Consider the following 113,156-nt stretch of genomic DNA (forward strand, 5'->3'; position numbering starts at 1 on the left):
CATCCCTCTTTGTTTATATGAGTGTGCATCATGGGGTCGGTAAGGCTTGGGTCGGCGATGATGCTCCTCCTCGTGGTGAGGGTGTCATTTGTGTGAGCTGCCTTGTCGATTTTTGTGCTGTTGATGCTATGTACATACGGGTGTTATCGAGTCGGTACGGCTAGAGCAGTGTGTTAATTGGTGGACAGAGGGCAGAGTGAGGTCAGATAGGCGGAGCGTAGTCATACTTTGCTGTGCAATGCCTATGGAGAATCGGAGTCGGACTGCAAGGTTAGATAGGGGTGGACACGGTGGTTAGATGGATGTTGGACTAGGGTGGTTGGATCAGATGCAAGACTGAACACGTAAACAAGGCGTCGAGCCTCAATCGGACTCCAAAAAGGCAAAAAAGACACATGCGGTGGATCGGAGTCGAATTGGCAGTGTGGTCCTCGTCAAAACCGTGGCGAAGTTCTCTGTTGGTTTTGTCAGACTTCGATCGAAAACACGTCGAAACATCATTGGAGCATAGCTTGTCGTGTCTTGATCTTGTGGCTGGATCTTCTCACCTCCAACATCACTTTTGTTTATTGTAGGGTAATTTGAGTATACCTGAATTGTATTCGAAGTACGGCCATATCTCTGTTGCATTGTTGGCGGTGGGTCAGACTGTACTCGTAGTTGCTTTTCATGTGATTGTTGGCTAGGATCGTTCTCAGAGTTGTCAAACAACTATTCTATATTTATCTTTGAAGGCTTCGTTGGAAAGCTACATGATACCCTATTAGTGAGCAGATAGGTTGAAACAAAGACCGAATAACCGTGTACCTCAAACGGGTTCTGTAGTGAGATTATGTTAATCTTCGCCTGTGTGGGATCAAGGCCAATGTAAGGCTTTAGTCGAAAACCATTGACTGTTTTTTCAAAGGAGTTGCCATGTAGGTCTACCAACAAAAATGTTCCTTGCTCATAGGTATCAATCACTCTGAATGGACCATCATATCGTAATTTGAATTTACCTAGCATTTTGCCCAGTTTAGTATTGAACATCAACACTAAGTCTCCTTTTCTTGAAAAACTTGAATTTAATATTCTATTGATCCATGCTGCTCTTCTTCTCTGGATAATGTCAGCTGTATGGGAGCTAGCCAATCTATCTTCATCCAATTGTAGAAGTTGCTCCTACATAGCATTGATGGAGTCTTCTGATGAGTTTGTTGTCAATTGCTACTCTGAGACTGCCTGCAACAAACTCCATGGGTACCAGTGCTTCACAACCATACACTAGCTTGAAAGGTGTTAACCCCGTGGCCACCTTGTGTGTTGTCCTGAGTGCCCAAAGCACTGAATCTAAATGTTGATCCCAATCTTGTGGGTGATCAACAATTGCTCTTTTGTAAACTTTTTTCATGAGCTTGTTGGAGCTTTCAGCCAATCCATCGGCTTGTGGGTAATATGCTGTGGATTTTTTGTGCAACATCATGTGCATCTTTGTCATTTTTCTGATGGTTTTGTTAATGAAATGGGCTCCTCTATTAGATACAATCTCAATGGGAACACCAAATCTGGTTACAATATTGTGATACAAAAAATGTGCAACTATTCTAGCTTTGCATGTCTTCAATGCTACAGCCTCAACCCATTTAATGCAATAATCAGTAGCACCAAGGATATATTGATTACCTGAGAATTTGGCTGGAGGTTTGATTGGTCCAATAAAGTCCAATCCCCACTTTTGAAAAGGTTCTAATGGAAGAATGGGCTGATGTGGCATTTTGTCACTATCCATTGGTCTGTCATCCCTTTGACATGACAAGCATGATTTGGCATAATTGTGTGCATCTTTTAATACTGTGGGCCACCATAATCCAGCCTGCAAGATTTTCTTGCCCGTGATATCACCTGAGAAGTGGCCTCCTGCTGGCCCTCCATGTGACTCTACTAGCAGAGCTTTTGCTCATGGTCTTGGACACACCTTCTGATGACCTAGTCAATAGCTCTTTTATACAATACTCCAGCAATGATAAGGAAAGGTCTGCTTTGCAATACTAACTTTTTTCTTTGATCCCTATTCAATGTTTGTGGAATCAATCCATCAGTAAGGAAAAATAACATCTTGTCATACCAGTTTGGTGGTTCTTCTATCCTTACCATAAATATACCTGCATCAAGGAGTTCATCTGGGATGCCAGTCGGAGCTTCTCCTGAGATTGGAGTCTGCTCAAATAATTAGCTATGGCATGCTATTTTCTTGGTCTATGCACCATAGTGTAATCAAACTCTTGTAACAAAAGCATCCATCTTGCAAGCCTTCCTATTAGTTGCTATTTATTTACCAAATAAATCAAAGCCTGGTGGTCAACATGAAAATTCACCTTTTTAGCTAGTAAATAATGTCTAAACTTATGCAATGCATAAATCATACCAAGTGCCTCTCTTTCTATAACTGCATAGTTTCTTTCATGTTTGCTTAAGATCCTGCTTGCATAGTACACCAGTCAAAACCATTTTGGTGTTTTTTGTTGCATTAGTATTGCACCAACTGCTGAATCTGAGGCATCCACAAATACTTCAAAAGGAAGAGACCAATTAGGGGGTTGTAGGATAGGTGCCACGATGAGCATCTTTTTCAAATTGTTGAATGCATCTTCTTGAGGGCCTCCCCAAATGAATGGTTCTGTATCTCTAGTTAGCTTTGTGAGAGGATAACAAATATCTACAAGGTATCTTAGAAATCTGCAATGCCATTTGATTTGGCCTAGAAATCTTTGAAGTTGCTTGATGTTTTTGGGGGCTTTAGCACTCTGAATTGCTAAAACCTTGTTAGGATTAATCTCCATTCCTTGTTATGAGATAACATGTCCTAGTAGAATTCCCCTACTAACAGCAAAAGCACATTTGCTGGATTTAAATTGAGACCAGCAAATCTGCAGAGTGCTTTAAGGTATATTTTCTTAACAATGTGGATATGTACATAGCCCAATCACCTTCTTGGGAGTGTCAAAGTTTTAACAAAGATAAGATGTTTTCTTACTTCCTTATGGTTTAATATCTTTGCCACAAACTCAATTTCTTCTTTGCAAACTGGATCTAGGATCATGTCATGTAGTTTCATTTTCTATCACCCAATTAGAATGCTTTAGTTTCACTATTGTGGTGCTGGCTGCCAAAACATGACTAGTTCAAGATCTATGGAGTGTTTAAAACTAGTCTATGGGGGATGAAAACTATGTGAGACTAAGTAAGCAAAGACTCAACTTTAATTAGGTTACAAGATTGAGACTAGTACTCAAAAAAAGACTTGAGAGCATCCATTGCATTATTGCATGAAAATGACCTCCCTTTTATAAGAGTAGTGTACATGCTTGCATCACTTGTTTACATGTGAGATAATGCCTCCTTGTCATGTGGACTTGCTTCATACTTTTACTCATATCTTACCCTTATCTTGTGCTCATGGTACCACAACTCTCAACATCTACCTTGGTGCCATGATGAATGGTCAAGATGGTAAGATGGGAGTTACAAAACAAAGTCTACCTCCCTGAGTGCTTGCATAGCTACTCTCAAGTGGTCAAGTTTGAGAACTAAAAACAAGGGACCTAGTCATATGGTGATCTTTTACAATTATGGGCTAAGGTGGCAAGGTTTGTTGATTGCTTCTTTGAACTAGAGAAGGGAGATATTGGAAATTTTCTCTTTGCTCTTTGGTGTTGATGTCATGCTTCTTCTTTTGTGATGTTAATGTGCTTACTTGTCCTAGCTGTTGGACTTTTTCAAATTGTTGTGACCTACTTCTTGCTCTTGGCCTTTGTTCTTTTGGCTTGACCCTTGGATCTTTGGTATCTCCTTTGATGTGGACTTCATATTCCTTAAATGAATGATGCTTTGTTTTTCATTTCTTGATGTGTCTTTGATACATTATGCATGGATGACATGTCATGTATGATATCATCTTAGTACGTGAATTTGTCATGGATCAAAGGCTATGGCTTTCTCAAAGTTTTGATCAAGAAGAGGTTAAAATGATGATTTGTCATGTGGGTGAAGTGGGAATTTCGTGTTCACATGCTACTTACATTGACATTGTGCTGTGGCACTAGTTATTACCATGTGGCATGCTGATGTATTGACTTGACTTGTCAATGATATGGCATTTGCCAAGGTGCTAATCAATTAAACTAGCCTAAATTTTGGGTTAGCTTGACCAACCATATTTTACCATGTGGCATTAAGCCACATAGCCATCTTCCTCCTTGAAGATATATGGAGCAAGTAGGTGCAAGCAGGGGATGGAAGCTCTATGGATTGCTATCACCACGGCTAGAGGTACGTACCTTTTGTGAGTCAAGCTTCATTGCCATGGCTGTGTGTTGTCTATTTCATCTACTTCAGCCCGTCACTTGAGCGTTGGTCTTCATTGCAGTTTCACTAGTACAGTTAGTACTCTTGATTCAGAGTCATTGTAGTCTTTATTGTTTGTAGTCTCACTATTGTGTGTGTCCATCCGGTCTAGCCCATTCATTGTTTGCATCCGCCATTCTACTTTGCTATCTGTGTGATGCTATTGTGCATGGCACTTCAATCGTCATAGATATCACTTAGGCGCTGTGGTACTGGTCATCATTATGTGTTTGCTTTGTGTTTTAGTTGCCTGTGCTTGCTTGGCCTTGTTTCAATGATATAGTTTGTTGGTCCGATCGAGTTTGTCATTGACGCTGTTTTTAGTTGCTAGGCTATTTCACTATCGCCTTGCTTGATTAAGAGAAAGCCTAATTGAGAGGATAAGAATAGGAAAAAGGAAAAGAGAATTGAGACCTTAAAGTATCCTAACAACCATGAAAATGGAAGTAAATGTACCTCAAAAAAACACACTAATCACTTGCTAATGAGTAGCAACTATGCTAAGATAGAAGAGCTAGATCTATCTCTCATACCATGTGAAAATACGATTACCTCAAGCTCTATGGAGTGCATAAACTAGTCTAATGGATGAAACCTATGTGCAAACATGGTGAGATCTAGACGAAGTACATATGAACTCAAGTTCAATTAGGTTATAAGATTGAGACTTATCAGCATAAAGAGAGGCTTGAGAGATTGCATTATATTATTGCATGAAAATGACCTCCCTTTTATAAGAGCAGGCTACATTCATTTCTTACTCACATATGGGATTGCCATGGGGCAACATGCTCTTACTTCATATGTTTACTCATACCTTGTCCTCATTAGGGGAGAAATGGGATCTCAAAATGGCCTTATAAAGAACGGATTAGGGGAGGGTTATCCAACTAATGCAAACTCCATTGTGGGATCCTAAGGAGGCCTAGCCCCTCTACCTAGGTGGGTTAAGCCTCGGGGGGTCCACTAGGGTTTATCATATGGTACCATGTGAGTGTAAGGGAGGGGGGTTATATAAGGGAAGGAAGGTACATTTTATAAGGTAAGGTCCCATAAATAAGGGGTAGATAAGGGGAATTTTCATATATTTATTGCACGCAGGTGACGTCTCCTTATTACTACGAGTGAATCCCTCGTGGGTTAAGCCCACAATTAAACCCACCGCCTATCATATAAAGAGCCTCCAACGACCCCATAGCCTCTAGCAGCTCCACAAAAGAAGAAGGAGAGAAATTGACACAAAAAATACCAATATATGGAAAAAGATTCAACAACAAGTGACAATCCATTGGCCTTGCAAGTAGTGTCTTAAGAGCCTCCAATAATGCCATGTTTGAAATATTTCATTACTATTGATCATGTGAATTCAGGGGAAGAGTAATTGATCGGGCGATGGCATCTGGCAAGCATGATCTGCCATATTTTGGGCACGTAGGCACAACTCCAATGATGTAGGGATGAATAAGGCTTATGCCTAATTTTTGATATTACAAAAGCTTATGTACATATTTGAATTTTGGAATATTAGTGGCTTGGCTAAGTGTATAAACTAAAGTTAGAAAAAAAAGGCTTTATTTTTAGAAAAAGCCAGCTATTCTAGAAGGTGAATGGAATTTTTATAAAAGGGTGCATGGAGGAAAGCACAAAGGCTTTTGTATGATTTTTGCTCGAAAGCCATTTGGGGGAATATACATAAATAGATAGGAGTTGGAAGGAGAGCACCACACCTATGGGGGGAGATTGTACCCAGCATGCTTGTTTTGTCTCTTTTGTTTGTGAGTTTTGAGAGTTTGTGCATATTTTCAAAGAGTGTTGCTGTGTTTTTTCAAGGATTTGCAGGTTTCGTGAGCGTTTCCCATAGTAGTGGTATTAGAGCTAGGTTTCGTCATCGTCCATAGCACGAGAAGCACACATACCCCGCATCCTCAAACAAGAAATCACCACACGCATCAGATTGTGGACACCGCATACAAGAGTGCATTGAATTTTGAAGCAACAGAATCGAACAGTGCATAACGGCTCACAGGCAAGAAAATGTGCGACGAAGGGAAAAAAATCACAGCAAAAGAAGTCGGTCACATGTAGACAAGTTGAAGCTTGTGAATGCACACCCATGCCTTAGCTCATCCAAGCATCGACCAAGGCATAGTCCTTGGCATACTTGGCACTTAAGGCACCATTGGCACCATTGGCTGGTGCGAGGAAGCCTTGGGAGATTGCTCTTAAAACTTCCTAGATGTCCCTGTTCTAGCTCAAGTCCCCTTAACAATTGGTAACTATCCACTAGGTCAAGTCACTTTGTTACTCTATTCTTTGAAGTTCCTAGTCATAAAGATATCCTTCAAGGCAAAAGTGCAAACAAGGGAGCAACCCAACGGATTTTGGAAGAGAAGAATCTCAAAAGCAAGTGTTCACAAGAGTAGGAGGTAGTTTACAAGTGCTATCATGCATGAGCTTTGCTTTGTACCTTGCAACGTGGATTCACTTATTGGAATCGCATGAGTTCGAGAGCTCACAGAGATACTATTCAACAAATAGCTACTTTTAGAGCTTAGAAACTGAATTGAGATAAGTCTTGTGTTTGTGTGTATTTCCTTTCATAATGATTTCTTCTTTGCAGCGTGCACATACTTAACTATGTCTGGAAGGCGTATTCCATCAAAGATAGGTTATCCTAAAGATCTACATCATGATGAGGATGTGGAAAATGATCACCATCGGTTAAGAAGAAGTTCAACACCGATGACACTTACTAAGGAAGAATGGCAAGAACGCTATTAGTATGAGAAGCAACAATGTCAAGAGATTGAAGATGTTCTATGCCAACTGACGACAACTTGGAAGCCACCTATATCGATTGAGGACGAGGAACCTATGCATGCATCAGATTCACTGAATGCATGGAAACATCATGCACGGGACCTTGAGCAGGAACTTGAGTACATGCGCAACATGTGCGACACTCATAAAGCCAACGAAGAATGCATAAATCGAGAGTTAAAAGAGACGAATGAAGTCATAAAAAAGCGTATGAAGGTCAGAGATGATGAAAAAAGTGAAAACAGCAAATCATCAGACACCAGTGATAGTGAGCATGGAAGAAGCAAGATGAGACATCAAAGGAAGAAGAAGCGACATATGAAGACTTCACTATGATGATATCATGACACTACTCCTTCACATGAGTCCAGCGATGAAGACAATGTGGGAAAGGCCATCTTGAAAGCACTCAAGCTTTGTGATAAGAAGAAATCTGGTAAGATTAATAGAAAAACTTTTGCTTTTCCAAAATATGATGGTAAAATAGATGGACAAGCTTTACTTGCATGGATTAGTTCTTTCAATGAATACTTTTTGGGAGAACGGTACGAAGAGATCAAGAAGGTAAAACTTGCTGCGAGTCACATGACAAGTAGTGCACAATTATGGTGGAGTGTGGTTGCGGAAAGCACTCATGTTCCAAAGACATGGGAAGCATTCAAAGATAAAATCAAAAAGCACTTCCTACCTACACAGTTTGAAGAGGATACTTGCAAGCAATGGCGAAGATTGAGGTAGTTGGATCATGAGAGTGTGGACGCATACACCGAGAAATATCTTTCCTCTCTGCTTCAATTGAAAACCATTGAGAAAGTGTCCCGAAAGGAGCAATGCTTTACCTTTGTTGAGGGTTTATGCCCTACTATTCGTGTTGATGTATGTATGCTTCGACCATCTAGAGCTTTTGATGCTATGGAATTGGCATTAGAGTCAGAAGGAAAGCAGGAAAGAAGCTTTGCTACTCACACCCCTCGAGCAAAGAAGCATCCTTCATACTTCAAGCAGGAGGCTGCAAGAGGTAAAGTTGGTAGATATGATGGTAAGTCTAATTCAAAACCTGCTAAGTCATGTATTAATGGAAGAACCAAGGAACTTGTCACATGTTACGAATGCAAAGAGAAGGGACACTACTCTTATGAATGTCCTAAGAATCCACTTGCTACACACAAGATAGGTACCCAAGCAAAGAATGCTACCAATAACAATGGAGGCAATGGAGGGAGAACCAATGGTAATAGTTAGTGCAACAACTCTGCATGGATTAACTACATTGATGATGGATTCCATGACAAATCTTTCAAGTAAGAGGGTGAGGATGAGGACAACGACACTGAAAATGCGACTACACCCATTCAAGTAAGTGTTATTCAAGTAAAAGTGCATCTTATTTTCGTACTTCTTTGTTACATATGACTGCACTATTGCACGAAAAAGAACATAGTGTCTTATTTGATGATGGAAGCACCCATGATTTCATTTCGCAACGTTTATTTGAAAAGTTAGGGCTTGCAACCATCAAAACAAAATATAAAGTCAAATTAGCTTTTCAAGGATCGAATTATAATTGTTTGCAAATGGTTAAGGATCTTGAGGTGACTTTAGGGCCATTAGTTGAGAGCCGTGATTTCTTAGTGGCTCTTTTGTGTGAGCAAGATCTCATTCTAGGGATGCCCTAGCACGTCGATCATAATGCCAAACTTGATTATCTTGAACGCACCATTATTATGACTCAAGGCACTGAGACTATGACTCTAGATTGCGACAAGAATCTTCCCTCTTGGCCTATATTGTCACATACCCAAGCTAAAAGAGCTTTGTGCAAACATGAGAAGACATATCTGGTTATGGTTTGTTGAGACTAAGAAAACTAAGCAAGAGCCTTTGGATCCTTTTCTAGCTACCTACGATGACTACTTTATGGAAGACTTACCCCTGGCCTACCTCAATCTAGACTTGAGGATCATAAGATTGACCTTATTCCAGGTAGCACACCACAGTATAAATCACCATATAGGCACAATCCTACTGAGTAGCAAGAGATTCAATCCCAAATAGAAGATCTTTTGGCTAGAGGTCTAATTCGACCTAGTAGCTCACCATTTGGGGCACCCGTTCTTCTTGTCAAGAAGAAAAATGGAACTTTCCGAATGTGCATTGATTATCTTGCCTTAAATAAAATCATAGTAAAAAATCGATACCCCATTTTGAGAGTGATGATCTACTCGATAGGTTGAAAGGATCCACAATCTTTAGCAAGATCAATCTTAAGTCAGGATATCATCAAGTGAGAGTGATCGAGCCCGATATTTTCAAGACTCCTTTTAGAACCCAAACTGGTCACTATGAATTTCTTGTTATGCCTTTTGGATTGACCAATACACTGCCACATTTAGTCGGATGATGAATCGTATCTTCCTACCCTATCAAGACTTTGTGGTAGTTTTCTTTGATGATATCATGATTTATACCAAGAGTCAAGAGGAACATGAGAAACACTTGGATCTTGTTTTCTCTCTCTTACGTGAAGACCAACTGTATGCCAACCCAGAGAAAAGTTCATTTTTCCAGCCTAAAATTGAATATCTTGGACACATTGTTTCAGCTGAAGGCATTAGAGTAGATCCCAAGAAGGTAGAAGTGATAGTAAACTCGCCACAGCCTAAAGTTATCCATGAGTTACGATCTTTTCTAGGCCTGTGTAGTTTCTATCATAGATTTGTTAGAAATTTTGCACACAAGGCACATCCATTGATCGAACTACTACGTAAGACTCGTGCTTTCCCTTGGGGTGAGCAGCACACTTTAGCTTTTCAATGACTGAAGGGTGCAATGATGCACACACCAGTTTTGACCATGCCGGACTTTACGAGACCCTTCTTTGTCATGGTTACTGATGCTAGTGGACAGAGTTTTGGGACTGTGCTCATGCAAGATAACCATCTGATTGCATTCAAGTCATGTAAATTAAAACCAGTAGAGCTAAACTATTCCATGTATGATAAAGAACTAGCTGCTATGGTGCATGCCCTTAAACTCTAGAAACACTATCTTATGGGTTTCGAGTTACTCATTAAGACTGATCACTAGAGTCTTAGACATCTCCTTACTCAGCCGGTGATCTCGGATCAGCACATTAAATGGGTTGCCTTTATTGATAGCTTTAAACTGATGATCCAATATCAACCAGGAAAAGACAATGTAGTTGCCGATGCATTGAGCTATCGACCTAGCATAAATAATATCTCAGTCATCAAGGGAGACCCTTTTGAGCCTATGAAGGTGGACTATCCTATTGATCGAGACTTTTCAAAAATTTGGCATAAGATTAAGCAAGCTAATAGCACCCCTATGGTCTCATTTTCCATTCATAATGACTATCTATTCTACGAAAAGCGCTTGTGTGTCACTGCACCATTTCGATGCTTGGTACTAGAAGAGGTACATTAGCCACCCTACATGGGACATAAAGGCGTCGCTGCTATGCATCAGACTGTAATTCAAGATTTTTTCTGACCTAAAGTTGATGTTGCAACTTTTGTTGCACAATGTCTTATTTGTCAAAAAGTCAAGAGCTACAAGGGCAAATATCAAGGTTTACTAATGCCTTTACCTATTCCTAATGGCCCATGGGAGCAGATTTCTATGGACTTTATTACTGGATTTCCTACAACTAGCTCAGGTTTTGATATGATTTGGACTATCATTGATAGATTTAGCAAGCAAGAAAACCTTGACTGTAGTTCACTCAATCTACTCATTTGTTCATCAAGCACATCTTTATACACCATGGTCTTCCAAAAGTAATCATGTCAAACTGGGATAGTAAATTTTGTAGTAACTTGTGGACCGCACTCTTTGACAATCTTGGTACGAAGTTAGATTTTTCCACAGCTTTTCATCCCGAGTCTAATGGCCAAACTGAGGTCACACAAAATACTATTTGTGACATCTTACGTGCTAACATGTCTGGTCAGCCAGGCAAATGGGACAAATTTATATACATATTACAATTTGCCTACAACACCACTAAGCACTCTGCTACAGGCAAATCTCCATTCCAAATTGTCTATGGAAAGACCATTCCTACTCCATTGACCCGCCTTAAGCACCAAGTAGAGGCTGTTGATCGATTTCATGAAGATTTCTCTAGAATTTTGACTGCTGTCAAAAAGAATATCGAGGATGCTCAAGCTGTGTATACTGCACAAGGTTAGAAAGAGAGTTGTATTTGCTGAAGGTGACCTAGTCATGTTATGTATTAAGAAGTGCAGACTTAAGAGTATTGAGACACACCCTGTGGTTAAGTTTGCCCCTAAATCCTATGGTCCCTTTAAAGTTTTGGAGCACATTAATGACAATGCCTATTGGCTCGAATTACCACCCATTTGGAAAATTCATAATTCTTACCTCCTGAAACCTTTCCATGGAGACCCACCAGTTCGACCTATTTTAGACGATGCACCGTTGCTTCAAGGAGAGACCCAGCTCTTAGAGCCAGACCAGATCATTGATCAACAAATCACTCAAACGCGATGTGGAAACTCGTATCCTACTTATCTTCTTACATTTAAGAACCACCCCATTGAGGATGCTAAATGGATGCCCGGTCGATATTTTTGCCAGTACCCTGATTTATTGACTACTTCTTTATTGCACAATTGAGGGCGATTGCGATTTCAAGCAAGAGGGACGTTATGAGAATTGGAATTATCCCATTAATTTAATCCTTCAATATTTATTTTAGTGAGATCTAGCATTTTTTATCACCATTCTTATGTGATTTATTGATTTCGCTTTGCTATAATACTGAAAGGTTGATTGATTGTGGTGATTAATTCCAAGGTTACCTTATGTTTGAAATATTTCATTACTATTGATTGTGTGAATTCAGGGGAAGAGTAATTGATCGGGCGATGGCATCTGGCAAACACAATCTGCCATACTTTGGATGCATAGACACAACTCCAGTGATGCGGGGATGAATAAGGCTTATGCCTAATTTTTTATATTACAAAAGCTTATGTACATATTTGAATTTTGGAATATTAGTGGCTTGGCTATGTGTATAAACTAAAGTTAGGAAAAAAAGGCTTTATTTTTAGAAAAAGCCAGCTATTCTAGAAGGTGGATGGGCTTTTTGTAAATGGGTGCATGGAGGAAAGAACAGAGGCTTTTGTATGATTTTTGCTCGGAAGCTTTTTGGGGGAATATACATAAATACATAGGAGGTGGAAGGAGAGCACCACACCTATGGGGGGAAATTGTACCTAGCACGCTTGTTCTATCTCTTTTGTTTGTGAGTTTGGAGAGTTTGTGCGTATTTTTGAAGAGTGTTGCTATGTTTTTTCAAGGATTTGCAGGTTCCATGAGCATTTCCCATCATAATCTTGCCCTTTTAAGTCACCTTGTAAATGACCTTTGAACCTTGTAAATATTTCATTTTTTGCATTGGAGGCACCTTCTTTAAATACCAAATATTTTTATCTTTTGCTACAACACCTTGTAAATATTTCTTTTTCTGTGTTTATCTATGTTAAAATTTGGTGCATTTCATGACTTTCCATGAAGAAACTATGCCATGGCAGGTTTTGGTGTTTTTGGAACAACAGTCTTGATGAACGTTGCCTTCTACACCACAATTAAACTCCTTCTAGATTTGTTAGAAATGACCGTTAGAGTTACCAAAGTCGATAGAGAGAATTTTCTTGACTTGGAAATTACACCAAAATTCGCAAAGTTGATTTTAAAATAGTAGATACAACATTGACAACAACAATAACTTATTGCATAAAATACAATGAGAACACTGAAACAATTACATTGTAACTTTGATTTTAGATAGAAAAGAAGATTTATGTGCAAAAGATTCACCACTAAGCCATAGATGAATGAGAGCTTTTTAGCCTTAGATGGATGAGAACATTATCAAAGATAGATGTTTGTATTACAAAGAGGCTTATAACTAGTCTCTCTCTTCTTTGCTAACTCTAATACATTGAGAATAGGGGGCTTTGAATCCTTGAGTAAGTTCCTAGATCTAAACCTAGTAGAAACATAACTAAGGCTATCCTCTCTTATAGCCAAGGACATAGCTATTGCCATCAATTCTATAGCATGAATATTCAAAGAAAATGCATTGATGTGGTGGATCATGCTTTTAAGGAGTCTTTGTGCAAGCTTGAGAGGTTACTATCTACAAAGTCAACAAGGAGATCAAGTGAGCCAATATGGATTCTATAAAGAAGGAGAAATCGGTGGAGCAATCTATTTTTGAAATACAGTAGGTAGAATTTCACCTTCTGGTAACTTTAGCTATGAGATTGTATCTCATGCAAAGAGAGCTTTGGAGTGTGATAATAGGGATAGAGAAGAAACCAAGAAGTGGTGGCAATGAAGCTGATAAGATACTAACTTGGGAAAGAAAGAACGAGATGACGCTCAACATCATAGAATGTGTACTCAGGTTTGATTTCTTTCATGCACTCTGGCTTGATTTCTTTCATCACAAAATGAAACATGAAAAAGCTGACCTAAAGTAGGAAACTTTTAGGCTTGAAATGAAGGAGGGCATTGAGAACTTGGAAACATTTCTAGATAGGATATAGGTCTTGCTCAAGCAGTTGAATGCCCCTCGTTCAAAGGTCAATGATGATTATTAGAAAGTCATTTAGTTGAGGAGTTTAGCCCCTCATTTCTCAAGAATCATAACCATTCTTAGGACGAATGATGACCTTGACTTTGTTGACATTGTTTCCTATAGATGAGTGAAGAAAAGAGGAATCCTCTACGATTGGCTAATGAGCATGCGTATGCCATGAAGGAGAAGAAAAAAGCAAAGGTTGAAGATAGATGCACATGTAGTTACTATGGTAAAGCCGATCACTTTAAGAGACAACATTTCAAGAAGGTGAAGGATGAGAATGGCAAGAAGGATGAGAGAGAACATTTGTATTGCTGATGAGACTCCATATTGACTGACAAAGTAGCAAGGCTAGTGACAAACAAAGTTGAACACAAAGATTGGGCCTTCTAAGATTATGGACACATTCTAAAATTGCTTAGTAGTGGTGATAATTTGAAATGGTTGGATTATGTTGTTGAGTTGACATGTTTTATGTGTTCAAGATAATTATGGTCAAGCCTCTTTTTTAAAAATTTGTAGACTCCCCATTTGGTTGTGGGGGGGTGTTTGGGATTATGAATCTATGTACTCCCTCATGGGGGGATTAATATTTTGCAAAGGTTCAAGGGTGTCTTTCATTCGTGGGCTAGTACATTTATAGATTCGATGGTGATTGGTCCATGCTTATCTCGAATGATTGTTTGGATGGCAAGGTGGCTGGTCAATGCATGGGAGAGTGATGTTGCAAAGTGTACTATAAAGATTGGGCACTTGAGCCTCCTCAACTAATACAAAGATGGTGGTTCCTACTTCTATGGAGTCAAGGTGGTTTTTGGACTTTTTTGTGGTTGACACATCGGCCTGAAGCTTGTAGAGCTTCCATGAGAGTCGCATAGAGTTGTCTTGAGCTATTACTCATTGTAAGTTTATAGGTCCTTTGTGGTGTCATTGAACCATATATGGCCAAAAAATGCAGTAGCAATAGTGAGGACCTTTGTCCTTGTATTAGTCCTTGTTGTGAGTTTTTGAGTCATGAATTATATAAAGCTATAAATGATGCATTCAAATTCCATTCATTATGCTGCAATTCCTTCATGAAGCTCGAATAATTGATAGAGTTGAGAAATATTGTTTGCTGTAGTTGAGATCACATGTTTTGTTTCTTAAATTTTTATTAGTCTCATACATTATCACGTGTGGTATTTTTGTGTTCTCTGAGCATCTGAACATAGAGTGCACTCGGAAGATAGGACTTGCATTCATCAAAATCCAACATGTAGCACTCCTTTCTCATGGTCTAATAGTGATAACTGGTACATAGTCATGCTCTTTCATAGTATAATAGTGATAGCTAATTTTATAGCAATTATAGCTTATAAAATAGCATTACTAATCGAGACGATAATATTGCCACTTGATACTATGACAACACTAACCCAAATGAAAGTAATGCCAGTTGGTAGCATTGGTATAGTAGCTTATATTAAGGTGCTAATTGAGAATATGAATGATATTTAATTGTATGTCATAGTATCACAATGATATTGATTGGTAACATACTTGCTTGAGATTTATCCAAAATGTTCCGTCTATGACTTCCTACCAATTTGCAACCTACATACATTCTTTTTGCTTGGTGAAATTAGTCCAAACTATAAGGGAATTGTACCAACCATGTCTTGCAACTCCTTGCTAATCACCTCAATTTGTTGTTGCCTTCTACATGAGTATAAAGGAAATTTGTTTTTCCCCCATTTTACAAAGTGACCTCTAGCTACAAATAAAATCCTCTTATGGACATCCAGTAACCTTGAGGCTATAGGAACATTGATTTCACCTTCATTTCCATCATTCACCAACATCATTACGCTAATCCTTTTAAAAAGCAAGTGCTCTAAAGATTTTGGACCTTTGACCATTTGCAGTGAATTATGGAGACTATAAATGAGTATCGATGATGACTGGGTTTTGATCCTTGTCTGGTTCATTATGAAGTTCCTTTACTTGTGGATGACTTATCCTTCTTGCACGTATGATCAAAACCCATGGCCAACCTATTAATATTTTTGACAAATTTGCAATCTTCCTTTTCTTCAAAAGGTTCCTCTCCTTTTTCTTTCTATTTTGCTATTTTACTCCTTAAAATTTCACAATGCCTTATGACAGTTTGTGGCATTGTGAGAACCAACTACACATGCTTTGGAATTTGAGACATAATGTAATGCATCACAAGACTTTAGTGGATTGTGATGGTGCATAGCTTCAACAGACACACAATATTGTGTACATGGCTCTGCCCTTTGAAACTCCTCAAAGTAGCCTCGAGTCTTGTTAATATCTTGCATTGTTTCTATACAAAAGGTTGAGACCATAGAAGGAATCTGAGAGAGAGAGACAGAGATAGAGAGAGAGAGAAACAAATTAACTAAAAATTGAGATGTAGCCCAGTTAACAACCAGCTACTATAATACCTAATAAGTACATATACTAAGTGCCTAGTACGCATGATTGCTACTAATTGCCAACTCCAACAAGGTAATATTAGATTGCTTTTTAGGACTACACCTCCTATATAAAGGGATCTGAAACACTACTATTTGGGCTCCTAACCATGCATCCACCCATATAGGGTTTTCAAGTAGTGACCTTCGTGAGCACGTGGCAATGCGACATGGTAGATTAGGTTTTAGATAGGATAGGGTTTGCTAACTAATTCAAATTTGGTGCATATGCCATACCAACGTATCCAATCTAAGTGCCACCATACCATAATGCCATGTCATCAACTACCACTTCATCTTCCATGTCATCAATGCTACATCAGTAACTACCATATCAGCACATGTCATGTCATTAATGATAAGTTGATGATATTATTAGTGATACATCATTAGTGGCATAGCATCATGCCATGTCAAATATGTCACATCATCATGTCCCATCTAAGTACATTGTGCCATATACACACACTTTTCTAATTAGCATGTGAACCTTAAGGTGGTCACTACTTCAAAACCTTATATATTACATGCAATCAAGGAGTATTATTAAAATCACTTATATCATAAGGCTTTACCTCTTTTTCTATACAAAATTATGATATTTTTCAATGCCTAATCAGAAACTCTATTAACGTTCTATAAAAACTTGTGAATTTTTGCTATTAAAAGCCCACATTCCATATTTGCATATGATGGGTGATCCCCTCAAGATGTGAACGCATAGTGCTACATCACCTACATGCCACATCATTCTTTTGACCACCTTCCTAAGTCCTTGGATATAATTAACAAAAAATTTTAATGGCCATGGCGTTTGATCGTTAATGGATTTTGCAAACCTATAAAATCAAAATGATTAGAAAATCATATACTTTGTACTATTCACCTTAGATTAATTTTTGACTTACATAGAAGAGGTGAAATCTAAGACCATGGCGAATATCCCATCTAAAAGGAAGCCAACAAGAAAAAGGAAAAATCCTCATCATCAGAACTACATCTTGATCTATTTCAACATCTTCAACCTAGCACATAAAATGAATAAAGATAAAATATTTTGTTGCATTTTATGCATCGACATATGATTGCCTCCTATCTTTTCAAACAATCACAACCTAAATTAAGAGGCAAGATCTTCTATAGTAAAACTATCATAGACGCTCAATAAGTTTTATTTCCCCACTGGATTTCCATAGTTGCGCTTGAAGAACATTAGCCATAGTGCAATTGTCCAAAATTAACTTTACTAGAAGGCTTTGAATAAATCAAAATCTACTCCCATCAAAAGATTGAAATGAAGAAGCCCCATAATTGACTCGTGACTTTGTCACGGGAGTAAAGACATAGTAGCTATATCAAAGTTATGCTGGATTGGAAGGAAAATAAAAGCTATTTAGTTCAATCAAAGCAAAGATGTTCCGTAAACTGCAAAGCTCCAACAACTTCCCATTGTACATACATAGCATTTGCAGTCGCGTATATCAATAGCGCTGCTAGCAAAATCTCTAATTTGATCGATGATGAAATTTTCGCAAGGTTTATGTATTGGAACCTGTTCCAGAATTGGGTTGTGAGGATGACTCAGACCATTCTTTTGAACATTCCCATCTCTCAATCCAAACCTGCTTGTAATCCTCATGGGTTTTTTTTTGTGAGAATGAGAGAACTCCGCAAGGTCTCTTGAGTTGCTCATGGGATGTAGAAGGAGGTCATGATGTGAGTGATTGCTAAGGATTGGAGAAGGGGAGTTTGGAAGGACGCGACGTCAAAGATCCCCAATCGCCTACATCTAATCCAACGAACAAGATTTCATCTCACCATTATTTAGGATCCAATGAATGATATTCCTCCAATCGTACTCCCCCAAACCTCTCCTTAAGAGAGGTCAAGATTCAAGGCGTATTTTATAAATCCTTTATCTATGAATATTGTGTGATAAAAAGACATCCTTTTCTAGACAAATCTATAACTATTTTCCAAACATGTTTATGATGATATGGGACCCCTCTATAAATATATTTCTATTAGAACATGATTTAAAAGTGTCATTTAGTTGAACACATGTGACAATTGCGTTTTTCCTACATGAGCCCCTTAAGGGCAATTACAGGTGGAGTAGTTGCAATTTCTAAAGACAAATCCTCCTTCAAGTCTCCAACCGGTCTTTTCTCAAAACCAAAGCATCCGCAAAAGAGTTCACTTGGATATTTGGCATAGGATTGACCAAGAAATGTACTGAGAGAAGGGGTTTTACAACTTATAGGGTATTGAAAAAGTTCATAGGTTTGTATAGAAAAAGGGTCAGTTTACAGCCTTAGAATTTGCAAATGAGGGGTTTTAATAATACCCCGTGATATATTGGGTTTCCAAGTAATGGCCCCCCAAAAGAAAAGAGTTCACTTGGATATTTTGCATAGGATTAATAGATGTACAATAGCTTCTGAATAGCTATAGGCATCTTCATATTTATTACAATGAAAGCAGCATGGCCTACCCTACGAATCTCTACTAGAGGCAATTTTGTTTTTTTACTAGGCTGTTGTCTTGGCCTATAGTAGTCCAATTGAAAGTATGGGCATTGTGTGCCAGATCTATTTCCATGGGAGTAAGGATCTATTTGTTGTGCAGCTTCATTCAAAGTCTTTGGACCTTGATCAATCCTACATCTATTATGAAATTCTTGTTGTAAGCAAGGCCACAAGAAAAGTAGCTTGAGATCGAAATCATATTTGGGCCTACTTATCGCAACTATGTTAACTTAAATGACACTAATTCAAAATGGAGCTACTTCAATTCTTATAGGTATATAAGAGCACTTTTAATTGTGTCAATATTACCAAGAGTAGTTGTCAACTTAGAATGCAAATGTGACCATCAACTCTATACCCCTTCCTCAAGTTCGGGATACCAAGTAGTTGTTAACCCATGAAAAGAGGACTTTATCGCGTCCACCTTCTATTAGACCCATCCAACTGTCTATGCAAATGCATTAATTCAAGAAATGGTCTAGCCAAAGCTATATATCATCATCTAGGGAATGTGTAAAAAGCTTTGGGCAAACACTAGAGTCATGAACTAGGCTAGGAAGATGGTGATAGGAAAGACCGACGATGATGTTAGTGGCATGCATGTTAGATTGAACCAATTTAGACAATAAAGCTGTAAGAACTGCAAGAGTTGCATGATGCAATGGTGGCTTAGCTTGATGTTGAGGTTCTACAAGGGAGAGGGAAATGCACAAATGTAAGAGAAACCAAATAGATGCATGGCAAAACTCTACCAAGTTGTCTTTACATTCATTGCTTAAATCCAGAATTACAAGATCATTGTTATTAGCTACTGAGGCCTAACTAACCCAGCCCACTTGGTAGCATGCCAAGATCCTTGTTCTACCTTAGACTAACCACATGACTTGGATGGGTCATTGTCATGCTATGCTCCCAGAGTGATTGTTTTGCTAGGGTCTTAGGATTGTTTTTGTCTGGGGTCTTAGAGTTTATTTCCCCTGTGAACCCCTTTTTTTTTTGCAATAATAAACAAGAATGGAAGATATGAGAGTGTTCGTTCTTATGACATTATGTTTGTACCGATTTGACATTGCCTTAATGTGAGGAAACATTCATTGAATTTCCCACAAATAAACTGCATTCTTGTAAATCTCATGCTATGCACAAAGAACAGCAACATGATACTAATATGGACCTTTGAAGTTGACGTAAATCAAAAGAGCAGAATGATGAGGTTGACCGAATCAAAAGACTGATAAAGGTTTGAAGTAAAAGGTTATGTAGCCAGTAAATGAGAAATCTTCGTCCAGAATTAACGTATCCATGGGCTCAATTGATAATGCACAAACGTCGAACCACATAGCAAATTGAATTAGTGCATGCGCGCAACAAGCTGATCTTTCCTCGTTGTCAATGCCTGCACTGGCGTGTTTGAACCATTCGTTCTGCACCGTCCATTGATACAAACGATGAAGATAAGACAGCAAGGCGGCAATCAAAAGATGTACGTAAAGCTGATAAAATGTTGTCCCAACTGCGAAGAAGATGAAACGTACCGGCCGTAAATGTCGCCTGCTGCCCTGCGCATATCATTTGAGTGTGTTGGCTTGGTTTTTTGGTGCTTATCTGGGTAGTTGTTCTCTTTGTCAAAAACGTCCGCAAGCTTTCGTAATTGGCCTGTACAAACCCCCAGGTTCAACAAAACTCCTTCACAGTTTTGAATTTTCTTTCGCTGTATATATGGCGTTTCATTTGAACATTGAGGGATACAAACCGGCTATTTGACGGCTGTGACGGCTCTCAAGTGGCAAAGACGTCTGATCCTGAATCCAACTTGCACATTCTCGCTGTTCGCAACCAGAAGTGGGCGTTAGAAAACAATGTGTCTCAGAAATCATTCAGACAAGCTGGACGCTTTAGCGTAGTCGCGATGTTTATAGTTGTTTCGTTCTTCCTTTACCATTTTGGAATCCCTCCACAGACCTTGTCATTGGCAGCTCGGAACTGAAATTCCTCCAGGTAATCTGCGAGTATGCGGATCAAGTGGGTACCATCCTCTCCTTCAGCTAGAGATTTCTCTCTGCAAAATCAACTAGAGCGTCAGAGAAAATAATCAAATTGTAACCAGACGTATCGCCTACCGACGCAAACTCACTACCGTCGGAATACAACGGACACCCCGCATTGCTAAGTGTCACCAAGGAAACGGCACCGCATCCAAACTCACATTGCATCCTTCACCGCGTAACGAGTTCGTTCCCCGTTTTTGCAAGAGCGTAGAACTGCTGACGAACTGTCGCCGCGGGGGTGGATTTTAAATCTGGGCGTAGGGGAGAGGCTGAAAGCATCGGCAGCATCGGAATAATCGATCTTTGGCCTGGAACTAGGAAACGGATTGCTTTCAATGCAAGATCTGGGGCTAAGCTCTGGCGAGATGGTGGTACTACGAGCCTGCTTCTTGTGAGGAGCAAGGCAAGCCCTCGCTCTGAGAGGGGATCGGCTGGTGTGTCTGCAAAGATGGGTAGCAGGATCTGGTTCCATCCCTGTGTTAGAGGCTTCGAAGGGAGAATCAGCAACAAGCTTTCATTCTCGTATGAAAGGTCGCAACGTATGCACTGTCAAACCACCTTCACCTTAATTAAACAAGTTTTTAAATGCGGAGGGCTAACTTTTTTAGCACTAATTCGTGGCCAAAATGGAATACGGAAGTCAACTTGAGGCCAACCACCTTCACCTTAATTAAACAAGTTTTTAGGGCTAACTTTCTTGAATTTTTTGAAAGTGCATTATTCTTATTGGCTCTTCTTCATTGGACTTCAATGAAGACTTTAAAGTGGTTTACTCTCTCTCTCTCTCTCTCTCTCTCTCTCTCTCTCTCTTCCCTCCTTTATCTCCTCAAGCCTTTTACATAAGATCTCCACCTTTTCTATCACACCCTACCAAATCCAAGAAAGGGCTGGAAACAAGTGAAAGGCAGATGGAAACAGGTCATAGGGGATATATCAGATGCAACCATGCTTAATTATGTTACCAAGTTGTACAATCATGCACTTGCTACTGAAATGGGGAAGGAGGATCTATCGGTCACATGCACTAGTCCTTTCACCTTTGAAGACAAGTCAAATCCATCCAGTGTCCCGGGCTCACACATGGCTTCCCCTCATATGGGGACCTTACAACTTGAGCACCTTGGACCACTGGTGGTTACCAGGAGGGTGGGGCATTGAGCATATCTAACAAAGTGTAGATGAGTGAGTCATCCGATGGACCAATAAATGTAATTTGTTCTTGTCTTCCTGTTTGACCCTTTATTTCTTGTCCAGATGTAGTATGGAAATTCATGTCTTCAATTACAAATGAGTTCACAACTCTTGAGGAAGCACCTGTCTCCACACTATGGCCACAACCCTAGAGGTGTGGCTTTAATTAAACAAGTGAGGATTCACTTGTCATGTGGGACATGGATCTGCAACTCAATGTCTGCCGAGTCTCCTAGCACGTGAAGCCCCACGTGCTCATCATGGACAAATGCTTCAGTGGCATGTGAGGTTGCCTCATCCTTCTCCTCATTAAACACATCAATAAGTGTCTCCTCCTCACCCTCTCATCAACAAAGACATGTGCCTCCTCATCATTGTCTTTTTCAAGAGCGTGTCCCCTCCTTGGTAGATGGAGGAGGCACCTGAGCTTGGGGCAGGACTAGAGGATGAGGGGCATCCTGCCCTAAAGAGAGGAGGATACACTGATGGAACATCTCTCTAATGCATGGGTCAGGGGTTACATGATCCGATCCTAAAATTTATTATACAACAACGAATGAGGAAAGCATACATGCCAACAAGAGTAGCGACATGTAATGCATTGGAATATAGAAACTCTTAAAACATACCAGGAGCCACACCTAGAGCCTCCTGCAACACCTGCTTCATAGTCTCAGCCAATCTCATAGCAGTCAACTTGAGGTCAACACACTAGCCATGGGACCTACAAATTAAGAAAGTGAGAGTTAGAATGGAGTGCAAGGAATCAGATGTGGTGAATTTGTATTGAAAGTCACGGACCTTTTTTTGATCATCAACTATAGGTCTCTTCGAAGCCCTTCATGTCACATGGAACTGAGGAAGTAAGGTCCACATGCAAGGATGTCTTGCCCTTGTAGTTTGGAGGTGTCTTCAGGTCAATGTGGATGGTAGGAACCCTAATGGAACATTGACACCCAAAAATAAGATTATCCAAGAACCCATGTGAATGAATCATTCACCAATGTAAGCAAGATTGCTAAATACATACCATGACCCAGAGCCATGTGTAAAGGCGAGGAGGGGGAGGTATGTCATGGCCATGAATTTTCCTCCACCCTATTTACAAAAGGTGGAGGAGGAGGTGGTGGAACAACGGGTGCAAGGACAAGAGGTGGTGGGACGTGACCAATTCTAACTTGAGTAACACGCAGAAAGGGTGTTGAGGGGAGACCATGATCGCGCATGTGATGGTTATCAATTCTTAAATTGCTAGGAAACATTTTTGGGAACTCATGGGATTTGCAACAATCTAGTTTGAGATAGCAGATCTAGATTGTGCCACCATATTGGAGCTTTCGCTCCTCAAACTAAATGATGACACAATGAAAATAAAGTAATGAATTACAAAAGCTTGATTAAATGTATAACCCATCCAAATTTATATATAAGGACATATAAGGAAAGAAACCAATATCACTTATGCAAGACAATTAAAAGGTCCAAATAATAAGAAGAGAATGAAATGCAAATCTCACATCCTCCCCATGACGACAAAGTGTATAACTTGGTTGATCTGCGATGTTGCAAGCGCCTCAAGTAAAAGGGACCTACAATAAATTGCCATACCCTTGCAATTCCTCCAAACACCACTTCAATAAATTCTTCCAAATACCACTTCAATTAATTTATGCTTTCATGTGTACCTATGGCCTTAAGAGGTCTGAGTGTGTGTTTCCAATAGGGAGAAAAGTATTCTACAAGGAACAAATAGCTTGAGAATTTTGGCTTGTATTAAGTTTACTTTTGTCTTGAGAGATTATAGTTAAATTGTTTGTTATATAAAAAATTATGGTTACATTTAACTAATAGCATGACAAAGTGGAGATGGCCAACCATTTAAATTACACCCTAAAACACATTTAAATATGGCATGTTTTTCAAGGTAGAACGAGAAGAGAGTTCATCTTAAATAGCAATGAAGTAAAATAGTTGTTGGGAATCATGGGCTACCAACAAAAAATTTATTCAAGTGACTTTGGATGAGCGGCATCGATTGGTAGTATGCTTGATGACTAGTGTGTGGAATAGAGAGAGTACTGGGATTGCCATTCGAATACTTTTTGCCTTAAGAAATGGCTGACACATGCTCGGAAAGACAAAGAAGATAAGTGGGTAGACGTGAAGAGTATCTGAGCCAAAGGCATTGGTTACATCTGATTATGAGAAGTGGAGTGGTGGTCTTAGAACCAGAGTTTAATGCCCAAAGGAGGCTAGCAAAAATAACTGTCTAATAGGGGCAGCAAGGAGAGAGACTCAGCTACGCTATCCCAGGGGTGGAAGTTGAATATTATGCAGAGCCAAAAGGTCGAAACAATGATGTTCGACCGAGGCAACCTAGAAGATTGGTGGATGAAGGTTCATCATGGCAAATGGAGTTTGAGCACTCATCTATAGAAAGTTTGGATCTTGAGTAAATGGCTGCTTTCTTAGTTGAGCATCAAAATACTACAAAAACCAACTCAACGAGCGATGAGAATGTCTTTGACAGTACTCATCTATCATTCTAAAAGGATTGCATCAAGAAATATATGAAGGCAGAAGATTGGCTATTGGCTACGATTGATTAATAAAGAACCCATTGTTGATAAGAAAGGCATCCTTCCTATGGAGAGAGATGCCACCAAAGACCCGAGGTGAATGAAGAGCAACTAAGGCAGTTTTCCCAAGTTCCTCTCACAACACACAAAGATACTACTCGATCGAGAAGTTGTACCTTGAAGATCTAAAGATAGTACCAACCGAGTCAAAAAGAGTCTATAGTGACCTCACAACCATGAAGGTGGTTATGATAGATGGAAATCTACTAACTCAGTCCTTTTGAGTGGAGGACCTACCTACTCGGGTTTTGGAGCAAAAAAAGTCTAAGTCTTAAGTAAAGTTTCAAAATTTCAAAGGCACAGATGATGAAGACCCTTATAGTCACTTGCAGAGTTTTCTGCGTGTCTGTCACATCAATGGCACAATAACAAATGAAGAGTATATGGATTATTTTCCATGTACCTTAATTAAAAAAGCACAAAGGTGGTTCAATCAGTTTTTGGTTGGATATTTCCCCGATTGGTATGCAATGTCTGAAGCATTCTTGCAAAGGTTCCAGCAAGAGATCAATGAGGAAGATGTATGGACAAACCTTAGTAAACTAAAGCAACATAAGGGAGAATCTATCCGAGACTTTGTGCATAGGATGCGAGCTCTCATCAATCAATTGAGTAGGGTTCCGGATGACAAGTCTATGAAGCTTGGTTAATTACAGGTTGCACCCGTGTAGATTTGTGCAAGCCAAGGATAGTTTTGACTAGAACCTATGAGAAACTATTAAACCGAGCTATTGCTTTGGAGAAAATCGAAGGCTGAAAAAATGAGGTAAAGAAGAAAGAGGCTAATAGTGACACTGAGGAGATGCTAGCAAAGAAAGATAAATTGAAAAGTGAGCTAAAGAAGGCCTTACAAGATCTGGGCATTCAAGGTAAGCAAGGTAACAATGAGAAATGGTGTAATAAATGTTTCAGAAGTGGACATGGAAGAGGAATTCAAGACTAAGTATTGTAATACTTGCACCAAATTTGGGCATGATGAGTTAGATTGTTGGTTTAATGGTAAAATTGCCAAGTGTTGGCAAACCAAGTGGCATCGACTAAAAGCCGAGCACCGAGTGGCAAACCACCACATCCCGATTAGAAGGAAAAAGGGAAGAATGATCCATCCAAAATCAAGTGCTTCTATTATGGAGAAAATCATATGCATTTTGATTGTCTGATTTGGGTGGAACACTTGAAGTTCCTTAAGAATAACATGGAGAGGAAAGAAGTTGATCCAAAATGCCAAGCAATTGTAGCCGAGTTGCTAGATAAAGTTGATGCTCAAGTGATCTCGTTGAAGAGGGTCAGTGAGACAGCCAGACATCAATTGGAATGCACAAAAGGAATTGGCAGCCAAAATTACAATGAAATTGAAGGGAAAAGATCCAGTAGTATAAATACCCTAGCAGACTCAATATTCTATTACTAAGAGGGGGAAATCCTTGTTGAGGATGGTGTTAATTGCACCATATCTCTAGGGCATTAGGGGCAAACCGTAACCCTAACCCTAAGGGGTTCACATGTATATCTTCATGTTCATGTTCAATACAACTTAGTGTACAAGTAGCTATATCGTGTGCACTCCTTTCTCTCTCTCCCTCTCTCTCTTCCGCTATCTATCACTGATGCTTTCACCTCTAACACAAAGCATATCTTGGACACAGTTTCCATCGATAGTACAGATCAGCACATCAGTCTACAAAACATTCCAACATTGGCTCAGTCATGCCGCATTGCACCACCCTTCAATCTAGTTATCACCAACACTTCTTTTGATCAGCAGATCATTCCTAAGCGTAAGGATACCTATGCATCAGTGCGGTCCTGCCCCAGTGTAGTGGACATCATCACGTTCAGCCTTAGTGCAACCTGGGGAACCTTAGTGTTTCAACATGCAATTATGGCTACAAAATATAGTCCTTGCCTGATTCAGATTAATGGTTGGATCCAAGACTTCAGATCGGTCCCTACATCAGCATTCGGCACCTCAGATGCCTCAGGGACATCTTATGTTTTTTCAATGATATTCCAAGCTTCTAGGTCTTTACATTGTCAGCTCCTTCTTGACGAGACTTTGATAGATGCTACATCCCATGCCAATGGATGTTTAGCTATGAACACATCAGATGACCTCCAACTCATGACAGTTGAGCATATAGGTTTGACAGGTTTCCATACCTTGTTAGTTGTATGGGCCTCTTCATCAGTAGAGTAGCATACCATACCTACATTTTTGGCCCCAATTTTCAGCCCCTGAATCACTCTGTCCACACCCACTATGCGGTATTTTTTTACCCCACATCACTCAATAAAGATTACGCTGCTACAGCATACATCCGACATTACTATCAGTTCTTTTGGGTTGGTGACACTCTTTTATGTCATAACCTACCGGATTCTTTCTTCATAGCTACATCGACTATCCTCACATCCAGATGCCTCTTCTACATAGAAGCTACATAGTCCATGGTGACTTATGACATGTTCAGCTTTGACATGTTTGGCATGCATCCATACACAGAGTTCTCCACACAGTCATCTTTCGATCGACCAGTCTTTGATCAAGGTGGACTTTACTTTCTACATAGTTCCTTCCTCTTCCCTTCAGCATATTTTTGGGGCTTTGTTCCCAAAGGCAAAGGATGATCCATAACTTAAGAGGGGGAAATCCATAATATGTATAAGATCTAGTAAGTTGTACTCATTGTGCATGCTTCCACTATGTAGTCACTGTGCTCACATACACACATACTACTTTAATTTCTTTTTAGTTTTCTTTTTAGTTTTGGATGCTATCATATGCACCAAATGAAACACAAAAAGATCTTGTACATGCACCCTCTACTTACTCTGTGCAATTTAAGAGGGGGTGTTGAGGATGGTGTAAATTGCACCCCATACCTCTAGGGCATTAGGGGCAAACCCTAACCCTAAGTGGTTCACATTTATATCTTCATGTTCATGTTCAATACAACTTAGTGTACAGGTAGCTATATCGTGTGCATTCCTCTCTCTCTCCCTCTCTCACTTCCACTATCAACCCTCAAAATCTTTGTCCAAAGAAGCAAAATCAAGCAATTCACAAAAAACTAGCACAGAGCTAGCCCGCCGAGCATGGGAAACATTTAAGAATATGCAAATCATGACATTTGTTGATGTACTGCAAGTAGCTCCATAGGATCATGATTTCTTTGCTCATAAGATTAAGGAGTCATAGGAGCAACCAAAGGAAGTGCAGTCCTTGCCACTTTACTTGTGATTACTACTTCAGTAGTTGATGAAGAATTTCCAGTAATCACTATGAAGGTTAACAGTGGACATGGGTTTAGGAGTGAATATTATCTCATAAGATATTGCACAAGGGCTAAAATTCAAATCATATAATCCATCACCTTTCCAAGTGCATATGGCAGATCAATTGACCCCAAAGGTACATTGCAAGATGTAGTCATTTCTATAGGTGGCATCAATTATGCAATGAGTTTCATGGTGATTGTTATGGAACAGCATGCCTACCCAATCCTATTGGGAAGACCTTAGATGAAGAGTGCAAAAGTACTCCATGGTTGGGTACAAAAGAGACGATTATTAAGATGGATGGCCAAGATGTTTGTATATTGAATAATGTTCTGAAGGTTCCATGTTTTTATTGACCCAAGAATCTTGAAGTCAAAGATCCATTTCCTCAAGATGTTGATTCATGGTTGATGGACTTGCATATTCTACCTATAGGTGAGATAGACATTTTTCAAGTGGCTATAACATAAGCAGAAAGATCTTTTTCCAAGCAATTTTACTAAAGACATTGAAGGAGAAAGGGAGATTGATAAGGTACCAATGACCATCACTTGACTCGATACTACACAACTGATTCCAGATCCTACACAAGAATTGGACCTTGGAACACAAGATCACCCTGCTATGGTAGTGGTGAGTGCTTATCTTTCTTCCAAACAACTCACAAGGATAAGAGATTTATTTGTCACATACAAGGATGATATAGTGGCTCCACAAGATAAGTCTAAGACTAACTTTATTATAGAATGGGGTGCCTATGCAAACAAAGTTATGCCTTTTGGATTGAGAAATGCCCCATCAACTTTTCAAAAGTTTATGGTTGAAACTTTTTGAGATCACCTCACTAGGTTCATTTCCATTTATCTAGATGATTTTTGTGTCTATTCTTCAAATATAGATCATCTTGGATACCTAGAGAAGGTCTTCCTGAGATGTAGACAAGCGGGTATCTCCTTAAATCCAGCTAAGAGTGTATTCTGTGTTCGAGTTGGCATACTACTCGGCCATGTTTTTTCCAAGGACGAGATCAAAACCAAACCAGGTAAAATTAAATCCATACAACAAATGCTTGAGTCTTAGAACTTGAGTCAATTGCATTCTTTTGTGGGGCTTATTAGTTTCTATTGAAGATTCATCAAAGGACTTGCCAGAATTGCAGCACTTATGGTATGAATTGACAAAGGATGATGCTAAGTTTGAATGGAATGCCGAGTTAACTGTAGTTTTTAATGATTTGAAGAATCAAGCGATGGCTACTCCAAGTCTCGGGCAACCAAAGTCGGATGTTATCTCCCATGTATATGTGGATTCTTTTGGCTATACTTTAGGCATTATTATGGCTGAACCAGATGGTTGACTGGACTATCCCCTATATTATGCTAGCCAAATACTAACACCTACCAAGTCAAATTATAGTACTACCGAGCGAGAAGCTTTGGGAATGGTGCTTAGTGTTTAAAAGTCAAGGCATTGTTTACTCAATAATCATTTTTTGTTCTATGTGGATCATCAAGCTTTGCTTTACCTTATCAATAAGACTTTCATTCAAGGATGGCTTGTTCATTGGATGCTTTAACGTCAAAATCATTCATAAGCTGGGCAAAAGCCATGTAGGAGCTATTGTTTGTCCAGGTTACTAACACCCAAGGATACACAAGGAGTTTATATGGGATTGTCAGATACTGAATTATTTGCAATAGATTATTGTGAGAGTGAATATGCCAAGTTTATGGATTATTTATCTAAGGGAACATTTCCTAAAACTATGCTCGAGATAAACACGGTCAATTAGCCTTAAAGGCTTGTAAATACACTTTAATCCATGGGCAACTATATCGTGAATGTGCAGATAGAATTGTTAGTTTTTGTTGGGTTTTGCCACACGAGTGAGCTTTTGTGTTGCAAGAAGATCACTTGGGTCCATTAGGAGGACATTTTTTAGGGGAATTAACTGCTCAAAAAGTTTTACAATCATGTTTATGGTGACACGTTATTTAAGGCTGCTGAGACTAAATGCATTGATGTTTGTTAATGCATTGGATGGCTATTGGCTAATGAAAAAATATGGAGAGAGGAGAGGAGAAGAGTGGAGATGAGGAGAGAGGGCACAACTATAGAGCACATAAAAAATGACTAAATGTACACTAGATTTAGTTGAAAATAATAAATATATACAAACCCCTTTAGGGTTAGGGTTTCCAACCCTTTCCTTTTTAGAACTCTTTTGGGTTAGTGCTATGCACATATCGAACATGATGTTGAGATGAACCCTCAACACATTCCCTCAAGATCAACATCATGAAGTAGGCCTTCCCTCAAGATGATGATTCTGGGGAATCAAAGAAGGACTAGTCATTACATTCCATCACACCCCTTTAATGGGAATGTCCTTCCTTTGTGTCAAACTAAGAGCTTGTCAATGCTTCTCAAAAGTCTCTTTCCCAAGTGGTTTGGTAAAGATATGTGCGATATTCTCTTTGTTGGATGTCACCAAGTAGCACTCTTTCTCTGATGAAGTGCTCTCTGACATCAATGTGCCTTGTCCTTGAGTGATATACTGGATTCTTGGCTAGTGCTTGAGCTGATTGATTATTACAGTATATTGTTGTTGGCTTTGATTCATCAAAACAATCTGTTTTTGGCAATAGTCTGCTAAGCCATATAGCCTCACATGCACCTATTGTGAGTGCCCTATATTTTTATTCTGTTGAAGATAAAAAAATAGTTATCTATTTGTTTGACAACCATGATATAGCACCTTTACCAATCAAAAATGTATATCCTTGTGTAGATCTCCTGGTCTCATGATCTCCTGCATAGTCACTATCATAGTATCCATGCAACCTGAGATGACTTTCTCTATATTCTATTCCAAATTATTTTGTATCTTAGATGTATCTCAAGACTCTTTTGGCTACATTCTAACTATGAGACTGTTTTGGATTTGCCATAAAGTGTGCAAGTGAACTTACTGTATAACAAATATTTGACCTTGTGATAGTCAAAGATATAAAAGATCTGATGAGCTATCAATAGTATCTGTCATTGACAATGGGCTTTTCTAGATCTTTTGTAAGTTTCCAAATTTGTTCCATGGGAGTGGCTACAATCTTGCAATCTGCCACATGAAACTTCTTCAGGAGACTATCCACATATTTTTGCTAGCTCATAAAGGTGTTTTTTTAGTCTCTCCAAAACTCAATTCCAAGACAATAGTGCATAACTCCAAGATATTTCATGTCAACCTCTGCAAATAAGTCTTATTTCAGCTTGCTGATGAAGATATCATTGCTTTCTATCACAATCAGATCATCTACATACAAAAGTGCAATAGTGATGTCTTCTCCTTAAACTTTGTAATAGAGAATATGATCTGCATTGGACTTCATGTATCCCATATTAGCAAAATACGTATTGATTCTGTTGTACCAACTTTTGGGTGCTTACTTTAAGCCATAGAGACTTTTCTTGAGATGTCAAACCTGGTTCTCTTTCCTTGGTTTAACTTAACGTGTTGGTTGTTGCATGTAGACTTTCTCATCTAGGTAACCATTGAGAAAAGGGTACACATTCCATCTATTGAGTGTCACTAGTGATATAAAGAACCATATGGAATCCATCTTTGCTATTGGAGCATGTCTCATCATAGTGTTGAACATATCGTTGTGCATATCCTTTTGCAACTAGTCTGGCTTTGTATCTTTCAATGCTTCCATCTAGATTGGACTTCACTTCGTAAAACCATTTATAGCTATGGCCTTCTTTCTTAGTGGAAGGTCACATAAATCCCAAGTGGTGTTTTTGTACAAAGCTTCCATTTCTTCATTCATAGCAGTTTGCCTTTTTGCCTTATCAACTACATGTTCAAAGTACACTGGCTCTTTTGTAGCCATGATGGTAGTCATAAGAGCATAATTAGTGGTTTCAATATGAATTGCTTTGCCTTCGTGAGCATATGTCAATCATGCTGGTGGTTTGCTTTCTTCGGTAGACTGTCTGACTTACTGTTGCTCTTCTCTGGGTGTTGTTGGCAATTCTTTCTCTTCTTCATCAACCTTTTCTATAGGTGACTAAGTAATAGGTGTGTCTATCTCCTATGTATTTGATGTCTCCCATTTTAATTCTTCATCAAAGATTACATCTTTGGAGATGATGACCTTTTGATTGATGGGATCATACAACTTGTATGCTTTGCTTTGTTCACTATAGCCAACCATGATGCATTTGCGTGACTTAACATCCAACTTTCTACAATGATCATCATGTATCTGGGCATATGCTATGAAATTAAATATGTGAAATTTCCCAATGCATGGATTATATCCATTGAATGCTTCATAAGGTGTTAGACCTTGAATCAGTTTGGTCGGAAGCTGATTAAGCAAGTAGTTTGTAGTGGCAATTGCTTCTACCCAATACTGATTCAAAAGATGCTTCTCATAGACCATTGCTCTAGCAATATCTACTAAAGTACTATTATTCCATTTAGCTCTTGCATTCTGCTGAGGAGTATCTACACTAGTGAATTGTCTTGGAATGCCATTACTTCTGCAAAAGTTCATGAATGATGCAGACATGTATTCACCTCCTCTATCTTATCTCATGACTTTGATCTTTTGGCTTGTCTAGTTCTCTACCATGGCTTTGAATTCTTGAAATCTAGAAAATAATTCAGATTTCTCCTTCAAAATGTAGACCCAACAATATCTATTGTAATTGTCAACAATGAAAATCAGGTAGTAAAGTGAATCATTGATGTTACGAGTCTATGCATAACCCCATACATCTATATGAATCAAATCAAGAATACCTCTTGCTCGAGAGGTGCTTCTGCTAAAATTGGTTCTCTTTTGTTTAGCGGAGCAACATGCTTCGCAAACTTTTCCAAGAAACAAAAGTTTTGGAATTCCAATTGCCATATTTTGATTTCTTAGCTGTATCAAACTTTTGAAGTTGACATGTCCATATCTCTTGTGCCATACTGTGGAAAGTGGTATTGGTTGCTTACTGATGAGCTGACATGGTATGCAAATATGGTACTAAAGCTAGCATTCTGAACTTGTAAGCATCCTTTTTTGACTACTTTTCCTACTAGATAGATGATATCCTCTGTATTGTCTCTGATCGTGCATTCATCTCCGTTGAAGATGACTCTGTAGTTGTGTTTTATCATTTTTCCAACTGACAAAAGGTCCTTGGCTGAGCTTTGGAGCATAGAGTACATCTTTCATAAATCCTTTTGTATGAGTGAAATTGTTTATAGGGACAATTCCTTTCCCTTGGATTGGATTCAATGTACTATTTGTCCCATCCAAATAACATTATTTTGTCCTTCTAATGGTTTCGTCTCTATGAACCATTCCTGATGCTTTGTCATATGAGATGAAGTGCCGCTGTCAATGTACAAAGAATCTTGATCTGCTTGATCAACTTGATAACTACATTCTCCTTTTGAATTGCAATCGATATCAAGATACATTGTATCAGTCTTTTGCATATCCTCACTTGCAAGAAACATATTCTGCGGTTCATTGGCATAATGAATGTGACTTAACTATCCATCGCGATGATTTTTTCTTCCATAAAAATTCCCTTGATTATTGCTAGATTGACTTCCTTGGTCGTACTGCTTCTTGCGGGTGGCAATCTCTTTCATAATGTCCAAACTTATGACAATAGTTGCACTAAATGTTTGACACGTTGGTGAATGCATTCCTTCTTCCTTGAATGATTTTCTCTTGGATGCTGATGTTGATGCTACTAAGGATGTTAATGTTGATGCTGATGCTGATGCTAATGATGATGACCACTTCTCTAAAATGCTCTACCTTTGCCTTTACCTTTGTCTAAAGCTGTGAATGATTGATCATTAGAATGACCTTTGTGTGGGTGAATGGCCTCCAATGTTGGAATTTGCCATTGAATGGCAATACTCTCAACTATATTCTCATAACCGTCTCTTAGTCTATTCAAGATGACTTGAACCATTTCTACAAGATTCATAGTCTCTCCTGCTACTGCTGCTGCGAGTTGATTGTTGTAATCCTCAATCCTAAGTACGTAAGCATGACTAGTTTCATTTCTGTTACAAAAATTATGGTTGTTTGGTTTCTAAGTGTGAGAATCTATCATAAAGAGTTGCAAAAATATCCTATGTTTCTTTCAATGTCTTCACTGTGTTGAACTGTCCTAGCATGACATCTTGCACATTTTGTTTCATCAAATGCTATGCATATTTATCTTTCTTGTCTTATTCTGCCTATGCTCAAGCAATGGCAAAATCTATTGCAGGTGCGGCCACTATTGGTGCAAGTGTAGATCCCTTTGTTTGTGCTGTGGCAATGTTGGGAGTTGATGTTGGACTGTCTAATCGTCTAGGTGTAGACCCATTGACATACTCCCTTTTGTCTAGAAGTACAAGAATGGTCTCCATTTGGTATTTCCATGTGTCGTAATTTGGATTTTCTAACTTAGCATATGCCTCCAAATTGAGGTTGCTAGTGCTAGACATGGTGCAAGATCATACTCAAAGTGCTGGGGTGAAAAACCCTGTCTGAATCAACTACAAAACACTATCTATATCAAGTGCAATCTAAACTGTCGGTGAAGATATGACTGTAATATATATCCAATCTATTAGAAGGCTTGTGGAAAACGATGCTGGGAATAGCCAAGAGGCTTTACAAGGCTCAACTAGGCAGTTTGCATGATAGCCTAAAATCCTTGGAGGATACTCCTACAATGAAAACATACATCAGGGACTTTCTCCATGCTTACCACGATGCATAGGTTGGCAACTACGGTACCATCAGTGTACATCAGAGCCCACCTAGCATTATCCTCAAGAGTATAGTCATTCAAAGGGCTTTCTCACTCCCAACACAAGGTGCCAAATACCCTACATGGCCTGCTAATGCAAAATTTCTCGAAGTACAGCCTCTCCTTGCTAAGGGCACACTACTCCATAGGGACGGCATATTACTTCACACCATCCTTAAACCTTGCCTCAAGGAAGCAGCACAATTCATATCCATAATCCTGGGGGTTAAGTACGGTAAGAGTCGATCCCTTCCACTCTGCACATTTGTTTTGCTGAGTAGGAAACTAAAGCACTTAGTTATCTTCTGTACAAAAAAACTAGATGGTTCATCAGGCCAAAAATGTAAAATTCCACACTTATTGGCTATAATCATTAAAAAAGAGCTACAAGAACGAGAAATGACTCTGCCCCAATCACCAAAACCAGTTGAGGAGTTGGATATTCCCTTCTCATCGGTATGGGAGCCGTCACCAATTTCTCCTACTATCACATTGGAAAATGTAGATTCCTTAGAAGAAATGCCTATTCAGGAGGTTGGAATTGAGGAATTACCCCATGAGATGCTACATCTCGGTGCACAACTACAACCAATATATCTCCAACAACAGTAGCAACCAGAGGCTGAGGCAAGATTGGCACCAAAGCCTGAGGCTACATTAGCACTAGCACATCCCATTGATGCCATGGCAGTCCATGAGCCACAAGGGGAGCTAGTGCTAGATCAATAGTATGACTACTGTACCCAAGTGACTGAAATACAATTGGAACAACACCCCACAAGTACTACAGAATCATCAAGATGGCTACATGGGCACCACTTGTATCAATAGTATTGCCAATCCTCATCACTGTCTATCATTCTCCAACATCAAGCTAGCCAAATGATCCAAATGTCCGAACCGCTCACTAGCTTGGCCAAGGAAGAATATGCAAGAGAATTGGACATACAAACTGCAACAGAAATCGAAGACCAATTCCAAGCAATCGCCATAGAGGTCAAGGTACTTTGGGTGCAAATAGATGAGAAGGAGGTAGAGGAAGTGCACATGAACCAAGCTCTCCAAGCTCAAGAGAAGGCAATGAGGGATGTGACCTCCAACCTCCACCAAAGCCAAACATAGCTAATAGCAGTAGTACAAGCAACGATAATCCTATAGACCTACTATAACTCCTTGACCTCTGCACATGCTCAGCAGACGGAGGTAGTGGCACAAGCTTGACTCACTCTAATTCACAAAGAAGAAGAGCTCCAAGATTGCAAAGACAAGCTTGAAGACATGAAACGCTCTTTGGCAGTACATGCCTTCAACATTGACGAGCTTACAAGGGAATGTAGAATCTTAAAGGACCAGCTTGCTACCGCTAAAGAGGCTAGCACTTCACAAGCACAAGTCTTGGACCAATGGTCCAAGACCACTGAAGACATTCCTCAACAGGCGAAGGTCACCTTGCAAATGAGAAAGCTTAAGGAGGCATATACAACCATCTACCAGAAATACAAAGAAAAAATGAATGAGATGCACTCCCAAAAGATAATCATCTCCAAGCTTGAACTCCAATTGCTAGTGCACAACAATGAGGCAATGGAAAGACAACACCAATGAAGCCCACTACAATGCACAACGGTGGTGTACCAAAAGCTTATGGCTACTCTACAAGTGGAAGATCACCTCAATGCATGCGTGCTTATCCAATGGAAGCAACTCCAAATCAAGATCATATCTGCTCATCCAATAATCAAATGGGAACATTCCATAGGGACCAAAACTTTGTGCATAATTTGCCAACACTTGTCCGAAGAGAAAAATATCTTCTGCCTGTCTACACATGCCGAGTTTATAGCACTCAGGATGGATGCTTTCATTGCATATGTATGTTGCCTCATGGGTAATCCTCCCCTCAGGGTTATTGTTGGTTTGTTGCGATTTCTACAAAGGCCATCACTATTATTTGCAAGGCATGACATAATTGACATCCCACCCATGCAGCTGATGATTCCATCACACTAGCAAAAACAAGTGTCAGAAGATGACAGAGCCTATCTCACATCCAACTTCCCATATCTAACTACTCTCTCTGCCAACCTCATAACCTCACTTACCCTTGCTGCTACCACCCTGTTAACCTTCCCAAGCTCCATCCTAGCATCTATTTCCTCCATCGTCTTTTTGCTCATGCCTCTCACCATTTTCAATTGACCCAATAGTCACAAACTTATGAACCCCTCACACCTAGCTTCTTCCCTTACCTTCTAATCCTACCCTCGAGGATTACCAAGCTACTCAAACCATTTGCCTAGTTCTTCCCCCCCTCCTCTCTGCTCCCCCTTCCACATTGTAGGGTTTAGGAGGAGTTTAACGGTTAGAGGGAGTTTCAGGGTTTAGAAGGAGGTTCCAAGGTTTAGAAGGAGGTTCTAGAGTTTAGAAGAGGTTCCAGAGTTTAGAAGGTTCCAGGGTTAGAAGGAGGATCCAAGGTTTAGGGTAGAGTACATGGTGGAGAACTTGTCTACCTTGTAGATCATGGAGGTTAAGGGTTGAGAAACTAAGGGTTTAGGGGGAGCATAGGAGTGGGAGAGGAAGAAGGTGTAAGAGCATGGGGGAAAGAAGAGAGAGGAGGAGGAGGGAGGAGGAGGAGGAGGAGGAAAAAGGAGGACGAGGAGGGAGGAGGAGAAGGGAGGAGGAGGGAGGAGGAGGAGGAGAAGGGAGGAAGAGGAGGGAGAGGAGAGGGAGAGGATGGGTTGCAAGGTTAGAGGAGAGGGGAGGAGGAGTTGCAAGGTTAGGACATGCTTTTGGATGTGGAGTGCAAGGAAGCATGGACACTTGAGACAATTGATTTGGAATACCAAAGTAGAACTCAACACAATGCCCCAAAGAGTGTGGGCTTCATTCCATTATGGGGCATTTATAAAAGTTAGAGAGCTTCTCTCTCTACATGTAGGAATTGTAAGACATTCTCTCTCTACATGTATAACTTGCATATAGAAGTTGCAAGTTGCATGTAGGAGTTGCATGTAGAACTCGCATGTTGCATATTGCATGTAAAAGTTGCATGTAGAACTTGCATGTTGCATGTTGCATGCAAGAGTTGCATGTTGAACATGCATGTAGGAATCGCATGTAGGACTTGCATGTAGGAGTTGCAAGTAGAAGTTGCAAGTAGAACATGCATGTAGGAATTGCATGTAGGAGTTACATGTAGAACTCGTATGTAGGAATCGCAGGTAGAACTTGCATGTTGAGGTTTCCTAAGAGAGATTATTCCTAGCCTTATGCAAGTACAAGCGGAGCTTTGCTGCTACTCTACACACACATTTTGTACTACCTAAGTTCATGTTGGCACAGAGACAACATACTCCCGGATCCATTTTATTACCCATCCTCAGGTTATGGCTTATTGTGAGCACGTACCTGGGTTGCGATGCGTGCAATCCAGTAGTTGTGGAACTTGTGTCGTGCTAGTTGATCCTGCTATAAAGCCTTGGCACCATACAATTTTTTCTCAGTTTCCAGGTAGCTTGTATCCACCATTTGTTCGAATAGAGATGTGGCGTGCTTCTAAGAAGATCACTCTTTGATAGAGTTGGCTTGTAATAATTTGAACATCAACCCATTCATTGGGATTGAAATTGAGTGGAGGCAAATGGGTATCGAGGTAACATGGGACCTCCAGAATGAATTCCAATGTTTTGCAGAAGATAGCACTTAGGTGAAGGAAGCGACCAATGTTGCCACACATCATTTGCTCATGCTACTAAAGTGCTCGAATCATTGTGCCTTGGATATTCCATTATATACCAGAGTATGGTTCGATCATTGGCCAATTAATGGTGCGATCTTCATCCAAAGTGTGTAGGTTGGTTTCCCATTTTTTACATCGTGGAACTGCATAGAACTTGGGATGGGTTCTAAGACATGGAGGTGCATGTAGGTACTCTTTCAAGAAGATTACATCAAAGAGCTTGGGACCGGCACCAATTAGATTGTGGATCCAACTTGCTTATCCAATCTTCACTAATTTGACACTGATGAAGGTTGGTAGGGAAGTTGTCTAGGGTCCATCCGCCTCAAGTTTTCATATCAAGAGGGTTACTGGGAAGTGGTATCTCATCAAAGTCATACCCATAATTGGAACTTTGCATGGGAGTACGAATTGGATTATTATTCACAATCAAATACTCTATCATTTTTTGCTAATGGCAGCCCCCAATGAAGGCAAAAGCCTTCATTACCTCAACCATGATGATGCACGTTCCTTTTACACATGCATGCACTATGTTTGCTTACCACACTTAAGCCTACATCTCTCACTAGAATACAACTCGAGGTCCCAAGCTACACGTATACTACAAATGACAACCCAAATATATCCATAGGTGACCAGTAGGCAGAGTATTTACAGGTAGGGGGGCCAATGTTAATAAATGTTAGCTCTTTCCCATGGCTTTCGCAACAAGAAGAGCCGGGTATTCTCAGTATGCAGGGTTCCGAGGCTTTTGGTGACCTACAGATATATTCGGGTTGTCGTTTGTAGTATACGTGTAGCTTAGGACCTCGAGTCATATTCCAGTGAGAGATGTAGGCTTAAGTGTGGTAAGCAAACATAGTGCATGCATGTGTAAAAGGAACGTGCATCATCATGGTTGAGGTAATGAAGGCTTTCGCTTCATTGGGTGTTGTAGGGTTTAGGAGGAGTTTAAGGGTTAGAGAGAGGTTTAGGGTTTAGAAGGAGGTTCTAAGGTTTAAAAGGAGGTTCCAGAGTTTAGAAGAGGTTCCAGGTTTAGAAGGAGGATCCAAGGTTCAGGGTAGAGTACATGGTGGAGAACGTCTCCCTCAGAGATCATGGAGGTTAAGGGTTGAGAAACTAAGGGTTTAGGGGGAGCATAGGAGCGGGAGAGGAAGAAGGTGTAAGAGCATGGGGGAAAGAAGAGAGAGGAGGGAGGAGGAGGAGGAGGAGGGAGGAGGAGGAGGAGGAGGAGAAGGAGGGAGGAGTAGGGAGGAGGGTAGAGGAGGAGAAGGAGGGAGGAGGAGGAGGGAGGAGGAGAGGGAGAGGATGGGTTGCAAGGTTGGAGGAGAGGGCAGGAGGGGTTGCAAGGTTAGGACATGCTTTTGGACGTGGAGTACAAGGAAGCATGGACACTTGAGATAATTGCTTGGAATACCGAAGTAGAACTCAACACAATGCCCCAAAGAGTGTGGGCTTCATTCCATTATGGGGTATTTATAGAAGTTGGAGAGCTTCTCTATCTGCATGTAGGAATTGTAAGACATTCTCTCTCTACATGTAGAACTTGCATATAGAAGTTGCAAGTTGCATGTATAGAACTTGCATGTTGCATCTTGCATGTAGGAGTTGCATGTAGAATCGCATGTTGCATGTTGCATGTAGAACTCACATGTAGAACATGCATGTAGGACTAGCATGTAGGAGTTGCAAGTAGAACATGCATGTAAGAATTGCATGTAGAACTTGCATGTAGGAGTTGCATGTAGAACTCGTATGTAGGAATCATGAAGTAGAATTTGCATGTTGAGGTTTCCTAAGAGAGATTATTTCTAACCTTATGCAAGTACAAGAGGAGCTTTGCAGCTACTCTACACACACATTCTGTACTACCTAAGTCCATGTTCGCACAAAGACAACACAGACCAAGGCTCACTGCCAAGGCCATTGAAGGTGTTAGGAGAAGAGTTGTTGAGTATGGAAAACATTTGTGGATGTGCAAAGTGTCATCGGTCTCATATGGCATGTTGATAAATTAATCACCATACTAAAGATATTGCATAGTATCATATTGAAGATAACAACAATAAATTATGCTAAAGATGGTAGATCACACTGAAGGTGATACAAGATCTCATATCTAAAGTAGTTGCACTGAAGGTGAGATGAGCTATATTAAACATAGAATTCATGGTGATCAACCATGAAATAATACTTTGAAGTGTGGAATAGTATGTGCACATGATAGTAGAAGATCTTTTTGGGAAAAGTAGATAAGAACAATTTTTAGTAATTTAATATTTTGACTTCATTCTGAACCAATTTACCCATGCACAACATTAGTTTAGCTAATAGGACCCTAACTAATTCCAAAAATTAATTAACTTATAACTAGCCAAAGGCAACTTTGAGTTCCCTCAAAATGAAAAAATTCTTTAGATCTAAGAGAGCTCTAGAATTTAGCACTCAAGACTTTGGTTTTGAAGATCACTTGCACCTCACAAAGGCTATGTGATCTTGATATATCCTTATAAAAGTAAGCATCACAATTTAAACACCAAGGATGACCCCTAAGGCCATTGAAGGTGTTAGAAGAAGAGCTATCACATACAGAAAGCCCTTGTGGATGTGTGAGGTTGGATGTGTGAGGAATCATTAGTCTCGTATGGCATATTGATAAATTAATATCAGGGTGATCCATGAGAATAGTCATTCTACTCGTAACTTCAAGTAGGTGAAGTCCATCCCATGCACTAGCTTCCAAGATCCAAAATCCTATAATTGAATGTGGCTATCATGGATATTGAAGATCCATCGCCATACTAAAGATGGTGCATAGTACTGTATTCAAGACTATAACAATAAATCATGTTGAAGACCATAGATCATAATGAAGGTGATAAAGTCACGCTGAATGTGACAAGAGCTCTGATGCCTGAAATAGTTACACTAAAGGTGACAGTCACATTGAAGGTGACATGAGCTATATTGAAGATAGCATGCATGGTGATTAGCCAGGGAAGAGTACTCTGAATTGCTAAATAGTATATGCAGATAATAGCAAAAGATGCCTAGTTAGGATGTGGAGTCCTGCAACCAGAATGAGATTCCAAGAAAATAAATAGAGAATATTAATAATGTTCCAAAAATGTGATAGTACAAAAGAGCATGGTAACACCCTTTCTTATCATTGTTCTGTGAGGACCTTATAAGCTTCCTTGGGAAAGTAGAAGAGATATTCTATTTCAACATTCAAGACCCTATCTGCATCTTTAATCTATTTAGACACCCCACATAGAGATCTAGAGTTCACATTTGAACTAATATCCTCAAGATGTATCTTGGAATGACTTTATCTTTGTGCATGCATTTATAGTAATTTTGTTCCAGCATTTATCTTTGTGCATGCATTTATAGTGATTTTGTTCCAGCATTTCCTATCCAATGGATTAGGTCTTTGCTAGTTTTGGAACCACCTCGATCTTCATTCCTTCTATCAATAGCTTGGTAGTTGTTACCACCTTTTTGTAATTTAACAATCTATTGTTGTGATCTTGCTCAAGTGGATCTCTATGAATTATTTCCATCTTTGCTTTATCTTTCTTCCCCACCATCTTTGATGTCTTCTTAAAGTTCCCATTTGGTGATTTCTTCTATGCATCTGGTGAGAGACTACTCATAGGATTTGAAATATGCCCCTTTGGTTCTTGAATGTCACATGCAATTATTAGTATAGGTGCCTTGCATGTCACATGCAAGTGTTTGTACATGTGCATTGCCATATTTTCACCTATTGCAAGAGCCATATTTTGGGATCTTTTTAAGTAGTTCCTGGCAAAGTGACCACAGTTGTTGTAGATTAAATATGCATCCTAAGCACCTAGCTTTTCTACTTCTTCCTCAAGCTTCTTGGGTGCCTAGCTTTCCTGCTTCTCCTTCAAGTTTCCCAACTTTAGAATCAATACATCGTGTCTATTGTTTGAAGATAAAGACATGAGGTTTGTATTGTGTATTGCTAACTGCAATGCTATGTGTATGGTGGTGCCATGAATGTTATGGGCTACCCTTTTGATGTAAGCAAGCATGAGGAGCCTAGGCAAGTTGATGTCCAACTTTACAAGAATTGATTGTAATGATGATGCAAGCCTTGAGCACAATAAGTACAAGGAAAAATGTTTTTCATGTGTCCGCTCCTCCGGTTAGGAACAAATGAATTGTTTCTTTTGGAAGTACTCTTTTTTTAACCATTATGTCATCAAATATTTCTCTTTGTTTTATATTTAATGATTGTAGCTTGGAAACTATTCTTGATTCTCCATGAGACTGTGTTCTTGTAGGAGTTATGAAATTATTCAATGTAGTTTCTCATTTGAAATGTAGGCATGTATAATGCTATATCATATTCATCTCCCATATTTTCCTGTGTATTACCTAGGAGGGGAGTCTATGTATCATCTTGAATGTTGACACATATCCTTCCATAATTTGAAATGATTAGCTAAAGGTGAGGAAATAGGTTTTGCATTTTGCATTTCAAATCTTTCCAATACCTTTTCAATGTACTCACTTTGAGACAATGTACTCACTCTGAGACAATATCAATTTGTGATTTCTCCTATCTCTTGTTATTCTCATGCCAAGGATTTGCTTTGTAGCATCCAAATCTTTCATTGCAAATGTATTGGCCAACTTTCTCTTGAGTACATTTATATCCTACATGTTAGAGCCTGCAATAAGCATGTCATCAGTATACAATAACAAGATCACATATCCGCCATTGTCTAGTTTCTTAGAATAAACATAGTGGTCTAAATGGCATCTACTATAACCTTGTTCTGCCATAAACCTATCAAACTTCAAATAGCACTACCTTGGATCTTACTTTAAGCCATGTAGACTTTTCATACCAAAATCTTCCTTTCCTTTGACCGTGTATCCGTATGGCTGCTCTACATATATCTCTCTTTCTCCAAATCCCCATGAAGAAAAGTTTTCTTCACATTTAGTTGTTCAAGATCAAGTCTTCTACAACCACAAGACTCAAAAGAGTTCTAATTGAAGTCATTTTAGCAATAGGAGAGAATATTTTATCAAAGTCTATGCCTTTTTTATGTGCAAACCCTTTTACAACAAGCCTTTCCTTGTACCTTCTTTTTCCTCCATCTTGTTCCTTCACATTTTATTTTGTAATTCTATTTTTCCCATAGGAAAGAAAACGAAATTCCAAGTTTCATTGTGTAGCAAAGAGTCCATTTCCTCTTTCATGTCTTGCTCCCACTCCTTTTTGGATTCTACCTATATTGCTCCTTCATATGTTCTTGGTTCACCAAAATTAGTCAATAAAACATGATTGAAAGAAGGGAAAAGTTTCTCAAGTGGTCTACTTACCCTAGTAGACCTTCTAAGTGCACTTGGAGTTTCATCTCTTATGATTTCATTGAGAGTTGTGTATTCTATGTTTGCATTTTCTTGCTTTCTTTTTTGCAAGCAATCTTTATACATAATAGTCTCATTGAATACAACATATTTTCTCCTAATTAATTTCTTAATTTTATAATTCTGCAGATGACAACCAAAGCCACTATCTCCATATCCAATAAAGATGCACTTCTTGGATTTTGCCTCAAGCTTTGTTCTCAAATCCTCATCAACATGGATAACTGCTTCACAACCAAAAAACCTTTAGAAAATAATAATTTATCTTTTTGCATGTCCATGCTTCTTCTAGAATGCCACCATCCAAGGAACTTGAAGGCGATCTATTTATCAAATAAGCAACTGTATTCACTGTACTAGCACAAAGCTATAAGGGAAACCCTACATGTAGTCTCATGCTCCTTGCATCCTCCGTGATTATTCTGCTCATCCTCTTTGACATAGGATTTTCTTGTGGTGTTCTTGGAGTTTTCTTCTCTTTACAAATTCCCTTGTATGAATAGTAACTATCAAATTATTTGCTATATTATTCGCCTCCATTATTTGATCTGAGAACCTTCAACTTCTTTTTGTTCTCATTCTCAACCAAAGCTTTCCATTTCTTAAAAGTTTCAAAGACATTAGATTTTATTTGAATGCAATAAACCCAATTTTTTCTAGTTGTATTGTTAATAAAAGTAACATAATAGTGAGAACCACCAAGAGATGATACATCAGTAGCACCCCATAGACCTATATGAACAAGCTCTAACTTTTCTATCTTCTTTTGTTTCCCAAATTTGAGAAATTTGACTCTCTTTTGTTTTCCATAAAAATTTCTCTTAGCAAAATCCAAATTAACCTGCTTGAAACTCGGCAACAATTTTCTTGACTGAGGAATTTGCATTCCCCTCTCATTCATGCATCCAAGCCTATAATGCCACAAAGCTGTATCTGCTCTAGTAGAAGCTAAAGCAATAGAGGAGTAAGCAGTACTGGTATATAAATACAACATACCTACCTTGTCTCCATTTGCTATTACCATTTGATGACCTCCCACAAATTTCCTGTAAATGTGGTTGTGCAACCTTCATCATCCACTTATCCTACAAAAATTAAGTTTTTTCTTAAAACATGAACATGCTTTACCTCCTTCACCAACCATGAAGAGGACCGTGTAAAATACATAATACATAAAGCACATTGAATGGAAGAGAAAGAGAGACATCGATATATGTGGTTCACCCAGTGTAGGCTACATCCACAGAGAAACATCCAATCCTGCATTTTTTAAATCCAACCAGCAAGAAGATACAAGATACAAGTAGCATATCCACTGTTCTCATGCTATGTGAGCCACACCCTTATTTTACAAAATTGACTACACAACTCATGCATCGATTTTCATGTATTTTTGGCCCCTCTTGGAGGCCCCAATGACTTAGTAGGGTGAGACATTTCTCAAACTACACCCTCCTTTCATAGAGTGAGTATAAACACGCGTGAGGTACCAATGTGCACAAAGCGATTACCAAGATGTGGTGGACTAGATAGTATCTTGGAGCTCAAACGAAAATGCATGCTCGAGTTTTTCCATTGTAGTCAATTTCCTAGTTAGGAATTTGACGAGGATAGATGTTTTGCCTTCAAAATGTCAGACAGGGTCCAGCTTCAGGACCTGATATAGTCAATCGTATGAATCGAGATGGTTCTAGGGATCTGAAGGCCAGTTGGGTGATGTTTGATCACACAAAAAGAGTGGTTGGCTGGAGCACGTTTACTTGCCATGTGTATGATTCAAGGTATAGTGTTTGCATGCTTGCATGTATCACAAAAGATATTCTATAGAGTGTGCATGCTGATTTTGTTTGCTTTCATTGTATCGAAGCTTACGCAAAGTGCTCACTATAGCCACATGTGAGATGAAAGAAGAGGATACAGATGTTGAAATAATATTATGGGAGAACCTTAACTAGATCATGCTATGTGTTAGGAAATGGAGTCAAGTTGAGTCAGTTTTGGTGAGTCCTAGTGTGAGTTTTATAGTACTAGGTGTCTAGGAGTGCCATGTGTCAAATTGAGAGTTATCCCATATACATTTGGTACTTTGTGTGTGTGTGTGTGCCTATCCCATAAAGGCATTGTACTTTTACGTGTCAAATCAATCAAGCCTCAAGCCTCTTTTGACCAAGGCAATTTGGGCAGATCTCGAGAATCTTTTCAATAACAAAATCACAAACTCTAAAGTTTTCTTGAAGTTGCAATTTTATAAGTTGAAAATGGAGGATAGTGATACCTTGAGTGCACATTTAACAAAAATGAAATCTCTTGTTCAACAACTTTTTTTTTTTTTGGCAAAAAAAGTTTTTGTTATATTAGAATATCACCTAAGATGTGTTAATGGGATCATGAGCCAACCCTTTGAGCTTAATAGGGTGCCCTATTCCCCCTTTACTCTTTGCAATTGCTGCAGACATCAACAAAGCCAAGAAAACAAGTTGAAAGGTATTGAGCTACCCTCAGGCAAGCACCTTATCTATCTTTAGAGATATTTTACAAAGCCTCTGGGTCCAAAATCAACCACTTTAAAACTGGATATGCAACCCTCAAAGGTGATGAACAACAAGTGTTGGAAAGGTATCCATGGGGTTCTTTACCAAAGAACATGTAAATATTTATGATGATGTTCAACAACTTTCTAGCCTAAAGTGTCCCTCGAACGACGAGAACAAAATGGTTGTCCTCATGAAGAGTATGAAAGGAGTCATTCGTTTTGAGCAGACTCTTGAAATACTTAGGCTTTCCATGACTGCCTTTGATGATATGGTGACTCTTCTTCTCGAAAAAGATCGCAGGAACAAAGAATCTCCGATCTATTCATCAAATACTACAGAGGCTCTTGCCTCCACCAGCAAATGGAAACCTAGGCCCTTGCCTCCACCAACACATGGAAAGACAAAGTCATTCAAACCTCTCAAGTGCACCTATTGCAACAAGCTTGGCCATACGGAGGACAGATGCTACCAAAAGCTTGCCAAATAGCAAACTAAGGACCATGCTAGTTGGGTTGCAGCCACCACTAGTGGTGATGATGAAGATGACGACCCTCTGACACAAGTTCATGCTCTCACTACTCAAATGTGACATCTCTCTCTCCCTCCAGAGAACGATGGAGATGATGATCCATTTATTTTCTAAGCATGTTGTATTTGGGTACTTTGCCCTCGGGGTGTTTCCAAAATATGATTGCAATAAATCATGTGTATTGAGTCAATAAATGTTCTCTACCTTGGATAGTCCTCATAAAATGATGTATGGGTTTTCTATGGTGTGGGGCTCCATGTCTCTCATTAGTCTCAGGAACCAAGAGGGGGATGTATTGTGGGAGCCATGTATTGGCTTTGATAAGTCTATTTATCAGGCCTGGCATGTGAGTTCGAGGATGTTGGTGCATCGGTCTCCTAGACCTCTGAGTTGGTCATGCATCCATGCATGATGAGCCTCTGAGCCATGCTAGGTGAGCCTCTGAGTCTATACCATGCTCACTAGCCTCTAAGCCATGCTCACTTGTCTTTGAGTTAGCATGGGAGCCATGTCTAGTTCTAGACCGATGATCGTCATTGTCATGTTCTATTCTTGGTTCCATTCCAGTAGTCACCCACCCTTCTGCCATGGGGGAGTGTTAGGAAATGGAGTCAAGTTGAGTCAGTTTTGGTGAGTCCTAGTGTGAGTTTTATAGTACTAGGTGTCTAGGAGTGCCATGTGTCATATTGGGAGTTATCCCATATACATTTGGTACTTAGTGCGTGTGTGCCTATAAAGGCATGGTACTTTCACTTGTCAAATCAATCAAGCTTCAAGCCTCTTTTGGTTGTCTAAGTACTTTCCTGTGGTTGTTCATTTCTTTCTAGCATTTCATCTCCATTTCCATTTCCATTATGCTTGCGGGAGCAAAGTTTACACCGCCACCAAGCCTACGTAGCGACTCCCCATCGTGGAGAGCATAAGGATTTGTGTGAGCGATGATGTATGAGCAAAACAAGGGTGGAGGCAGACCAAATATTTAAAGAGATACGTGCATTTTGGAGGCAAGGAAATGTTCTAAACAAAGAACTGCGTTACATGGAGAGCTGGCTTAGTTGGTGGGGAGTTAAGATTCACCATTGGGGAAATTTTGAAGGAACGGTATGAGATGCAATGTTTGTATGATCTATTTGATGATTAGTTAATAAAGCTTATGCATGCTACAGATCCCTAGCGCAACCCGGACACCCATTGTAAATCTATCAGAAACCAAACACCATAGTTGGCTAGCCAGAGAAGGTTTCAATTCGCAAGACCAAGATCTCCATGCATGATGTTGCTGTTAGTGATCCATGCAATGCTATCATCCAAAGTGCAAATCAACATGCCTATGAAGAGGGATGACACATAGGCCATGGTCCATCTATACCAGAGAGCAAGAGAGGGCAAGACATGCAAGCCTTCAGAGGTGGTACATGTTGTTAGGGATGTGATAGCTAGAAACAAGCTATATAATGAGAGAACGCACTTGGAATAGGGAGTCTATGTAGAAGCAGGGGAAACTAGTAAATGTAAAGGGACCTTTGGAGGGTAGCAGCCATATGCCTGAATATGATTATGTCAAACAACCTAGGCAAGGTAGAGGACATCCTCAAAGGATATTGACAGGTGAGGAATAGACTATGATAAGCACCACCTTGCAAGGTCAGCAAGCGGTTTTGCCTCACCAGGATGGGAAAAGGTTGGTGGAGCAAAAGGTGGCAAACTCATTTTGGGCGACTAAGAAGAATCAATCAAGGGACTTGGGTTAAATGCCTAGGATGGACAACTGAGAAAAAATAGTGCAATGCAATTATCTTCCAAAAATGGCCTTGCAGTATTAGCACCATGTTTCTTTGCCACAAGGAAACATCCAAATGGTCGCCCAATAACTCAAATGGTGTGGTTCTGCAAGACCACATGCACACATGCTTGGAATGTTCACTCCAACATCAGATATCATCCCAAATGTGTGGCTTGTGCAAGAAGGGACCTATCTTACACAAGAAGAGGTTGACTCTCTTACATCAAGATGACAACTGGGTCTCGAAGCAATGAGCAAAGCCCTACATGTGCACGTGCAAATAGCAACATGGGCCAAGAACTTTTGCCACCCCGCACATACTATAGGTCAAAAGTGTCAAAGGCAGCTTGGACAAAAATCAAGCTTGCAAAGACCCTCGATGCACGTATTGAACATGTAGTTTTTGTATTAGAAAGAAAGGGTAGCAACTCAGCTTTTGGCTCACAATATGAAGTGGCAATAAAAGAGACACCAATTTGCACATTTCAAGACTTCCAGAAAAGATCAACAGGCAGGAAATTGTACTTGGCATGCAAGCATATATGTTTTGCGTTTTCGCGAGTCTTTGGGGCTTGACGCAGAAATGCATACGTTCGAACACCCATAAACCTGTGCTAAAGAGCCAAGAGGTGAGGTTTGCCCTCACGAGGGAAAGACCACCTTTCTAGTATGCCATGACATGTACGTAATCTGTAAGCCCACCCGAAATTTTGAAGAACTTAGGGTTGAGGCATGTCGGGACCTATTTGTTTTAAGCAAGGGTAAGGATCACAAAACTACTTGTTCTTATTGAAAGTAGTTAATCCGACATATGAGCAAACTGCTGCGAAGAAAAGACACCCAAACCGACTTGGCATCCTAGGTATCTAACTCGCACACCCCTCTGAATCCATGTGAAATCCAAATTAGCCCCCCAATCTAGAGTGTCATTGTCACACATCCAAAAGCTATTGGACTTGATCCAATTGATGTGAGCACCTACTGCTGCTATAATCCAAAGCTGTCTTAAAGGAAGTCAGAGTTTGAGGAGAGGCCTCCAAGAAGATAGCAGTGTCATCTAACTCGTAATCCACGAGGTCCTCTTCCTGTCTAAAGCGAAAGTCTAAGACCAAGAATGTCAGCTCGAGACCTAAGAAAAATGCTCATAGCCTCAGTCAAAAGGAGGAAAAGAAAGGGGCATTTTTGAAATGAAGTTTAGAGGGAGGACTCACAGAGCATAAGGGAAACATGAATTAAGTTTTGGACATATTATCCCTAATGACATAAGCTTACACTGGAGCACATACAAGAGTTCCATCACATGAAGGTTTCTTCCATAAACGGCAGCTACAAAAGTTTGGGGTCAAGGAATAATTCTCCGATATTAGCCATCAAGGAGTAGGGAATCCTCTTCGGGTAGCTACTATCGATCGGAAACCGGCAAAGCCGATGATCGACCGAGAGTCGATTTTGCCATTTTTCGACCGGTAATGGCTAGCGAAGAGGATTTCCGACCGTCAACCGTGGGGGAAGGCGGAGTGTGCACCGTTGGATCGAATTCTTGATCCAAGGGCTATAATATGGTGCTGCTCGCGAGCCCTTGGATCAAGAAAGATCCGATGGTCCTTATTCGATGGAGTGTAGAGGAGTCACGCGCCGTTAGATCTTGTTTAGATCGAACGGTTGGTAATAATGATGCAGTCGCCACGTGAGCGTGAAGGTCATTTTTAGCCGGTCAACTTTGACCGGTTGAGGTTTTCCCAAATTCCTATTAGGGGAGTGGCAGAGATCGACGGCTCAGATCTCTGCTCCGTCGACCCCCGCGGTTGATGGCTGAAGCAAAGGCTTGATTACAAGACAATGTAAGAAGCAGCAAAAAGGACATGAAGCTTAGGAGGTTGTTTGAGGTCTCTGCCTGTTACTTGAAATCCAAAATTCCAGGCTCACCAGATCAAGATTCAAACGATCACGAAAAATGTGTGGGATCTCCGCCTCAAAGCATCTAGTCTGAAGCTATGGAGTAAGGTGCATTAGGTGAATCCTTGGTGTTTCTATTGGCAGACTGGCGAATTTCAAAGATTTTCATCGCCCAATTGCAAGCGAGCGCTGGATATAGCCCAGGTGCAATTCTAGATCTCATCATAGCTGACATTCATCTCCGTGCTGTCAACATCAAAAAAACCCCAGAGCTGCTGAAGGGGCTTCATAACATCTTCTCAGGGATGGAATGCAGACTTTTTGGGCCGCTTATATTTGCACTCTTGCAAAGTAAGGTCATTAAGCAAAAAATTAACGTGTAAGTTCCTTCATTTTACCAATCTGAATCACCAAATTTTATCTTGCCGACGTAGGTGTGTTGTGCCTGAAAGGCAGACAACTTCGGATGTAAGCCACCTAGCTTATCTAGTCGATTTTGAAATTGAAACCAGTAACGAGAGTATCTCTTGGGACAATCAACCACTTCACTGATAAAAAACGATCTTAATTTACTTGGAGTCATTTGCAGTGCCTGCACCGTCTTGCCTATTTTCATGGGACAATCAAAACATGTGTTGATGGCCACTTCAGAAAAGAGTAGAACAGGCCACAATATAATATTTTCAATGCTCGCTGATTTATTGAAGCCGAGAGGATCTTACACTGATTGAAAGTGGCTTTCCCTGTTGAAGCTGGGCATTAGCTTACAATGACTCCTCTATGAGAAGACTGGACATCCTTCAACAACAATGCCGGAAGCTGTTGGACAAGAGGCAAGACTGCAATAATCATATTGATTTCCTGACCAATTGAGGCTTATATCTTCCAGGCCAAGGCAAACATATAAGAGCACCCCCATGAATGCGGTGCCTGCATCAAGAGCTGCTGAAAGGACATAATTGTAGCGCTGCCACCATTTCCTGTGAAATCTGGCTATATAAAAGTTGAAGATAACGCCAACAATAAACCAAACGATCATGTTGATTGAAGATGCAGGGGGAACACTAGTGACACCAGAGAGGATGACAGCCACGTTAATCAATGGAATCCATTTTACAGCTGGGAACTTTCTGTGCAGTAACCATATAGCTACGGGTGCCAAGGCTCCCCCAAGAAAAAACCAATTTAAATCTTTGTATTTTCCTTCTGGTCCAAAAATGCGTTTTGGACCCACGAGACCCCAAATCACTGAGGCATTGAAGAATACTCGATCGTTGGGGCAAGTCCAAGGGCTGTCTGAGGCAAGTTTTGATGTGTCACATATATTCTCTATGGAGCTCAACATCCACCAAGCAACAGAGAGGTTCACAAGGCCAGCAATTACAGTACCGAATACCTGCGCCAGCACATGTAAGTCCTCCATTCAGTGGACAACAAAGTCCAATCTCTAGAATCCTAAGAAACCGTATTCTACTGACCTTCAACGCTTGACCAATCTTTGCGTTTCGTGGGCCCTTGATGAATTATCAGGTCAAACATGACTGCAACACCCTTCAATTGCTCATAAACTAGACTTACCAAGAAATCCAAGGTCTAGCGAATGATTTCTGATATATGAAGCTTGATGCATTCATATAAGTAGTTTGAGGGAAATGCAGAACCTCAAACACAAGTTCAACAAAAATAGAAAGAAAAAGCTACCTGAACAATGAACATGGAGCGTGGAGGAATCTTCATATAATGCCCAAGCTTGAAGTCTGCTAAAAATGAAACTGCTTGGGATGTACTATCATACCCATATGTCTTAAAAACCATATTTGCCAAAGGTTTTCCGGGTAGAATATAACCTATCAGATACTCTGAGAGAACATTCAATCCAGGTGCCTGCACTAGCCATCCAATTCTCACAGTTACAAAGGAATAGAGAGGGTACCTTGAAAGAACCTATCCCCCTGGTTGCAAACCAAAAGACTATCCTAAAAAAATTCTTTAGTAATTCATTAATTGGAACAATATAAAAATTTACTACTTTCCAAGATATAATAAGACATTGAAGGCAATTTTTTACCTAGTTCAAACAAGTGCTGTGAAATTGAAATTACTGGTTTTCAAAGGTTTTAACAAATCGATCCGTGGAGAAGGAATTTCCCATTGCTTGAATGAGGTAAACAGAAATGATGCCAACCTTTTTTAATGCAAGTGTTTCTGCAATGCCGAAATTCCCCACTCTCGTGCCCTTCTTTGTCCAATACTTGTTCTTCTTACCTCACTTTCCTTACACATGTCACTATGTTGTCCCTCCTTTCCTCAACAGCAAGCACTTTGCTGCCTCTCCAGGAAGCTTGCTGCTTATCCCTGTCCATTCCTCTTGGTTTCTCCAAGACCCAATTCAGGCTCCCACACCTGTGAGCCTCCTACTTGGGCTCTGATACCATGTTAGAAATGACCCAACAGAGGGTACACACAGCGGAAGACTTATAGTAATGCCCAGGAGCTCACATAGTCTGGTGTGGGTGTGGAATCACAAACTTCTTTACTTAATGTGCATAAAATAGGTGTGCAGACTCATCAATAGACAATGAACCAGCCAGATAGAGAAACCACCAAAATATATATTTCCGTCCAAAACTTGGACACAATACAAAAGAGATAGATCCAGAGTCCCACCAATGGTGTGGTCCTCTAATCTTACCACAAGGTCCTCCTCCTATTTTTTTCCGAAAAAACAGTGCTAATTATATTACTTCGAAAACAAGATACAAGAGGTCAGCATTGTAGCTGACGGGCTGCGTTCACAAATTGGACGCAGCCCAAAAAGGAAAACAAAAGTAAAGCGCTCTCTCACGGAGGGATAAGGCGAGTGTGAATGAACAGCCAGAGAGGTGGTGAGTAGCGCCACTGAAGGCCCTGCGAAGTCTGCTCGAAGAAGAGGCCCTGTGTGTCCCAAACCCGGAGGAAATGTCTCCGCTTCTCCCAACCGGCCTGGGAGTCCCCCTGTATCTGGTCCCACTGGCCTCTGAGGGTATGTATAATCTCACTCCAGATGTCAGTCATGATCTGGGTAGTCGATAAGGAGGTGCCATCGAGGATCTGCGCGTAGCGCGAGGTCCAAATGTGCCATCCTGCGATGCTGCTAATAATCTCCTAGACTGGCTGCCTCTCCTGAGCTCCTGTGTCAGCCTCTGCCAGGTGCTGCGGGATACTCTTGAGTGGCCCCTACGTCCCCTGTGTGATAAGGAATGTGGGGTCCTGCTGACATGCCTCGAATAAGTGATGAAAACCAAGTGCGGTGCTGCACCAACAGAACGCGCCCCAAGTGATCAATCCTAGCTCTGGTGCTGCGCAAGTAAGAATCCCGAAAGTCCACCTCCACACTTCCTGGGCGCGAGTGCAGCTCCACAGGCAGTGTTTTGGTGACTCCTCATTCTCATGACAGATCTGACAACGTCCGTCCTGGCCTATCTGTCGCAACCAGCTCCCCACTGGAAGACCTTTGTGGGCAAGAAGCCACAGGAAGTAGGAGATCTTCCGCGGCCGCCAGCTCTCTCACAAGGCCTTCCAGAAGGCCTGCAAAAAGAACCTGGAAATACCCTGTGCATACCAGCTGGGCCGCTGGGTGGGAGGGCGGCTCTGCATCCTCCCAAGAACTCGCCTGCCCAATGTCGTGCTGTAGGCAAAGAAAGAGGTCGGCCCCTGACCTGTCACAATCTCTGGCCATCTCCACTCTCCTGGGTCCCAATCAAGCTCTGACAAGGCCCGCCCCTCCCAGAGCCAGAGTCGCCAAAGCTGCAGCTGATCCTGCTCTATGCTAGGATCGGTCTGCCAAACCTTCCCCATGAGGCCTACGACCCGAATCCTCTGCCATGGGAGTAGGGGGTCGATGAGCGCATCCTCTCTCCTGAGTCGTCCATCCCCCATAACCGCGAAGAAGGAAACAGAGGAGTCGTCCATCCGCCCTGCGACCACCAGTGGGATGCCACGGGGGGTGAACTGTCCCAGCCAACGGTCATCACCAGGCATGAGGATCTGAAGCTCAGGTGGAACCAACCAATCAGCTGGAATCGCGCCGTCGATCTCCGTACGTCTCGTCTGGGCTCCACGGGCACCTCTAGCTGCGTCTGCAAGATCAGCCGTCTCCAAATGTCTGTACGTGTCCCTCCAAACTCGAAGGGACCGGGCTGGCCCCCGCATCCAACTGTCCCACCTGATGTGTGATCTCTCCCCCAACTGAAGGCCCTCGGCATCTCTAACCTGATCATTCCAGATAAGCGGCTGGCGATCGATCTCCTCCTGACAGCTAGGAGGGGACTGAATGAGACTGAGGCGGAGCCGCCTCCAAACCATGAGGAGGCTACGAACGAGTGGGGAGCGGGGCTGAGTGAGCGGGGCGGAAGTGAAGATCCACCTGAGGGACGGAAGCCACTCTCCACCTCGGCGCGGGACACAAGAACCGACCCCCTGCTGAAGTAACATCTTCCACGTCTGCCCCCCGAGGTCAAACCGGGGATGACTAGCTTGCCTAACAGGGCCTGACTCTGAAGCTCTGGATCGATGACCTCCAGGCCACCCTCAGCCTGCGGAAGAATGACTGTCTGCCAAGCAACCCTGGCTCTGGTATCTCTGAGGCCATCGTCCTCGGACCAAAGGAAGTTCCAAACCAACCTCCTAAGCTGAGCCACGCTGGATCTCGAGAAACACCAACAGGAAGCCACATACCAAGCCGTGGCTAGGAGGACCTGGTTGACTACCAGGGCACGACCTGCAAGGGAGAGCTTAGCAGTGCTCCAGAAAGCCAGCTTCCGTCGGATGGAATCTAGCACCAGGAGAAACTGCTGAGCTGGCGTGATATCCAGGCCGACCTGAAAACCGAGATATCTAGCTGTCTGTCCCCGCGGGATCCGCCTAAAACCCAAAAACCTCCCCCACTGAGAGCATGGCCCGGGGTCTATGAGAAAACCAACTGATTTGTTCCAGTTGATTTTCGCACCGGCAGCCGAACAGAAGACCTCCAGGGCCATCCTCACCCTCTCCAGCATCATCTCATCGTCCTGGACATACAGTGCTGTGTCATCCGCGTACTCCGAGTCCAGGAGCTCCGTGTCCTCCCGGAGTGGAAGGCGAACACCCCTGATCCCAGTAGACCTCGCCCGAAGGTAGTATGTCATAGCCTCAGCGAAGAAGAGAAACAGGTAAGGAGCAAGGGGGCAGCCCTGACGCACTGATCTCTCCAGACTAAAACGCTCACCCATCCTGCCGCCAATGATGACCTTGCTAGAAGCTGTCCTGTACAACGCTGAAATACCCTGAATCCATCCTGCTGGGAAACCTAGTCGCTCCGGAGTCCCCTCCAGAAAGGACCAGTCCACTCGATCGTAGGCCTTCTCAAAGTCGAGAAGTAGGATGGCTAGGTGTGATCCACTGTGCTGAGCCCACTCCGCCGCCTCTGAGAAGGTGAAGACATTATCCAGGATACTGCGATCCTGGACAAAGCCTGTATGAGTGTCATGAATGAGGTCTGGAAGTAGAGGCCGAACTCTGGCGTTGATCATCTTGGCAAGGATTTTGTAGGCAGTGGTAAGGAGGGTGATCGGGCGCCATTGACGGATCTCCTGTCTATCTCCTCTCTTCGGGATGAGGCAAATCAGTCCTGAGGAGAGGCTCTCTGGCATATAACCGCTGCTGAAAATCCTCTGAAGAGCTGCTAGGAGGGGCTGATGGATCTGATCCTAGAAGGAGGTGAAGAATGCCCGGGATAGCCCATCCTCGCCCGGGCATTTCTGCCCGTCGATGGCCATCAAGGCCTCCAACATCTCGTCCGTGGTGAACGGTGCCAACGTCGCCTGCATGTTGGGCTGGACTAGGGATGGAGTGTGCCTCCACACCTCCTCACGGGAGCGTCGAGTGCGAGGGGCAAGCGGCACCTGCTGGAAAAGGGTCCTGTAGAAGTCGGTAGCCAACCCCAAGACCTCACCCGGATCACATCCGGTCACCCTTCCGAGCCCAGAAGGAGAGAGAGGCGTGATAGGAGAACTCTGAACGGCGCTGGAGGGTCTCCTCAAGAAGGGCTCTGGCTCGAAGGGCCTGGATCTGAAGCTTCTCCGAGCCCGTGGCTGCCTGCTGGAGTCGCTGAATGGAGGCGAGGTCCCTCCGAAGAGCTCTCTCTCTGCCCCACCACTCCTGTCGAACCTGTAGGGCTGCGAGCTGGCAAATCTGGCTGGACTCCTGCAAAGCCCGCGCCACCGAATCAACCAGATCCACGCACTCGCCCCAATCTCTGTCCCATAGACTGCATATACTGCTGCGCACGTCCACCCTCGAGAAAATGGAGTCGGGAATCCGGCATGAACGGGGGGGAAGGGCCTGAACTGCCGAGTCTAATGATAAGAGCACAGGTGCATGGTCGGAAAGTGTCATCCCTGGAACTATACCCGCCTGACCGCCTCTGCTGATGGCCCCATCACTGACATAAAATCTATCCAGCCTCTCTAGGAGTCTGCCTCGTTCCCTGCGGAAGCCCCACGAGAAGTCCAAGCTCTCGTGCCAGCGCCGGAAGGACGGGTCTCTCCAACTGTCCCTACCTCCTGTCGCGAAGATGAATGAGTCCCAAGCGGACTGCTCTGCCTGAGACATACCTGTAAACTCCAGTCCTCTGCCTTGCTGGTTCTCCAAGGTCTCCAGATTGTTGAAGTCACCTCCAACAATCCAGGAATCCATGTCTGGGAGAATCCCTGTAAGTGTCCTCCAGAAGGTGGCTCTGCAACGGAGGTCTGTGGGAGCATAAATGTTGAGGATTCCTATTCTGGAACCCTCCAGTTCCAGGCCTACCCAAAGGGCACGGCCTGGGATCAACGTGCCATGAACGAAAACTCCCTGGGCTAGCTGCTCGCACACGGAAGTACAGACACCACCACTCCTCCCCTGTGCGCCGATCGAGGGCTCCCAATAAGTGTGAGAGCGTCCAGGGAGAATCTTCCCGCAGATACGGGAGTGAGCCGCAGAAAGCTTGTGCTCCTGGAGCAGAAGTACATCCAAACGACCAATCACTGCTGGCTGAAGTTCCTGTCTCAAAATGAGCTTCCTAGGACCACGGGTGCCAGAAGAATGAAACCCGTTCACATTCCAGGATATGAGGTGTAGGCTCATGGTGAGGACTGGGAGGCTGCGAACAACTGTCTGCTCGCGGTCGAAGTCGATGAAGAAGCTGACATTTCGGAGTGGAGGCGCTGACGCTTATGAGAAGGTTTGGAGGGGGAGGCGGGGTCGTCCTGCCCGTTCTTCAACACCTTCAGCAAAGGCGAGAGGCCTTTGGTGCCATGAGCAAATGCTTTCTCGAGCCAGCTCGAGATCTCTGAAGTAGTCATCCCGTAGAAGGCTCGGAGTTTCTGAGGAGTCTAGGCTCTGACATCCTGGGGGAGGGGCCATGACAGGGGGGGCCTGAGGATCACAATCAGTCTGAAGCGTTTGGCGGCGCAATGCCACCGCAGGCGCACGTCACCCTCGGACCACTGAGTCTCGAGAAGCTGCCCACCGGACGGGCCTATCCAGGAGCAAACCTGAGCGTGCGTCTGCTCCCTGAGAGCCTCCCAAACCGATTCGTCTGTCCAAGTCTCGGTGCCGTCGCTGAGGAACGTGAAAGCAAAGCTAGGGCCATCCCTAGGGGCCAAGGCGGCTATCTTCCCATCCGCCCCTTTGCGGAGCAGTAAGATACTGATGTCGAGACAAGTAGGGAAGGTCCCGAGGTCGGCCACATCCAAGTAGTCCCAGGGGCCAGATCTGTAAAAGTCGCGAGGAAGCTCTCTCTCCTGAAGCTGAGGCCCATCAGAGTCTGCCACTGAGGAGCTAGCGGACAGAGAAGCCTGCTCCAGTGGTGGTGTAGACTCAGGGTGTCCTGCCAGTGGAGGGGGAGGGGGAGGAGGCTGGGGGATAGGCGACTCAGACTCCTCGGAGGCGACTAGCGGAGGAGGTGGAGGAGGGGGAGCGGGGGCTGCCCTTGGCTGAGGAGCCGTCGGTGCAGCTAGCTCTGCAGGAGAGCTGAGAGAGGCGGGGGGGGGGGGGATGGGGATGCAACTGGAACTGGGGCTGAGAAGGAGGAGGGGGAGACTGAGGAGGAAGAGGCGGGGGCTGAAGCTGCAGGTCGAGAGAAGGGGGGTGCAACTGGGGAAGGGGTTGGGACTGAGTGGAAAGGGGCTGGGGAGCGGAAGAGGGGGGACCTGAGGCTGTGAAGGGCGGGCTACCGTCGAAGAAGAAGCTCTCCCAGGTCCCTGGGGCGGCTGCCTGTCAGGTCTCTGAGGTGCTGCTACACGTTGGGTAACCTCTGCCTCCTTGCCTTTATCCGAAATCTTCTCGTTCTTTCCTCTTTTCCTTCTAACCTCAGTCCAACCGCCAGCTAACTCTGGACCGGACTCCGGCTGCCTCATCTCCTCCTGACGTGGCTGCCCGGAGGGGGGGGGAGGGGGCCGAGAGGGAGGGGGCGGGGGAGGCCGAGAAGAGGTGACGAATCGTGGACAAACAGCCGCCAGGTGCCCAAAGCCGTGACACCTCAGGCACTGGCCTAGCTGTCCGGTGACTACCATGCTCTGGGTGATGCTGCCGACATCTGTCACGATCTCGATCACTGCAGGGAGAGTCGCAGGATCCGCCACAGCCACACGGACTCGGGGGGCTCCTGCCGTAGTCACCGCATCGGCGAAAGTGTTGTGCATAACCCAGCCAAAGTGGGAGCCCAGGTCCCTGACAATCGGCCGTAGCTCAGCAGCAAGACCTGGAAAAACTAGCGTCACTGGATGGCGAGGTATACGGAACCGAACATCAAAATCCGCTGCGCTGAATCCACGGTACCACGGGACTATCATAATAATCTTCCCATCCACCGACGTGGGGGAGCCAGCAATCAGGTTTCTCGCAGCTTTCGCATTGGAGAGTTTGAGCCAGAAGATGCCCCTTCCCATAAGGGCCACCTCCTCAATATGGCCGTCCTCTAGCATGAGAGTGGACTGGAGCCAGTCCCTGATGGCTGATCTGGAGGGGGAATGTCCAATGACTCTGCCATAAACAGGGGTAAGGGCAAAGTCATTGGCAACCTCCTGAACCCGAGATGATTGTTGCTCTGTCAGGATGACGCGGTAGGCATCTGGAGAGGGAGGGTCAGACTGGGCCTCCGGTTCCAGGCAGGGAGCCGCCATACCGCTGGATGGACAAAAGCAGTAGAGCCTAACCCGCCTTCACAGCCACCCTCATCCACGTTTAAAACACCCGAACAACACTATCACAAGGCCAAAGGCATTCATTCAACATCCTTCTCTCTACACACTTCCAGACACAACTCACACTCTGGTTACATTCTTCAGAAGCCAGACAACCTCAAACAAAAACCCAGTGGTCACACATTTCAAGACAAGTGGACTTCTTCCTTCAATAACTCAAAAAACATTCAGCTTCAAATGCATCCAACCCACAAAATGGCCACGGTCAGAAATCCTATCATGTCTTCCCGAGATCAACATCAACTACCAGAAATGATGCAGCCTGCCATTTTACTAAGCAATAGCTCATAGTCACCCACATACAAGCCCACACAAAACTCCCACTCCACGCATTAAGGACACCCCACTTCCATCCAATAGACCTAAATGTGATTATCAGCATGCTTCAGCCCGTCTCCTCTCTTTCACGTAATGCTTAGAAGCTCTGCGATTGCTCTCTGGCTCACGATTCTCTCGGAACTCCTAGACTCATGTCGTCTATCTCCTCCAAGCCTCTGCTATTGAGATCCCGTGACCAAATTTCCCAAGACTTCAATCAAGAGCGCTCATACAAGTTCATGTGATCACAGTCAGCACCACAGCTTCTCTTGCTCGTAAAGCACCCGAAGCTCATGACCTTCTGTCGTCTACTATCCTCTAGGCCTTCATAGTAGCGACACACCCAGCCAAGTCCCTAAGCTCTCCACAGTCTTGGCCACCTCTTCCAACTTCTTCCACTTGTAAACCACTTCTCGGCTTTTCCTACTGATGGCGATCCCTATTCATGACCCCCTTTCTATCTATGACGGCCTTCTTCTCCTGGAGTCTCCCTTCTGGTTATCGAAGGAATTCCTACTACTATAAACTCCCACAACAGCTGCTTGCCATCTCGTCGGATACTACCTCCTTCCTCTCCCTGCGCTTCGTTTGCCGTCAGCTTCATCCAGAAGAGCCCCCCTTCTGCTCCACCGAGCACATCGACCTCCGGCTTCCCTCTCCTTCTGTGTTCCCTCCTCGGGTATCACCAGCTCACAGAGCTTACAAGGCTCCCTGCTTATGGCTCTCCTCCTCCTCGCTTGTATGTGAAGATGGCCAGCAAGCCTTCCATAGCGAAGCGCCATCTCCAAAATTCCGTCGCCTTTTCCTTCATGTAAGCATAGCAGCTTCACAGCTACTCCTGATCCTGGAGCTCCCAGCAAAGCAACAGCCCCGTCGCTTCTGAGCTCCTCTCTTCCATATCCGCGTCGCCTTACTCCTCTCTCTCCCACTCACAGAGCTTACAATGCTCCCGTATCCTCCCTCCGGTGCTCTCCTTGTCGTCTGAGATCCTCCGGGTGTCCACCACCCTTCACGAACTCACAGGCTCCCTCCTGTAGTCGTTGCAACCCCCTCGACAAGCAGCAGCTCCTCCTTTCAAAGCTCACGCAGTCCTTCCTTCACATGAGGTCCGTGCCTCCGACCCTGCTGGTCCTTCACGGTTCTCCTTCTCCAGCTCCTTGAAGCTCTCCACACACACGTCATTAAGCTACGTCTCTCACCCGATCATAGCTCCCTGAGCTCCCCTAGCCGTCGCCTTCATCGAGAAGAGCCTCTTCTACTCCAGCGAGCCCCCTCTGTCGTCCACGAACTCCTTCTAAAGTAGTCCTTCACGTAGCATGCCAGCATCGTCGTCGAGAAGCTTCCTCTTCCTCCTCACGTAGCCACCTGCATGCATGCTTTTTTGATTATGGCCACGTCACCTTTTGCTTTTTCACCACTCTCCCCCTTCCCTTCAAACTTTACACCAAGGTCATGGATGCCCAAAATCCTATTCTTTAACACACCAATGCATGCTAGAAGCACTTAGCACCATATTGCCCATGCTGCCACATATGGTGAGCACCATTCCGACATAATGGATTTTCAAGACAACCATAACAAAAAAATGCTCATGCCCTCATACAGAAAGGATTCTGGACAACTATGAAGGAGTGCATGTCATCCCACAACAAAACCTCGTCACAATCGGGCCATGCTCTGGATTAGCTTGGTGCTCCTTCACTACACTTCATTATCTCCCAGAGTCCCTGTAGAAGCGTCTTCCATCTCAAAAGTATATCATTAATGTGGAGTCCGTCATTAGGGTGTCCACATCTCATTTCCACAACCAACTAGCTATGCACTCACCCAGCAACATGCAACAAGTGAAAAATATTTTTCCTTTTTTATCCACACACCGCCAAGACAGACTGTGAGGCTTCCGATGAAGAAGAGGCTGCCACCCAGAAAAAGGGGGGATAGATGCGGGAGGGTGGAGCCTGGGTGTGAAGAAGACGGGTGCGGAGGCGAAAAGCGGGAAGGATGGAGGGCGGAGGGCGGAGGAAACGGGGCGGGAGGCCGGGAGGCGGAGGTGGCGCGGGGTGGAGGAGTGGGGACGGAGAGCGGGTGAGGTGAGAAGGCGGGAGCGGGGGAGAGGCGGAGCGGGGTGGGAGGGCGGAAGGGGGCGGGGTGGAAGGGCGGGGCGGAAGGGGCGGGGCGGAGCGAAAGGGCGGGAGGGGCGGGGGCGGAAGGGCGGGGTGGAAGGGGTGGGGGTGGAGCGGAAGGGCGGAAGGGCGGGAGGGGGCGGGGGCGGTGTGGCGAGGGGGCGGGGGGGTGAAGCGGGGGGGCGGGGGAGGAGCGGAGTGGGCGGCGGGGTGGGTGGAGCGAGGGGGCGGGGAGGGGGGTGAGGCGGAGCGGCGAGGGGGGGGTGGGCGTAGCGAGGGGGGGGCGGCGTGAAACGGGGGTGAGGCGGAGGGGCGAGGGGGTGAGGGAGCGGAGAGGCGAGGGGTGAGGCGGAGAGGCGAGGGGTGAGGGCGGAGGGGGACGAGGGAGGGGAGAGCGGAAGGTGACGGGGGCGCGGCGGCAGCGGCGAGGTGAGGCGGCGGGTGAGGGGGGGTGAGGGCGGAGAGGCAGGGGGTGGGGTGGTCGAGACGAGGAGGAGCTAAGGGGGAGGTAGAAGTTGCGGGAGGGGAGGGGAGGGGAGGCTCGCAGGAGCGACACACAGTGTCACAAGTCGGGGTCAGCTAAGGTCCTCCTCCTATCTGCTGGATATCTCTCGACTCAAGCCCGCGTGCTCCACCTCAAGCTTCTGTAGACTTTCTGTCCATATCCCTTCCACCTTGCTGTCTTTGCACCAGCCTAGGTGGGCAGCACTCTGAGCTAGGTCTGCAGCTCTACAGCTCTCTTGTCTCCTTCTGGATAGAGGCCTACAAGTGGCTGATCTGCTGCTCCTGCTCCCTGAACTGCTGCTCCAAAGTGATGATCAATGAGGCCACAAGGACCTCCTTTTATAGGCCTGCTGTAAAAAACCAACCAGCCAGCTTCATACTGGCCGACCAGTCTGCTGCTGGTCCAGCCCTTTAAGGGCTCACAAAACTAGGGCCCTTTGGCCCACACTTCTAGGGCCTTTAGCCCTCCAATCAAGGCAGGGGCCCAGCCTATATAAGGCATGCCACTGCCCACTGGCAGCCTTGCTGCTCCACCAGGCCCCATACAGCCCCGTACACCTGCGCTCCTGACCTGCCATGTCAGCACCTTTCTGTCCTGCTGGTTCTGCCCTCTGCCAGGCTCTTCTCCAGCGCCGTACAGTTCCATACACTGCTGATGTCAGCGCCATGCAGATCCATCCTAGCTCCGGGTACCTACCATGTTCTTTGATGTGAGGTGCTGCCCATGTGGCAGCCCCCTCTCTTCTTTTCCTCTTGGTATATAGTTGAAAGAGATCTCATAAAAGTCCCTAGCCAAGTAGACCAAAAGCGAGGCCTGCAAGAACCCAATCGAGGGGTATGGCTGCATCAATCTGCTCAATTGTCATTTCACTTCCTGTGAGGTGACTTCCAAATTGGAGTTTACGATCATTTGGAAGGGTCGGAATGTTTGTGGATACAAAATGTAGCTGTAAGAGAATGCCATTTGCCATTGCCCAGGTCATGGAAAGATCAAATGTGCCTTCCCGCTACAGCTATCTATGACGAGAAAGTAGATGTTGTAGCTCAATTTGCCACTTGGGCAAAAGATTTTAAAGACAAGGGAAGAAGGCCAAGACCGAACTTGACTGCGAGCAAAAGGAGCCTAAAGGGAGGAACCAGCCCCTTCAAGAAAGAAGCAAGAAGGGCCGAGCCTGCAACCATGAAGCTCAAATCAAGGAAAGAGGAAGCGGCATGAAGGGAAGGGCCGGGCCCCTGCAGGAAGGAACCATCCCCATTCTGGAAAGGAGCAAGGAGAGTCAACCATGAGAGAGCATAAGGATAGTGCGACTCTTGACCAAGGGAAGGACTATTGACCCAGCTCCTTTATCTTATAGACAGAGATAGGAATGAAAATTATAAAGATTGGTCAAGGATATTTCATTTTTTTCATTTTTTCCAAAGAAAAGACTTCTATTAAGTATGGAAGATGCTCCAAGAGTAGAGCTCATGGGAGAAGTACATCATTCAAGGCATGAGAAAACAGCGCCCTAAAAGAGCAACACCGAGTTCATGCAAGAGAGCCAAGAAAAATCCAAGGTTAATGGACCCAATGGAATAGCGGACCAGCTAGGCCCTTCAGAGCTTGGTGGCGCCTTTGCACATAGGCATAGGCATGTGTACAAGCACTATTGATGGTGAAGATCAAGGCGGGATCCTAGTGTCATGGTGGGAGGGCTTGCATAGGGCAGCATTGGTATGGGCAGTTCTCTAGGATTGGGGTACACCTTCGGTTCAGTTTTTGTAGCAGTCCTTTGGTTCTTTCTGCCATAGAGCTATGGGGTCAGGACAGGGGGCCTGCTTGAGCTAGAGACGGCAGAGGACCTAGGGTGGATAGGGCTATGGAGGTGCTGCAGGAGAGCATAAGGATAGTGCGACTCTTGAGCAAGGGAAGGACTATTGACCCAGCTTCTTTGTCTCATAGACAGAGACAGGAATGAAAATTATAAAGATTGGTCAAGGATTTTTCATTTTTTTCCATTTTTTCCAAAGAAAAGACTTCTATTAAGTATGGAATATGCTCCAAGAGTAGAGCTCATGGGAGAAGTACATCATTCAAGGCATGAGAAAACAACACCCTAAAAGAGTAAAACCAGGTTAAGGCTGAAAGTGCCACCTCAACGTTGAGGACTTTGACAAAAACGGGGAGCCACTCCACTCCTTAAGAAAAATAGTCCTCCTGGTAGAAGCTGTTCAAGCGCCCCCATGTATGCTCACCCAAGTAGCCATCAAGGTGTGTACAGTGTCTGTCCAAATATTGGCCAACATGTGGGTGGACCTGGAAACCATCCAAGGCTTCTGTGCATCTGGACCTCCAAATATGCTACAGTGATATGCTTGCGAAAGTCTCCCAGGAAGTATCAACAAAGGCATGTGCAGGTTTGTAATAAGGAGAACCTAGGACATTATCAAGAGAGCATGACTCAACCAAATGTCATCAAACCGAGAGAGCCGGAGTCATGTCTCTCATAAAAAACTTGAGGCCTCAAAAGAGAGAGCCAAGCCACCGAGCCCCATCTCTTGAAGAAGGGAGAAGATAAAGGTGCTCAATAAACTAGCAATATGTTTGCAGTCCCATAAGCAATGTTGAATAGAATCTTCAACAAGAAGACAACAAATATGAGTAGAGCGTGGCCCAAACATGGATCTCCACTAGTTCAATGCACTCCCTCCATGGATAGAAAGCCAAAAGAAAAGAGTGTATTTTCTTGAGGAATTTTAGAATCTCTTCAAAAAGGATTTCTGCATACTGAGGTTTTTTGCAAAAATAGACTTCTTAATAAGTATGAATAAAACCCACCAGAGCAAGCTCAATGCGGTAAATACATCACGTAGTGCATGAAAAAAAACACCTCAAAAAGAGGTACCAAATAACCACGGTTGAGGCTGAAAATGCCATCTCAACCATGTGGATGACTCAGAAAAGAAAGGAGAGTCCCTCCATACCCTGAGAAAAGTAGTCCTCCTAGTAGAAGCTTCTCGAGAGGACCCCTGCATACCTATCCAAATTGTCATCGTGTATAATGTTTGTCCATATACTGGCCATGGTATGAGAGGGGTGAACTTGGGATTCATCCAATGCATTTGTGCACTTGGCTCTCCATATATGCCATGTTGATATACTCGCTAGTATCTCCCAAGAAGAGTCCACTGAGGTATGCACAGCCCTGAAAGGTGAGGCAGGAACATCGTCTAGAGAAGATGACTCAATCAAGTGTCGTCTGACCGCTATAGCCCATGATGAGTCACCCCTCTCAAAGAAGACCTGAGGCCCCGAAAGGGAGAGCCAAGCAAGTGAGCCCCAAGTCATGAAGAAGGGGGAATGCAAAAAGAAAACTGAAAATCTTGGCGACCCCCTTCCACATAACATGTGCTTGTCTGCAATCCCATAAACAATGCTGAATAGTCTCCACAGCAGTATGGCAGCAGGGGCAAGTAGGATCAGCCCTGAACTTGGATCTACATAGGTTCACTTCAATCCCGCCGTGAATAGAAAGCCAGAAAAAGAGAGTGATTTTTCTATTCCTATGGGATTTCTAGAGTCTCCTCCAAAGACTTTTTTGCAAATCAGCATAAATATGAGATGCATCCCAATGAAGAGCTCTGGAGGGTCTCCAATCTCTACAAAATCCTTCCAAGGCTCCCAGAAGGCAACTCAACCATGTTGAAGTCACCTCCAATGACCCATGAATCTGAAATGGGTCCCAGGAGAGCAGCTCCTTCCACATAAGGACTCAATCTTCTCTATCGTTAGGGACGTAAAGGTTTAGAAAGCCAACCTTACATTCCCTAATCAAAAGAATAATCCATTGAGCTCTAGAGGGAATGATCCATTGAGCTCTAGAGGGAATGATCACTCCGTGTCCAACAACCAAGGGAAGAAAAGAATGTGAAATTCAGATGCAAGTACCTCCTCTAGTGCCCAAGGCAGGTGGCCAAAAATTATGACCCCAAAGAAGTTTCCCTGACTTGACACAATCTCTAGCATCCAGTTTGTGGTCCTGAATAAAAAGAATATCAATGGCTCCCCTAGTAACACCTAGATGTAGCTAATTTAGAATCAGCTGCCTACAATGACGATGTGGCACGCCACCTAGGCCCTATATGTTCCAGCTAATGATCCTCATCGGTGCAAGGTAGCTGGATGAAATACCTTACGCGACCTTGTAGCTGAAACAAACCTCTCCTAAGAAGTATCCCTTCTGTTGAGGGGAGGAAAATACACTGGAGAAAGAATCCCTACACCTGCGGAGGGGGATGTCTAGTCGATAGGGATTCCCAAGACAACATTCCCAAAGGGGTAGGAAACAAACTCCTCCTCGATGTTTGCCAAATCTCCCAGTATAGAGAATGAGTTCCTATGAATCAAGCCTAGCTAAGGAGTACGAAGAATGCATGCACTCGAGGATGGTGAAGGTGGCAAAGGGGTAAGCCTCTTGCCTCTATCAATGGAGGTGCAATGAGGAGCAATAGAGGCGGGCGTCTGCACCCAAGAGGAGTCAGGAATCCGAAGGTCAGAGTGAGCATCATTGTTGGTCCTGTCCCCTGGCAGGTCAAGAGTATCTTTCGTGGGGAGTGATGCATTGGAAGACCCCTCCTGATTTGCAATTGATGGGATGGGGGCGGAGGCATCTATATCATCACCCTCTCGAGTCTGAGGAGAGTGAGGAACAGGGGAGGTGTCCTCCTGTGAGGATGGAGGGTCAAAAACCCTGACTGGTATCCAATGGGGAACTGGTGCTGACCTAACTGGGGTTGCTGTTGAGGGTCCTGGGCGCAGTGCTGAAGCAAAATGTGACGGTAGAGGTGGCCTCGTACCACACATCGAAGGCACAAGGAGAGAAGATGGTGCCGAAGGAGTGGTACGAGGAGGGGACGCACCAGAAGACCATTTTGGTCTTTTCTTCTTCCTTTGGTAATCTTTAGCGAAGTGTCCAAGGGCTCTGCATATCCTGCACCGGTTCTTCTTTCTTGTGATCTCACCTCTCTAGTGAAAGAAGGAACCATCCAGACGCTGAAGCATAATATGGTCATCCGTGATGTTAGGGTCAATCACTAAGACCCTAACTCTAGGCACCCCATAAAACCTAACTGGGGGAATCTCTATGACCAGTCCAAAGGTAGCACCAATGGAAGGAAGGAGTCGATGGTAGAGGCCAGGAAACTTAATGAAGAGGGAAAAGATGTGGTTTTCCTCCTCAACAGGGTCAAATCCCAAACAGAAACGTGAGATGAAGATCCTCCTGGAGCCTAGCATCAGAGGGTTAGCATTAAGCACAGTGGCCGCTGTAGACTCCGGAGTATCAAAAATCACCTGGAAGAAACACGTCCCAAATTCCAATAAGCGGTCGATAGTGAGATGGGCTGCAAGGTCTCCAAGATACACTGCAAGCATCGAGTCCCTGGCCTATAGCCTAGAAGGATGGGATCCGAAATTCCAGGCATGGAGAAGTAGAAAGCTCTATATCTTTTTTGAGATGCCGCACCTCCTCTTTAGAAAAAATCACTTGTCTCGCGGCTGGTGGAAGTGCTTGAGGATTGACTGAATGGGAAGCCATTCGTCAATCCAAAAAGGCGGATTCAATCATGATGAAGATCTGTCTAGGGCTGGGAGGAAGAGGGGTAGAGAGATGAGAGGAGAGGGGTAGATGGCTGAGAAGAGGGGGTGAGAGAGAGGGGTAGAGGGCTGAGAGGAGAGGGAAGGGGGTGGGCACGGGTAGGAGGGCTGAGAGGAGAGGGAAGGGGGCGGGGGTAGGGGGGACTGAGAGAAGAGACTAGGGGCGGAGGTAGGTGGGAGGGAAGGGAGTGCGGGTGAGAGGGCGGGGTTAGGAGCTGAGAGGTGAGGGGAACGGGCAGGGGTAGGGAGCGGGTGGAGAGTTGAGAGCGGGGTGGGGTAGGGGGGAGGAGCGGGGAGAGGTAGGGAGGGAGGGAGTGAGGGGCTAGCTGAGGGGAGGGGAGGGGGGAGAAGAGAGGGAGGGATCAGGGAGAGAAGGGCTGAGAGGGGGGCTGGATGAGGGTGAGGAGCAGCAGAGGGAGCTCACTAAAGGATTTTTGTAAGTCAAAAAAATTTGAAAATTCTCCCAATGAGGAGCTCTGGTGGGGATGCGAGTCTCTAAGGCTGAGCTGAAACTTCCTAGCATTGCTCACCATGTAGCGGAAAAAGGGGGCCTCTTCTCAGTCCCCTGCATCAATCCATTCCCACTCCCCAGGGTCCCACTACAAATACTTTTTCTTTCTTTCTTTTTTTGCAAAGAAAAGGAACCTTCTTTTAATGCTTGAAAGACTTCATACAAAGAAACCGAGCTCACTGCCTAGGGTTCTCTGGTACTGGGGCTAACAGCCAGGTGGGGGGACTATACAACCAACGAATCCCTTGCGGAGTGAATATGTAAAAAACTCCTACAAGACAAGCCTTGCAAAATCAAGAATGCCTCGCGACGCCGCCCTAGAGCCTGGGGTCCCATGCTCCCAAGTGGAGCGGAGGGTGTAGATGCTATCTTGCCAGATGGCGACCAAGGTAGCTGAGGGTGGAACCGGATGCTCACCCATCACCAGACTGTAGCGAGCAACCCAAATGTTACACGCCGTGATATTGGCTACTACCTCCCATACGTTGTCCTCCGAAGGAGAATGAGGAACGAGGCTATCAGGAGGGACCACCTCATGGAGCTTTATCCTCTGAAAGCTCTGACCTTGTATCCGGTAAGCTGGGGAGACCTCATCAATCTGGAACGCGTGTCCTCCCTCAGTCAACCAGGCCACCATCCCCCATGTGTAGTCCCTTTGAAGGCTCTGCTTCGTGTCATAATCCTGAGGGCTCCCATCCAAATCCTTGTTGTGCTACGACAGCTTCAAAGGCAGTGAGGGAACGTCTCCAGAAAACTGGCAGAGCAACAATGCCCCTCCACCCGCATCTGCTCCAACCACGGGCCAATGGGCAAGCCTTTGCGGGCGGCCAGCCAAAAGAAGTAGGAGATCTTCCTCTGTTGGCGGCCAGCTAGAAGTAGATCTTCCTCGGCCGCAAACTGGACCATAACCACGTCCAAAACCTGGAACGGCGGACCTCCTGGGGCACTCTCTGGGCCACCCAATGCTTCTCCCTCGAAGGGGTCCAAATCGAAGAGTCCATTTGAAGCCTCCTGTCAATTCGTGTGGTGTAGGAAACAAAGGGCACCTCATCCACCTGCTCGGCAAGGCCGCCCCTGGATGGCCATAACCACTCTCCCAGATCCCATTGGACCTCCCTCAAGGGCCTACCCTCCCAAAGCCAGAGGTGCCATCTGGGGGCAGCTTGCTCAAGGATATTGGGAGGATCAATGTGCCACTCCTTCCCCAAACGTCCCACCACTTTGATCATCTGCCAATGAATCCCATCCAGACTCCCATCCATCTTTAGGTCTCTCTCAATAGGCCTACAGGTCCTACACGGAAAAAACCAGGCTGTGTGCTGTGCCTCGCTGCATCATCATCCTCAAGGGGACACCAATCCGAGAAAACTAACCCAACTATATGCTATCCATCCACACGCGAAGTCCCTCCCACCAGGACTCAGGGATGGCTAGGTGCCCTACCCCTCGCAAATGCGCTAAGGTGCCAAGCCTTGCCTCTACCTCCATGGGTAATCTGCTCCATCTGCCAAAGGAGCCGGCCGGTCCATGGTCCCACTCCAACCGACGTGAGTCTGCTGCCTGAGCATACACCCATCTTGATCCCTAATCTCCGGGTGCAAAACTAGGGGCTGATGCTCGAAATCCTCTCTGCATCGGGGCTGAGCACGAATGGGGTCCCCTACTAATCTTTGCCAGACCCTATGGAGGCTCCTCATCAAGGGGGAACTCTTCCCCATAAGGGGGGCCTCTGAGAAGATCCATTTGTGTGAATGCTTCCACTGCCCCCCAGTGCGTGGGGTGATCCTGAGAAGCCCTCGCGGTAAGAGGAGCTTCCAAGGCTCTACACCTAGGGTGAGGCCGCGCACAACCAACTTGCCCAAGAGGGCTCTGCTTTGCATCTACGGATCAATGAAACGCAAGCCTCCCAATGCCTGCGGCATGATCTCCCAAGCGACCCGGGCTCTCGTATTCCTCGTGCCGTCTGATCTTGCCCAAAGCAAGTTCTGAACCAACCGTTGGAGCTGCCCAATGCACCCTCTGTGAAAACATCAATAGGAGGCGATATACTAGGCCATGGCAAGAAGGATCTGGTTTGCCACTAAGGCACGGCCTGCTAGGGAGATTTTGGCCGAGCTCTACTAGAGAAGCTTGCATCGACCACTCTCGAGGACCGGGGTGATCTGCTGCTTTGCTGTAATATCAATACCCACCTTGCATCCAAGGTATCTTGCTATCTGGCCCCGTGGTATCTAGTGAAAGCCAAAGTCGCTCCCCCACTGTCGAATATCCTATGTCTTCTCAGAGCCTGTGAAGAACCCTATGGATTTTGTCCAATTGATCCGCACACCCAAAGCCTCACAATAGATAGCCAGGGCTCCCCTGAATCTCTCCAAGCTCGCTATGGTGCCCTCTACGTACAAGGCTGTGTCATTTGCAAACTCAGAGTCTATCAGCAGCTCCTCTGCCGTATTGGGAGCCTCAACCCCTCGCCACCTGTGATCTCAAGTACCCTGTGAGGCTCGCCACCTGTGATCTCAAGTAGTAGCCCAAAGCCTCCGTCACGAACAAGAAGAGGAAGGGAGCGAGGGCTGCCTTTGACTGAGCAAGAAAGAGGAAAGGCCTCACCCGTATGTCCAGCGATAAGCATCTGGATAGAGCTCATCGCATAAAGCACAGAAACTCCTTTGTCCCATCTGTGTGAGAAACCCAATCTCCACATAGTACCGTTCCAGGAAAGACCACTCCACCTTGTCATAAGCCTTCTCAAAATCCAAGAGGAGGGCCAACGGCTGTGACTCCTCCCTGGACCAATCCACTGCCTCCCAGAACGCAAAGATGTTGACCAGGATGCTGCGCTCTTGAATGAACCTACTCTGTGTCGTGGATGATGTCAGTAAGATGGGGCCATAACTGCAAACTCAAGACCTTGGCGAGGATCTTGTATGCAGTATCAAGCAAAGTGATCGGTCTCCACTACCAGATGTCTGACCTATCTCCCCCTTTCGGGATCAAACAAATCCACCCCCTGCTCAGGGACCGAGGAAGGGAGCCCATGTCGAAGATCTCCTGTCAAGCTGGGCGGAAAGGGTGGAGATGATCTCCCAAAAGTTTCGGAAGAAGGCCGGAGTCAAGCCATCCTCGCCAGGACAATTCTAGGTCGGGAGAGCCTTGAGGGCTTCCAAAATCTCCTCATCTGTGAAAGGCTCCTCCAGACTCTTGCACAAATCCTACGAGACTACCGTTGAAATGTGGTCCCAAACTAACTCACGGGCCACAATGTTGGGATATCTCAAGGTGTATGCCTCAGGCACACCTTATGTTTCTATGTGTGAGTGCTAGAGGCACAGTTAGGTGCCCACAAGCACAGTTAGGTGGTGGAAAAGCCACATAGGATGATTGAGAGAATCTAGGAGCAGATTGAGGAGATGATTGTGGAGCTTTGAGGTCATCAGTGATGTCAGTGACCTTGTATGAGGTGCCTACTTAAGGACCTCTTTCTTCTTCATTCTATAAGCAAGTATTCTGATTTTGTGTCCACTCTACTCTTTCCTTTCAGTATTCCAACTTGGTATCAGAGCCCTTTGATCCCCCTTGAGCCCATTTCTGCCACATCATCATCTTCTTCTTCATCTTCTTCTTCTCCATTTTCCTCTTTCTTCCCAAAATCTTTGAGAGCTTGGTTCTCCATCTACAAACGACCATTGCCCAAACCCTCTGAGCTGGAAACTCCTCTAGTATGGGCGAACTTCCACCTGCAAGCAATTGAAGAAAAAACGTCTGTGGTGGCTGCCATTCTCCAAACAGCGAATTTCTTCTATTGCTCAATACTCCCTGCCTACTCCGCCATTGCCTGAGCCCTCTTAGGAGTAGATGGGCGACCTCAAGACGAAGATTTTGAGCCATTTTTCAAGTCATTTGGTTCAGTAACGAGGGAGAAATCGTCAAAACTCAGTTTCAGCCTGTAGCAACTCTCCCGGGCAAAAGTGCGCACCATTTCGTCCAACCTCTGTGCTGGACCTTCTCTGGTATATGAGCTTTCTTTTGCTTCAGAAAGCCCTCTTTTCCTTGCTTTGAAGAGTGAGCTACAAGCCCTCCAAGTTCAGCTTTTCATTTTTGACAGTTTTGGACAAGTTTTGAAGATGATGCTACATAAAATGCTACTCTAGCATTTTTGGTCTTTTGAAGTTTTCAATAACTTCATTACAAGTGTTGCTTCAGTTTTGTTTTGACTTGCTAGACCTGGTTGTGATTGGAAAGTGTTTATTTCATCCACTTCTATGAAGCATGTAAAAGGAAGCATCATTGTTTGAAATCTAGTCACTACTATTTGCTACATTAAATGCTTATATTTTGAAGCATTTCAGTTGTTATTCTAAGCCCTGTAAGAGAGAAGACACTACCCAATACTTGGGTTAGAGCCTCTCATGGCTTGCTTATGCAAAATATGTGAAAAGCCAAAACATAAAGCAATGTCTTGTTATGCTACAAAGGATGAAAATGCCAACCTGACTTCCTTGTTGAAGATTGCCAAAACAATGGTTGCCAAAAAGGAAGCAACTACAGAGATCTACCCTCTCATGGCACTTTTATTTGACTCCAAGTACAAGAAAAAGATGAAGCTCAGATACCTAAGATATGCTTCTCTACACAACTATGGAGATGACAAGATAATTGTTCTCTTGAAGGATATGACTTTCAGATCCACTTGTTCTATCATAGTACCATCTTATAAGGCACTAGACACTGCCCATGTGGTAAGACCTTGCCTTGACATGGATATTTTGCCTCCACAAGATGAGGCATCCCATGAAGATTATGCATTTTAAAACATCTCTATGTATGCTCCAGATCTCTCTTTTATGTCAAGGTACTCAGCCTGGATAGTCCTCCAAAATGAATGAAAATAAACTATTGTGTCGTGTGTTTTGTAAACACCTCTGGTCACCTTATGATGTAGGCCATGTGTATGTTTTGTTCCATGGTACCTTCTGCAGACATTGTGTGCATGTACATGCAAGGGAGATAACCATTGGAAGGTCTGTTTGTATCCCTTTCTGTTTACCTTACACCCAAGGGAACCCTTGCTAGCATGAGAACCTAGCCATAGCTTTATCCTTGACCACCATGAGATGGCATGAGAAACTATGAGACTAGATGTATCCTTGACATAGCTTGAGGCATTTCCTTGAGGGGGGGTTTGTTGGGATATCTCAAGGTGTATGCCTCAGGCACACCTTATGTTTCTATGTGTGAGTGCTAGAGGCACAGTTAGGTGCCCACAAGCACAGTTAGGTGGTGGAAAAGCCACATAGGATGATTGAGAGAATCTAGGAGCAGATTGAGGAGATGATTGTGGAGCTTTGAGGTCATCAGTGATGTCAGTGACCTTGTATGAGGTGCCTACTTAAGGACCTCTTTCTTCTTCATTCTATAAGCAAGTATTCTGATTTTGTGTCCACTCTACTCTTTCCTTTCAGTATTCCAACACACAAGACAAGCTGGAGTCATCCTCTCCGTCGTAAAGAGTTGGCTGTAGAAACTTGTGGTCAGGTCTAAAATCTCCGGCGGATCAGTATACATGATGCCTTGTGGATCCCGTAGACGCTGCAACTGTGTGCCTGTAGATCGGGGCCCAATGGTCTGAAAGAACTACTTCGTCATCATGTCCCCCTGCTGTACCCACTGTGCTCGCGAGAGGAGTGATAGGAGAACTCAGCCCGCTGAATCTCTGTCCTGAAGCTCAAGGCGCGCGCTCTCAACCCTGCCACTAAGCCACTAGGATACTGGGTCCTGCTTCCTGAGCCTCTCTATGGAGGCGAGGTGTCTCTCCGCAGTTACTGCTTGTGCTCCTAAAGAGCCCTCCTCTGTCTAAGGGCATGAGCCTACATCTCCTCACTGCTCCTCTAGATCACGTCGGTCACCCACGAAGCCTAGCCCTCGCAAGGTGCCGTGCCGCCAAATCTCTACCATGACCTATTGAATCTCTCCATCCTGCAAGAGGTCCTATGGAATGCAGAGCTACTTTGGGGGAAGACCTTGGCGGGCCTGCTCTAAGTGGAGTACTATTGGAGAGTGGTTTGACATCATGGTGCCTCCTAGAATCCCCATAGAACCGCCTTTGTGCAGTGCCCAGTCTCCAACATAGAAGCGGTCTAGCCTCTCAAGCAATCCATCATGTCTCCTTTCTCTAAAGACAAAGAGAAGAGGAGGCTGCCAGGTATCCTGCTGAGCTTTGACTCTCACCATGGGTCTCTGCCACTGATCATGAAGATGAATGGCTCCTAGGTGCTCCACTCTGCTGATGGCATCTCAAAGAAAGAGGCACCGCCTTGTGAGAATAGGGAGAGAGCAAAGTGTGAGAGCAGGAGCAGGAGAGAGAGAGAGCTGAAAACGATAGATGCAATTAGATGAGTGTAGTACAATTGAATAGAATGATAGGTTTTGTCTAAGTGATAAAACCTTATCCTTCACTAACTGTAGTTAGTGAACTAACTATAGTTAGGGGGAAAAACCTCTAAGTGAGGGAAAAGTGCCCCTAACCTACTTATTACATTACATTGGTCACTGCTAAATTATAACAATAATTCTAACACCCCCCTGCAGTGCCAATGTCATGTACAAGGAAATGATCAATCACCAAAAGGAGATAAGTTCAGGCACTGCGAAATGCCTCAAACTTTTCACGTGGAAGTGCTTTGGTGAAAATGTCTGCAACATTGTCATGTGTTGACACATAGATCATACTGATCTCTCCTGCATGCAACTTCTCTCTGACGTAGTGATAGTAATCTCAATGTGCTTCGTGCGAGCATGAAACACAGGATTCTTTGCCATTGCAATAGTACTCTGACTATCAGTGAGAATTGGAGAAGGACCCTCCAATGAAAGATGAAGATCAGCAAATAAACGACGCAGCCAAACACATTCAATTGTCGCTGTGAAAGCTGCCCTGTACTCAGCTTCACATGAAGAGGTAGCCACTATAGATTGTTTCTTGCTCAACCAAGAAATACAAGCTTTGCCCAAAAAGAAACAATTGCCACTTGTGGATTGCCTAGTGTCATAGTCTCCAGTCCAATTTGAGTCACTGTAGGTATGCATTTGCAAGTCACCCCCCCTGGGAAACATCAAGCCAAAAGACTTGGTACCTTGCAAATAACGGAAGATGTGTTTTACAGCCTGCCAATGCATAGTCTTTGGGCTGTGCATATATCTGCTCACCTGAGAAACTGCAAACTGAATATCAGGTCGTGTATTGCAGAGATAAATGAGGCATCCAACAGCCTGACTGTAGAGCCTGACTGTAGAGTGTGACATCAAATGATTCACCTGCTTCATGCATTGTAAGCTTCAGCCCCGGCTTCATGGGAGTAGCTATGGGCCTACAATCCTGCATGTTAAATCTATCCAAGAGTTTTTGCACATACTTGGATTGAGACATACCGATGCCACTTTTCTCTTGAGTGAATTGGATCCCCAAATAAAAGTGTAGCAGCCCCAAATCTGACATGTCAAAAGTGGTCTGCAATTCAGCTTTAAAATCTGCAATATTATCTTCATTTGACCCTATGAGCAGTAAGTCATCTACATAAAGAATGATGACTAAAATATCCCCCCCATCCTTCTTGATGTAGAGGGTGCTTTCAGTTAGACTGTTGTGCAGTCCCTTGCTGGTCAGAAAGGCATGAATTTTTGCATACCATGCACGTGGGGCTTGTTTCAACCCATACAAAGCTTTATTCAGCTTGCATACTTGAAGTGCATTTCCTGAAATTTCAAAGCCTGGAGGTTGTTTGACATAAACCTCTTCCAACAAGTCTCCATTAAGGAAGGCTGTTTTTATGTCCAACTGATGAACATTCCATTGAAAATTTGCAGCCATTGCTATAACTGACCGGATGGTTGTCATTCTGGATGTAGGAGCAAAAGTCTCCTCATAGTCTATGCCCTTTTTCTGAGCATATCCTTTTGCAACCAGCCTTGCCTTGTACCGATCAATGGTGCCATCTGGCTTTCTTTTAACTTTGAAAACCCACCGTGTACCTATGGCATGTTTACATGGTGGCAAATCGACAAGTCTAATTTTTCTGAATGGACTGCAACTCATCGTGCATGGCATTCATCCAATGCACATTACCTTGTGCCTTTTCAAATGTCTCAGGTTCCTCCTCATCAAGAAGAGTACCTACATAAGCTGATTCAACTGAAAGAGCACCTCCCCCATGCCTTACTGCACTCTTGAGGTCTACCAGGTAATGGAGCATCAATTTTACTCTCCTTGAGAGTTTGTAACAGCCAATTTGGGACTGTTTTTGCTGCATGTATATCTGCAATTTCTTGCTGAACAACCTCTTCCATGGCTTGTGGAGGTGGTAAGACATCCTGTGGTTGAATCGGAGCATGTGGAGGTATCTGAAAATTCTGATTTGCATCAGATATATCAGTAGGGGAACCCAAGGCAATGGGTAGTAACCCCTCAAAGACATCATCGGAAGAAGAAGGCAAATCAAATTCAGCTTGAGTGTGAGCTGAATTTTCTGAAAATATAACATCTCTACTGACAATAATCTTGCGTGTGACAGGATTGTAGAGACGGTAGCCCTTGCTCTCTGCATTGTATCCAACCAAAATGCATTTGATTGCCTTATCAGACAACTTATGCTGAAACTCAACGGGCACATGAGCATATGCAAGGCATCCAAAGACACGGAAATGATCCACATAAGGCTTTCTCCCTTGCCAAACTTCATAGGGAGTCTTGGTCTTCAAAGCTTTTGTGGGTGCCCGATTCAAAACATAATTGGCACACATGAGACCTTCAAGCCAAAATTTGTGAGGCAATTTTTTGCTTTTTAGCATACATCTATCCATCTCCATAAGAGTACGATTTTTCCTCTCAGCTTTGCCATTTTGCTGAGGAGTTAGCCTCACTGTAAGCTGATGTACAATGCCCTTGTCTTTCAAAAAAGCATCAAAATCTGCAGACAAATACTCCCCTCCTCTATCTGTGCGTAATGTCTGTATCTTGAGTCCGGATTCATCCTCAACCATGGCTGCAAAGTGTTTGAAAACCATAAACACTTCTGATTTGCGTTTCAGCCCATAAACCCAAGTGTAGTTGGAGTAGTCATCTATGAAAACCATAAACACTTCTGATTTGCGTTTCAGCCCATAAACCCAAGTGTAGTTGGAGTAGTCATCTATAAAAGTGACAAAGTAAAGATAACTACCCAATGATGGAGTCCTCATGGGACTACAGACATCACTATGGATAAGCTGTAATTTTCGAACAGCTTTTACTGATCCATCCTTCTTAAAAAAAGATCTGTGCATTTTACCAAGAATGCATAGTTGACAGGCATGTGGAGGAGGTGTTTCAAGAGGAGGCAATGCATCAACCATGGCATGTTTTTGAAGCGTCATTAAGCTGCCATAATGCATGTGGCCCTAACTCCGCATTCTGCATAGCAGCAGTAGGAGTGGACACTGCAAGAGCATGCACACTTGTCATCTTAAAAAATGACCTGAAATCCAGCTCTGTTAAGAGTGGACACTGAAAGTAGATTTTTTGTGATACCAGGCACATACAAGACATCAGAAATTTTGAATGTTGAGCCATCAATGGCTGTAAGTTCAACTTCTCCTCTGTACCATGAACTGAATAGGAGGAGTTGTTGGCACATGTGACCTTTTTACCAACGGGTGGTGGATGCAGAGATGTGAAAAGACACTTCCTGGAAGTGATATGCTTTGAGGCACCGCTGTCAAAATACCATGTATTTTGTGTCTCATTGACACTGAAAGCTGATGCATCCTTGGAAGAATCATAATTGCATGTCAGAAAAGCATAAGAGTCATGATTACAAGTGGCTGTACTATCCGGAGCAGCCAACTGAGAGTCTGAAATGCAAGACAAGAAGGCATAGTTGTGCTCCACAAAGTTGGCTGTAGCTTGCTCATTGTCAGATGCATGAGGAGCTGAATCTGAAACAGCCATACTGGAGCTATTTTTCTTTTCTTTTGCAAGCCTTTTCTTGCATTCTCCAATGTAGTGACCTGGCTTTTTGCAGTGATGACATATTCCCTTCTTCTTGGGCTTACCTGCATCACCCTTAGCCTTTTGAGAAGGCTGTCCTGAACCACTAGAAGGATGATTTGCTGAAGTCTTTGCCTGTCCCTTTACTTTAGGCTTGAAATTTGAAAGCATGGCATGTTCACCTACTCGTGAAGCCATGTTTTCCTCGTCTGCTCTTCCTGCAGCAGAAGTCCTATCAACTCCTGAAAATTGAGAGGATTTGTACCCCCCCTCAACGACAAATTCAGTGAGGTATGAAAGCTGAGATAAAACTCAGGCAGAGAATACAGAGTAGTGGTAATCATCTCTGAATCAGGACTGATCTCATCAATATTCAGCAACTGCTCTCGTAAATCCTGTAGCTTTGTGAGGTGCACTGACATGGAGTCACCCTCTTCCATATGTGTATGAGACAATTCTCTTTTCAAAAAAGACACCCTTGCATCATTCCGAGCTGCATACATGCTCTCCAAAATATCCCATGCTGCCTTTGAGGTCTTACACGACCGGATAAGCGGAATGATGAATCTTTTCACTGGAAGAGAAATACACGACAAAGCTAAAGCATCACGTGAATCCCATCTCTTCTGCTCTGGAGTGGTAGGTATAACTGCACCAATAACTTGTGTTGCAGCTGTACCCTGTGCACGACCTCTTCCTCCTCCTTGTTGGGGAGGGGTGTTAGGTGCCACATTTGCTGGCCGGAACTCATCCCCATTTACATAGTCCCACAAATTACGAGAAATCAGAATATTGCGTACCATAAAACTCCAGAGGGAGTAGTTGGTACCATCCAGCTTATCCTCTTGTGAGAGACCACTGAACTGGAAATCATTCTAATTTTGCTGGGCCATGTCTGAGAAAGAAAATACTGCAAATGCAAATCTGAATTCCCTTGCTGGGAATGGAGTGCACAAATCCCAAAAAATACAGCCAAACACTGGCTAAAAATGCAACTCAAATCTCTGTAATGTCTCTGTCAGAAATATGCCAGAGCATCCAATCTCTCCCAAAACCTGCCAAAAGTGCTTCAAAACACTCACAGAAAGACAGTGTGAATTGAAACCTGTCAAATTGCTCTCCCAACACAAAAGCCCCAATTTGTGGCTTGAAATTGCAACCAGAAAGGGGCAAATTGTCTGAAAGCCCCAAACGTTGCACAAATTGCTCTCTGTCTGCAAAAGCCCCAAATTTCTTCAAGGAAATTGCATCCAAAAGAGGGCAAATTAACTGAAAGCCCCAAATTTGCAATTTGTTTGCCAAAGCTCCAAATGTGCTCCCAAAAATACAGCCAAACAATGGTTGTATGCACAAGAGCTTGACAAAACTCTTTCCAATGTCCTCCTGCAAAGAAAATCCTGCAAAAATGCAACTTTCCAAGCCCACCTACAAAGTGACCAAATGTGAACTCAGTTTCACCTTCAAACTGTACGGACTAACAATACGGAACTGTCAGTCCAGTTGAATGCAGTTGTACGGAACTATACAGCTCAGCCTGTACGGTCGAAATCCATACACCTGTACGGATCTGACAACGATGTACGGCGAGCTGTACGGACGACGAGGTCGGCACCTGCAGGTCGGACAATCGTACGGACGGCGTTGACGACGAGTTGGTACGGGTGTACGGAACTGTACGGCGAATCGTACAGTCTGGCGACGGGCTGTATGGCTGATGACGAGCTGTACGGCGACGATGGCAAACTGTGCACGGAAGGGGTTGTACGGCGTTCTGTACGGGCAGCCTAGTACGGACGTACGGAACAGCCTAGAATGGCTGTACGGAATGGTACGAAAGTTGCACAGGCTGGGGTTGTACGGCGATGATGCAGGAGGAGCTTGGGCAAGGAGCTGGGAGCACATCCGTGAAGGAACACTGCTCTGATACCAAATGTGAGAATAGGGAGAGAACAAAGTGTGAGAGCAGGAGCAGGAGAGAGAGAGAGCTGAAAATGATAGATGCAATTAGATGAGTGTCGTACAACTGAATAGAATGATAGGTTTTGTCTAAGTGACAAAACCTTATCCTTCACTAACCGTAGTTGTGGTTTAGGGGAAAAACCTGAGGGAAAAGTGCCCCTAACCTACTTATTACATTACATTGGTCACTGCTAAATTATAACAATAATTCTAACACGCCCTGCTTGTCCTTTTCAAACTCCAGGTTGTTGAAGTCTCCTCCAACAATCCAGCCTCCTCCAAAAGGCCGGACGGTGTTGTCTACATGCTGGGGCATACACATTCAGGATCCCAATCCTGGACTCTCCCATCCAAACATCCCATGGGATAAGCTCGCCCTGATCATAAATATCTCTAGCCACTGTATGTGAGACCGAGATGCAGACCCCTCTGCTCTATTCTACTGCTGGGAACCACACCTCTGGGCCTCTCCTTGGCAGGAGGTGGTGTCGTCGTCTAATGTCTGATGCTGAGAACATATGCTCTTGAATCAAAAGGATGTCCATTGCCCGATTTACCACTACCCTATGCAGCTCATGCCGAAGGATCAGGTAAGCTTGCTGGGGCTCTGAATCCGCTCCTCCTCAACTGCTACTGGGCTAACGTATGCAGCTTCCACCATCGCAACATCAGGAGCTCCTGGGGCTTGCTGCTGATATAAGGGTGATGCGAACGCTGGACCTCCATCACCGAAGGATTACTTGGCTAAGCAGTGGCCTCTACCGCTTGGGGGGGTGGTCTCCACGTATGGGCTGCTACTACTGCTGCTCCTCTTTTGCCTCTAAAAATACTCTCTTTCTCTCTCTTTGCATCTAGCCCTCTCTGCCTGCGGCGCTTTCGAGCCCGTTTGCTTGGTTTCTTTTTCTTTTTAACCTAGGTCCAGTCCCCTTCTGAAGGGTTCAGCCAAAGGGTTTGAGACTCCTACTGCTCTTTTCTGGAGGGGGTGCTGGGCTTTGGTCTGTTGACTTTGCCTGCACTGCGGGAGTGGGGGAGGAGGAGCTTTGGCCTTGGCCGCAGGGGCAATCTCTAGCTAGGTGACCCATCTATCTGCAACAACGAAGACATTGGCCTGGTAACCCATAAATCTCCACTCGCTAGCGACGTGCACCACCTTCAAGGGTCTCTAAGAGGAGCAACTATGGGCTCTCAAGCACCAGCGTGATCCTCCGGACCCCATCATTTGCTACCACTGATGCGGCTGAATATGGCGAAGACTCCAGCACAGTGCCAAATGCTCAACCAATGGAGGGGAGGATGGCTCTATATTCCTTTGGGAGCCCTGAGAAGCGAGGAACATGGTGTGTCGTGTCCATGTCGTCCTCCACTGTAAAGCCATGGTACCAAGGGAATAGGTACACCAAATGCGGGCCAAGGAGGATGGGGCTCTGTTCTACAAGTGTCAAGGCAGTGTCGAGGGATCTCAACTCGAGGAGGAAGACGCCTCTTCCATAGATGGTGACCTTCTGAATGTGGTCACCCTCTAGTGTCAAGCTCGCATGGATCTACTCTCACACCTGCCTCCTTGTGGGTATGAGGCCCACAATTCTGCCCACGATCACCTCGTCTTGGAGAGACTGAACTGCTTGTTGTACCTGTTGCTTGTCGGCTGGAGAAATAAGGACCTTAACGGCTGTGGGATTCGAAGGTGCTGCCATAGAGCCCCTCTGGTCAAACCAAGGGTCACCACCAAGATTTTCTTTTTCTGAACAAGCACAAAAGCTCCCGCCACAGGGAGAGAAAAATAAAAGCCTGGGTAGGGAAGCAAAGAGGAAGGGTGGGGTGAGGCAGAGAGCTATCAAAGGAGGAGGCGGAGAAGAGGCAAAGAGGGGAGCAGAAGAGGACAGGATGAGGGAAGGAGGGAGAAGGCGGGGAAGGAGGCGGGAAAGGGGGGTGGATGGTAGGGAGGAGGGGGCGAAGAGGCGGGGGGAAGGAGGTGGAGAAGGCGGGGAGAAGGAGGCAAGGAAGGTGAAGAGGAGGCAGTGGAAGGAGGAGTGGGGGAGCGACGAGCGGTGGAGGAGATGGTGGGGAGGAAGATGAAAAGAATTCAGGGGGTGGAAGAGATGGCGGGAGGGGCGGAAGAGATGCCGGGGGGGGGGGGGGGAGAGCAGGCAGGGAGGAGGCAGAGAAGAAGGCAGGGGCGAGGTCGAAGAGAAGGCGGGGGGTCGGAAGAGATGGCGGGGGGGAGGCGACGGCGGGGGAGAGGAGATGATGGGAAGAGGCGGAGGAGGATGGCATGGAGGGAGGCGGAGGAGAAAGAGATGGCAGGGGGGCAGCGGGCTCAGCTAGGTAGCAATGGGGGCAGCAGCTTCTCCAAGGTCCCCCACTGCAAATACTTCATGGGGACACCTCCAGAAAACCAAATACTCCATGCACCCAAGGGAATGTGATCTGGGGTAGGGTCTAGATACCATCTTGAAGCCAAACAACACTTCTCCACATGATCAACATGCTTGATATGCTGAGATGCAACATCCTTAAGGATATCATATGTAGACCCAGATAACTTGCCCCTAGAATGAACATCAAAGACCAAGGCATCCACGTCTAAATGCCATAGTTCTCTGACCTGAATTGGGATACATGATCTCGTAAAGGTCCTAAGCCAAGTAGACCGAAAGCGAGGCCCATCACCTGCATGAACACAATCCAAGGGCAACACTGTATCAATCTGCTGAATTCTCCCTGAACCTCCTCTGATTTGGATTACCAATTCGAGTCTACAATCATCTGGAAGGTTTTGAAATCCTTCCAAGAATCCACAAGAAAGCGGGACAAATTGGTAAAGGATTTGGATATCAAGGACTTTGATGATAGGGTCCACGACTAGAAGATTCTGAGGCCTCCTTACACATTAGTTTAGGTTAGTTCATTAACTATGTACCTAGGACAACCCGGACAAGATTAATGTTAATGAATTAGTGAAGACCCAAAAGGGATTAATTGTTTGAATGCATGGGGAGGGGACTAAGACTTAGCACCACCAAATCTACCAATCATGATGAGCCATCACGGGTTGCCACATCCTGCAAGAACCGCCCCATAATTTGGTGTGCACATATGGTCTGATGCACGTTGCAACCGCACCATCTACAGCAAACCGCTGAAACATAGGGCACCCACCTTGTGTCACTCCTCTGTGTGCATGTGCTGACAACATAGCACATCATAAGTTTTCCGTAAGGTGTGAAACCTACCGCATGTTGCTACCAATGGGCAGCTAACAAACAGTTCTGATACCACTAATTGTGTCACATGGCATAGGCCCCTGATCAACGCCACGTGCAGAGGACCTCAAGCCCTACTGTCTTCAACCTCAAGATTTCCCAAAAGCATACCAGTAGGATGTTTAGACGGCCTCACCTCCTTGATATATTCAAGATCAAGCCAATGCCACAATTGTATATGGGACTAATGTCCCCCTAATGCGACATGGCATCATGTGTCTAACAGCGCTCTCTCTCTCTCTCTCTCTCTCTCTCTCTCTCTCTCTCTCTCTCTCTCTACACATACAAAAATGTAAGCATATAAATATATATATATATACGCCCTCACTTCACAATTGGACCCTTGGGACCCATGTACACACGAGGAGGTTGGGGCTAATGTTCCAACCCTCATTCTAGGAAAACAAGCCAATATATAATTTTTATTGCACAAACTTTATACATGTAGAAGTATCATGGTTCTTGTACGGCATGAGGAGAAAATAAAAATACCTGATTTGTAGTTGCTTTCAAAATTCCAATCGGTAGTGTGAAAGATGACGAGAGGCAACAAGCAAGTAGTATTCCCCACCATGGAAGTTGAAGCTGACTTTTGTAAAACACACAGGCTGCAATTGAGCCACCAACACTTATAATCGTGAGAAGGTAGAACCACCAGTTAGGTATGTCCTGGTATCTTTTCATCAACCTTGTGTGAACGTCAACTTTGTCTTTTTGCATGGCAAACTTGCTATGCTCCCAGATTTCTCTGATATCAAAAAGTCAATAATACAAATTAGTTGCATTGAAAAGAGTGAACATCTATTTGATTAGCAAAAACTACTTGTTCATCAAAGAAAAATAGGACCATGTGATTAAATGCATGTCAATTATGTGGCTGCGCTACTTTTATGGGTGATTGGAGTACAAATGAACTTCCCAATAGGAATTTATTCAGACATTATCTTGCAGAACAACAAGCCTTGAAACGGCCCAGTAGAGACCATCGAAGCTGCTGCTCCTCCCCACGTGAGCTGCCCCTCCTCCCTCTCAGCCTGCCCCTCCTCTCTTCTCAGCCCCCCCTCCTCCCTCTCAGCCCTTCAGCTTCTCTCCTCCCCCTCAGCCTCTCCAGCTGCTACCCTCCCCCTCCCTCCCTTCCTCCACTCCCTTACCCCGCCTCCTCTACCCCCCTGCCTCAGCCTTCCCGCCTCAGCCCTCCCCCCCGCCGCCTCAGCCCTCCCCGCTCCCCTTTCAGCCTACCCCGCCCCTTCTCCACCTCTCCTTGTCCCTCCTCCGCCTGTCCCGACCCTCTGGTGGCTTCTCCTCCCCCCCCGCCAGCTCCTCCCTGGCTGCCCCCCCCCCCCCCCCCGGCTGGGCCTCCTCCTCCTCCCGCTTCTCCTCTCCTTCTCTCTCTCCTCCTCCCCTCTCCTTCTTTCTCCTCCTCCTCCTCTCCCTCCCCCCTTCTTTTCTCCCTCCTTGCCTTCTTCCCTTCCTCCTCCTTTGCTCCCCTCCCCTTCTTTTGCCTCCCTCTTCCTTCTCCTTCTTGCTCAGGCAGCGTTTTGTGCGGAAGGAACCCCATTATGTTTGAGTCGGCCTTCCCATCTCGATTGGCAATTACTCCTCCGTCAGCCAACGTCCGCTTCCACTGGCTGCTGCAAAAACCGTTATATTCTCAAAAGACAAGTTGCAGCAGCTCAGGAAAGATACAGAGCAGGAGATTTCAACATCACTCTTTGCTTGCATCCATAGGTCCCACCCTTCTAGGTTACAGGCCAGGGACTGGATGATCGCCGCTTTACTTGGAGACCTTGCATTCAGGACTGCTCTCTCTACCCTTCGCAAGGGCAAGTGCCCTGGTTCAGATGGGCTTACATCCTTTTTCTTTGTTTCATTTTGGGATCAGATTGGGGATCACATTACCTCAGCCTTGTAGGGCGTTTGGTACTTGAGTGAGATACCAGACTCAATTATTACTGAGGGCCTCATTCATCTTATCCCAAAAGGGGTTGCAGGAATTTAGTGTCTCAATGGAGACCGATCACTTTGTTGGGCACTTTGTACAAAATCCTAGCAAAAGCAATCAGCCTACGTCTGCAGCCCTTTCTTCCAGATCTTATACATGATACGCAAACGGGATTTGTGCATGGTAGAAGCATTGTCGATAATATCTCCTCATGTTGGGAGGCTTCTGAATGGGCCATGCATAATGCCCATAAGCTTGCCATTCTACTCTTGGAATTTGAGAAAGCTTATGACAGAGTGGATTGGGGTTTTCTAGAGGGTATCCTAGCTCGCTCTGGATTCATAGATGCATAAATCAAAGGGGTGTTAGCTCTCTTCATCCTGCTTTGGGATGCTGGGAGGATCGAAGTGCCACTCCTTCCCCAAACGGCCCACAACTCTCATCATCTGCCAATGAATCCCATCTAGACTCCCGTCCATCTATGGTCTCTCTCAGTAATAAGTGCTTAAAGTTGGCCTCTAGGCCCTACACGGAAAAAAACCTGACTGCGTGCTGCCTCGTTGGATCATCATCCTCAAGGAGACCCTAGTCCGAGAAAACTTGCCCAACCATTCCATCCACATGCGGACTCCCTCCCACCAAGACTCAGCGATGGCTAGGTCAATCTCCATCATCCGCTACCCCGCCCTTCGCATGTGCGCTATGGCTCCAAGCCTTGCCTCTTCCTCCATGGGTAATTTGCTTTATCTGTCAAAGGAGCATGTGGGGCCACTGTGTCCAACCAATGTCAGTCCACTGCCCAAGAATACGCCCATCTTGATCCCTGATCTTCGGGTGAGGAGCTAACGCTCAAACTCCTCTTTGCAATGGGGTTGCACGGACGAGGCTCCATGATGATCTCTGCCAGACCCTATGGAGGCTCCTCATCATGGGGGAACCCTTCCCCGTAAGGGGGGCCTTTGAAAAGATCCATCTGTGTGAATGCTGCGACTGCCCCCCAGTGCATGGGGTGTTCTTGAGAAGCCTGCGCTAGAAGAGGAGCTTCCAGGGCTTTGTGCCAGGGGTGAGGCCACGCACAACCAACTTGCGCTCTGCTCTGCATCTCTGGATCAATGATACCCAAGCCTCCCAATGCCTGCGGCATGATCACCATCTCCTAAGCGACCCAGACTTTGGTATTTCTCGTGCTATCTGACCCTAACCAAAGGAAATTCTGAGCTAAACGTCGGAACTTTCCAATGCACCCTCTGTGAAAACACCAGCAGGAGGCAATGTACCAGGCTGTGGCAAGAAGGACCTGCTTTGCCACTAAGGTACGGCCCGCTAGGGAGAGTTTGGCCGAGATCTTACGCCAGACACTCTCAAGGACCGAAGCCAAATCTGCTGCTTTGCTATAATATCAATACCCACCTAGCATTCGAGGTATCTCGTGGTCTAACCCTGAGGTATCCAGCGGAAGCCAAAGACACTCCCCCACTCTCGAATCTCATGTCTCTCCTCCGAGCCTGTGAAGGAATCGATGGATTTTGTCTAGTTGATCCGTGCACCCGAGGCCTCGCAGTAGATAGCCAGGGTTCCCTTGACTCTCTCTAAGCTCATTGTGGTACCCTCTGCGTACACGGCTGTGTCATTTGCAAACTCTGATTCTAGAAACTCCTCCTCACGTCTGATTGGGAGCTTCAACCTTGTGAGGCCCGCCACCTGCGATCTCAAGTAGTAGCCCAATACCTCCGCCACAAAAAAGAAAGGAAAGGGAGCTAGGGGACAGCCCTGACAGACCGAGCAAGAGAGAGAAAAGGCCTCGCCCATGTGTCACCAACAAGCATCTGACTAGAGCTTTCCGCATAAAGCACAGAGACTCCTCTAATCCATTTGCCTGAGAAACTCAACCCTCTGCATAGCGCCCTCCAGGAAAGATCACTCCACCCTGTCCTACGCCTCTTCAAAATCCAAGAGGAGGGCCAAAGGCTGTGACTCCTCCTTGGCCCAATCCATTGCCGGTCTAGGTGTCATGGATGATAATGTGGCCGCAACCACAAACTCAAGACCTTAGCGAGGATCTTGTATGAGGTGTCAAGCAGGGTGATTGGTCTCCACTGCTGAATGTCTAGCCTATCTCCCCCTTTCAAGATTAAACAAATCCACCCCCTGCTCAAGGACTGTGAGGGAGCCTGTATCAAAGATCTCCTGGCAGGCTAAGCGAAAAGGGGTGGAAATGATCTCCTAGAAGTTTTGGAAGAAGGCCAAAGTCAAACCATCTTCGCCACAGGACACTTCTGGGACGGGAGGGCCACCAATGCTCCAACATCCTAGAACTCATATGCCAGTTCTAATAATTAGACCCTATCACTGCCAATCATGGCTCCCACAGTACATCCCCCTCTTGACTCCAGGGACTAACTAGAAACATGGAGTCACACACCATAAAAGAAATACATCATTTCAAGAGGACAAAAAACATTCTTTTTAGAGGGACTACTCAAGGCAGAGAACCTTTAACTTAAACATATATAAAAATATAAAAGATTTCATTCATTGTATGCATAGCAAGGGCAGAGAACCCATGAGCCCGAAGTAGCTACCACACAAGAGTGTGCACATCCTGATGCAAAGAGGTATGTTGGTGAAGAACTAGGCGAGGATGCCCTCGAATGATGTGTCAATGAAGGCCATAGGAGCAGCTACCAAGGGAGATCACGTCATTACTCTCAATGTCCCGATCGGAGAGTCACCGAATGCGCATAAGAGGCAATGAGTAGCAAAGATGGTGCACCAATCGAAGCAGTCACCGAAGTGTACCGAGATCAAAGAAATGATATTTGACTGTTTGAGACAGTCAAACACTGCAATATCACAATGTCAGAGATGACGAGGTGTGAAAAGAGTATTCCCTGCTGTCAGAGGCCTCAAGTCAATGTACCGGAGTGTCGGTACAGTTGAAATAACTTGTGGGTAAGCTTGGGAAGCTCAAATCATTGGTGGAGGTCACGGGAGTCCAAATCTGAGCAAAAAATATCATAAAGTAGCCTAAAACTGCTCGGAATTGCCTTCTAACAAGTTGTACGGACTCCTAGCACTGTCGCGCATTCGCCTGCAGAGGTCCGTACGGACGTACAGATAGTTGTACATGCAAAAAAAAAAAACCTTCTCGAAATGGTGCAGGACAGGGTCGTTTATGTTTGGGCAGTGCCAAAATGTCAGAAAACGTCAAAATCGGACCTCTAAAGGTCAAAAAACAGCCACTAGACTGCTCCAAAACAAGTTTTTGGTGACCACATGAAGAGGAATGTCCGCCAATGCTGAGGGAGAACCACGAACTGATGCGGGAGTGAGCTGAACTCAGAAACGAGGACCAAGAGCAATCACTAAGACATCGGAGTACTTGATGGCGAGGAACCATGGTGAGGCTAAGGGGAGGGAGGCTCTACCTTAGAGGAGAGGGGAGCTTCCATTTGCGGGCTTCTCTCATCCTTTAGATAGAGCAAGAAGAAGGGGAAGGTAGGAAGGGAGGCTCGGATACCACATGAAGAAACATGTTGGAAAGAGGGAGAGAGAGAGGGTAGGCTAGGGAGAGAGGAAGTGATACTCAAAAGGAGACATAATGAAATGACTAGAGCAATGAACAAAAATGAGAGTACTCACATGTAGACCAAAGAGCTTGTAGCTTGATACTTGATTGATTTGACACTAGACAAGTACAGCTCTTATATAAGAGCACACACACACATATGAACACCTATGCATATGGGATAACTCCCAATATGGCACGTAGCATCCATAGGACACACTAGACTAGAACTCACACTAGAACACACTAGAACACACATTTTCGACTCACTTTGGCTTCATATTCCAACAAGTAGGAGAACTCTGCCCGTCGAATATCCGTGTCCTCGAGCTCTATGGGCGCGCTCTCGTATCTGTCCTAAGCCACTGGGATCTTGGGTCTTGCTCCTTGAGCATCTCTATGGAGGTGAGGTCTCGTCACAGTGCACGCTCACGCTCCCTAAGAGCCCTCCTCCGTCTAAGGACGTGAGACTGCAACTCCTCAACGGATCCTCTGAATTGCATCTGCCACCCATGAAGCCCAGCCCTCGCAAGGTGCTATCTCTGGCTGCTACCAAATCTCTGCCATAACCTACTGAATCTCCTCATCCTGCAGGAGGACCTCTAGAATGCGGACCCCCTTTTGGCGAAGACCCTGGCAAGGCTACTCTAGGTAGAGTACTGCAGGAGAGTGGTTTGACATCGTGGTGCCTGCTAGAATCCCTATAGAGCCGCCTTTGTGTATTTGGGAACCTCCCTTCCCCTCAGCCTTCCCCTCCCCATGATAGGACTCCCTTGCATCCAATTCTCTTATAAAAATTCCTATAAACCAACGAAAATCATCAAGATGCCCAACGTAGAAGCGATCCAGCCTCTCAATCAGTCCATCATGTCTCCTCTGGCCGCATGAGAAGAGGAGGTTGCCAGGTGTCCTGTCGAGCTCTGGCTCTTGCCACCACAGGAATCTGCCACTGATTGTGAAGATGAACTGCTCCCACATGCTCCAGTCTGCTGCTGTTGGCATCTTGGAAAAGGAGGCACCATCCTACTTAGCATCCCCAAACTCTAGGTTGTTGAAATCTCCTCCAACGATCTAGGAGTCAACATCTGGCAGACACTCTATAAGCCGCCTCCAAAAGGCTGGCCTGTGATGTCTGCACACTAGAGCATACACATTTAGGATCCTCCAACAAACTCTAGGTTGTTGAAATCTCCTCCAACGATCCAGGAGTCAACATCTGGTAGACACTCTATAAGCCTCCTCCAAAAGGCCAGCCTATGATGTCTGCATGCTAGAGCATACACATTCAGGATCCCAATCCTAGACTCTTCCAGCCTGACTCTCATCCAAACTGCCCTCCCTGGGATAACCTCACCCTGATCATAGACCTTTGGGGCCACCGCCTGGGAGACCGAGATGCAGACCCCTCCGCTGTGTTCTACGGCAGGAGACCACACCTCCGGGCCTCTCTCGGGAAGAAAGTGGTATCATCGTTTGATGTCTGATGCTGAGAACATGTGCTCTTGTATCGAAAGGAAGTCCATTGCTCGCTCTACCACTACCCTCTGCAACTCTTGTCGAAGGATCAGATATTGCGGCTGACTACGTGCACGGTCGTGGAGCCCGTGCACGTTCCAACTCACTATGGTCCAACTCATGAGGATGGGGAAGCAAGAAACAAGGCTCACCTATGGGTGCGTGCCTATTCCAAAAAAACTGTCTTTAGTGACTTTGAGAGGGGTTTGGAGGGCGAGTAGTCATGTCCATGCGACGGCGTACCAAGGTGGACACTGGCTCTATGCCAATCTTCAGTGCCCACTGCAACATGAAGGAAACATCCACTCCGAACATCTCGGAGTGGCCAGTAGTGTGCCGGATCAATCCTTGCCTCACGCGGGAATCTGATGGTCCCTACTGTCAAACCATAAATCAGCTTCTCCCACGTGAAGCTCAACTGGAAGTTCACTTCAGCACCATGAGCGTGCCAAAGTTCTAGTCCCAGTGCACTAATCCAATCTTCCATCATGTGTGAAATCTGATCCCCCATCATAGCAGCAAATACCCCTAGGGTCCACTTCTCCAACCTTGTGGAGGCAAAGTGGAATCTCCAAACTGGATGTGTCTGGGAGCCCACTACGCTTATCGAACCCCCTTTCTGAGGCTGCAAGATCATGAGCGTCACCTCTGGTGGTAGAGTGTAAGAGTCTTGGATCTCCAAATAGTTTTGAGTCCCCAAACTCCAAAAATCCCTTGGGAGAGGGCACCCAGGCTGAAGAATGGGAGCTGCTGATCGGGAGGATGAGCCTCTTCCCTCTGAATCGCCCTCGAAATGCTGCAAAGGGAGGGGGCTAGGCCGCTGAGACAAGGAAGCAATTGTGCCCTTATCTACTGGTAGGGGAGTCAGGGCAAGTCTGATAGGGGGGTGAGAGGGGGGGGGGGGAAGCTGAACAAGCTGCTATGGAGCGGGAGGTCGGGGTGGAGGGACGGGGGGAGGGGGGCACGTGGTGACGATGGCTATAGCAGGAGTGGCGAGGGGGGGAGGGGGAAGGGGGAGCTCGGGAGGAGGGGGAGGGTGTGGAGAGGGAGAGGGGTCTGGCGGGGGAGGGAGGCAGGAGGGAATAGGGGCAGTCCTCATAGGCACCTTGCTGAACCACAACACCTGGGCTCTGAATCCCTTTCTCCTCAATCGTTGTCGCGCTACCCTCCACAGCTTATGCCATTGTAACGTCGGGAGCTCCTGAGGGACCATGCTGACGCAAGGGCGATTGTGGTTGTTGTACCTCCCCTGATGGAGGATCAACTGGCTGAGCCGTGGCCCCAGCTGCTACTGGGGGGGAGGTCTCCAACCAAGGGCTCCTTCGGCGGCTCCTCCACGGGTGCCTCTTGACCTGCTCTCTCTCTCCCTGCGTCTAGCCCATTGTGCCTGCGGCGCTTTCGAGCCAATTTACTTCGTTTCTTTTCCTTTTTCCCACCTGGGCCCACTCTCCCTCTAAAGGTGTCACCCAAGGGGTCTGGGACTTCTACTGCTCTTGTTTGAGGGGGTGTTGGGCTCTGGCCTGCTGACTTCACTTGTCCTGCAGGGGTTGGGGGGGAGGAATCCGCCGTCCCTGATCACAAGGGTAGTTGCGGGCTAGATGGCCCATCTGCGTGCAACAAAGACACTGGCCTAGCAAACCGGAGATCTCCACTCTCTGGCGGAGTGTACCCCTCTTGAGGGTCTCGAGGAGGATCAACTTTGGGAGGGACTCTAGGCTCTCAACCACCAATTTGATCCTGAGGACCCCGTCATCTGCTACCACTGAAGCTGCCGAATCTGGCGGGGACTCTAGCACCGTGCCAAACGCTCTGCCAATGGAGGGAAGGATGGCTCTGTACTCCTTTGGAAGCCCCAAGAAGGGGAGCGTCGCTAGGAATCGGGGAACAGGGTGTGTCGTGTCCATGTCCTCCATTGTGAAGCCATGGTACCAAGGGAAGAGGTACACCAGATGCAGGCCAAGCTCCACGAGTGTCAAGGCGGTAGTAGAAGAGCTCAGCTAGATGAGGAAAATTCCTATTTCGTAGATGGTGACCTCTTGGATGTGGTCACCTTCTAGTGCTAGAGTCGCTTGAATCCAGTCTCTCACTTGTCTCCTCGTGGGTGTGAGACCAACTATTCTACCCGCTACTGCCTTGTGAAGTGACCGAACTGCATGCTTTACATGTTGCTTGTCAGTTGGGGAAAGAAGAATCTTAACGGCTGTAGGATTTGAGGGTGCTGCCATAGAGCACCTCTGGCCAGACCAAGGTTCACCACCAAGAAAATTTTTCTTCAAGACAAACAAAACGCTCACTACTGCCCAGAGGAAAGAAGGAAAAACCCAAGGGCCAATTGCGAGGGAACGAGCACAATGCTACACACTCCTACAGTTGGCTGCCAATGGAGAGGGGGAGCCCTCGAAGAGGAGGAAGGCAAAGAGGGGACGAACGGGAGGCTAGGAGGAGGCAAAGAGGAGGCGAGGTGGACGTGGAGGGTCTGAGGTGGAGTAGGGGTGGAGGCAGAGAATAGGCAAGGTGGGGGTGAGGAGAGGGCGGAGGGGATAGAGGCGGATGGAGGCGGGGTGGAGGAGGGAAGGAGGCGGGGAGGTGGGAGGTGGAAGGGGGCGGGGAGGAGGCGGGGGGCGGAAGGAGAGGGTGGGAGGCGACGGGGGTGGAAGGAGGGAGCGGAAGGAGAGGGCTGGAGGAGGCAGGGAGGCGGCGGAAGGGAGCGAGGAGCAGCGGGATGGAGGTGGGGGCTGCAGGAGGGAGGAGGCGGGGTGGGCAGAAGGAGAAGGTGGGCTGCAGGCGGGAGGAGGCTAGGTAGGAGGAGGAAGGAGGCGAAGGGAGGCAGGGTGGAGAGGATGCAAAAGGGAGGCGGAAGGGGAGGAGAGAGGAGGCTAGAGGGAGGAGGCTGAGGCGGGAGGAGGGTTGAGGTGGGAGCTCAGGTTGGCAGCAGCCTTGCGCATGGGATTAGTCTCTTTGCCCTGTTCAATCTGCATATGCCTGAGATTCTCATTTATGTAATGTAGACCAGGATACCCTCAAGATTGCTCTCTTTGCCAAGACTTCCTGTCTCGCCGATGCAACCTTGAGCTTGAGAATCAAGGGTTTCTCCATTGTTTCATCCTTCCCCACTCTTCATGCAATCTTGATCTGATGTCTATCCGCCCCAAAAGTAGTATGCACGGGCTGTTTCCAATGGGCTAATTGCATCCTCTCCCTTCACTACCATGTTGTGGTTTAGCAGTTAGTTTTTCCTCCTGGTATCTTCCTCAAGAGTTTGGTAAACAACTTTCATGGGTTTCTTCCCCTTAATCTTAACTTGCTGCAGCTTGCTCTCTTGAGTCTCAAGGCTGTTTGCCTCTTAGCATTGCTGGCCACAAAGCTTTTCTTCTTTGCAGAGCTTCTCTCAGCTGCATTGTGAGTGTGAACACCTTCAGCTCCAAACAGCTCAGCCCATGGTTCTCCTTGGCCATCAGCCTGATCGTTTACAGGTTCTTGCTTGTCTTGCTTCAAGCAAGCTTCACGTAGTGGCTTCCAACCAGGCAGAAAAGTAGGCATAAAAAGTGGAGGGGAATAAGGGTAGATCACTGACTATGGATTTTAAAATTCCATTACATGTGGCAAGCCTTGCAGCCAAAAAAACTGAAAGGTAGCAAATGGAATGTTTTGGAAATAAATGGCTGCCAAAAATCCGTTTTGACCCAGACAGAAAGCTCCTGTATTCTTTTATTTTTTATCTTGAATCTATATCTGGCATAATCTTCCGTGCTCCTTTTAATTGGTTAAAGTACAGTGACTCTTCTTACATTATGCTTCACATACATTTGACTTGAATAAAATCCTTACAAATCAGGTACTGTCTCAGGGCAGTCGAACACCATCTCCTATTTGAAATTAAGCTTGTTCCTCAACACTACAAACGTGCAACAATAATTTAAGAAACACACCCAAGAGAATCTAGTTTCTTGAACTGTCCTACCCTGACAGTAGACATATATAATCTCATCTTACAGAGTTTGGGACAAGATTACTTGCTTTCCATGGAAGAGTGCGACATGTGTCAAAGTGGCAGTGAGCTGCGCAAATGTGAATCCATAGTTGAGAGCGAACAATGTGCTCATGTTTATCTGACCCTGCTTCTCGTATGCAGAAACATCCAGTTCAAAGTCACTGTTCACAATGGCCGTAATATTATAGTCTTGTCCATCTGAAGTAAAGAGGCTACTGGAGTATAGAGGAAATGTCTTCGCATTGTACAAGTTACACCAGTAAGCAATGGGGACAACAGTATACATGAAGATGAAAAAGCCCACAGACGTGCAAACGATAGAATGCCATGGTGTAACCAGGGGACTTCCAACAAAAGCTGACATGCTAGACCAGTCGAAACTTAAAGCTCCAATTCCAAGGCCTTCCAATCCAGATCCAATCTGCTGAGCTGTTACTGAATTTGGCCATATCAGGCATGCAATTGAGATGCATGTCACAGTGTAGGCTAGGTATCCAGGGAGAACGTAATATGAAAAGGAAATAGCAAAAATGATGAGAAAGAAACTACTTTTTGAAAGTCCCTTGTCAGTATCTTTTTCATGCAAAGCCCTGCAAAACAGACCTAGAAAAGTCAAAAACAGTTCTGTTTGAATGCAACACCATTAATATGGAGACTCAAATAAGAAAGAATCAGATTGGGCACATGTTTAACTACCGAAATAGTGAGACTTGAACGAGATTTGATGGCCACCACATGTGACCTGGATCTACTAGGTATTTGCGAAACAAGCCTGCCCAACTATAACCCATAACCTTGTTTTCAAAAAACACAAACAGCAGATTACAATGACTGGCACAACGATTTACAAAGTGGAATGTTAAAGCTGAAATTACCCTTTAATGTTGTCATTTTTCTTACTGTGTGCATCAATACCTGTGTCAAGGTAATCAGGAGTATGGAGGCAACCACACTGATGTTACGCTTATAAAGTGCTTTCACACTGTTGATTACATATATACCGTATGCTATCCCATTTCCTGACGCAGATCCAGCATTTGCAAAAATTGTGATAAGAACGTGCTCTTTGACATTGAAAGGCCCTGGATTGAATGTAAACTCCCATCTTGTAAGTGGAAGACGAAACACCGTTTTAGGCAATAGAAATGCCAAAGCATATCCAATCGGTAGGGATGCAATCTGGGCAGATATAGCACTCACTGTGAGGGGTTCAGTTCTGTAGCTAAAGAATGTATTCAAGAATGAAAGTATTGCACATGAGGCAAGACCTAAAAGCCACATGCGGAAAGTCCAAACTGGCAAGTTATGATCATCATCGGTGCTAACAGTAACAGCCACTTCCTCTATTGGTGACTGGTCTAATTGTCCAGCTTCAGAATTGGTCTCCAAAAGGGGGGTTGCTTCTCCTGCAAGAGGAAAAATAACATTGATGAGAGACATTAATTTGTTTCCTATCCTACCTTAAGCCAATGCATAAAAAGAAACCTAAAGTACAAAACTTTCATGTGCAAGGCTGGTGGGACAAGAAGAAAACATGAGCTTTAGGAAACAAATTGTGCAAGAATTGTCAGATTCCAAAGTAACAGTTTATGTTTATCCACACAAGCTTATGGATGCAGTTTGTTTCAAGGATTAATGTCAGGCTTGTTGGTAATACAGGAATGTCCTTAGTTAGATCTTATTTTATCAGAGCTTAGGTGGACTTCAGAACCTTGATGGAATTGGCACAGTGCATGATGAAGGGCAAGTCTTTGCACAACAAATTCTGGTTGGATGCCATTGTGTGTGCAAATTATGTCTTGAATAGGTCACCCATTAGGGCATTGAAGACTAGTATTCCGTGTGAGGCTTAGACAAGTTGTAACCTATCAATTCACACAGGAGAAAGAAAGAAAGAAAAAGAAAGTCTATTAAAGCCTTTGGAAGACCAAAAATGGTCTATGAGACTAAAAGAAGTTGATACGATGAACTGATGGGTGAAGCCACTAAACGGGCATCAAACCCAGGATGCATACAAATCAAAAATCCATAATCCTGCCCATAATGACGTCAGTACATAAAAAGGAAAAGACTCTGAGTGGAAGCCGGCAAGGTGTCATACTAGGAGGGGGGCATGTATGTGTGAGAATGTTGCAGGGGCAAAAATCCTGTGATACAGCGCTGGCCACTCTCAGCATGTACAGCCCACTGGGGTCTCCTGGCTGTAGCCCTGCGGCGGCGAACAAGAGCCATGGTCACTCCTGTGGGTCGTGCGCCTAGTCAAGTAAGCATGGAGGTAAGGTCCCCTAGCATGATCTATGCCTCAGCTAGCGAGTCTGGCATGTCTCTGGCTCTAGCTCGGGTCCCGTGGTTGCCGCGAGTCCTGCTGATCAGTACTATCAAGCTGGAAAAACTTGGTGGTGATCATACTCTGAGCAGCCTCTACATGTGTGCCGTGATCTCCATTACGTGATCTGAGCAACTGCTCCCTATGCCGTACATCCTCATGAATGAAAGCTGCTAAGCGTCTCTGCTCTTCTGTCCATCCTGCACCAGTCCGTACCCAGATGATCTCCTAATTGTATCCCAACTCCTCTTAAGTGTCTGATGAGTCGGGCTCTTGGCATCGTGTCACAAGCCTTGCGGAAATCCACAAGGCAACAATCCGCCCTCTGTCTCTGTACCCTAGCCTCCTCGATGACCCCCCTGAGTGTGAGTATATGGTCCATGGTCCCGTGATCTACTTGGAGGCCTGCCTGCCCCTTGGCTCTAAAACCCCGATGCTCTACGGCCATGCTAACCTCTATGTCGAGTATTGATGCATAGATCTTGGACATAACATGTCCAACCATAGTGGTCCTGTGGTTTCAGGATTCATGGGATCTCCTATCTTGTGAAAGCATGTGATTTTTATTTTTATTTTTTGCAAAAAGATTACTTCATTAAGTATGAATGAAAGCTGCAAGAGAAAGCTCAAATGAGGGAGTACGTCATGTCATGCATGAAAGAAAAAACGCTCAAAAAGAGCTAACAAAAGTCCAAGGTGGAGGCTGAAAATGCCACCTCAACCCTGAAGAAGACTCAGAGAAGAACGGAGATCCTCTCCAAACTCTGGAAAAAATCTGTCCTGGCTGTAGCTGCTCTCGAGGATCCTTGCATGCTCGCCCAGATAGCACTTAGCGTGTGCATAGTATCAGTCCATATACTGGGCATAGACTGGGAAGGGTGAACTTGTGAACCCTCCATCACCTCCGTACATTTGGCCCTCCAAATGTACCAAGCTGCAATGCTAGCCAGAATCTCCCAAGCTGTATCTACCGAGGCATGAGCAGCTCTGAAAGGAGTGAAAGGAACATCCTAGAGAGAGCATGACGTGTTGTCGTATAATGAAGGATGAGTCTTAGTCGTGTCCCTGGAAAAACACCTAAGGGCCAGTAAGAGATAACCATGCCACTGATCCCCAGGTCATGAAGAAGGGTGTTTTATGAAACACGCAAAGAATCCTCGCAACACCCTTCCAGATCATCCTCACCTGTCTGCAATCCTAAAGGAAATGCTGAACTAACTCAACTGCTGCGTGGCATCAAGGATAAGTAGGGTCAGCCCCGAACCTGGATCTCCACAGGTTCACTACAATCCCTCCATGAATAGAAAGCCAAAAGAAGAGAGTGATCTTTCTATTTCTGAGGGATTTCCAAAGTCTCCTCCAAAAGATTTTTTGCACCTCTGCAGAAATATGAAAACTATCCCAATGAGGAGCTCTGGAGGGCCTCCAACCTCTACTGCTAAGCTGAAATCTCTAGGCATTTCTGAATGTGTAATGAAAGAAGGGGATGCTCTTCTCTCAGTGCCCTTGATCAATCCATTCCCACTCCCCTAGGAAGCACCTGATGGGAGAACCACCATATATACCTAGATGAATCCAGGAACATTCCCAAACTCATCCTCTAAAAACACAACATAGTGCAGTTTCAATCTCACAATAGTCACTCATAAGATTGAAAACCATAAACTCCATCATGCATAGCAGGGACTAGCTACTATGACATCCCCACTAACGCCATCATCGCCCAACAGTGGGGGTAGACCATAGTATAAAAATATGCTCTCGCACATACAAATCCACACACCCACACATACTTGAGCATCAATTTATACAAAGTCTTCGTAGTGAGTTTCCGTCGGTACTCCAGAGGTGAAGGGCAGACTCAGCCATGACGAAGGCTAGCACTAAAGGAGAAGGCTAATCAAAAAGTAGTCCAAAATCTCTTCATTCAAGCTACAACTACTTGTGAAGTCTAAACGAGCATCTAAATCTAGCTGATAGGGCAACGCACCGTTTTGAAGATAGAAAGAATTATCGCAATACCAGCATGCTGCAACTTGGACAAAAACTTCACAAGGTGAAATTTGCATGTCTGCTAATACGGAAGAACCACCATATAACCACAGTCTCCAAGATCCAAGTGCCAGGAGAACAGGGTCAGGATCAAGATACCACTGTGAGTCCGTGCCCCACTCCATGTAACTTGCAATCCTAATAGGATGGAAGGCAACCTCCAAAAGAATATCATATGAAGATCTAAGAAGTTTGCCTCCCAACTGAACATCAAATGCAAGGGTCTCCTCATGTGCATCCCGCAAGGGAATGACCTGTAAGGGAACACCCGTCTCCATGAAAGCTCCCAACCAAGTGGACTCTGTGATTGGCATGTCATCTGTATCTATCCACTCTGCTAGTATGGCTGCCTCTATCTACTGCATCTTGAATGCACTCCCTCTTAGGTGGCCAACTGATAAGAGTCTCTGATCCTCTGGAAGTTGTCTAAAAGCCTTCCAGGCACCTACAGTGAAAGCAGGTCCCCTCTCCCAGCTAGACCACTGCATATAATGTGACACTCTTGGTGATCTGCCATGCTCATTCAATATGGATTCATTCCACATAACTGGCTGCCTGTCTATTTCTTTGCGAGAGGAGGGTGTAACACTCCGAAGAGTATCTCTGATGCTGCCCCAAGCATTTAGAATGGAAGCCATAAGAGGGGAAGAGGGAGATCTAAGATGGGCTGAAGTAAAAATCCATCTCGATCTGTCCATCCAATCTCCCCCGTGAGAAGGTGTACAAGATTGAATGCTGCGTAGGAAAAAATCTTTCCAAGGCTCCTGTCCAGGCATCAATCCTCTCACTACAAATTTGTAGAGCAAGGCCATACATTGCAAATTCGGATCGATAATATTGAGACCTTCCCTTGTGGAGAGAATGAGGGTCTCCCAAGCCATCCTGGCTACAACATCTGAGGTGCCATTTAACCCACTCCAAAGAAAGTTCCTGACAAGTCTCATGAGCTGAGATATACAACCCCCCAACAAGAGCAAATGAACCAAGCAATAGCCAATAATACCTGGCTCACAACCACTACTCTGGATGCAAGGTCAAGTCTGACAGAACTGCTTCATTGAGGGGCTTTGCTAGGATCGGGGCCACGGTATCTATCCCATAGGCAATCAACTCAGTGTGTAGGTCCTCATGATCTTTTGCTCAGCCATTGTGAGGCTTTTTAGGTACGTGTTTGATACCAACAACTGTGAAAAGCATGCATGAAGTGGGAGGTGATATATGTGAGAGGTCGGTGTTGGTTGGTTAGGGACATCATACAACGTGCATGAATAGGAGTGCTAGATTGTGGTGTCTATGAGGGGGGATGGGGCTCTCCATTTAAGGAACCTCCGCCAGAATTCTTTAGAGTTGTTATTGAACAAAATGTTAACTCCTCTTCAATCCGGCAAACGAAGGCTTGCTTCCTCTGGCGAACCAGACGACGATACTCACGTATCGTCTCTCCTCTCTTGGAAGATGACGCTTGGTTTCAAGACGGAGTCGGGGAGTAAAGCCTTACACTCGCGTCATACTAGCTAGTGCAGGGTACCGAACCAAGAGGTGAAGGGCGCATGGATCAACTGATATTACGTACTTCCTACGCACTATTGTAGATCACGGGAGTAGCACCATCTAAATTCCACCCAGCCTATTCCTATTGAAGCGTAAGAACACACAGAGAAGTCGAAATCCTCGATCAGAATCCATACGTGAAGCTCATCTTCTCTCTCTTACTTACCTCAACAGCCCCATCTCCCTAGATGGATCTAGATGCCACATGTCACCATCATAGGGCCTTTCCTAATGCATCTTTTCACCCCTCTCTTGGGATACATTTGATTTCCTTTGCCCCTAGGCACATTGCTTGCATTAGGCCCTTAGCCTTAGATCCACCTAGTCTGGTGCTATCAGCCCTCACCTAGGACCTTGACATTAATTCCCTCCCGATCATTTACATGAAGCACAAATAAATATATTACAAACGTAGATCCTTAAGGGAAATGTCGACTGATTCTTCCGAGATCATGCTACCTTGGCTAGAGCGTAACATTCCTTCCCTCTTCAGACATCAGCGTCCTCGATGATAAAGTCTGGGAACACTCTCCGCAACTGGTATACGGATTCCCAGGTAGCTTCTGATAGAGGCTGACCATGCCATGCAACCAACACCGTGGGTATCTTCCGATTGCGCACTTGCATTGTTTCTCGGTCCAGGATTCTTGTTTGCGTCTTTCATTATCCTCTATCTCTTGACCACACCTTCGATTAGTGAGTCACCAGTATGCAAAAAAAATTTTAAACGAGAAACATGAAACACTGGGTGCACCTTGCAACCCTGTGGCAATTCTAATTTATAGGCTACCTTGCCTATTCTCTTTAGAATTAACCACGGCCCACAATATCGAGGTGATAATTTAGCATACTCTCCTGAAGTTAACGACTTCGAGTGCAAAGGAACTCTGAAAAAAACTTTTTCTCCTTCCTTAAATTCTCTTATAGACCGGTTTCATCCGCATACGCCTTGGCTCTATCCATAGCTTGGCGGATATTAGCTCTTGCAAGTGCTAGCATCTCCCGCATCTGAACCACAAAGTTTGCGGCACTAGGTACTCTCTGAGGTATTCCAACCGTAGTTGGATTTGCTGGTCTATAGCCATAATTCAATTCAAACGAGCTAAACTCCATAGAGGAATGTTTTCTATCATTGTAGGCAAACTCTAACAATGGCAACCACTTGTCCCATGTATGTTGCCTCAATGACACATATGCCCTGGGCATATCCTCTAAAATCTGATTGACTCTCTCCGTCTGACCATCCGTTTCAAGATGATCGCCACTACTCATTCCCAACTCAGTCCTTAGTGTCTTAAATACCGCTGTCCAAAAATGACCGGTAAATCTGGCACTATGGATCTAGGCAATCCATGCAGACGAAATATTTGTCTAATAAACAAATCCGCCACTTGCGGGACACTAACAGACTCTCTAATCGGAATGAAGTGAGCCATCTTGGTTAGACGATCAACCACCACAAGGATAGAATCATATCCACCTTGTGTCGTAGGTAGCGCCACAATAAAGTCCATGGAAATGCTCTCCCACTTACTTAGTGGTATCTCCAAGGGCTGTAAAAATCCGAGTGGCTTTACCCGCTCAGCCTTGCTTACCTGACACGAAAAACACCGTGTCACATATTCATGAATATGCTTTTTCATCTTTGGCCAAAAGAAATCCCGCTTCACGAGATCATGTCTTCTCGACTCCTAGATGTTCCGCACATGGGCTATCATGGTATTGTCGAATGACTCTCTGCCTAAGATCATTCTGACTAGGTACTACAACCTTGCCATCGCTGAGAGGGAGAAAGCTTCTAGCTTTCAAAGGCTACTGGCCTTCCCTTTTGAAGGAGAACTGCTCCTACCGCAATGCCACTTGCATCGGTTTCCAAGAACAACGGTTTCTGGGGATCAACTATTTTTAACACTGGTCCTGTGACCACAGCTTGTTTTATGGTGTTAAAACTTTCTTGTTGATTCTGTCTCCATATAAAAGGTACTTTATCTGAGGTCAAATCAGTCAATGGCGATACTATTTCGGAATATCCTTTGATATGCCTTCTATAAAATTGGACAAATCCCAAGAATGATCGCAAAGCGGTCAGACTCTGAGGGATTGGCCAAGTTAGTATCGCAGCTACTTTCTTTGGATCCATTTCTACCCCCTCTGGAGTAATTATGAATCCTAAATATTCAAGTCTAACCATACACAGTATATTTTTCTTTTTATTTACATAAAGACTGGCTTTCCTCAAAGTATTGAATACTATTCTTAAGTGTTACGATGCTCAGTAATACTTTTACTGAATACCAGAATATCGTCAATAAAATGTAATATAAACTTTCCGATATACAGACGTAGTAAATCGTTCATAAGCATGACGAATGTAGCTGGAGCATTGGTAAGTCCGAAGGGCATTACCAAAAACGCATAATGACCAAACCTGCTTCTAAAAGCAGTTTTATGCACATCCTCGGCTCTCCGGATCTGATGGTAGCCACACTTAAGATCTATCTTCCACACTTAAGATCTATCTTGCTGAAAATCACGGCTCCATGTAATGCATCTAGCAAATCATCAATCCGAGCCATCGGATACCTGTGCTTAACAGTGATATTATTCAATGCTCTGTAATCTATACAGAGGCAAAATGTATCATCCTTTTTCTTCTTTAATATCACTGGCGAAGCAAAAGGTGAGAAACTTGGTTGAATCTGTCCCTACTTGAGGTATTCTTCCAATTGCCTTCGCACCTCCGCTTCTTCAGTAAAACTCATTCAATAGGGAGGTCTATTTACAGGTTTTGCCCCCGGGATTAGTTCGATCTTATGCTGAACATTCCGCTTTGGAGGTGATCCATAAGGTAGCTCATCCCTAAAACAGTCAGAGAACTCCTCTGCTATAAGATCAGCCAGCTTGGCTATTTCACCACTTTGTGCAACATCAGTGCTAGTCGAAGAATCATCAATCGGCTCTATCGATGCTGTACAAAGGAATAAAACTCTTCTTGAGCTTTTCGGATCTCCATCACGGAAGCCAACGGTCCCTGAGGTACATCTTTCTCACCTCGTAAGACATAAAGCACATCATTCATCTTGAATTGATATACGTGCTTTTTCCAATCAATGGCTGGATTCTTCCTGGAATGCCACGCCTTACCCAGGGCTATATCTGCATGAGCAAGCTTAGTCATTCCAAAATCAAGCTTCTCAGCATAGTCGTGAATACGAAGCTCCAACTGGGCAACCCTTTGGTCCCATACTTCAGTTGAACTTCCATTTGCCATCCTGACTTATGACAAAGTTAGGCTTTGGTCTCAAGATAGCAAATGCAGTTTACTGGCTTTATTCTGACTCTACTTCTCAGTGCATTCTTGGGTGTCATCTGTCTCGATCATGGACATTGGGTCGATCAGTTAGACAGGGCTGCCCTCTTAGTGTTCTCTTCTATGCCATTGCAACACATCCCCTTTTGATGTATCTAGATCATCTTACAAACACAGGACAAATGACTGGTCTTCAAATCCCTGGGGCTGCATCTTTTTTGGCACAAGCATATGCTGATGATTCCTTCTTTATGCCACAAAATTCTCCCCCGGAAGTTCACATGCTTATGACCACTCTTTCATCGTATGGTTTGGCAGCCGGATTGCATGTCAATTTTGACAAATCTAAATTACTTCCCCTGACACAATGTGATTGGCATTCTATTCTTTGGCCAGGTCAGGTGGTGCATTCCAAAGATGTAGTCAGGCATTTGGGATATCCCATAGGATGGCATATCACCAGGAAGCAGCAGCTAAAATGGATCTTCCAAAGGCTTCAACACAAACTGGAATACTGGAAGATTTCTACTTGGCCTCTTCATGTCAGGCTTAGAATAGTACAGTCCATTGTAATGTCCTATGTCGAGTTCTATTTGCCTTTGATACATTGGTCCTCCAGGGATATTTCAGCCTTTATGTCTCAAGCTATGGAGATGTTATGGAGGACAAAAACTGATGTGAAAGCATTGAGACTGATGAAGATGGAAATGGTGTGCTCTCCTAGGATGCATGGTGGACTTAATGTCCTCAATATAAGATATCATATGCTTGCAAGGAAGACGACTATGTTGCATACTTTTTTCTGCCAACAACAGCCATGGACTTGTATGCTAGCATCCATGTGTGTCAACACGAGGACTTGTGCTTATGGTCATTGGACTACTGATCATTGGGAGGTTGTCATTGGCAGATTTGTAGGAAAGATACCTGGCTGTCCTTTCTCTGCTGCTCTGATACTTGACTGGAAACAAGTACTTTTTAAGGTCAAATGGGCTCCTGATAATTGCTCGGGGACAAACTCAATGAGGAAAGAAAGTATTCATCGGAGTGCCATTTTTGCAATTCCGCTAGCTTTATAGGAACCTGTTCGGGCCTACAATCTCATGAAATTGGAAATTAGATACATACATAATGTGGTAGATGATCAGGGTATATGTCTTATCATTTCCTCAGGCCACTTTTTTATGCATTGGGAATGCATCATAGGTCTATATGGAATAAAATTGCTGATTTATTACATCCTTTTCTACCTGTTCCTTCTGTGGCTGACACCGACAGGCTTATGGATTGGCAATTGCAACCCTCTGCTACCTGCACTCATCCTGTTCCTCTTCCTACCTTAACCTCCATCAAAGCCTATAGGCTTCTTCATCCTGCTCCATGGATTCAGCAATATGCTAATTCTCTGTGGCATATAAGGAAGCCCCTCTCATGGTGGCGGAAGAATCTCAGGATATTATGGATTGAAACAAAGACTTTTTCTTTGGAGATGTATGACAGGTACATTGTCAGTGGGGGTCACACTTGCTAAACGTCGCATTGCACCATCCACATGCTTAAAATGTCAGGCTCCTTCAGAGACTGTTATTCATTTGCTTTGGCACTGCCCGTCTACTAAGATCCTCCTCAGGAGAATTTCAGATTATCTTTGGATCCGTTTCCCGAGTCACAGATTTGGAAAACATTTTTGGCTCTTTGGCAGATCCTTGTCTCAATACTCACTATTTCTCTCTTGGGTGCGATATTGGGCTCTTTGGACAATTTGGAGTGAGCATAATTTGGCATACTTGGGTCGGCAGATTCACAAGTCATATGAATCTTTCCGAGCCTCATTGCGGCAATCCTTATATGATGCCTACCATGAGGGTGATATGGATGCTTCTTGCATACAGCTTTTCTTTTTATGCTTCTGAACTTTGGGATGCTCTTTATTTTGGAAACCTCCCATCATGTAAATTTATGATCATATAAATATATGCACTGGATATTACAAAAAAAAAAAGTATGTCCTGGTAGTAGAGTGTGTTAAGTGATGCCGTATTGTGTGATGTGGGTAGTGGTGTGGAAATATGAAAAAATAAATGCATGTGATCTGCTCCTGGAGCTGGTGATGAGACGGAGAAATCAGTAATGTGTGAAATGAAGGCAGGAGATTCCATGAGGTAGTCAACCACGCTCCTCCATGGGGAAAACAAGTGAACCCTCATGGTGGTGAGAGTGTTTGGATGCCTTGCGTATCCACATGTTCCATGTCAATTAGGGTGCAAGGAAAGGCACTTGAATGCATCTTCATTGTATACAGTTCAAAAAGCAAAGGGCATTGGTTATACCAGCCAAGCTCAAAGAAGATTTTTACCAATAGAGATGTTCTCTTTGCTGAAATGTCTATTATGCCATTGTGGGACTGTCAAAAACAGCCAATTATTATGGCTTTCGAGGTCTTTGATACATTGCTACCCTTGTTCAAGTCTGCTTCAGACTTTGATGAGTCCATGAGGCTCCAACTATGCCATTGGCAGGTGATGTACAGCCACAAAAAGATTCTGATTTCTAGCGCCCGAATACCCCCTCATTGATCAGGCTACTATAGATCAAGTGATGACTGAAGAGAGGGCTGTTATAAGGCAAAAGAAACCAGTCCTAGATGGCTGCCAGATACATTAAGGGACAGCAAACAAGCTGGTCCTTTGTCTGGCTGCACAACAGCCTCTCGTCAAGTGCAAGAACACTTAGTGGAGGTTACATTGATTGCTACAGCTTGCAATGAACAGCCACTGTGTCACAAGGATGCCTTTGACAGCAAGGATTGGATGGAAGCTACCAAACCTCTAGACTCACTTCCTTCGTCCAGTACCTTAGAGATAAACTCTTTCTTAGGGGCTGCTAGACCCTTTTTCACCACTTCTGTCCATTCAAGCATCCCCTCCTTCCTCTTGATGAGCTGTTGCAGGAATTCAGCGTGCTTTCCCTGCATGGTGGCCTGCATAGCTGCCATCTCTTACTTGAGAACATTTTCTATTTTGAGGTCTTCCATGGCTTTGAAGGTCCCCTTTGGAGTAATTTTCATGTCTTTCAATTGCTACAATTCAGTTCCCAATGTACCTTGTCTTGGAGTTTGGTGTTTACAAATTTCCACCCGGCTTTTTCCTTCTCCCATTCTTCTCTCTTGGCTTTCTCTTTTCTCCATTCTTCCTGCATTTTTCCTCCACTTCAGCCAATGTCTTGTCCACATGCACTTTCTCAGCCAGCAGGGCTACATTTGTGGCCTCCAAACTGTCAATTTTAACAATCAAGACTAGGCCTATCTTGTTGAGACTGGCAAGGGTATCGAATGTGGCTTTGTGAGGTATCCCTGTTGTTTTTTAATTCATGAAAGAGACTTCTATTAAGTATGAAAAAAGCCCACAAGAGCTAGCTCAAAGTGGAAATACATCATGCATGGCATGAACAAAAAAGTCACCCAAAACAGACGAACAGAAAATCTCGGTACGAATTGGAAAGAAACCAGGGAGGGGGCTAAAAGTGCCACCTCGGTCCTGCTATAGACTCTGAGAAGAGCCCCTTCATTCTGCAATACTTGTTAGTATCTCCCAAGAGGTATCAACATGATCATGCACCCATCTGAAGGGGGCGAAGGGAAGGTCATCCAGAGAGCGATACTCAACTAAGGTCATCGAACCAAGATAGCCAAAGAAGAATCCTGCCTCTCAAAGAAGACCTGAGGGCTCGAAAGGGAGGGCCAAGCCACTAAGACCCAGGTCATAGAACCGGGAAGGAGCAAAAGTACTGAAGATCCTAGCAATCCCCTTCCAAATAACCCTCGCCTGTCTGTAGTCCCAATGATGAATGACTCCTTAGTAGACCTGTAATGAGGACAAATAGAATCTGCCCCAAACCTGGACCTCAACAAGATAGCTGCAATCCCTCCATGAATAGACAGCCAAAAGAAACGAGTGATTTTTTTATTTTTGAGGGATTTCTAGAGTCTCCTCCAGAGAGTACTCTGGAGGTCGGCAAAAACATGAAAGTTCTCCCAATGAGGGGCTCTGGAGGGCCTCCAGCCTCTAGAACGATCTAAATTTCCTTTTACAGTATAACAAAAGAAGGGGAGACTCTTCTCTTGGTGCCCTGTATCTGTCCATTCCCACTCTCCTAGAAGAGGTGCCCTTGTTGAGTAAGCTGCCATAGCATTTTCCAATGCTTACTTCCCCCAAATGTCTTCCACGCATCCTCATGTAGGCATTGTGCAAAAATCTCTGTTATCCCTGTTATTTGCAAAAATGCAAAAATAGATGTCTCCTTACATTTATGTGTTTGTTTGCAGCTAGGGGTGGCCTTCAGCAGCAAATACCTTGACTCTCTCCTTTTTTCAGTATTGCATTGTAGCAACAAGGGCTACAGGCAGGCTGATGAACAGTCTAGTCACCGTGTGGGTAGGAGAGAACCCCAAGAGACTTGCTGCTGAATTGCGACTGTTGGAGAGGCTCCCTGTGGGCACCTTCTTAATCTTGTCATGATTTTCTTGATGCTTTGCAGGTCTAGGTTGGCTGCAGCACACAGGAGTAAGTGTCTATGAAACACAGGCCTTGACGGGGGCTGGGATAGGTCCAGGTTTCACATGGTGGATCAGAGAAGTAGGTGGGGGCTGGTGGACAGCCCCACGCCTCTACATGAGGGGGCCCCAAAAGATAGGCGGGGCCTAGAATCAGCCCCACAACAGGCCCGTGGCTGTGTGGGTTGAGGCGAGGGGGCTTTGAACAAACATGCAATGCTGGAGAAGCTTGAGGCCAATGCTGCGCGCGACAGCAGGCTGGGAGGGGGTTAGGAGGGACTAGGAGGGGCCAGGGTGGAGACTGAGTGAGAGTCTAAGGTATGAGTGTGGAGAGTAGAAGATAAGATTAGAGCTCGCATCAAATGAGTTGTGGGCTTGAACTTCCATCATCCCCTCCACAATCCCCTCTAAGTCGCACTAGAGTACTCTTACATTAGTCCTTTTCTCCCCTTCATTATAGGTGACGTTGAGAGACGGGCGCGTTTCTGTGAGCCTGCTTATGGGGCCTAGTTTCTGAAATTCCCGAGAGAATGAGCTGGTTCTCTGAAAATTGATAGCCATTTTCTCTACCTTTGCCTGTCCCACGGTCAACGCCACTCGGATTGCTGATTTGTATGATTGGTTTTTTAAGCATTAACTGTTCTTTGGAAAAAAAGAAAGTGGAGGTTGTGAGTCTGGTCGATGAATAAAGTTAAAATGTTAGTGGGTTAATAGTTTTTTTGAATTATTGAATTTCTATAATAATGTATGATTACGAAACTGTTCGAGTTTAAGTCCATTTCGTCTGGAGACCTGTACGCGATTTGTGAGGAACTACAAGCTCACTCCCGGCGAAATAAACAAAACCTTGTGGCCTTTTAAAGGTAGAAATGAAGGCCTGTACGATTGCCTCTAAGAACAGATCATGCATTGATCCATGACTACAAATCTTTTGACGCTCATCTTCTCCGTGGTTTTTAAAAACAACACATCTTCATATGCCTGCTCGACTCGTTTCACTGAAATACCGGCAAGCTTGCTCTACGCAGCGAGCATAGAATACGTACTATCGTGTTGAAATGGTTGGCAGAGGTAACGTGCGGTAATCATGAGTCTCGCATCGAGATATGGCGATGAACTATTGGTGCGATCAAAGTTTGTCTCTTGCCAAGGTGGACTAAACAAGTTTAATCAACAGAAGAACGGAACTGTGTGCAAGCGATCGACGAAGGACAAGCGGAGGCTCACTAGATGTATCCCCAGGGATAAGCTTCTACTGATAGCTTCCATCGGAATCTATTCAGAACGCTTGTTGTACTTAAGTTTCTTTGCCTGCGCATTTAAACGATAATTTGAGCATTACCTGGTTCAGTTAAAAGCTCGTATGCCGCAGATATATCCCGATGCTCTTCGAGTCCAGGCTGTTCTTCTGCAGATGATCCCATGCTTTGGAATGTTGCCTAGGTGACGATTGGAAACCAACACGCAGATTACGGAACTCATACAGATAGGGGCTGGCAGAGCACTCGGACTGTCATGGCCGCAGTGGAAAGAAGATAGAAAAGCTGAGATACTGAAGCTGCTATTAGCCCATCAGACCAAATGATATTGACTCTGCTAATGCTGTAGCTATGTTGTAGGGAGCAACGGAGGAGTACGTGGGCTGAGAGGACATCCGAGAAGCTGTTGTAAGCGATAGATGGTGAGGGAGAGGAACTAAGCGGAAGAGCAGCGAGGCAGGTATGGAGAGGGTGGCGTGTGCGGGTAATGAGAACAACGTGAGGTCCGTGTGGTGGGCATGAGGAGGTGCAATGCGAAGAGGTAATGGATGCGTGTGTGGATGAGCAGGAAGAAAGAACGAAAGGTGAAGTTGCAGTTTGGGTATCGATTGACAACACTGTCTGAAAGCAATGCAAACTTAACGCAGACGCAACCGTGACGAGAGACGCTCCAACATCTTTGGACCAGACTTATTCCAACTTCACGTTGCGTTTCTTTCGCATGAAATTCCATTGGCCTCCATACCTTATACAATCATGACCTGTACGTCTTTTTTTTGACAATCCATTCCTACATAATCACATTGTTTGATATTTCGGAAAATCACCCATTTGCTTTTTCTCATTTGACTTTCTTTTCTCGCCCGTTCTGCCAGATGCAAACGATTGTCAAGATGAATGGACGATGCAAACCCCTTGCAAAGTCTGTGTGTGTGTGTGTGTGTGTGTGAGAGAGAGAGAGAGAGAGAGAGAGAGAGAGTTCTTAAAAACAGAAATTGTGTGTGAGTGAGTGTGTGTGTTTGAGAGAGATAGAGAACCAAAATAGAAGGGGGCCACTTGGCAACAAAGTGTGTGGGACACTTTTTAACAAAAGTGTAACTAGAGCACTGCCTCGAAGGCAGTGCTAACAAAACTAATAAGATATCCTTATCAATTTTTAGTTCGAGTCCTGTATGCACTAACCCTACCATGGGCTAATCACTCGAAGAGCACATTCTCACGTAGTGGAAATCCACTACCAATGCATTGTTCCCCTCAGTTGCAAGCCTTTGAATTAGGAACTTTGGGAATTTGGGTGATGCTAGCTACTATTGTAGCCTATTGTAGTTGCAATTGTAGCAAGGCCATTCATCAAGGGCACATGCTCAATCCATTGCCTCACCCTGGATTGATTCTATATAAAAGCACAACCATGGGCTCCTATTTCTTGCCTCATGTCCAAAATGGTGGTCATGGGATGCCTTTTTTCATGCCTTGTGTCTGAAAGGGCGGCCATGGGATGCCCTATTCCTTGCCTTATGCCCAAAAGGACAACCAAATGCTATCGTTAACTTCAAGTTGAACCACAAGAATCAAATCTTCACCCGCTCATATGCTTAGCTCCTTTCCCACCTTTATAACACTCACCTACAATGTAAATGTATTTATGGTGTGCCCTCATATTCTACATTATTCACTACAAATCATAATGAACAGTTCCAAACAATTACAATATTATTAGTCATTTTTTGCCAATTACATATCCCCCTAGGTTTGGGATGCATAGCATTCTCAAGCCTACGTCAAATTCAGATATATAAAGCTCTTGGATAGATCTCCTAAACTAAAATAGAGTTGTTGCTTGTTCTTTCATCAGCTTGTATGGTTTATCCATGATCAAGGGGATTGAATCAACCTCTTTGAAATGTCACTCCCAATTTCCAAACTCAAGCTATGTTGTCTAATTAATCTTGTCCAACCACAAGCTTTTCCTTCCTTAGTGTCTATCAAGTGATGCTCTCATGATGCAAGTTGCAATCCCAGTATCACCATCTCCGAATTGATAGGACTACTTTAGTGTGGTGCACTATGTTTTCTAGTAAGCCTCTGGAAACTTTATGTGTGGTGTTGTAAGCCCACACCACCTTAATGACCATGTCTCATTCACTCCAATGTCTTAAACAAGGTCAACTAGTAAAGCTTGCATGAAGGACCTTCTCGATGGTGTAATTTGTTGCCTAGTGTCCTCCACAAACCCACCATGTCGATGAACTGTAAATCGTTGAAACAACCAGTGGGCAATCCAAAAGACCCTCTATAAAAGTATAATGTCTGTTATCCTTTTGTATCTTCTCATGGTCTCAACTTGTGTAGTTTGTAGACTGTACCATTAATCATTTATAGTAATGGCAAATAAGGCATTCACATCAAGGTGCTCTCCCAAGTCAAGTAAGACATTTTTTAGATTTGAACATCCCTTTTACTATTATGAACCTATTATGAAGAATAAATCAACAAGATTCACAAACATTTTGTTAATTGTCCAAAGTATTGTTGGTGGGAGAAAGAGCTACCTGTGACCGTCCTTTAAATAAATTCAAAAGGATATACCAAACTAAAAGCTTACAAGATGACCCTACACTACCATTAGGAAAAATCAAGCAAGGAAAAAGGGAAGAATAAGAACATATATAAGAACGATGCTGCACTTAATGGCCAAGTTGAGGGGTCACTGGTGGTTATCAGGAGGGTGGGGCATTGAGCATGTCTCTCTCTCTCTCTCTCTCTC

At 44.6% G+C, this 113,156-nt stretch overlaps 1 protein-coding gene across 1 annotated transcript; it reads right to left on the reverse strand.

Moving 5' to 3' along the window:
* Positions 1–51,346: 51,346 nt before the first annotated feature.
* LOC147890609 (oligopeptide transporter 4-like) lies at positions 51,347–110,754 on the reverse strand. Its single transcript, XM_087390412.1, has 7 exons — positions 110,473–110,754; positions 96,255–96,745; positions 96,036–96,133; positions 95,366–95,929; positions 84,816–85,071; positions 52,431–52,613; positions 51,347–52,125 (listed from the first exon to the last, which is right to left on the reverse strand). The coding sequence occupies exons 1-7, from the start codon at positions 110,552–110,554 to the stop codon at positions 51,508–51,510; spliced, it is 2,292 nt and encodes a 763-aa protein (XP_087246538.1). The 5' UTR covers positions 110,555–110,754; the 3' UTR covers positions 51,347–51,507.
* Positions 110,755–113,156: the final 2,402 nt, after the last annotated feature.

This window comes from Dipteris shenzhenensis, chromosome 19 (genome assembly GCF_047967505.1).
Source record: "Dipteris shenzhenensis isolate YYH24624 ecotype China chromosome 19, Dip_SZ_1.0, whole genome shotgun sequence".
Classification (NCBI taxonomy): Eukaryota; Viridiplantae; Streptophyta; class Polypodiopsida; order Gleicheniales; family Dipteridaceae; genus Dipteris; species Dipteris shenzhenensis.

What these genes read in the sequence shown, in the direction of transcription:
- LOC147890609 (XM_087390412.1), bottom strand. Translation starts at nt 110,554, where the DNA reads ATGGGATCATCTGCAGAAGAACAGCCTGGACTCGAAGAGCATCGGGAT. An exon ending in TCCTGATTACCTTGACACAG is followed by an intron (nt 96,134 to 96,254) that starts GTATTGATGCAC and finishes TTTGAAAACAAG; the next exon opens with GTTATGGGTTATAGTTGGGC. An exon ending in TGAAAGCAACTACAAATCAG is followed by an intron (nt 52,614 to 84,815) that starts GTATTTTTATTT and finishes TGGCTAGTGCAG; the next exon opens with GCACCTGGATTGAATGTTCT.